This window comes from Pantherophis guttatus, chromosome 1, assembly GCF_059756535.1.
Source record: "Pantherophis guttatus breed Tessera chromosome 1, ASM5975653v1, whole genome shotgun sequence".
NCBI lineage: Eukaryota > Metazoa > Chordata > Lepidosauria > Squamata > Colubridae > Pantherophis > Pantherophis guttatus.
In genome coordinates, this window is record NC_142063.1 from 38,712,535 (window position 1) to 38,856,713 (window position 144,179).

The 144,179-nt window shown below is 38.9% G+C and overlaps 1 protein-coding gene across 2 annotated transcripts; it reads right to left on the reverse strand.

The window, feature by feature from the left end:
• Positions 1 to 57,905: 57,905 nt before the first annotated feature.
• LBHD2 (LBH domain containing 2) lies at positions 57,906 to 104,969 on the reverse strand. 2 transcript variants are annotated; one of them, XM_087872088.1, is made up of 5 exons: positions 104,545 to 104,969; positions 69,226 to 69,331; positions 65,737 to 65,824; positions 60,257 to 60,452; positions 57,906 to 59,346 (listed from the first exon to the last, which is right to left on the reverse strand). In XM_087872088.1, exons 3-5 carry the CDS (start codon positions 65,821 to 65,823, stop codon positions 59,279 to 59,281), a joined length of 351 nt encoding a protein of 116 aa, XP_087728214.1. In that variant the 5' UTR covers position 65,824; positions 69,226 to 69,331; positions 104,545 to 104,969; the 3' UTR covers positions 57,906 to 59,278. The 2 variants fall into 2 exon arrangements, with proteins under 2 accessions (XP_087728214.1, XP_087728217.1); XM_087872091.1 differs by lacking the exon at positions 104,545 to 104,969 and adding an exon at positions 103,801 to 103,910 and having other exon boundaries at positions 58,965 to 59,346.
• Between the last annotated feature and the right edge of the window lie 39,210 nt (positions 104,970 to 144,179).

Here is a 144,179-nt window from a genome sequence, read left to right on the forward strand (position 1 = left end):
TACATCGCCACAGTGTCGTCATGTGACATATTGCATCTTCCCCCCCTCCTTTGGTAAACTGGGCATGGGCGTGGTCAGCACATGATGCATCTGGGCCTGCAAGTTTGACAGTGACGGTTCATGATTTCATCATTTGTAATTGTTTTCCTGCTTTTTGGAACATTTAACTGCAAATATGTTAAGGGATGGTTTGATGGAAAGAGTTATATGTATATGTATATGTACCGTGTTTCCTCAAAAATAAGACATCCCCTGATAATAAACCCAATCAGCTTTTGAGTGCATGCGCTAAAATAAGCCTCCCCCCCAAAAAATAAGCCCTCCCCAAAAAATGTTTAAACATAGAGCTGGAAATCAGGTAAGACGGCAAGAGGAGCCCCATCTTGCTCCATGCGCCCCAAAATAATAAGACCTCCCCGAAAATAAGGCCAAGCACTTATTTCAGGGTTCAAAAAAAATATAAGACAAGGTTTTATTTTCGGGGCAACACAGTATATGTATGTACATACATACATATTCATGCAGCATTTAAAAAGAAAAAAAATCATTGTGCTAGTAGTTCCATATTAAAACACTCACAAGCACCTCTTCCCTCCCTGGATATTATTTTTTGAGATATCATTCAGCTATTGACTCTGAATTTGGATAGTATTCATATTACTGTCCTGGAATTTTTTGCCTTCTCAAAAATGGATAGTATATGTTCTAAATTCTTAAGTCAAAATGTAATATATACAGAGTTCTATTTTAATTTTTTTTTTACTGTGTAGGGCCTATTAAAATCTTTAATTATAGGAGCAATAACTGATTTATTATCCCACTACATCTATATCTGTTGCTGGAATTTAGTTTGATTATATGCAGTGACAGACATGGGTGGATCTTGCCTGTCCCACTGGTGTCTCCTGAAGAAACACCTATGACAACTGATTGAAAAGACTTTTCCATCAGAAATAAGCAATCAGACTCTATTTTCCCTCCTCATCTGCTATAACTAATACCAAAGATCAGATTATATAAAATGTATAGCACATCATTGATATTTTTACAAGCAATATAAAAGTGCATAATCTAAAAAAGCGTGTTACAGTGAAATAAGCCTTGAGCTAACAAACTGAATTCACTTTGGTGTTAGAGATTGGTTTGTCTATTTGTTAGAGTTGTTCTCTTCATTAAAATGCTAAATAGATGGGTTTCAATGGCAGCTAATTCTTTGGAAATTAAAATTAAACAACTAAATTAGTCAATTAGCCACTTACACTATATATATTAAATAAAGTGATTCATTCATATATATTGAGCTCATATTATACAGTTACATTAAGATTAATTACAATTAAATTAAGTCCATTCATGTAATCAAGATAAAATATGAGAAATATATTACCATATTGGTAAATTGCACTAATTTCTAAATAGCCCCCCAATGGAACTCTTAATGGCGAAGTGCTTGTTCAGATATAGAAAGAAAATAGAGTTCTTAGCTCTCTTGCATAATTGAAAGAATAGATGTCCTTCTTGCCTTCTTATATCACTTTTGATCATGATTTATGATGTTTTTGCCTGAAAGTGGTACTTCTGGTTTCTGGCAAAAACTGCCCATTACGAACAATGGATTTGTTTAATTTATCTGCACCCCAAAAGCAATCAGGAAATGATTGTGAGAATGAAGTACAAGACCAGGGAAAATTCATGGACCGAAGACATTAACTTGGAGATAAGCACTGTGCTTTCCATAATGAATGAGACAGGAGATACTGTCCAATGATTTTCCCAGTGGTGGGATTCAAGTAATTTAACAACCGGTTCTCTGCCCTAATGATTTCTTCTAACAAACAGTTTGCCAAACTGCTCAGAAAGTTAACAACCAGTTCTCCTGAAATGGTGCGAACTGGCTGAATCCCACCACTGGATTTTCCTAACAATTTAAGCAATACATCGAGTTTATCAAATTATTTACTTGCAATAATTGTGTTTGCAGGGAACTTTTCTAGCCTGCTGCTATTCAGTCCACATGATGGCAGCATAATAATTCTTCAAAGGGAGCTCTGAATGAAATACATTATAAAAAGTGATATATCTCTCTCTCCCCTCCCCCGGCCCCTGATGTGTGTGTGTGTGTGTGTGTATGTGTGTGTGTGTGTAGGGGATGAGAATTAATCCTTAAAGTTTCAGCTAATGCTCAGATACACTATTTGGGCCAAGGGTCCTACAACTCTAAAAGTAGAAGCCCAAAACACGTAGGGGAAAATTAGTTTTGATGGTGGAAGAATTACTATAAGATAATGATAGCAAATTCTGCAGTTTTTCCTTGAAAACAAAAACACTGCTATCGTAGGATATGGCTGCTATTCCCAACATGGTGCCCCTAGAAGTGGATTATGGGTCCCAAAACTGGGAGGCTTGAGAGTTGTACGTCATGTCTAGAGAAAGTTGTGATGGCTATTATACTATCTTCTATTTTGACAGAAGTGCATAGTTATATAACCAAGTGTAAAAAAGAAGCTATACAGATATCTGCATTTCATTTAATAATGGCTTTAGATTACAGGATGACAGAAAATTAGAAAAAAAATTTCCTACTGGAAAAGAGCTCATCCCATTCTCCTACTGGAGAATGGGATGAGCTATCCAGGAAGATGGTGAGTTTGCTCCTCTTCATTGGATATATTCAAGAAAAAGATAGACATTTGCGATGGGTGATATTTAATGGGATTCCTGCATTTATCAGATTTAAGCTCAATGGCCTACATGACTGGCCCTTTCTTAGACTATAATTTGGTTACTAGTTCTATATAATCAAGGGGGGGGGATCTGAACAATCTTTCTTTCTCTGGGCAATCCTCACTTTCAAACTTTTAAATAAACAAAAACACATTATGGGAACGATATAGCCCAATGTACATTGACTTCAGCAAAGCATTTGGTAAAGGATCTGATAGCACTGGGATACTTTATTAAATGTCTTTGACAAAGTCAACTGAATTGAGATGGCGGGCTATAGAAATTGAATAAATAGATAAATAAAATAAATTCTGATTAGCACACCCATAAGCCGTAAGTATGAGTTGGGTGGCATGAACATTTATGTGCAGAGAGTAACAGCCAGAGCCAGTGTGGCCTAATGGTTAAGGCACCACCTAGAAATGAGAAGCCTCTGAATTCCAGTCCAATCTTAGGCATGAAAACTGGCTGGATGACTTTGGGCCAGTCACTTTCTCTCAGTCCAACCCACCTCACAGTTGTGCAGAAAATAGGAGGCAGATTAGATATGTTCAGCTTTTTGAGTTATTTATAAAAATAATAAAAGGATTAAAAATAAAAATAAGTGAATAAATAAATATAACAACATTCAGAAAATATTCACCAGTGGTTCCTCATCTCTTGAAAGAGATTTCAAGAGGGGCACCACAAGAATAGTCTGCTACTTTAACATTTTCATTAAAGCTTTGGATGAAATGCTGAGAGAATAATTCTCAAATTTGCAATAAATGCTAAGTGGGTAGGACAGTAACAGGATGAAATGATGCTCAAAGCAGTAGTGGTAGTTTAGAGTAATAGGCTGAAAGTAACCAAATTAAATTTAACAGAGATGAGTGCACTTAGGAAGCAAACATCAAATGCACAGATTGGACTTGAGAGTAGTCCTTGGAAACTGTTTTCTGTGATTGCAAAAAAGATGAATTCAGTTTTAGGCTGCATCAAAAGACATATGGTTTCCAAATCTCAAAAAAAAGAAGGATTCAATTCTATTTTGTTTTGGTTGTGTGTCCATTTCTCAGCAGCAAACTGAAAGGGAGATCATCAGGGAACTAGAAACTAAACCCTGTGAAGAGCAGCTGAAGGAACTGGTGTTTCAGCCTTGAAAAAGATGACTGAGCGTGGGATGTAATAACACTCTTCAAATAATTGAAATGATTTCATACAGAAGAAGGTTGAGACCTATTCTCTTGTATTCCAGAACGCAGGAAATAGAATAATGGATCTAAGCTACAGGAAGAACGATTCTGATTGAATGTTAGGGAGGAAAAAAAAAATCTTCTTTCTACAGTGGCATGAAGATGTCCTTCACTTACTTTTATCTCCACCCATTGCAGAGGCAGGGTACATGTTAATTTAGTTGTACAATTTAGAACAGGGGTGTCTATCCCTGGCAACTTTAAGACTTGTGGACTTCAACTCCCAGAATTCCCCAACCAGGATGGGAAACTCTGGGAGTTGAGGTCCAGAAGACTTAAAATTATAATGGTTGGATACTCCTGGTTTAGAAGTAGAATCTTCCCTCTTCTCTTGGCATAAGCCTTGCAAATTGAACAGTGGGTGGCAATTACAGGTTGGGGGTACGTGATGGAACAATTAAGTTTTTCTACCTAGCTCCTATGGATCCACTGAACTTAATGTGGATACATCTCATCCCTCTGGACTCTGTTTTCCAGACCAATCTGTTTTTGGTAACAGAAATAGTTCTTTGAATCCAGCCTCTCTCACATTTCCTCATTTCTTCTACCACCTTTGCCAGAAATGGCAGCAGCTCAGTGGTAAAATCATTTTTTTTTTACTACCAGTTCTGTGGGCATGGCTTGGTGGACGTGGTGTGGCTTGGTGGGCGTGGTTTGGTGGGCATGGCAGGAGAAGGCTATTGCGAAATCTCCATTCCCACCCCACTCCAGGAGAAGGCTATTGCGAAATCTCCATTCCCACCCTGCTCTGGGACCAGCCAGAGGTGGTATTTGCCGGTTCTCTGAACTACTCAAAATTTCCACTACCGGTTCTCCAGAACCTGTCAGAACCTGCTGGATTTCATCCCTGCAGCAGCTTCCCAGGCTGTCAAGACTTGGAAGGATGCCCCAGAAAAGTACAGATGGCAAGCAGCTCTTTTGATGCCAATTCTCTGATCCCACAAAATTGATCTTTGGAGTTGGAGACTTGTTGGCTAAAAAGCCAGTTTCCTGCTTCCCTTCCCTCATTCCCTTGCCACCAGGGAAAAGCTGCCCATTTACTGCATGGCTCATGTACTGCAGGTCCTGTTCCCTGGGGGAACGTGTTTTACTTGGCGGTGACAAGAATGTCAGCTAAAAAGTTGATGCCACCTTTGATGGCAAGAAAATTATTTTTAAAAAATTCTCTTTATATATAGTAAGTATGTAAGGTTTTTTGCTGCCACTTCTCTGAACCTACCATGGAGTAATATGTGAAATCACATATGCTGGTGCTGGTTATTATACATGGGTAAACAATTGTTCAACATTTATTTCAAGGAAAAAATTAAAACATTGAAAAGAAACTGTTAAAAGACAAAATAGCAACATGACTGTTAGATTAGCCGCAAAGTATTTCTATCTTGGAGATTTGGTAATTGTGTGATCAGAAGAAATAGCACAAGGAACATGAAGGCACTCATGCATTTTTCACTGTTCAATAATGAAAGAAAAGAAAAAAGAATAAAATTATTCACCCTTAAGTAAAATGCAGTTATCATGGTAGAGTCAGCAATACCATATCTGTGGTTATCATGCCAATTGTTATAACCCTCAAATGGCATCTAGAAGATTGCCAACACTTTAGAAATAACCATTAAATGGCGGAAATCTTGTAAAACCACCAAGTTAATACATCAAAAACTCCTGAAATTTTGAAAGAGAATTGCCAAAATCTTGCAAGATTTGGATTCAAGAAACAATAATACCCTTTATTATTATAATGCAAAACCATACAATGGCACCCAATGCTTGAAAATTGTGCTACTCCACAATCATAGTTAATGAATTGGAGAAGTTTTGTGTATTGATGCACTTTGATGGATCTCAGTGAGATTTTAACATTATTAGAAAACAATTTGAGAATCATTGCAATTAATATGAACAGGATTGCCGAAGCATACTTAATAACTTTCCTGCAAACATATTAGAAATGAGCAGAAATGAAATGAGTATTCTAATAGGAATATTTCTTGAACATCCATAATATTATCAAGTCCCTTGCAAAACCTAACCTGAAAAATCCACCATCCTTTATGGGAGTCTGCTTCTGAAAGGAAGATAACAATTAAAATACTGATAACCCAGCAAAATACTGGCCCTAAAAAGGTTGCACCTTCCTGTTCTAGGGGCAAAACAACATTTCCATTTTTCATAGTTCAGGACTGACTTTCTGGATAATTAAACTGCACAGGGGGAAGTTTTTGCAAAACCTTTTGCACCCTTATTATGGATTGTTAGGCGCCATCAAAATTTAAAATGATTGGACCTGTCACTGTATCACATTAATCTCAGAAGTGCTAGATCATGAACAAGTAAAGCTTTTGTTCCCCTGAGAAGTACTGTAGCATAGTGGTCAGTTTTGAAATGCCTGAGCGTATCTTCTAGCCTGATATGTTAAATCATCCTTACCCAGCCAGAGACTCTCTATTTGCATTTCCATTATTCTGAACCAGCAAAACCTTATAAACTGGGAAGGAAACTCACAATAAATAAACCCCCCTTTTAAAAAAATATACAGCCTGGAGATGTTTTCTTTTTCTTATATAAAAAAAAATAAAATCTATAACAGTATAAAATGAATAGGTAATTCAACTTGTTCTATCCATAGTGCAAGTCAAAACCTAGAACAAATGAATAATTTTTAATCAGGTCCCAATAGAATTGGGAGGGTCTGCAGGTTCAGTAGATGCAAAAATTAAATTTGCAATTAGAGGTGCATCAGAAGGTTCAGAAGTCCAATAAGCAATCTTTGCTGGCTGGGTTTACACATTGCCTTGAGTAAAAATGTGGCTAGTATGGTTTGGTTTATCATGTTGTGCCTCATAATTCAGGCTGACTATCTCTTTCTGAACTGCAGGTGGTCCTTGCTATACGAATGGTTTGAATGATGCCAAGACAAAACTCACATACTCATGAATTTAATAATTTAATAATTTTCTTCTTCTGTCACATGAAAATGAAAATTTTTAGAGAGCTTGGAAAACTTGACTTAAGGGTTCAGGAAGGCCAATTCTAGTTGTGGCACAATAAGACATATAAATCCAACAAATTATAGCCAGCTCAATATATCATAGTTAAACAAGCCATGATTTAACACAATATATGACCCTGGTTGTTGAGTCTGATTGAATCCCAGGCTCAGACCGAATCACGCATGCTTCTCCTTAGTCAAAATTCACCTACTAGGAGGAAATCCTTTCTAAGACATTTCTGATTCACATGTGGGTAATCTAGTAATTTTAGAGTTGGCAGGCGGTGCTATTTCCATCAAAGCAGAGCCAAAATAAAGACTTTAGTATTATATTTATCATCTGGTTTCTTTGTCTTTAAATTGCTTGTATGTGTTGATGCTTTTCTCACTGTGTGAGTTTTCACCATTAAAAATATCTTCAAACAAATGTAGCTCTGCATGCCTAATTTATATATACAAACACACACGTTATGTACACAGAGCAGTGTGCAGCCCCATCCTCTGGTTTGTATCATCCTCATAATTTCACAGGAAAATTTCACCTACATTCTTTTTTTAAAAAATTAGATTTATATGCCGCCCTTCTCCAGAGACTCAGGGCGGCTTACAATGTGTTAAGCAATAGCCTTCATACTTTTGTATTATTTATACAAAGTCAGCTTATTGCCCCCACAAACTGGGTCCTCAATTTACCTACCTTAGAAAGGATGGAAGGCTGAGTCAACCTTGAGCCTGGGGAGATTCGAACTTGCAATAATTGCAGACAGCTGAATGTTAATAACAGGCTTTTAGTCTGTTGAGCTATCCAGGCTCCTATCCAGTCTGTTGAGCTATCCATTCTCCCAAGTCTTTCCCAGCCATAAGGACTAGAAGCTTTCTTTTTGAAAGCCAAAGGACATTCTGAGATTCTTTGGCTGCCCATTTTTTTCTGAAATACCAAATCTCAACCCTTTGTTTCTGTTTTTCTTTCCAAACCATGGAACAGGCTGCCAATGATTGTGCAGAGAAGGCCCAACTTGCTAGTGCAAGGTAAATTGTTCCATTCAATTCCCAGCTCCCTCCTGTGAATTAATAAAAGCCTTTTTTCCACTTCTGAATGACAGAACAGAACTTGCTGTTCCATTTAAATATTTATTTATAAATAAATAGCAATATTGACAGCATTTTCTGTCTAACTTACAAACAGCTGCTAGCTTTGCAACATTCAGACTCCAGGGACTGCCAAGACCTTCAGGGTCGTGCCCACACCAGAGTCCATGCCAGGATTTGCCCAATGAGGCCTTCTCTTCTGTAAACTGTTACCAGGAAGTTACAAGGGGAGAGGAAGCGAAACCCATGGACCAAGATTTTCCCCCATCATCCCCAGACCATACCTTATATATGGTAGCTAATTGTCATGAAGAAAACTTGCTAAAAACTAAAAATGCTGTAGAATGGCCTTCCCCAATGTGGTACATCCAGAGGTATTGAGCTACAGTTTCTATTATCTCAGCCAGCACAGAAATTAGAGGGGGGCTTCTAAGGTTATTGGGATGAAAGGTTATAGAGGAAAGGATGTAAGCAATTGTTTCACTAGGAGCCTTGGTATCTCACTGCTTCTTTAGAGACCTTTCTCACAATATTTTTCTGCAAAAAGTGCAAGAAGTGTTAAAAGTGCCACACTGAGCTCTTAGAATAATGAACTTTTTTTTCCTATCAGCGACTCTTGAATAGGATAGAATAGAATAGAATAGAATAGAATAGAATAGAATAGAATAGAATAACAGAGTTGGAAGGTTCCTTGGAGGCAATGGTGGCATTCAGCCAGTTCTATTCAGTTTGGGTGAACCGGTAGTGGCAGCTGTGGGAGGCTCTGCCCATCTGCCCACACGTCATCACATCCCGTTTTTGACGCTCTGCACATTCACAGAAGGCTTTGTGTATGCACACATGCTTCCATTTGCGAACCGGCAGCAAAGGTAAGTGAATACCACCCCTTGCTTGGAGGTCTTCTAGTCCAACCCCCTGCTTAGGCAGGAAACCCATTTCAGACAAATGGTTATCCAATCTCTTCTTAAATTTTTTTAATTTGATTTATATGCCGCCCTTCTCCGAAGACTCAGGGCGGCTTACAATGTGCTCAGCAATAGCCTTCATCCTTTTTGTATATTTATACAAAGTCAGCTTATTGCCCCCACAAACTGGGTCCTCATTTCACCTACTTTAGAAAGGATGGAAGGCTGAGTCAACCTTGAGCCTTGGCAAGATTCGAACCCTGCAGTAATTGCAGGCAGCTGGTCTTAATAAGCTTAATAACAGGGTGCCTTAAACTCCTGTACTACCACGGCTCCAATTTCCAGTGTTGGAGCATTCACAACTTCTGCAGGCAAGTTGTTCCACTGATTAATTGTTCTAACTGTCAGGAAATTTCTCCTTAGTTCTAGATTGCTTCTCTCCTTGATTAGTTTCCACCCATTGCTTCTTGTCCTACCCTCAGGTGCTTTGAAGAATAGTTTGACTCCTTCTTCTTTGTGGCAACCCCTGAGATATTGGAACACTGCTATCATGTCTCCCCTAGTCCTTCTCTTCATCAAACTAGACATACCCAGTTCCTGCAACTGTTCTTCATATGTTTAGCCTCCAGTCCCCTAATCATCTTTGTTGCTCTTCTCTGCACTCTTTCTAGAGTCTCAACATCTTTTTTACATTGTGGCGACCAAAACTGAAGGCAATATTCCACGTGTGGCCTTACCAAGGCATTATAAAGTGGTATTAACACTTCACGTGATCTTGATTCTATCCCTCTGTTAATGCAGCCTAGAACTTTGTTGGCTTTTTTGACAGCTGCATCACACTGCTGGCTCATATTTAAATGATTGTCCACTAGGACTCCAAGATCCCTCTCACAGTTACTACTATTGAGCAAGGTACCACATATATGGTACCTGTGCATTTTGTTATCCTTCCCTAAATGTAGAACCTTACTTTTTTCACCATTGAATTTCATTTTGTTAGATAGTGCCCAATGTTCAAGTCTGTCAATATCCTTCTGTATGTTAAGTCTATGTTCTGGAGTGTTGGCTATTCCAACCAGTTTGGTGTCATCTGCAAATTTGATGAGTTCCCCATCTACCCCCTTGTCTGAATCATTGATGAAGATGTTGAAGAGTACTGGGCCTAAAACAGAGCCTTGGGGCACCCCATTGCATACTTTCCTCCATGTAGATGCAGTTCCATTGAGGACTACACGTTGAGTGCAGTTGGTCAGCCAATTACGAATTCATCTGGTGATGATACTGTCTAACCCACTATTATTATATCTATTCCAAACGATACCCGTCATCTTAGACAAAAAATTTTTCACAGAAATTAACAAAATTATTAGGAAATTCATTTGGGCCAGGAAAAAACCAAGAATTAATTTGCGATCGCTACAAGACAATAGAAGTAGAGCAGGTTTTGGACTCCCAGTGTGAGAAGTATATTATAAAGCGGCCACCCTAGTATGGATAAGGGAATGGGTTAATCTAAGAAACAAATGAATCCTAATTTTGGAAGGGCACAACCTACAAAAAGGGTGGCACGCCTTCTTGTGGGACAAAAAGAAAAAGACCAAAACGTATTTCCATAGACACAGGATAAGAGAAGTATTAATACAAGTATGGGAGGAAATTAGAAGAAAACAATACATGAAAAACCCGAACTGGCTATCGACGATGGAAGCCATGATATACCCAAATACATTAGAGATCAATAAAATGATTAGCTATAAAGAGCTTCTAGATAACCAAGGAAACCTCAAAAGTAATCAATCCCTAGAGCAGGGAATACATATTGACTGGTAGCCATACTTGCAGATTCAATCAAGATACAAAAAAGGTAAGGAAGAATTTGGCATTGAGGTAGAAACAAATAGATTAGACAAATTACGGATAGGCCCAGAAAAAAAAAGCACTATCCAGATTATATAACTATCTATTAGAATTCGACAGGGCGGAAGAGGTAGTAAAAGAGTCAATGATAGCGTGGGCCAAAAATATTGGACATAATATAAATTTGGATAATGGGAGACGATCTGGAATAGAAACTATAAATTAACAAAAGTGGCAACATACAAAAAAACCCAATATAAAATGTTATACAGATGGCACCTAGCACCTGCGAGATTAGCAAAAATTTATCCAAATGTAAGCCCCAAATGTTGGAAGTGTGGATGTCACCAAGGTACCTTCTTTCATATGTGGTGGTCCTGTCCTGAAGCGAAGAGGTATTGGAGAAAAATTCAAAATTGGCTACAAGAATCAATTAATGAAAAAATTGAATTGATACCTGAAACATTTCACCGCCCTGAGTCCTTCGGGAGTAAGGCGGTACACAAATTCAATAAAATAAATAAATAAAATAAATTTCTCCTGGGAATAATAAAGACGAAATGCGGGAAAAAAAGAAGATATTTAATCATACATATACTCACTGCAGCAAGAATAGCCTACGTCCAATATTGGAAAGGAAAGGATACACCACCAGAGGAACATATTATTCAGAAAGTTCTAGAATGTGCTGAAATGAACAAATTAATGTTAGAATTAAACGAGAAAGAAGACTCAGAATATTATATGGTGTGGGATGATTGGTACAGGTGGATTGATAACCGAATAAAGAATAAATAAAAGTTAATACAAATTTTAAGATGCATATAGGAATTTGGAATGATGAAATGTAAAGGAATAATCAATCTAACTTGTGTAGAAAAATAACACTGTCTGACTGATTGTATTGTATTGTATTATAATAAATTTCAATTAAAAAAAAAGATACTGTCTAACCCACATTTTTCTATCTTATCAAGTAGTAGGTTATCTTATTTTTTGAGGGAATTTATCTAAGCCATGCCACTAGAAAGCTCAAAGAGGTAGACTCGTCCTGCATCCAGTTGAATGTATTTACAATACAAGAAATCACATTGTTATCATATTCCCATCGATCCTCTCTTCTTAAGGATTAACTTATTTTTCTATGCCTTTACAAAGTTTCCTGTTATGATCTTTCCTCTTGCAAATTTCTGCCTGTGTTTCAGTTGGTCTGAATGCTTCTTGAAGTATAATACTCACAACTGAATATAATAATTGAGTTTGTGCCTGATCAATGCAGAATAAAGTGGGACCATTACTTACAGTGATTTGGAAACTATACATCCATTGATCCAATCTAAGATTGTATTGACATTCTCATTTTCATTGATTTTATGTTGTAAGCCACCCAGAATCATTGGAGGTGACATGGACAGCAAATAAATTTCATAAATAAATAAATTGACATTTTCTATAGCTACATGCCACTGCTGTCCCATTTAATTTTAATCAATTGTTGGTCCAATATTTCTTTTACAAGTTCTATTCTATGTATTCCCTACACTACACATATGAATGTATCAAATCTATGTATTCCCTACACTACACATATGAACTTGATTTCTTGTTTCTTCAGCGAAGAATGTTGATGTTTTCTCAGCCTCTTTTTATTCCCAATTTCTCAATATCAAACATTTTACTTGATACTTCAGTGGTCAATTCTGAATGAACATTATTTGACTGTTACTTTTGAGCCAATAGTGCATTTATTAAATTGCCATGCCATATTTGATTTGATTATAGATAAGAATTTTATGGGATATTTTGCCAAATACTTTCCTGAAATCAAGATGTATTATGTCTATAGCATTACTGGTATCTACTAAGAAAATTACCTTATAAAGAAGTGAAATACGATTAGTCTGACAAGACTTCTTGACAAACACATACCAATTTTTAATTAATTTTAATTAATTATGAAAATCTCTATGTCTTTTCTGGGTATCAATATCAGATTGACAAATGGTCTGAATTTTCTTGTAACTTCCCTTTTCTCTTTTTGAGGACTTTTTTTGTCTTTTAGTCATCATAACATATCAGTAAGTTTGCTTAGTATTCTAGGATGCAATTCATGCAGCCCTGGAGTTTTAAACTCATTCAAAGAAAAAAGTATGTCTTGACCACATCTATCACTCTCACTTTCACTCTCACTCTCACTTTCATTCTTACTCATTCTCACTTCCCATCAGAACTTCTTATTCTATGGTTTACAATTGCCTTATGGCATATATTTCCATGAATTGGTGAAGACTGAACCAAAATAACAGCTGAGTATTTCCATCTTTCCTTTGTTACCTGGTATTTGTGAGCAGTGGTTAATCAAAATTCTTTTTTCTTCCTTTTATTTGAAATATATCTTAATCAGTGCCGTTCTTAGCATTGATATCTAATCTCAGTTCATTCTGAATCTTTCTCGTTCCTGACGTTATCTGTATTGTTCTGAGCTACTTAGTGATCTTGATCTTTTTTAGCAGGAACATGGTTGTCAACAAGCAAATGTTCTATATGTCATGATGTTACACAAATGATACGATATATATCGTTGCATCAGACATCTTCACATAATCACATCTTCTGCATGATGGTGGCATGATGCATTTGCCATCATCACAGCTTGTTACCAACACCTCTGCCACTATGCATCTTCGCTAAGCTCTTTGTGTAACCACTCTGGCTTCTTCTGCTCTACACTTTTCACTGAAATCATTTGCAATTGTACTTTTGAATCTGGGCTAAGCACCTCATTCAGCATGAGAACCACCAATTGTTACAGGATATAGGGACAAAAAGAGGTTAGAAAAGGATAAGGATACAGAAGATAAGAATGAGTGGGTGCCTTGAGTAGAACTGTGAGCCTCCCAATGTGGATTGGCTTGTATGATTATTAAATAGGTAAAGGTAAAGGTTCCCCTAGCACATATGTGCTAATTGTTCCCAATTCTAGGGGGCAGTGCTCATCTCAGTTTCAAAGCCGAAGAGTCAGCGCTGTCCGAAGATGTCTCCGTGGTCATGTGGCCGGCATGACTAAATGCCAAAGGCGCATGAAACGCTGTTACCTTCCCACCAAAGGTAGTCCCTATTTTTCTACTTGCATTTTTTATGTGCTTTCGAACTTCTAGGTTGGCAGAAGCTGGGAGAAGTAACAGGAGCTCACCCTGTTAAGCGGCACTAGGGATTCGAACCGTTGAACTGCCAACCTTTCGATCGACAAGCTCAACGTCTCAACGTCTCACTGAGCACCGCTTCCTTTATGATTATTAAATAAATAAATAAATAAATAAATAAATAAATAAATAAATATAAATAAATAAATAAATAAATTGCACTCTTGCTTCTCACACTTTGGGAAATGCAATTTGCTAGATAATTTGGCAGCGGAAGAGAGCATTTACTAGCAACCCCGCTGAAGTTTTCCCCAAGAGAAATATGGGGCGTATGGCACAGATTATCCACTGATCGAATAGACAACACATCGCTAGATAAGAAGTAAACTAATCCAGAAAAAGGTAATTTTGTATGCAATATTATTCTCTGAAAACTGAAGAATGCTACGTGCTGTAAACAAGGTGAGGGCAGGGGATCATGGCTTTGCATCCTCTCTCAAAAAGACCCTTTAAGAATGAAGGTAACTAGCATGGGTGCTTCCTCTCACCCTTTTCCTTGAGAGAAAGCTGCTTCTCCCACCCCCTATGCCTCTATATTCACGCACAGACACACTTAATTACTCCATAAAGGTACTGAGTTGGCATGGTAACTTCATCTTGCTAAGTTATTAGTGTGTATAATGTGGGTTTTGATTAGTACTATTATAAATGGTTGACTTCTGTTTAATTCGCCCCATCTATAAAGATTGGGAAAGGCAATCATACATTAAAGAGAGCAAACAGAAAGTGGTGTATGTTTATTTATTTATTTATTAGTTCAATTTATATGCCGCCGTTCTCCGGAGACTCAGGGCGGCTTACAATGCGTTAAGGAATAGCCTTCATACTTTTGTATATACCTGCTTAGTAGGGCTTTTGGCCCCCCCAAGCGGTGTTCTTTTTTATACAAAGTCAGCTTATTGCCCCCACAATCCGGGTCCTCATTTTACCTGCCTCGAAAGGATGGAAGGCTGAGTCAACCTTGAGCCTGGTGAGAATTGAACTTGCAGTAATTGCAGGCAGCTGGTGTTACTTAACAGCACTTTAGTCTGCTGCACCACCAAGGCGCAACATTTATTTTTATTTTATTTTATTTTTGAATTTGTATACCGCCCTTCTCCCTGAGGACTCAGGGCGGTGAACAGCCAAGTAAAAACATCAAATACAAATATTAAAATACAGTTAAAATATACATATATAAATTTGGCCCCATTAATTAAAAACAATAAACAAAACACTTAAAAACACTTAAAAAATTAGGCCAGCCCGGCTTGCTGGAAAAGGAAGGTTTTAAGGGCACGGCGGAAGGCACCGAGGTCTTGGATTCTCCTTATCTCTGGAGGCAATTGATTCCAGAGGGTAGGTGCCCCCACAGAGAAGGCCCTCCCCCTGGGGGTCACCAGCCTGCACTGTTTGGCTGATGGCACCCCGAGGAGGCCCTCTCTGTGGGAGCGCACGGGTCGATGGGAGATCGTCGGTGGCAGCAGGCGGTCTCGAAGATAGCTAGGCCCTATGCCATGGAGCGCTTTAAAGGTGATAACCAACACCTTGAAGCGCACCCGGAAGACCACTGGGAGCCAGTGCAGCTCGCGCAGGAGCGGTGTTACATGGGAGCGCCAGGCTGCTCCCGTCACTACCCGCGCTGCTGCATTCTGGACCAGTTGGAGCCTCCGGGTGCTCCTCAAGGGGAGCCCCATGTAGAGAGCGTTGCAGTAGTCAAGGCGAGAGGTGACGAGGGCATGAGTGACTGTGCACAGGGAATCCCGATCAAGAAAGGGCCGCAACTGGCGGATCAGGCGAACCTGACAAAAGGTCCCCCTGGTTACAGCCGTCAGATGTTCCTCCAAGGACAGCTGCCTATCCAGGAGGACTCCCAGATTGCAAGCCCTCTCTGCGGGGGCCAACGACTCGCCCCCAATAGTCAGTGATGGAGTCAACTGACTATATCGGGATGCCGGGAGCCACAGCCACTCAGTCTTGGAAGGGTTGAGCCTGAGCCTGTTCCTCCCCATCCAGATCCGCACAGCCTCCAGGCACTGGGACATCACTTCAAGGGCATCGTTGGGGTGGCCTGGGGTGGAGATGTACAGCTGGGTGTCATCAGCATACTGGTGGTATCTCACCCCAAAGCCACGGATGATCTCGCCCAGCGGCTCCACATAAATGTTGAACAGGAGGGGCGAGAGGACCGACCCCTGAGGCACTCCACATATAAGAGGCCTTGAGGTCGACCTCTGCCCCCCTGCCAACACGAACTGCGACCGGTCGGAGAGAAAGGAGGAGAACCACCGTAATACGGTGCCCCCCATCCCCAACTCTTCCAACCGGTGCAGCATGATACCATGGTCGATGGTATCAAAAGCCGCTGAGAGGTCTAACAGGACCAGAACAGAGGAACAACCCCTGTCCCGAGCCCTCCAGAGATCATCAACCAACGCGACCAATGCCGTTTCCGTGCTGTGTCCAGGCCTGAAACCCGACTGGAACGGATCTAGATAGGATGTTTCCTCCAAGAATTGTGGAAACTGTCACGCAACCACACTCTCAACAATCTTCGCCAGGAAGCGAAGGTTGGAGACAGGACGATAGTTGGCCAATATTGCCGGATCCAGGGACGGCTTCTTGAGGAGAGGCCTCACCACCGCTTCTTTCAAGGCGGCGGGGAAGTGACCCTCACTCAACGAAGCGTTGATAACACCCTGGAGCCAGTGTCGTGTAACCTCCCGGGAGGCCAGTACCAACCAGGAGGGACACGGGTCCAGTAAACATGTGGCCGCACTAAGTCTCCCCAAAATCCTGTCCACATCATCCGGAGTCACAGCATCAAACTCCTCCCAGGTAACATTCTCAAGACTATTCCTCGTCACCCTGCCCTGATCTACCCAGTCAGAGTCCAAATCCCCCCGGATCTGAGCGATTTTGTCATACAGGTATTGTCCGAAATCCTCCGCCCTGCCTTCCAAGGGATCCTCCCGCGCTCCCGGATGGAGCAGGGAGCGGGTTACCCTGAACAGGGTGGCCGGACAATTCCCTGATGACGCAATAGAGGCGGAAAAGTAGTTAAACTTTGCCGTCTTTATCGCCACTAGGTAGGTCTTAATATGCGACCTTACCAGTGTTCGGTCAGATTCAGCGAGACTGGCCCTCCAACCGCTCTCTAGGCGTCTTTTCCGGCGTTTCATCTCCCTCAGCTCCTCGGTGAACCAAGGAGCCGCGAGGGATCGACACCGGGTCAGAGGCCGCAAAGGCATGACTCGATCCAAGGCCCCACCAGCCGCCCGATCCCAGGCGGCTACCTGGGACAATATGTGTTGTGTGTGCAAATTCATTCCATAATTCATGCTTTACATTCTTTAACTTTATTTCTTCCCTCTGCAAACATTTGTTCACCTGCACTAATGCGAGAATTCTTGATTGTCCTGACCCCACAATATTCAGGAGACCACATAATCAAGAAACAGACCTTTATTCTATACTTCATTTCAAAGCATTAATTCTACTTGATCACTATTTGCAAGATAAAATTACAGACAATAGACCCTGCACTTTATTTTCCCTCGGTAGTAATACTAGTCATCATCATGATCATCATCATGTCATCAATCATCATCTCTTTAGTTAGGAAAGTCCTACGAAGATTCACAGTGTTTTAGATCTTTATGGCCTTCATTATTTCCTTGCAAAAAAATAAATCACATGATCATGCAATAGGCAGATGACCATGCAGGGTCAGATGATAGTAGAATAATGGAAGGAACCTTGGAGGTCTTCTAGTCCAACCCATGCAGGAGACCCTACACCATTTCAAACACTGTTTCAAACAGTGTTGGAGCACCCCAACTTCTGGAGCCATTCCACTGATAAGCAAGCTGTTCCACTGATCATTGAAAGACAGTATAAAATAAAGGAATGCCCACTAAAGTTTACAAGTGAATGAGAAGACAAGGGAGCCTTTTTAAAGCAAATAAATACTATTCCTAATACTAATTCGGCCACTTCCGTATGATAAGCCATCTTCTCTTTCCTTTCCTCCTTTCTGTTTTGATTACACTCTTTTATTCCTTGAAAATAAAAGGCAACAACATCTGTCTTACAAGGCAGTAAAGAATTCTGTGCAATTATAGGTCCGGATTTGGCCCTCCATGATTTGTCTTGATTGGGAATCACAATATCAAAGTCTCAAAATTGAATATATTTTAAGTAAATTAATTTTAACCTCAAATAGTAATCTCAAACCCATATGCTCTTACTATAAGCGTTTCTGTGCTAGTGTAAGTAAACTGTCTGGTCTGTTGGACGAACGATTTAAGGAGATCCAGGATATAGTAATGGAATGGAATCCTGATGGCATGGAGAACTTCTGGAACTCCATTGTCTTTGGATTCAAGTCTCGTCAGAAAACAAGGAAAGAGTAGGCTAGAATAGGTATAACTGCATTTCTGTACATGAAACAGACACAGTACCTATCACTATGCTATTCTCTGCTACTCTTTCACCTCTTGATCTTTTTTTACTTGGAAAACACATCCAGGCTGGGCAAATAGAAATATTTTACTAGAAGAGTACTCAAATCTTCTGCTCGAAATAAAATTCTCTATACCACCAGGCTTGAAATTTTAGGTCTGGATAGCCTCAAACTATGGTTCAGTGATGTCATATCGTCACTGCGACCGGCTCGACGGAACTGGGCAGAACCGGGAGGAACCCACCACTGGGATAGAGATACCAGTAATGAAAAAAACCCTAATTCGACAGTTCCTTCTTTTGTAATCCTCCTCCACTTTTCCTGCTTTAAGTAATATTAAAGGCTAATCCATATACAAACATATATGCAGGTACACATACATATAATTTTATCTATCTGTGTGCTTTTATTGGCAATACAATTAACATTCTTGGCCAACCACTGCAATCAGAACACCTAAGACCACCCCCTCCCTGGCATCCTTGAAACTTTGTTACTTTCACTTGATGGCCCAGTGGGAAGGTGGCCTTGCCCGTGTTCCTGGTGGTCTAGTCCCTCGCACTTTGGAATGGAATAATCATTAAGCAGAGAAAAAGGCAAGTGCGCTTTTGTTTGCCTCCTACATGATCTCTTTGAATCACCATCTGGTTGGCGCATCGTGCCTTTTAGTCCTCTAATGACACACCAAGTCCTGAGAGCTAAATAGAATTAAATACGCACCATTCAGAACTGGCAGGAGGAGGCACCATTAATCAGATGAATCATAGAAAAATTAAGCTTTTCCCTTGCATTGTAAGACCTGGTTTGTACAAAAGCGAAGAAGGAAAAAAAGAAAGAAAGAAAGAAAGAAAGAAAGAAAGAAAGAAAGAAAGAAAGAAAGAAAGAAAGAGAGAAAAAGAAAGAAAGACCTTTTTATTTTAATAATTCCTCCCCCCTCCTCCCGAAATATAGTAATTTCCCCTGCGAAAGAAAACCCACACAAACTGCAGGTTCTTTTTCCTTCCCTCTTCCATATATCTATGAGTAAAGCAGAAAAACAGTATACTGTATTGGAAAAGGAATGTCAGATCTGCCCTCAAACTGCTTTGGCCCTGCTTCGCTTTGATGGCAGCCTGCCATAAATATGGGGAGGGGGCAAAAGGAGGGTTCGGGGAGGGGGAATGACAGGAACCAGAAGTGCCAACCAGAGACAACAGTTGAACAATCCAAGGACATAGGCATGGGAACCAGAGCCTGGTGGCGCAGCAGACTAATAGCCTGTTATTAATATTCAGCTGCCTGCAATTACTGCAAGTTCGAATCTCCCCAGGCTCAAGGTTGACTCAGCCTTCCATCCTTTCTAAGGTAGGTAAATTGAAGACCCAGTTTGTGGGGGCAATAAGCTGACTTTGTATAAATATACAAAAGTATGAAGGCTACTGCTTAATGCATTGTAAGCCGCCCTGAGTCTCCGGAGAAGGGCGGCATATAAAAATAAATTTAAAAAAAAAACCAAATGTGAACGCCCACCAAAGAGGCGGCAAGCTTAGGACTGTTACCAAAACAACTAATTGGACATTATCAAAATGATCAAGTGGGGAGGGCCCAGGAGAAGGGAAAACTGTTGGCCTTACGCAGGAATATTCAGATCTGGCTTTGTTTATGTGTAACGACTTAGCTTTTGTAAAAGTATACCTTTAGCTTTATACAAATGGAGTTGAGAGTCTTTCTTTCCTAAACACCCAAGATGGGACAGGGCTGGCAGGGGGCTTGGGGCTATTCCTTTACTCCATTGGATTACATTCACAGTTGATGCCACTGATCTACAATTGAGGGTCGTTTTTCTCATGGATTATTTTGTAAAATAGAAAGTCAAAGCAAGGGCCTCCCCCACAGACTCAGGCAGGTTTGGGTTGATTGAGCGAACTCATCTCAAGACAGCAACTCCAAAACTCTGGCATAAATATCGATTGGTGGCCCTATACTCAAATACACTCAAGACACACAGCAGACAAAAAGCAATATGGAATCTCGAATAATTTGAACGAATTGGACAAGATTTTACAAGGGCCAGAACAGAAGATGTTAACCAAAATATATAACTATCTTCTTAGATATAAATTATTGGAAGAAACAGTAAAAGAAAACATGATAAGGTGGGCCAGGGACATAGGGCACAACATTCAATTGGCAAACTGGGAGAAATTATGGAAACAGAACATCAAAATGACAAGAGCCACCTGACAAGAGCCTATAAAGAAAACCTCATAAAAATGTTTTACAGATGGCACTTAGCACCAGCCAGATTAGCCAAAATATACCCGAACGCCTCCCCACACTGTTGGAAGTGCAAAACAAAAAAGGGGACGTACTACCATGCCTGGTGGAAATGTACAAAGGCCCAACAATACTGGAAGGACATAAAGGAAATTATTGAAGAAATAATAAACCAACAAGTAGAAAACACTTCAGAACTCTTTTTATTTGGAATGATAACAACACAGTACAACAAAGAGACAAAATACCTCATCATACACATTCTGACAGCAGCACGGCTACTGTTCGTGCAAAACTGGAAATCAGATCAACTCCCAACCAAAGACAAATTAATCTCAAAGGTAACAGAGTGTGCCGAAATGGATAGATTGACGCTGGAACTCCAGGATAAGGAAGAAAGTGAATACTATCTTGTGTGGCACCAGTGGTATCAATGGCTGGAAAAGAAAATCAGTACAAATATATGAAAGAAAAAAGAAGCCCTACTTCTTTTTAATGTATTTAGTTCTTACCCCCTGTGCCTCTCCCCATTGGATGCCCCTGTAGTCAACCGTATTTATGGTGCTAAACCAATATTGCCACCTCTTCTCTCCTTGTACAAGTTAATTTTTATGCCCATCAAGAGACACAACTCAGTCCTTTTTGTAAAAGAATTAGCAGTTCCTACAGATTTTGACTGGTACAAATGGATGAACATTTATTTGGCTTTGTTTTGAGGGGGCAAATACCAATGATCTTTATAAACCGAATGAAAAGAATTTGAAATTTAAAAATACTGTGGGAGAAAATTAAACTACTAAATGTGGCCATCTGAACTTTCCACAAAGGTTTATTTGATTTTGCTTTGCAGATGCAGCAAAGTCCCTAGGTGGATATCCCCACATCTCAGCTGTGAGATAAAACAACAAATTGAGCAATTAATCAGAAGAGTTCCATGTTAACTAATATCTCATGTCTAGTTAAGAGGAGAGAAGGAGAAGAAACAGGATACAGGGGTGACAGACCATGCACTAAATGTATTAAATTGAGTTGTTTTCATCTCTCTGTCTGCCATCCAGCTTGAATACAATTTTCACATACTGCTTGTCTTAAAAAAAAACCACCTCAGTTGTCAAGGAAATATTATAGTACTCCAAGTTATATTGCTATCTCAGAAATTCAATGCACAGAAATATATCCTTTTTCCCCACATAAAATTTCTGGTTCCTACTTTTTCAGTTCCTACTTTTTCAGTTCTGGATATTGTGCAGTTAGTAAAAGGACAGAATATTGAAAACATGGTATTTGCACACTGCTTCCCTAGTGCCTATCTATCATATTTTAATGGATTTCTGTTTAAGAATGGGCATGGGAGAATTAAATAGCTTATCTGGATAAGCTCTGTAAATGGATTGTGCCTGTTCAAAAATATAGTGATAGCACAACTCCATTCTGGTATCAAAATCTTGGACTTTCAGCAAAACTTTAAGTTTCTAGCCAGTGGATGAAACTGAATTTCTTATGAAACACAAATACCTTGTGAAAATATATGTTCCTTGTCTTTTTCTAGCCCAATGGCACATACATTCTGCCACACTCTTTCTAGAATAAAGTTTATTTGAATAATATTGTATTAACATCTAATGGCCTGCACAATATAGATTGAGTATAAATTGACTGCTAGCTAGGACTATCAATGAGAATGTATTCCACACCAAAAGAGATGTGGCATTGGAAAGCTCTAAACGCTCTCACACCCAGTCTGTCAAGCTAACTACTTTATTGTATTCTGCCTTTAATACAAGAATCTCCTCAGTCTGCTTGCCTTCTCTTGGGAACAAACAGATAAGTTCCCAAGATAAGTGGCGGTCAGCCCTAGGACTTTTGTGAGTGCACAATGACACAAGGCTAATTCCCCACTTGATCCCTCCTCCTTCCCTGATTGGCAGTTTCCCCAATACAACCTGGGACAAATAAAGTCCTGAATATGGAATATAGTGCAGGCATCATGGGAAAAATGGCAAACCAGAAGCTTGTGCAGTTTGTGTGTGTTTGTGCATGAAGTAGTCCTTTTACCAGGGCTGAAATCCAGCAGGTTCTGACAGAACCGGTAGCAGAAATTTTGAGTAGTTCGGAGAATCGACAAATACCACCTCTGGCTGGCCCCAGAGTGGGGTGGGAATGGAGATTTTGCAATATTCTATAGAACTGGTAGTAAAACCGGCGGGAGGCTCCACCTACTGACCCTGACGTCATGAAAACGCTTCTGTGCATGCACAGAAGAGCGCGTGTGCGGCCCCGTTGCAGACCGGTAGTAAAGGTAAGTAGAACCCACCCTTGATCAACAGGTTCCTTCATTCTTGGTATACATCCATCATCCTGAGCCACAATTTTGCACCCAGCACCAACTGTAGACTTTAGTGAGCTGGCCAAAAATATCAAATCCAATAGCTTGAAAGTCTCTGTAATTTAAAAACAACCTTTTCTATTAAAAAAACAACAACACATGGTTGACTCACTAACTTTTGCTCAACACTCTCAATGGACATAAAATGTCTGCTAAAAGTGTTTAAATTAAGTCTGGATGTGGTACCTTTTCCCCTTTATTACTGTAAGATTTTCTTTTCTTAACTTCAACATTCTGTTCTTTGAAGGCTCAGAATACAGTTCTACCACTGTTGCCTCAAAAACATCTAGCTAAAGATAGTGAGTAAAAATACAGTCTGGATCTTCCCTAAGGATAGTTGTATTATCAAATTGCAAGTCCCATTTTAGAAAGATGAAAAGAATAAAATCCCTGAAAGGACTATAGACTCGAGAAAGTGTGTGCAATGTCATTTCTTTTGAAACTGACATTTTAGCTCTAAAGGCTGGATTAGTGTTTAGAGGTTTAGAATGGAGGTGGCCAAAGACAAGGGCACATTACATAACTACCACAGTACTGTTCAGCTGAGAATAGAGGGAAAGAGTGTTGGCGACTTAAAATAACATTTCAGAACCCATTTTTTGTTCTACTAGTGTAATGTTGCCAAAATAAACTTTGGAAAGGAAGAAATGTGGGCTCCAGATGTGAAAGCGGATTTTATATTGCTGGCTACATTTGTTTTGAAACATTATTCTAGCTCTGCATGTAAAAAAGAAGTTTTACATTTTTCTCTCTGCCCTTTTCTTCCTAACTTGGTTCACTTAACTTGTAAAGAGTTAAGAGCCTTGGTAGTACAGTGGTTTTAAGGCTGTAATTAACACAGCTGCCTGCAATTTCTGCAGGTTCGAATCTCGCCAGGCTCAAGGTTAACTCAGCCTTCCATCCTTTCTAAGGTAGGTTAAATGAGGACCCAGTTTGTGGGGGCAATAAGCTGACTTTGTATAAATATACAAAAGTATGGAGGCTATTGCTTAACACATTGTAAGCCGCCCTGAGTCTCCGGAGAAGGGCGACATATAAATCAAATTAAAAAAATAAATAAAATAAAAATAAAAATAAATGTTCAAGGTCCTAGCATCCATATTGAATATAGGTAGAGTTCACTGTAGACTCTACCTAAAGTCAACTAAAACCTTAAATACCTAATAGAATGGAGTGACAGAAGACTAAAACAATGTCAAGTTGATGACATGAAAAGCCTAACCCTTTCTACATTTGTCCACATGGAAAAATCTTTAAAAAAAAAAAAAAAAAAAGCGGGTCAGGGATTTGATTGCATGGTTGCAATTGCTAACTTGATATTTTCCACACATACACACACAGCACTCAGCATGCACACACACACAAATACAGAGGTATTCTTCATTTAACAACATATTTGGGACCAAGAATTGAGGTGTTAAGCAAAGTGTTCTCTACGACAAATTGCAGCTGTGCTTACGGTCTTACTTCAGCTATCCTTTGCTATACAGACCTTCAAAGGTCACAAATGTGAAGATTTGTTGCAAAGTTACTTTTTCACTGCTGTTGTAATCACTAAATGAGCCAATTGCTAAATGAGGACTACCTGTACATACACAGAGACCTGCACACTGCGGACACTCCTAAAAGACAAAGAGGCAGTGTTGTGGCCTTTTGGCTGCTGGTGCCTCCAGCAGCGGAATCAGAGGAGGAGAAGGTGTGGGAATCAGGGTCAGCATCAAGGCAGCCTGAGAGCTCCAATGGGAAGAGGGAATGGAGCTGGCAGAGAGAGAGACGGAGGCGGAGCCTGGGCCATCTGTCAGCCCTCAGATGGAGAGTCAACAGCCCCAGGCTGTCTGGAGGTGCCTGATGAGGAAGAGGGGGAACAGCTGGGTCCAGTGCCTGATGCGCAGATGCGCAGAAGGCAGAGAAGAGGAGAGCAGTGGAAATCCATGGGCCGATCTTTGGGAAGCAAGAGCCACCGCTGCTAGCAAAGCCCCACCCTAGCTTTGGGGATAAAAGGCAGAGGGCAGAGATGAATAGATGTGGCAGACAACTATTCATCTTTCGGCCCAACGGACTTATTAGCCTGCATTAAGAGAGAAACTTTTTGCCAGGGCTGCAGGTGCTCCTAATAAAGGAATCTTTGAATTAACTTCAGAGGGTTTGTCGTGTTTGGGGAGCTGGGTCAGAACAGGCATTTGCATCAGATAGTAGATTTAGAACAGCATTAAACTGCTATTAGTTGTTGTTTGTCTCAAATGCCACAAAATCCTTACACAACAATGTAGGGGACTGCTGTGAGGCCCTTTTTACTCAGTGTAAAATGTACCCATGTCGGTGGCCTTTCATTAAATTCAGTAGGTCATTCTGATAAGTCATTCTATTCTATTCACGTAAACATTGCGGTCAAAGTATATTATTTTCATTTTCCTCCCGTCTGCTCATACACACCCAGTACAAACCAATTGTACAGACAATATGCTCAGCTTTGCAGAAATTATTTCATTTGCATCAGTTATGCCACAGTGCAAATAATGTACAGTATTTTTGGTGGGCTTTAAAAATACTATCTCCAAAATGCCAGAGACTTCTCCCTGAGATGCAACATTACAAAAATCCACTCTTTGCACTTTTTATGAAAAGTGACCACAGGATCTAGCGAAAAAAAGTTAAAATAGTGAAGCACATAAAAACAGGTGGCATTTCAATCACACCATTGCAACCATCAACCTGACTTTTTTGATTATACCCTGAGGACACCTCTATTTTGATTTAATAACCTATATAGGATTATTACAAGTATAAAAAACAGCACAGATAGAGGGGAAAATAAGTAAGGTGAATAAGGTACTATGTCTTGTTTAACCTTAAGAGAAGACGACGGGGGAATATGACAGACTTTTGAAGTAACTAAAGGACCTACTCCAAAGGAAGTAATGCAGAGGTCCCCAAACTTGCAGTTTTAAGACTTGTGGATTTCAACTCCCAGAATTCTCCAGCCAGCATAGCTATGCGTTGAAATCCACAAGTCTTAAAGCTGCCAAGTTTGAAGACCTCTGAAGTAGTGAGTTCCCCTTCTCTATGTTCAAATAGCCATCAGTCTGAGTTGCTATAATATGAATGTCTGCACTGAGCAAGAGATTGGACTGGAGCTTTTAGATGATTTGATGATTCTATGATCCTTAAGGAAACCCAGCCCTTTCTACAATGACAGGAAAAGCTGTCAATTGAATACTGACCCTCTTTGCTATCATTTTTGATTGTCTGCATTTTGCAGTGCAGGAAAAACTACATAAGCCATAGTTTGGGATGAAGTATGGTCACCATCATGGAAAAATCAGATCAAATTGCCATGGAGGTAAAAGAAGTATTTTTGCAGAGAAAGTTAAAAATATCTTCAAGTATTGTATAAAATTGTCCCATTCCTCATTTGTTTTCTATGTGTTAATGAAATTGGGATCTAGTCCATCGGGGGGGGGGGGAATCAAACTTAGGCCCTTAAGAATCAGCAGATCATGTTGCTGAAGGCCAGTCTTTTGATGCCTGAAGAAAACCACTAAATGGGGCTCCCCTCCAAAAGCTGGTGCCAAATTTTTTAAAGAGGAGTTAGCAGTATGGTGGATGCAGGGATCAATCCACCTGTTGCTCCCCCAAAATATTTCCAAGATCCCCCCTCTCAATGAAATGAAAATTAATCTATTTAAAATAAAAAAAATGTTTCATGCCATAGTCAAATCTCACAAACTGAATGATCAACGTTGATTAAAACATATAGAATAGCAGAATTGGAAGTTCAATCCCCTGCTCAGGTAGGAAACCCTACATGATTTCAGACAAATGATTGTCCAATGTCTTTTTTAAAATCTTATGTGTTGGAGCACCCACAACTTCTGGAGTCAAGTTGTTCCACTGATTAATTCTTCTAACTGTCAGGAAATTTTTCCTTAGTTCCAAGTTGCTTCTCTCCTTGATTAGTTTCCATCCATTGCTTCTTATCCTGCCCTCAGGTGCTTTGGAGAAGAGGTTGACCCTCTTTTCTTTATGGCAGCCCCTATGATATTAGAACACTGCTATCATGTCACCTCTAGCCCTTCTTTTCATCAAATGTGCATCATCATTTATATCGAAGGAGGTCTGTGTAAATTGCAGCTTCCCATCAGACACAACCACACTTTCTAGTGAGCCTTGAGGGTATCAGCTGTAATCACTGTAATGCTAAAAATAGTTGCAAGCTAAGCTACCTACCACAGAGCAAATGTTTGTTGAATGGCAGCTGTGAAAAGAGTTGTTTCTCTGAGCAGACGGAAGGAAAATGAAAATAATACACTTTGGTCACAGTATTCATGTGAATAGAATAGAATGACTTATCAGAAAGGCCTATTGAATTTAATGAAAGGCCACTGGCATGGGTACGTTGTACCAGGATCAGGACCAGGATAATTGGATGCATTAAAAAATAATGGCATGCTCTGCTGAGCTAGTTTAATAGGGCACTGATGAGGGTGACATTTAGGGAAGTGATGAAAATGGATATTTAGCCTAAGATCATACAGGATATATCGCCACAGGAGCCTACAGATAAACGTCTTACCATTTTGGTGCGTAAAGGCAGTTATATGGGAAAGCTTTTGTGCCTTTTGTATTGCTAAATCTATAAGGTACCTTAAACGGCATAGGAAGCAGTATTTAACTTGCTTGACTATAGACACTGTGGCTTAGTTCAGTTATACTCTATGATCCTGAGGGACTTCCCATAATCCAAGCTTTCTTGGTGAATTGCTGAACAAGTCGCTGGAAATACACTCTGCACAGAGGGAAAGAAAGTGCCTCTTAGCCTTCAGGGCTAAAGACTGGGTTTAGGTGTTAGAATCATAGACTCATAGGGCTAGAAGGGATCTTGGAGGTCTTCTATTCAACCCCCTGCCCAAGGCAGGAGACCTTATTCATTGCAGTCAAATGGCTCTCCATTCTTTTCTTGAAGAGCTCCCACAACTCTAGGAAGTAAGCTGTTCTACTGATTAATTGTTCTTACCATCCGGAAATTCCTCCTTAGTTCCAGACTGGATCTCTTTCCCACCCACTGCTTCTTATCCTGCCCTCAGGTGCTTTGGAGAACATCAACTCCTTCTTCCCTATGATAGCCCTTCAAATATGGGAAAGTGGCTATCGTGTTACCCCTAATCCTTCTCTTCATTAGGCTAGACATATCTCGTTCCCTTAACCGTCTCTCATACAGTTTAGCCACCAAGCCCTTTATCATCTTTGTTGCTCTTCTCACACATTTTCTAGAGCCTCAGCATCTTTCTTGTATTGAAGTGACCAGAACTGGATGTGGTGTTCCAAGTGTGACTTAACTAAGGCAGTATAAAGCCTTTCGATCACTGCATTAGACTCTGACAACCATAAATATGATTCTATAAATATGATCACCAGGCTCGAGAAAAGCTAAGAGGGAAAGAATCCCACACAGTCTCCCATATAGAAAATTGGAAAGTGTTCAACTTGAAGGGAAGGGTTAAAGTTATATAACTATAGAATCTGGAAAAGTGAATCACACATCTTTCCATGTTTTCCTTCACAAATTGTGTTACTGATATTGAATGCAACTGAAGGCAACATCAAGTCATGAAACTTAATAGGTAACTTCTTCTAGAACAAAAGCCACATTATGCCTATTGGCAGATGAGAACTACTATGCCCTTTTAACCAGTAGTGGGATTCAGCCAGTTCGCACCACTTTGGGAGAACCGGTTGTTAACTTTCTGAACAGTTTGGCAAACTGGTTGTTGAAAGAAATCATTAGGGCAGAGAACCGGTTGTTAAATTACTTGAATCGTACCACTGCTTTTAACCCTGATATGGTATAGGCTTCCGGGTACAATTAAAGTTAATTTTTTGATATGCTAGTCAAGATAATGGACTAGAATCTAAGTTTTAGTTCTCCTTTAAGACTCAGTGATTTTAGAAAGCAACTTTCTTTCAACCCAACCCAACTCCCAGCATTGCTAGCATCACTGTTCTGGGGAAAATAAAAGGTGAGAAAAGATGAGAACATTATAAACATTACCTGGTGTTGTTCAAAATAATGGCAGGATAGAAATCAAACAATAATTAATAATAATAGTTTGATGCCCAGTCCTTGAAGGACTTCCTGCTTCCAAAAGAGCCTATCCGTCTCCTTTCCACATCTTATGTAGAGACATTGACCATCTCCTCCCCACTCCCATGTGGTTTGAGGGTAGCAGAGAGCAATGTTTTTTTTAATCATTGTCCCCTCCTTTGGAATAACCTCAGAGATCCATATGAACCCTCCCTGGCATTTAGAAGAGCAGTCAAGCTCTATGAGCTGTGTCATAGAACTTTCATTTGTTAAGATTATTACTGGAGGACACTAAGAAATATTTTATAGTATTGCAGATTTTGACTATAAATGCGTTTGTTGAATTTCAGCTCATTTTAATGTATGTAACAGGCATGGGGAGTGTTGTGGGAATGGGCAGTATATACTAGCTTAATAAATACATTTCTACACCACCAAGCACAACTATCTCAGGCCCTTTACCTGCAATAATGAAAGATGGTCATATATACATGATTGCAAGGGACAATTCTTGGGAGTGGTTTTATTCATGTAAATATGTGAATACTTATTCAGAATTCATTCATTCATTCATTCATTCATTCATTCATTCATTTTAGAGGCAGCCTGGCTCAATATTTTAAACAGATCATAGATTTCCAGAGCAGCATAAAAACCAAATCAACAATAAAAATCAACCTACACGGACTTAGCAGTCATTCTATTTCAAGACCGGGAAGAATTATCAGTTAAAAGAAATGTTTGGGAGAACATTAGGGTGAGAACCATGCAGAACCTGGGGGGAGGGGGAGATATTATTTGGGGGGGGGGGCAGATGAAGATTCAGGAATTCTGGGATTAAAGTCCATATCTCTTAAACTTGCTGAGCTGGCAAAACACAGTCCTACACTAACAACCATTGTAAATGGCAACAGTGGCTCTATTTCAGTGATGTTGCTGTGATTTGTCAGCATGATATTGGTATGAATTGCAGCACATTCAGACTCAGCAATTAAAAGGTGGGAATCCCAAAATGGATCAGCTTTTATCTAGCTTGCTCAGAAGGAAAACTGTTTAAAACAGCTTGTTTCGGTGGCAATTCATAACAGCTTTTGAGGACAAGAATAAAGGACAAGGAGATCTGCTGAAACAAACGGCTATTATTAGGTTTGGGGGTGGGGGTGGGAGAAAGCTCTCCTACCCTTCCTCCCAAGTTTGTCCTTCCCCTGTTTTTAATTAAGAGGAAATGGGCATGTTTCCAAGGGAAGCCTTTAGCATTTGGTGGCTATTACTACACATAGACACACACAGACACACAAACTCTCCTTGCAGGTTCAGTGAGCTCTTATGAAAGTACTATGTGCCTTCCCCAACCACCACCCCCAATCCACGCTCTTGCCTCTCACCTGACTTGTTACAACCACCTCGGTGATCCCTGGCTAACACGTGCCATACGTTAAATAAATAAATAAATGTTACAATATTAACCATGGAGGTTTTTTTTTTTACCTTCATATTTGCCCTTTACAAATAATTAATAATAATCCAGTATGATCTTTTTCTGCTGCTAGACTGCTGGCTCTACCCAGGAATACTTTTTTAAATTCAGCACTTGTGTGCTTCTGAATAGTAATGAAAATCAAATGAAAAGCGTACAGTCTAGGCGAGGGGAAGTTTGTTTTTCCCAAGGCAGAGTTTCAGAAAACCTCTCTGTTCCTCCTGAGGTGGCCGGATCGTTCTATCCAGTTGCTAAGATTTTATTCTCAATGCTTTTCTTGTTTGTGTTGAGCTAGTTATACAATCATCAAGCTCTTTACTCTGCTTCTTAAAAGAAGAGGTCAGACAGAGAGCCTAGTACATGGAGAAGCTGTTTTCAGTTTACTTCAGATGGTGTCAAAGATTTCTGTGAGCTTGAATGAATCAATTCAATTCTGTTATTTTTCTGATGCTTTGGGAATTGGGAATCGGAAACATGGAGCTCCAAAACATTTGGATGAAAATTGCTGTGATGAAAAATGACAAGATGTGCATCATGACGGTCACATCGTAATCCCCAAGGTTGTACTTTGTCCTACAGAAGTCATGTAGTTTGTATTATATCATATATTTTGTCATTCCCTCCCCCAATAAAAGTCAACCTTGACTTACAACAGTTCATTTAATGACTGTTCAAAGTTACAACAGCATTGAAAAAAGTGACGTATGACCTTTGTAGCAACCCCGTGATCATGTGATCAAAATTCAGGTGCTTGGCAACTGACTCATTTATGACAGTTGCAGTGGCCCAAGGTCATGTGATCACCTTTTGCAACCTTTTGACAAGCAAGTCAATGGGGAAGCCAGATTCACTCAACAATTGTGTTACTAACTAATCAACTGCAGTGATTCACTTAACAACTGTGAAAAGTTGTAAAATGGGGCAAAACTCACTTTAAAAAAAAAAAAATTTTCTCCGAAGACTCAGGGCGGCTTACAATGTGCTCAGCAATAGCCTTCATCCTTTTGTATATTTATACAAAATCAGCTTATTGCCCCCACAACTGGGTCCTCATTTCACCTACCTTAGAAAGAATGGAAGGCTGAGTCAACCTTGAGCCTTGGCAAGATTCGAACCCTGCAGTAATTGCAGGCAGCTGGTCTTAATAACCAGCTTAATAACAGGGTGCCTTAAACCCCTGTACTACCAAGGCTCTTGTACACTTAACAAATGTCCCACTTAACAACATAAATTTTGGGCTCAATTGTGGTTGACTACCTGTATATAGGTAACTTGGACATTATCACTTAGGGGTGTACTCACTTTTGTTGCCAGAAGTTTAATGGCTGTGTGCTGCATTATTTTGAGGGGACAGCACATTTACACTATTATACAAGCTGTATACATTTACACTATTATACAAGCTAGTTTACATTGTAGCCAAGTGTCATTTCTTCAGTGTTTGTCACATGAAAAGATATACTTAAATATTTACAAAATGTGAGGGGTGTACCTCACTTCTGTGACATACTGTATATAAGGGATGTGGTGGCTCAGTGGCTAAGACGCTGAGCTTGTCGATCGAAAGGTCGGCAGTTCAGCGGTTCGAATCCCTAGTGCTGCGTAACGGGGTGAACTCCTGTTACTTGTCCCAGCTTCTGCCAACCTAGCAGTTTGAAAGCACGTACAAAATGCAAGTAGAAAAATAGGGACCACCTTTGGTGGGAAGATAACACTGTTCCATGCACCTTTGGCATTGAGTCATGCCGGCCACATGACCACGGAGATGTCTTCGGACAGCGCTGGCTCTTTGGCTTTGAAACAGGGATGAGCACCGCCTCCTAGAGTCGGGAATGGCTAGCACATATGTGCGAGGGGAACCTTCACCTTTACCTATTTATATATGCCCATTCAACCTGCTTCAATTTTTTTAGTTTATTTTAATCAACAGAAACCAAATCTCCAGCTTCCAGCATGGCTTTTCTTTCATGGAATGTCTCTGAATACCTGCAGTTGAGAGATTCGTTTGAAAATTTAGAAACTATCCAGAAAAAAAATGGCAAAGATAAATGGGGATCATAGAGAGGGCAGGGTTTGAGGAGAAGGAATGGCAGAGAGAAAATTATTAGTCTTTTGCTACATTGGTGTTTTGTCATTGATCAGATCAGCTAAAGGCCTAGAGGCTGCATTTATATCATAGACAAAGCTTAGTTGTAATCATCATTCAGTTTTAGGGATTAGTATATTTGTTCAATATAAGTCTCAGTTATTGAATGAATCCAGAAAATGGGTTAATTTAATAATCAGGTTAAGTATGTTGTGTGAACAGAACTAGGGGTTACATGATAACAATATTTCAATATCTGAGGGGTTGGCATAAAGAATAGGGAGTCAACCTATTCTCCAAAGCACCAGAAGGTAGAACAAGAAGCAATAGGTGGAAACTAATCAAAGAGAGAAGCAACCTAGAACTAAGGAGAAAGTTCCTGATCGAACAAATTAATCAGAGGAATGACTTCCCTACAGAAGTTGTAGGTGCTCCAAAACTGGAAGTTTTTAAGAAGAGATTGGACAACCCTTTGTCTGAACCATTTGTCCCCTGCCAAAGAAGGGAGTTGGATTAGAAGACCTCCAAAGTCCCTTCCGTTATTCAATCTTCAAGTGTTTACCTTCGTTCTATAGCTGCTATGAAAATGCCAAATATTTTTTTTTGTTGTTTCTGGACAATTTTCTTGAATTATCTTTTGAATTCAGTTCCAAAAGGATGCTTTGGAATACGTAGGGTGCAAATATGATATCCTTCATTTTTTCCCATCCCTATACATGAGTTGCAGAGATGTGCTATGTTTACATTTGGGCAAGCTCCTAAGCACGTTTTTGGAATCAAAATATGATAGAATATATTTACCAGTCATAGTAAATATATTCTATTGAAAGCTAGAGAGCATTTATTATTTTTGACTACTTTGTGGTATGGTCAGATTGTTGAGCGTATGTAATAGTCTGCTTTGAAATTTAAAGGAAAACTTTGCAAAAAGTCTCTCTCCTTCTTTATAGGTGCATCTCACAGACCTGTTCTATGCCTGTTCTAGCTGAGTCTGACAGGCCTGTAGGTGCAGTTTTTCATTTATCTCCTAGTCATATTACAAAAATATCCAGCATTGGGGTTATTATTTTGATGCTCTGCCTTAAGTTCAATATATCTTTCTTTTGCTAACACTACAGAAAATCAGTCCACATAGGCAGGAAACTTTAGATGGTCCATTGCTAACATAGAACAGAAACAAGTGGGGAGATACAGAGAAGGGAATTTGCAGTGCAAATTGGAAAACAAACAAACAAACCCCGAAGTGGCCTACCGGTTTGACATTGTGGCTCCTCTGGGGGATTAGGGTGTTACGGGATTACGGGACATAGAGTTTCAATAGAGTAGGGATTACGGGACATAGAGTTTCATCCCCTTCCACTCTAGGTCATCTCTTTTCAACAAGATGTGTTGGTTGTCTTGGAACCACTTAGAGAGTCGGTTCGGGATGTCCCTATAGGCAGTTACCTATCTGTGGGAGGTTTTAAAATTATATTATTAAAATTATATTAGAATTATATACATACAGTGGTGGGATTCAGCTGGTTCTCTTTGGATCAGGCGAACTGGTAGTGGTGACTGTGTGAGGCTCTGCCCACCCCCCGGATGTAATGCACAAGCACTGTGCATGTGCAGAAGGCGATACACATGCACAGAGGAGGTACATGCGCTCACATTTGCGAACCGATAGGGAAGGTAAGTGAATCCCACCTCTGTTACATATATATATATCAAATGGTTTTGCAAGAGAGACCAGGCACTCCATCAATTAAAACAGAAGTGCGGGAGGACAAGGGCACAAATTTTTTGACACTGCTACCAAACCATTGAATTGGATCTTAAATTTTATTTAGTTTCTAAAGATAGAACATTTAGATTAAAGTGGTTGCAAATTTGTTGGACTAGAAATGATCTATATACTAGTAAAGCTCTCTTGTCTGTTTGTAACCTTCAATTAGCCCCAAGAGTGCACCATAGCACAAAATACTTTGAATCAATTCGTTTTTCCATTCTTGCGCGTATAGTATCCTAGTTGCAGTAGTGATGTGGAGGATCAAGTACCATTTTTCTTTAGTTATTTTGTCTGGTTTCATTCCTAATAAAAAAATCTCTGGTTTCAGCTCTATGTTATATCCTGTAATTTCCACTATCCAGTTCCGAACCTTGGACCAATATTTGCCTGCTTTGGGGCACGTACACCAACCATTCCCACACTTCCAGCATGCCGGAGAAACTCCCGGGAACATTTTTGCAATTCTTGCCGGGGGGATATGCCAACAATAGACCATTTTATAAATATTTTCCTTGTAGGAGGTTGACAAAGTAAGTTTCATATTCCTATTCCATATCTCATCCCACTTATCCAAATTTGGAGAAAATTCGAGGTTCCTCCCCCAGGCAATCATAGTGTCCTTAATCACCTCCTCACCAATCCATCGTGACACCAAAAACTGGTAGCACCTTGAAAGTAATTTCTTTTTGATTCCCAATAAGATTTTATCTAACTTCTGTAGTGACCTATATATTCCCTCCTTTCCTTTGTCCCTTCTGACTCTCGATTGTATTTGGGCATATGCAATTGAAAGTCAATCGGGAAGCCAACTGGAAATTGGAAATTGCTTCCATTCCCCCTGCCTTTTTGCCCACTCATGGTCATTCTGTTTTTTTGTTTAGGTAAGAAAATATCTCTGAAGGGATAACTTATTGGGTCATGGGTTGCCTAGTATCTGAGATAGTATGTGCAATTATAGCCAAAAGTTTACTGTACGTTCTTCCAAAGATTGAATTACTAGATGATGGATTACACCAGATCCTTGGTTTACTGCTTATTAACACTATTATTCATTAAATAAAGCTGAAGAAAAGTTTAAATATTAAAGAGGGAAAATAAAAATATTATTTTCATATTTAAACTGGCATTGCAAATGCCACAGCATAAAAGTCAGCAGCTGTGTCAACAGTCAAAGACAAACAATTCAGTTAGTTAGCAAATGTGTAAAAGGATTTCTTTGAACTGTGATCTATATATTCTTTTCATTGGAGTACCTATTTTACAAAAATGTTCTTTTCCACTTAAATCTATTTAGGAATCCTAACACATACATGCTAGTTTTATTGACCCGTCCCCTCACCCATTGAAAGTTTCTGCTGAACTACCCATGGAGAAAAAATACAATCAGGCAATCCCATTATAGTAATACTTTCCAAACTGAATATGATGAATAAATAAATAAAAATAAATCCTGAGTATGAGGCAGTATCCTATATGTCCCTTCCAGGGGTGAAATCCAGCAGGTTCTGACAGGTTCTGGAGAACCGGTAGCGGAAATTTTGAGTAGTTAGGAGAACCGGCAAATACCACCTCTGGCTGGTCCCAGAGTGGGGTGGGAATGGAAATTTTGCAATATCCTTCCCCCAGGAGTGGGGAGGGAATGGGGATTTTGCACTATCATTCCCCTGGAGTGAGGTGGAAATGGAGATTTTGCGGTATCCTTCCCATGCCACGCCCACTAAGCCACGCCCACCAAGTCACACCATGCCCACCAAGCCACGCCCACAGAACCGGTAGTAAAAAAAATTGAATTTCACCACTGGTCCCTTCTATTTTGAGGATACATGTGATAAAACAAGGATTTGATTGTACTTATGACATATTAATGAAAATGTGCCAAAATTGGGCAGCACTTTCTTTACCATTGGCAGGGAATGCTACATGTGGCATGTGTAAGTCCAAGGGGTGTGTATGTGTCACTTAGTTTATACCAGGTTTTTACTATTTTATTAAAAATCATTGAGAAACATTTCTTTTTCTTATCTTGTGCCCTTAATTTATTTGGCTTACTACTTTTGATTTCTTTATTGCATTCTGCATAATGTTGATTACCCCAAAAGAGAATAGTGTGATGGGTATGTATGTGCGCATGTAATACGATTCCTTTTCTGTGTTCAATTTTTCATTGTTTTTCCTCAGCCATATTGGCTTTTTTGGTTGTTTTCCCCACCATGGAATTCTACTTATAATTGATTAAAAATACATGTTCAACCACACTCATATTTAGATTCTCTTAAAATCAAGAAGCCCAGCATTAAATAGTGCCTCCTAATATTCTGTGCTATTTCTACTATACTGTGTTATAGAATGAAGATCACATGAAGTGTTAATACCACTTTATAATGCCTTGGTAAGGCCACACTTGGAATACTGCATTCAGTTTTGGTTGTCACAATGTAAAAAAGATATTGAAACTCTAGAAAGAGTGCAGAGAAGAGCAACAAAGATGATCAGGGGACTGGAGGCTAAAACATATGAAGAACGGTTGCAGGAACTGGGTATGTCTAGTTTAATGAAGAGAAGGACTAGGGGAGACATGATAGCAGTGTTCCAATATCTCAGGGGCTGCCATAAAGAAGAGGGAGTCAAACTATTCTTCAAAGCACCTGAGGGTAGAACAAGAAGCAATGGATGGAAACTAATCAAGGAGAGAAGCAACTTAGAACTAAGGAGAAATTTGCTGACAGTTAGAACAATTAATAAGTGGAACAACTTGCCTGCAGAAGTTGTGAATGCTCCAACACTGGAAATTTTTAAGAAGATGTTGGATAACCATTTGTCTGAAGTGGTGTAAGGTTTCCTGCCTAAGCAGTGGGTTGGACTAGAAGACCTCCAAGGTCCCTTCCAACTCTGTTATTCTATTCTATTCTATTCTATTCTATTCTATTCTATTCTATTCTATTCTATTCTATTCTATTCTATTCTATTCCACTTGCCTAGCTAAACATATTTTGTTGGTTAATATCTGAAAAGCCAAAGAAGTCTGTATTGAGGCAATGTTCAAGAATCCTCTTGTAGTTTCCTCCATATTCTGAGTGAGAAAATTATCAGCAAGATGAGTCTCAGATTATCTGGCAGACAGAATTTGTCTCCAACAAGTGTCTGGATAATTAAAGTCCTTGGTACAAAGTACATCTTGCTTTTTTTTTTTGAAAGATCTGTAATTTTGGTTTACTGTCTCACTGGAGATTGGCTACCCATTAGATAGGGAATTAGACTAGAAAACTAATAACTCATAGATTATATAATTATATCAAACATTTTCTGGTGGGCTGAGAAATTATTAATGTAAATACTAAGGTTATTTTCAAGATGTGCTCGCCTTCCTTCTAAAGAAGTCATCTTGTCCAACTGAGTGACAACACAAGCCATGTCTTGCCAATCCATCTGTGCGATTCCTGCCTCTGTCTCTTGGAATTTGTTAGATCTGCTTTTTGGTTCTCATTTGCTTGCTGTTCGGTGTCAAAAATAAACTCTGTGAAAGCCTTTGGACTTTAGAGTCCAACATGACTTCCATTGAGATATCAAAATCTTCAGTTTAGAACACGTTGACAAATAAGAAGCATGAGTCATTCATATTTTTTGCTTCCCATCCTCACTCCATGCAACAAAGAAAGCTACTTGCAGCTGTTATGCCCTTGTGATAATCCATGCGTCTATTTGAAAATGAATTATGGCAGAAGATGTTTTTTCTCTGCTGATCAAATATGCTTATCCTGTCATTTTCTTTGAAATCTTTGTCGGTTCACAGACATTCAAACCCTTCCTCAATTCTGAGAAGTACAGATATAATTGGGGGAAGTAAGATAGTGAAGAGATGTGTCTTGATTAGGTACATGCTTTCATATTGCACCCTTAGCATTTGATCGGGTTAATCATAAGAAGTGGTTGCCACAGTGACACAACCTTGTCAATTTTCCTTTGTGCTTTCAGCTTAACTATCAGCATATTTCAGTGGCAGTTTGCCTGTGTTCTAAAAGGCTTAATTTTGAACTTCCGCAATCTCTATCCAAAATTATCTAGCCTCACAGAAAAGATAAGACTGGCAAAAAAAGAAAGGCTAAAATGAGGATGGGATGCAGTCAATAGAGAAGCTGAATTGACCATATCTTTTCCTAAATCTGTCTTTCTTAAAATTGCCATTGATGCTATATTATCCTTGAAATTATTTCAGAGAATATATAGCAATAGCAATAACACTTAGACTTACCGTGTTTCCCCGAAAACAAGACCAGGTCTTATATTAATTTTTGCTCTGAAAGAAGCATTAGGACTTATTTTCTGGTTGGGTCTTATTTTCGGGAAAACAGGGTATGTAGTGTTATACAGCCCCCTGTAAGCGATTTACAGAATCAGCATATTGCCCCCAACAATCTGGGTCCTCATTTTACTGACCTTGGAAGGATGGAAAGCTGAATCAACCTTGGGAAGGCTCAAACATAATGAAACTGCTAATTATATTTCATTAAAAGAATGTATGCTTATGACAAATAATACTTGTTCTCATTTGCTTTTCCCCCGTTCACTCATGCATTCACTCACATTGTCAGATACACAGAGACTGATGTTGTCCAACCACTGAATGTGGATGATTTGAACCATAATTCACTGCACAGCACATGGAATAATAAACTAGCCACATTGCCTGAATTTGCCTAAGGGCATTGATCTGCATTTTAGCCTAGCATATTGTAAAAGCCCATGTTGTATCATGTTACTGTATATGAATTCAACTATTGCAGTAAACTATGATTTATCCCTGTGCTATATGTAAATCAGCATACTAAAAAGCAGAGACATCACCCTGCCAACAAAAGTGCTTATAGTCAAGGCTATGGTTTTCTCAGTTGCAATGTATGGCTGTGAAAGTTGGACCATAAGGAAGGCTGAACGCCAAAGAATTGAGGCCTTTGAACTATGGTGCTGGAGAAGACTCCTGCGAGTCCCTTGGACTGCAAGGTGATCAAACCGGTTTGTCCTAGAGGAGATGAACCCTGACTGCTCTTTAGAAGGTCAGATCCTGAAGATGAAACTCAAATACTTTGGCCACCTAATGAGATGGAAGGACTCACTGGAGAAGAGCCTAATGCTGGGAACAATTGAGGGCAAAAGAAGAAGGGGACGACAGAGAACGAGGTGGCTGGATGGAGTTACTGAAGCAGTCAGCGTGAGCTTAAATGGACTCCAGAGGATGGCAGAGGACAGGAAGGCCTGGAGGAACATTGTCCATGGGGTCACGATGGGTCGGACACGACTTCGCAACTAACAACACCATATGTACAGTAAATCAAACTATTGGTAAAACAAATCATGATTTATTCAATTGTATGAATAAATGATTGGCTTGAGTAGTAATGCCTGGCTTCATACATCATATAAACTCATTTTTTTTCAGTTTGACTTACACAATATATGAATTCAATCAATTATCAAAAGCTTCCATGCTTAATTAAAGTAATAAACGATACCTGTTAAAACATCTGGTATATTCTGCCTTAATAAAATCCTGTTCAGAGCACCAACCAGCCACCAATGCAATCTTCAAAAATTGTATTAATTGGGAATTATGGGAATTGAAATCCAACTTTGTTGGAAGGTATCAGATTGGAGAAGACTAGTATACGTTAGTACATTTTCAATCCAGGCAATTTACTTTCTCTATTGCTCTCCTTACTTTTGATTACTTTAGCCTAGTACAGTCCTTGAATCCTACTGTACCCGGAATCCACTGGGTATGAAAGCAATAAAAAATCTATTTCTATAATAATGGAAAACCTGTCCAGGTTTGTCTCAGTTCTATCTTATCCTAAACAAAAACAAAATGGGTTATTTCTCATACTTGTTCAACCTCTAGATCGTAATCTTTTCATCAAATCACTCTTTAATAGTTCTTTCATACCTTCTCAAGGTATCCTTTAAATTTCTTTACACAACTTGGTACTGAGTCAGTGAAGGGAGGGATAATGATATCGATTTTTATTTTTTATTTTTATTTTTTTTAAATTTGATTTATATGCCGCCCTTCTCCGAAGATTCAGGGCGGCTTACAATGCGTTAAGCAATAGCCTTCATACTTTTGTATATTTATACAAAGTCAGCTTATTGCCCCCACAAACTGGATCCTCATTTAACCTACCTTAGAAAGGATGGAAGGCTGAGTCAACCTTGAGCCTGGTAAGATTCGAACCTGCAGTAATTGCAGGCAGCTGTGTTAATAACAGGGTGCATTAACCACTGTACTACCAAGGCTCCAAGTATTTGAAGATGGCTGCATATGAAAACTGAATAAAGCAGCAAAATGTACACAAAAAAATCCCTCAAATATGATGGTGGCCAAACTAGTAAGTAGTAACATCTCCAGCAGTGGTGAAATGTAAAATTTGTTACTACCGGTTCTGTGGGCGTGGCTTGGTGTGTGTGTGGGTAATATGACTGAGTGGGCATGGCCAACTTTTTTTTAAAAAAACTTTTAAAACCATTTTTTCTACAACCTCTTCAGCTGAAGAGGTTGTAAAAAAAATGCTTTTAAAGCCTCTGACGATCCCAGCTGACTTGCCTGATCAGCAGAGGCTTTCTTTTTTTTTAAAAGCCTCTGATGATCCCAGCTGAGCTGTGCGATCATCAGAGGCTTTTTTTCTTTTTATTTATAAAAGCATTTTTTTGGCCAAAGAAGTTGTAGAAAAATGCTTTTAAAAATAAAAAAAAAGCCTCTAATGATTGCACGACTCAGCTGGGCAATGGGGGAGCCAGGGATTTTTGCTACCGGTTCTCCGAACCACCAGCCTCCATTGCTACCGGATTGGGCGATCCGGTCCGAACCGGGAACATTTTATCCCTGATCCCCAGTGTTTGTGTACCAATCAACTAACATGTTTAAGCAACAAAGGGAAGGAATTATTAAACATTTCTGCTTTAGAACTTTATCTATTGGTTAGAAGAAAATTCTTTTGACCCATTTTCCAAGCCAGGTCATGAAAATAAACACACTAGGCAACTTGCTTGAGGAGAAGGATGGTTTATTTGATGGTGTGGTGGACAGTACATTTCTCAAAGTTGACCATGAATTGAAAGAGGGAAACAGTAATATTTAATATTTGTGTCACATGTTAATTCTTAATCCTTTGTGTGTTGAGGTGTTACAATTTTGGCTAAGGGGTCTGGCTCTGGCAGTTGTCTTTGTGTAGTCAGAAAATTTTCCTGTCTTGAGGGGATTTTCTTTAGTTATGATTAAATTAGTTAGAGTTTACCGATTCCTGAATGGCAGACACGTTTTGTAAATTTCAGCCTATGTTTTAATCAGGAGCAGGTTCCAAATCCCGTCACTACCAGTTTGCTCTTGCACTTACTTCTGTGGTGCTTCTGAGCATGCGCAGAAGGGTGGGCAGAGCCTCCCGCCGCTACCAGTTTGCCTGATCCAGTGCGAATCGGTAGCAGCACACCACTGCTTTTAATATAGCATTAAAGCAGTGGTGAAATCAAATTTTTTTTACTACTGGTTCTGTGGGCATGGCATGGTGGACATGGTGTGGCTTGGTGAGCGTGACAGGAGAAGGATACTGCAAAATCTCAATTTCCACCTCACTCCGGGGGAAGGATACTGCAAAATCCCCATTCCCTCCCCACTCCTGGGGAAAGGATATTGCAAAATCTCCATTCCCACCCCACTCTGGGCCATCCAGAGGTGGTATTTGCCAGTTCTCCGAACTACTCAAAATTTCCACTACCGGTTCTCTGAACTGCTCAAAATTTCTGCTACCGGTTCTCCAGAACCTGTCAGAACCTGATGGATTTCACCCCTGCATTAAAGGCTTAAGCAGTCTTTTGTTTGATTGTCTGGGAGTTGCTTGATGGGGCTGGGGAGCCTGATTTGTGGGACCTCAAGTTGACTGCCGTGGAGTGGGATGAAAGATATGAGTGGCATTTTGGGGTATTTTTGTCCCATGCTATAGTTTTGAAAATAAAGATAGATCTGATATCTGATTATTTTAACATTCTTTCTCCTAATCTGCCCTTCCAGATGTACAAAATACATTTATCAGGATTTTTAGACCATTTGGAAATTTTTTTAAAAAACCTGGCCAAAGAAGAATTATTAGGTCTCTCAGGAAGCTTTGTCAAGATTTGGAAAAGACACTGCACTCTGAGTGCAAAAGATAAGAGCCAAAATATTATGGGTAGACAACGTGCTATGTAGACATTACTGTACCAGTAATTGTAGCATGTGCCACTTATACAGAAGTGTATTTATGTTAATGATTGCCACTAAATCGGACTGAAAGGTCAGCACCACTTGAAGTCCAGCCAGCCTACAGCTATTACTGGCATTTATTTTCTTTTTTCTTCTCCTCCCCCCCCCACGCCTTCTCTATGTAAATTTCCCATTAGAAACAAGTAGCTATTTCTGTACCATCAACACATCTCAGATGACTTTGCTCAATGCAGGGTATAATTATCCAAACTGTGAAAAAGGAGGAAAAACTGATACCAAAACTCCTGTGAAAATGCCCACAACAAAATGTGAAATGATATTTATAAGCACCACATGAAAAAGCAGAATCTCTTTTTTTTAATGGTTTAGATATAGCCAGAAGAAGTAGAGAAAGAAGTCAGATTCATGAGGCAGCTATTTCTAGCATCTAGAACAGGGGTGTCAAACTCGCGTCGTCACATCATCGTCACATGACGTAACTTTTCCCCCCTTCGCTAAACCAGGAGTGGCCAGTATGTGACACATCTGGTCCGCGGGCTGCAAGTTTGACACCCCTGATCTAGAACAATAATGTCCATCAGTTTCCTCACTCCTGTATAATACAGATAGTCCTCAATTTACGACCACAATTTAGCCTATAATTTATGTTGTTAAGTGAGAAATTTGTTAAGAGGGTTTTGCCGCATTTTACAACTATTCTTGCCGCATTTGTTAAGTGAATCACTGCAATTGTTAAGTTAGTAACACGGTGGTTAAGTGAATCCAGCTTCTGAATTTGCTTGTCAGAAGATCACAAAAGGGGATAACATGACCCCGGGACACTGCAACCGTCGTAAACATGAGTCAGTTGTCAAGCATCCAAATGTAAATCATGTGACCATGGGGATGCTACAACGGTCATAAGTGTGAAAAACACTCATAAGTCACTTTTTTCAATGCCTTCGAATGATCATTATTTCAGAATAATCTTCCCCAATTTGGCACCTCCAAATCTGTAGACTACAATCCACATTACTGTTGAAACCTGCAGCCTACACCAGGGGTGCCAAACTGGCTGTCTGAAGGCCGGATGTGTCATGTGGAGGCCACACCCACCCCAGCTCCGCAAAGAGGAAAAACGTCTTTAAACATCACATGTGTCAAACCTGGAAGCCATCTTTTACAGTTGGGCCTTCAAGCCTGCCATATTTTTCTACTGTGGGAAAATGGAAGGGGGAATTGTATAGAGCATGGGTGATATATAGTCAAACTAATATTCTTTTCTCAGAGAGTCAAGGCCATGGTGCCATGCAGCTGCCATGAGGGGACTGGGAGGTATCTTCAGTTTTGGATGGTACCTGATTGGATCATGTGATGGACATTTTGGGTGCTGGGCAGGGACTTGAATTTTCTTTTTTGGTGGGGAAAACCTGGAAGCTTTCAGATTTGGGTTTTCCCAGATGTGCCAATATGACATCTTCAATAAAATGGAACTTCAAGGAAATTCAAGCCTCGGAGTCTTCTCCCTAGAGCTTCAGATGGCATCGGTTCTGTTATGGTGGCTTTCAGAGCCTTCAAGGTCACATGCCAAAATTTGACAGCAACATTAAACAATGGTGATGCAATTTCCCATTGATTTTTCATGAGAAAAAAATTGATATGCTACGCCTTGATAGGTTTTGAAAACTACCGGGAGAGGGGTGTAAAAAAAGAAGAGAAAACAGGTCAGGGAGTCATAAAAATGATACTGGTAGTTCCAAAAAGATAGTGTGATAAGCTCACTTTTGACAACTCTCAGAATTATTTCAACATCTCTTTTATACCTGAGAGCTAAATAGGTCCCGGAGTTATAATTGTAACTGTATAGAATAAACCTTAATTCCTGGTGTGCATATTCACATACGTAATTTGCAACAGCATAGGAATCATTTGCCATAGCTTCTTCCTGGATTGTTTTGACTTTCTAATTGTGCCACCTTATGAGTACTAACCAGATCAGACATTGCTTACCCTTTCAAGATTAACTGTGGCCAGCTAGGTTTTCCTGACAGCAACTTGATATAAAAGGGAATTTATTTCTATCGCTTTTAATTTTATTATGCCAACTACTAAACCAGTATTTTTCATACTTGGCAACTTTAAGATGTGTGGAAGTCAACTCCCAGAATTCCAGAGCCAGCATGGGAATTTTGAGAGCTGAAGTCCACACATTTTAAAATTGCCAAGTTTAGAAAATACCGTATCAAACTCTTGCCTTTGCCCTTCATGGTATTCACCACTTTGACATCCAGCATTTTCTCTCTTCCCTCATCCCCATATTTGCATTTCTGTCATGTTCATAGCTTTCCCTCTGTTGTTTGAGCTCACAGCTGGGCCTGAGGGCATCCTGACATTTCGTAAAGCTGCAGTTGCCTTCAGATGATGTCATAGTGATTAGAGCCTCAATTTCTCATAAATAGTAATTTACAATGGTGACTGTAGGCTGATCAAAGTGTTATTTATGCATTTATTTCATTGCTCTCCTAATAATTAATAGCCAGGGGAAGGCTATATATATATATATATTTAGCGAGGGAGGTGCCACACTTTTTGTTTAGCCTGTAAGGCCATTCACCACTTCCTAAGTGCTGATATGATATCATCTTTTTTTCCCCCCATTTCCGGCCCATTGCAAATGCATTTTACATTTATTTTTGCCAGCTTTGATTCAAAACTGCTTCTATGTGACCTGAGCTATCTTAAGCTCTTCAGAGCAGATGGTCTCCATCACTGGGTTCTGTATTAGCAGCCTCACCTTCAGTTGACAGAAGTGCTTGCGCATCCCTTCCTTTCAACAGCTGGTCACTGCTCTGTGAAGCCATTTCATACTTGGCTGTCAGACTGTTCTGTTCTCTGCTGGGTGGCCACATAAAACTGTGGTTGATCCGACGACAATCTGTTAAGTCAGCGAACCATCTTCAGCCTAGAAGCTCATGCCCCATTCATTTTTCTATCTGCCAATGGCGTCCTTTCTGTTTTGTACAAGTTTGGATTAAGTCTGCTCCCCATTCATTCTTTCAATAATAATATGTGATGTGGACATACCCAGAGGGGATTTTACAATCTGGAAGCAATGTGGGAAAAAGTCTACGTAGCCACTTGGGGTAAAGAACAAGGGACAGGTGAGAGTTGTCCATTCCTTTTGAGCAAATGGAGTAGACTGAGATGAAGAAAGGAATGGAAGGGATAATGAATGATGCTGGGAGGGGACTTGAGTCAGGTCATCTTAACAAGAGCCCCTAAAAGTTATAGTCAGCACTACTGTGGAAGCAGAGGTGAGTTTCAGCAGGTTCTGACCAGTTCTAGAGAACTGATAGCAGAAAATTTGAGTAGTTCGGAGAACTGGTAGTAAAAATTCTGACTGGCCCCACCCCCATCTATTCTCTGCCTCCCAAGCCCCAGCTGATCGGAAGGAAGTGGGGATTTTGCAGTATTCTTCCCCTGGAGTGGGGAGGGAATGGAGATTTTACAGTATCCTTCCCCTGCCACACCCACCAAGCCACGCCCACCAAGCCATGCCATGCCCACAGAACTGGTAGTAAACATTTTTGAAACCCAATGTGGAAGGTCTTGTTTGTATTGGATTCCTCCCCAGATAACTGGTTCAGCACATATATCAGAGTCTTTTAAAGGAAATTTGTCTGTTTTAAATTCAGTTCCATCATTATGGTGGGAATTGTATTGTATTTAGCTGTTGGCATTTCATCCTGTTTTTCATATGAAGTTATTTGTGTTTATTACTTTCTGTTTTAAAAATAGTGCTCAGTTAATGACAGTAATTGGGACTAGAACCATCACTAAGCGACACAATTATTTGTACATGTTGCACAATTGCACATGACTGCTCACTTAGTGACAGCAGTTCCACCGGTGTCCAGTCATTGTGGCAAGGGTTGTTAAGCAAGGACTTCATGTGAACTTCCAACTTCCTGCTGGCTTCCCCATTTACTTTGTTTTGTGGGAAGCCAACAAGGAAGGTTGCAAATTGTGTTCACGTGACTGTGGGACACCGAGACATTCAGGAATCTGGGCCATTTGCTGAGCTCCCATGGGACAGCTTTGCCAGCCTGAACTTCAAGAATGGTCAGAGTGACCACTCATTCAGCCCTGGTGCAAGTTTGAATGGTCACTAAATAAGTGTTGATTAAATGAGGACTTCAGAAAATACAGAAAATTTGTTTGTATTGAATAGTAGCATATACAATGACAATTTTTTAAAAAAGGTTTTGGTCTATATTAGTGATGAGCTGTTATCTTGTGAAATAGTAAAAAACAATATTAGCATCATTTTTAAAAAATACGGTAAAGAAGTACTTATCAAGAAATCACCCAGTCATCGTACTCTAATGAGGTTTTGCCACCCTGCGACATTTTCATTCTTCAAGGAGTAATAATTCTAGAAGTGTGAACATTGTATTTGGTTTCATTGGTATTAGGTCATTGGAAACTGAGTTTGTTATTAGAGCTGTGCAGAAATTCAGATTTGATGGAGCAAAATGCAGACTGGAGTACACATGGGTGCAGAAAATGTGTCTTTTCTATAGAGTAGAGTAGAGTAGAGTAGAGTAGAGTAGAGTAGAGTAGAATAGAATAGAATAGAATAGAATAGAATAGAATAGAATAGAATAGGTTTATTGTCCAAGTTGATTGGAATTTGTGAGACATACAAGGAATTTGTGTGTCGTGAACGTATGCCAGCTGCAGAGGATGGCTGCATGAGCCCAGGAAAAATGCAGCTGTTTTAAGTGCTATATTGATGCCACACATACTCTTTAAATCTGCATATCTGTACAGTACTAGATTGAATAGCATGCACAAAATGGAGTCTCCCAGCATTAGGCCCCTCCCCAAATGACATTTTGGAGGGGAGGGTACAGAACCATCGGAACTCACAATATTGTGCCCAACTGTAATGGACATGCTTTCTGGGAACTAAAATCCACACATCCTAAAGTTGCCAAGGTTGAAAAACATTGGCTTAGCCCATCATGGGAAGCCAAACCATAGTGATTTATTGGCTATGGCATAGAGTTTAGGGGTTCCCGTGAACCTAGCCAACTCTAATTTGTTTTAGAGAATCATAATGTTGAAAGGGGCCAAGAAAAGTATGAACCCACTGTTTTTATTATTCAGACTGGAATCACAGGTAATAAGTCTGCTGTTATGAACTTATTCTTACATAGCCTTTAATGACTCTCCCTAATTTGCAAATGACAAGGTTCCTTGTTACATTATCTAGTCATTACAAGGATTACTCTGCAGTCTATTAATTTGACATCTTTCAAATGCCAAGCACAGAAACTTCTGCTCTGTCATTTTTTAGCTGAGACAGAAGTAGGGTGGGGAGAAGTATGTCACTTGAGCAAATTAAGACATCTTCTTAAATTCCATGGAGATAAGAGCTTTTCTTGACCTTTCTTGGTCTTCAGAGCAAGATACCACCTGCTAGAATCTTTATAGGAAAGAGAAGATTGAGCCGCAGAGCTCCTATAACGGGTCAATATTTGCTTGCCATTTGGAATGAGAGTGATAGTTGGATTTGATTTTGCCTATGCAGCCTTTTGATAGCATTCACCATGGTCTTTGTAAACCAGCTTCAGGGCTTGAGATCTGTTATGTGCTTGTTCTCCTTCTTCCTCCAGGTTTGGTTCCAGTTAGTGGACTGGTTCTCAGTCATCCAGGTCATGGTTGTCTAACTGAAACCCAAAGGTGCTTTTTCAAAAGGCAACTGGAGTTCTGAAGATGCTTGGATGAGAAGCGAAATATCTTCAAGGAAAAACAAAGTCCAGTTATTTTTTGAAAAAGCAGCTTTGGATTCCAGTTAGTGTTGATATCTGGTCGAGGCCATACCCATACTGTGAGTCTGAGTGGCATATAATAAAAACAAACCATAAAACAATAATATTAGAAAAGAACTCTTTCATTAAAAGCACCTATTGGTGTTACTATTGTTAGTCGGACAGACCAACGATTTGTTGGGATCAGTGTGTCTTCGCCCAAATAGACTCTGAGCCAGAAAGGTGAAGTAAAAAAAGGAGTCTTTATCTGTGTGCACAAGTGAAGTGGCTCCTCTTGCTGACCTCTCAGTCAAGAAGAGGAGCAATTTTCTGCTGTCAAGTGCCACTTGTATATGCTTTTACTTGAGAAAACAATAAGCAGAGTTCATTCACTGATTTCAGGAACTTGACATATCACTGACATTTTTGTACCTTACTGCTGGCTTGTATGCCCGTTAATGCTCATCTAAATATTCAGGAAATGTGTTTTTATAATTCTAATGAACTTTTGAATGCAAAAGATCAAGCAAGACCCTCTTGATCAGTTCTTATTGGTGTAACTGCTTACTTATTCTTCCCAATTTAAGGGATCTAGTAACTGGTAACAGAAAATCTCTGATCTGCTGATATCATTATTGACAGACAATGAGAGGGTTTGATGTTATAGACCATGGGTGTCAAACTCGCGATGTCCCGTTGTTGTCCCGTGATGTATCACAACTTTTTTCTCCTTCGCTAAACTGAGGGTGGGCGTGGCCAGCGTGTGATGCATCTGGCCCATGGTCCACAAGTTTAACACCCCTGCTATAGACAATGCAGCCACCTCACTAAGTTGCCAGTTCATGGAGATCCTAAGCCTGTTGATACTACATGTTGTGAGAAACTTCCAGAAGGATTTTAAGGATGAGGCCAGTCTCACCTCAGGGGAAATGATGTTCCGTAGGCCAGGTGCCACAGCAATGATCTTCCATAGACCAGCAGATAGCAGATTCCACCAGATGTAACACATTCATCAGGGGTGAAATTCACTTACCTTCCCTACCAGTTCGCCTTCTGCGCATGCGCAGAGGCTGAAATACATGCGTCATGATATACGTGGGGGTGGGCGGGGCTTCGCGCATTCGGCCCTACCAAATCGCGTGATCTGGATAGAACTGGCTGAATTTCACTCCTGACATTCATGGACATTCTTACCTTCTCTGCTGAATCTGATGGGCTGGGCAGATCTAATCAGGGATTGGGTTAGGGTTAATGTTAACCCTTAAATAAACTGGATCCATGCTATGAAGGGCTTTAAAGATCAAAAACAGCACCCTGAATCGAACCCAAATTGAATTGCATGGCAATCAATGCAGCTTGTGAAGCAAAGCTATAATGTATGCTGTTCTTAGGAGAACACGTGACCGCTTGTGCCACTGCATTTTACTGCCATTAGTTGTTTTTCCAGCCTTTTGCTCCCCAGACCAGGTAGCCCTGCTATGCAATGGTGCCTTCTAAAAGGCCCCTTCTAGAGTATGAAGCAGTTGGTTTCATAATCACTTGTGATTAGGTTCTGAAAAGCCTTGGAGAAAGTTTCAGAACTTTATTGCCAGGCTGATTCCCTGTGGACTTTGCAAACTATATGAAAATGGTCATCGATATTTCAAGAAAGGTTCATTATCCAGTGGAGTGAGAAATAGGGTCTCATGTCTGAAGTACAAGTAGGGATATTAGCATTCTTACTTTTGCCAAACTACTTTAACTTCGAATTAGGGCTACCAGCTCTCACCTGCAAAAATCCAGATAACAAAATCTGGGAGGGAGAGTACGGTAAGAGCTCCCAGTCCACTTCAGAGCTACAACAATTTAAAAACAAAACAGTTTTGGCCCAATAAAGGAGAATATTTGTAGCTCAGAGTTGACATGAGGTGTCCTTGGTGCTCTCTGAGCTTGCTTGTTTTCTTGCAGACATTTCAGTGGTGGGTTGCTACCAGTTCACTCCAGATTGGGTGAACCGGTAGTGACAGTGGCGGGAGGCTCTGCCCATCCACATGGATGTTTCCACGTAGAAGCGTCACACACATGCATGAGTGCGCGCACACCCTAAGCGAACTGGTAGCGATGGGTTGTGAAACCTGCCCCTGAGATATTTCATTACCCAAACTAGGTAATATCATCAGTGCTAGTAAGGAGTGCAGTTAGCTGTCAGATTGTATTCTGGTAGCTTGCCCTGTCAGTGTTGGTGTGGGTGGCTTTAGAAGTTCTTTGGTTGGGCTGTTTACTGTTGGCTCTTTGGCAGTTTCTTGATTGTGGTATTGTTTACTTGATTGTTGGTCTCACCAAAGGTGGTCCCTATTTTTCTACTTGCATTTTTTACGTGCTTTCGAACTGCTAGGTTGGCAGAAGCTGGTCACTATACTGAAGCCATTTGTACACAGCAATCTTGTTTTTGTTTTCTTATCTTCCTTTAATTCCACTTTATAGAAGTTTAAATGAGAACATCAAGCACAATCAACTGAAATTCCACTATGTTTCCAAGTTAGCTGGAAAGTAATGCTTGGATTTACAAAAAGTACAGTATTTCCTTTACTTGAGTTCAATCTTTTCCCTTCCATGTCAGCAGTTGATCTTAAAGGTTTAACATATTCATGAATAACATCCCAATGAACTGCATATGTCAAACAATACAGAAATAGCTGGTTGATATTTTACATGATTCATAAATTAAATTACCAGTTCATTCATTCAAGGAAAAAAAAAATCAAGGCTGTTGCAATTCACTTATTTTAAAAAAGAGAAGGTTAAAATGTGGCTTCCTTTCATAGACTGTCAAAATTAATAGATTTCATGATACATTGGTACAAACTCAGAAATTACTGTGCTAATTCTGAAAGCTTTAAAAATAGATACATGTCCTTTATGATGAAAAGGAAGATAATCTTTCAATATATCTGAGATAATTCAAAAGTTTATGCTTTTGCCTTTCGAATTATTTTTTGAAAATATCCATTTGTACCTTTTAACTTTCAAATGTAGATATAGAGCATCTCAGGGACCAGCGCTAAGCAGATTGAGAAGACGGCTGAATTTTTTTTATGGCCAGACTTTTCATTCCATGTCATTTGTACTTCAGGGCCATCTGCAAGGAGAGGCTGGCAAAAGGGTTAAAATAGTGCTGGTTTTCATGTGTGTTTCCTTTTTTCATGTCTGTTGACAGGCTACTTGACATGATTTTTGAAAAAGGGCCAGGCTTTGTGCAATCACAATGGCCGTCCTTAACTTTTTTGACACCCCTATGATATCCCTGCTGCTTTTTAAAATCAGTGTGGGCTTTTTTCACAGAGTGGACCTTTTACCTTAACCCTAAAAGATAACTGAGTCTCTGCAAATTTTACTTCGCTATTTGTAACTGACTTTAGGGGGCGGTGCTCATCTCTGTTTCTTTAAGCCATTGACCCAACACTGTCCGAAGATGTTTCAGCAGTCATGTGGTCAGCATGATGTCACGCCATGACACATAGCGAAACATGGAATGTTGTTATCTTCCCACCAAAGTGGTACCTATTTATCTACCTGCATTTTACATGCTTTCCAACTGCTAGGTTGGCAGGAGCTGAGGCAAGTGACGGGAGCTCACTCTGTGACAAATCACCAGAGCACAAATATTCTCCAGCATCTTTTAAGCCACTGAGCCACGCCACTTCTTTTGCTGTAACCCTAACTCTTTTCCTTTTATTTATTTTCCCTTGGTTTTTTTGTGGGACTGCCAATGATTTAAATATTTTTAAAGTGGATTGTCAGTATTACTTTAATCACTGGCATTTATTATTTCTTAAATTAATTTTACAGTAGCTTTCTCAATCACTTGAACCATTGTGAGAAGATTTATACCCTAATATAAGAATAAAGACCCTGAGGCTAATTGCTGCTGAATCACAGTTCCCAGAATTCCTCATCAGTGACCATACAAGATAATGCTCCTCTCATTCCTCCAACCTTGAAGTAAGTTCTGTCAACTTCATTGTTTTGCATTCCTTCTTCATTCTTCATATAGTCCATCTGTGGTCATAATGCATATTAGGATGTTTTGGAATGTGCCATCTTTTAAAACTAATTTCCTTCCTTCCTTCCTTCCTTCCTTCCTTCCTTCCTTCCTTCCTTCCTTCCTTCCTTCCTTCGATTCCCCCAAACCACCTTCTTGTGCCTAGATAGTGTCATACATTACCTGGCTGAACCCTGGAAATATAAAGTTAAGTGACACTCATTCTGTATTAATCATATTATTCATGTGTGCCTTCTGTATCTGTGATGGAGGCCAGATCAGATTTTTGTTTGAAATTGCCCTGCCTCATTCAAGAAGAATAATGTGGGGAAAGGGCAAACTGAGCCTTGGTGGCGCAGCAGACTAAAGTGCTGTTAAAGTAGCACTTAGCTGCCAACTGCCTGCAATTACTGTGAGTTCAAATCTCACCAGGCTCAAGGTTGACTCAGCCTTCCATCCTTTCGAGGCAGGTAAAATGAGGACCCGGATTGTGGGGGCAATAAGCTGACTTTGTATAAAAAAGAACACCGCTTAGGGGGGGCCAAAAGCCCTACTAAGCAGGTATATACGAAAGTATGAAGGCTATTGCTTAACGCATTGTAAGCCGCCCTGGGTCTCCGGAGAAGGGCGGCATATAAATCAAACCAATAAATAAATAAATAAATAAATAAATAAAATTTTCCACTTCCTCTGATTTTCTAAAACTTCTGCTTTGTTCTTTCATTTAAAAACCTTACAGGAATAAAAAAAAGCATGTAGAATTCAACAGCATTTTATCTAGTCTGCCATTTTATCTAGTCTAACCAAAGTCACTTTGGATAGTGGAATGGACAGCATATAAATTTAAAATAAATAAACAAACAAACAATAAATAAATAAATAAATTTTGCATGTAACAAGAGCCATTCCATGTTGAATAGAGAAGTAATAGCCTTCTCTTATCTCCCTATGATCTAATCTGCAAGAACAGTTGTTTTTTGCTATTACAGCTAGGATCAAAGCCTGCATTATTTCATAAAAAATAATCTATGTTGGACTGTAAATATTTTCCTCATCAGTCAAAAATGTTTTAGGAGAGGATCTGGTAGGCAGAACTGAACGAAAATAGCATGCCTCGATATTTAAGCTACCTGCTTTCCATCCCTGACCTTTATTACAGGAATGCTACAGGTTTCTTATATTTTCACCAATATAGCTTTTGAGGGTAGAGGCAACTTTGCTTGGAAACACATTTTAAAATAAATATTTGATATACTAGCTTACCAAATTAGATCCATGTAGCCTTTTAATTGATTTAATTACATCTGCAAGACATAGCATTATTGGAGTTTATACATAGATGGCAATTTACACACACAAAAAATCAAAGTTTCAAAGGTGCAGAATCCAACAATATATTATATTCCATAAAACCGTTACCCACATCTTGTTTTTAATAGTCTACAAAAATATGCCAACTATTCTGAGTGTTTCCCCCTTCCTACAAAGCATTTCATCCAAAACAAAGGAAATACAGAAACAATCAATTAAGTTTAGTAGGCAGGTCAATACTATTGTACACGTATAAAATAATGTCATATATGTGGTTATGCACCATTGAATACATTTGTATTCATGAAACAGTTTTCTCACTTTCTTTTCTCATTAATTTATCAAATTTACCTCTCTTAAAATTAAATGCTACTTAATAAAATGTAATTAAAACATTTACATTTAGCATACGATCAGAAAAGCGAAGCTGGAGCAAACCATCAGTCTATCTTGATCAGCAGCATGTTCCTACAGTAACCATGGAGGTGCTTATGATTAGTCCACAACCAAGACATGAACACAATATTATCTTCTTATTTATGCTCTTAGACAGCTGATACTGAAAAATGCTCTGCCTCAGATTCTGGTGATTATATAGCCATCATGGTTAGTCGACATACATTACCCTATTTTCCAGAATTTGCCTAATTCCTTTTTTTAAATCTGTCCAAGTTAATATCGTTTCCAGATCTTTGAGTTATGCAGTCTGTAATTTAACTATGCACTGTATAAAGAAATACTTCCTTCTGCGATGACAAGTGCCTAACCATTCAGTTTCATTGTATCAGCCTATATTCTAGCATTCTGTATAAATTGTGTCACCTTGAAGACATTTAGAGCTGCACAATGCAATCTGAGCTTATACACAATAGCATTAATGTGGGTTGGCCGGTAGCTTTGGAATTAAAAGGAGGCAGATGAAAAATGCTGGAAGATTGTCATCCAGCTCTTCATTTTAAGTAAAAAAAGGTATCCTGAAAAATATATTCAGCTCTTTATCAAGACTACATTAAATCCTGTTGAGAACCACTGGAATTAAGTTATATTCCTACATATATTCACTTTTGAGTAAAGCCTTGCTGGATTTTCTTGGAAATACAATGCTCACAAACTAATTTGAACTGACTAAGGATCAGATATGATCCTTAGTGGTTAGAATGCAGTATTGCAGGCTAATTCTGCCGACTGCCAGCAGTTCGATCCTGTCAGGCTCAAGGTTGACTTAGCCTTCTATCCTTCTGAAGTTGGTAAAATGAGGACCCAGATTGTTGGGAGAAATATGCTGACTCTATAAACCGCTTAGAGAGGGCTGTAAAGCACTAAGTTAGTTATCATATTCTGCACAATTTGTATTCAAAGTACCTGGCAGACTGTAAGAGAGAATTGCTAGATACCTGAACGGGGTTTATGACTTCTAAATTTGGTTTTCTTTTTTACTAGAGCTGAGGTGGGCTAAATTTAAGTCAGTCAACAAAAAGATCACTTGGTGACAAGATTATGACTTCAAATTTTTTAAAAAATAAAGTCTATCATAATAGGACACATTCTATACATTTTAATTATTTTATTTTATTTTTGTGCCTTCCAGTCAATGTTGCTCTTGGCAATTGCCTGGATAAGTTCCTGTAGTTTTCTTGACAAGGTTTTTAGGAAATGGTAAGGCTGAGGGAGATTGACTGGCCTAAGGTCACTCAGATGGCTTTGTGCCTAAGGTGGAACTCTTGGTTTCTACTTTAATGTGTTAACCAGTAAACCAGGTTGACTCCCTTATCCTATATTGGAGATATAACCACCCCCACCCCCCCGCAACGTAGCAATCCTACATGATGGAACCAGCCACCTATTATCCAAAATAATGAATTATCTTTTATACATAAACTGCATTATGCTCACTTTGTCCCAGAAAAAAAATTGTATACTTCCACCTTATTGCTACTGTTGCACAACAGTTTTTAAATAAATATATTAATATTTGGTTACTAAGAATATAGAGAGAGCAATCTTATTAAAATATTTTTCATTATACCGGTAATGATCCTCATGCAGTGAAAAGGATCATAAAAGAACATTTCAAGGATATATATATATATATAAATCCCATTTTGGGACCAAACCCAACCAATTTCATTCATTGTAACAGAATTTGGAATTATTAATCTTTTTGTATTATTAATCTTGTAAGACTGGTATATGATTTGAAGAGCAATCATATCCATAAGAGTGGAAGTTTACAATCAAATTTAAATTCTCTTTTTCTTAAAAACAGTAGATGTACATTTAGGATAATTTTGTGGAATGAGGGAGAATATGTATCTCTTTTCATTTTTATTTTTCAAGCATTGTAAGTGGGGACAGATAGAAGAAGTAGGTGTAGAAGAATAACTGAAGATAAAGCTTCAGTTTTACTCCATAAACGTAGAGCTCCCCTTATAAAATTTCACAAGTTTTAACTTAGCAGAAGGAAACTTTATCCCTCTAAAGAACAGGCCACTAATATAATTTTCCTGTTACACTGGAGAGAGCTGCAGAGATGACCTTGGAGAAGGAACACCTCAATTAGTTAACATGAATGAAGCCCAGAAAAGGAAGAAGCTTTCAAGATCCAGCTACTACAGTCTATACCAGTCTACTATAGTCTATACCAGTCAAGTAGTATTCTAGTATTTCTTGTGGTATCTGTTTCCTGATCTGACCTATCAATCCTGAAAGCCCGAAGCTGTTTTTTCCTTCCTTTCTTATACTAAAGAGAGTTAAGGCAGAGTTAGTTTAAGTTTCTTTCTAACATTTTATTCCTTTCAGGGACTAAATTCATGTTTCGCTAAATGCTACATTCCTTCTCTGAGATCATCTCTCTCTATAATTTCCTACACACACATATTTCTAGACCAATCCTTCATTTTGTATAAAAAGCTCCTTCTTTTAATAATGTGATTTACACTCACACAAATACACCACACAGGCATACACGCTCTACTCCTTCAATCACCACTACCTAGTATTTATGAATACTACTAGTATCTTTGGAATCATATAGTACTGATTGCAGCAACATAGAGGAGAGGGGAGGATTTCTATGAGGAGATCACAGTGAGCTCTGATAGAAGGTTCACCAACAAGGATTCCATATCTAAAGAAAAAAAATGTAGAGCATCTGCTTTGCATGTCTTCCATCATGCTGATATTCCAGAAGTTGTGTCACCAGGTGTGGGGTCCCAGGAAACCAGTGACATTCTAAGATGGCTCCCCTATTGTGGTTTATATTTGGACTCTCTCTGTACTTTGTGCTTTGTGTATTTTAATTTTTAATCATATTTTAATTTAATAATGGTTGTTTATAGTTTTATTATGATAATTTTATATCATAATCAAGTTTTATTTGACTGTTGTATGTCAGAGTCATTTCTGAGATAGGCAGCCATATAAATTTGGCTAATGAATAAAATAAATAAAAAAGTCACAATCTTGCAATCAAAACCGGCTTCTTTTTTAATGTGTGTCACAGGTGACACTTCAATTCCATGTTTGTGGATGCCATCTTGAATTTTTACACTCCCTTTCTATAGGTATCCATGTAATTTTTGTATGGAGAACATTTTTCTCCAGCTCAGGATTTTAGCTTTTTCCTAATGTTAAGCATGGCATGTGGATAGCTGCTGTTTTGCTAGTTCCAATAAATAACAAATCTTGTTTGAAAGTATAGTACAAATAGAATTTGGGAAATTATTAGAACTTTTTATGCCCACACAGGCTTCAGTCTGTGTGGGCATAAAATCTAAGATTGTGTGTTAATCTAAGATTGGTAGACACTTTTAAAATAAAGCATGGATCCCCATATTAAGAAAACAATATTTAAAAAATTGAATACTTCTACAAATTTCCTTAGCTGGTGTACAAACACATTAAGGCTGATGCTCATAATTATAATGATTATTTATATATGTCACAAGTGAACATTTATCATTCCCACCCATCCCAATATTGTTTTAATAGGTTGAGTTTTGATTACTACCATTACACATAAAATGTACTTTAGTGTCTCATCTCCCTGGAGAGCTTTATTTCAATATAATTACTTACAGAAAGAAAACTTTCTTTGTGCTAAAATAGTGAAAACTCACCCTAAGACATCAAAATGCAAGAGTTAATCTTGAAATTAACACCATACAAATATCGCTTCGCTTTATCATATCACTTTGTCATGACTTCTACCTAATCCTGGAGACTGTATTTTGGTCACCACATTGAAGTTAAAGCATTGGAAATCATTATTGGGAATAACTGCTATATCAGTTTTATCCTATTCACTGCTACTGTGGGGTTCTGCTTAAAACTCTCCTCATGCAAAAGCCTACAATAGATTAAATAATCCAAATAAAGCAGATGGTCTGAGTGGCATCATTAATTACATAGAAAATGCATCTTAATGTCTGTCCTGGCCATTTCTGTCTAGTCTTTGTTCCAAAATGATAGGTAAAAAATTCAGCAGAGTCTATATACAAATGCATTGGAAATGTCCTAAAACAGCAATGACATAAGCAGTGTTTTCTTCTTTCCCTTTCGAAACAGGCCCAGTTAAACCAGGTTAGCATTTGGGTCACAAATGGTTTGCGCAAACAATAGAAAAGGCTGCTGAAGTTACACAAAACCAACTTGGTTCACAAACAATAATGAACAGCTATTTCCATTCAAAATGTACACTGGTAAAGAATTCCTTAAATGTTAACTCATTTTCTTTCAAATGCAGTGTTAATAAAAGGCTGGTTCCCTTGAATTTGCACAGAAAAAGAGAGAAGGGATAAGTAAAGATCCCTGCTGTGCACCACAAAAAGGCAGTCCTAAATTCTCCATTTAATCCAGATTTAAAAGTGAAACTTGCATTTCTATACAAAAAAAGGTACAAAGTTAGAAGGTGACATTATATTACATCTATTATCCATAATATCACAGTGCTAGTTTTAAATGGCTAAAACAAAAGAGGTTTAATTGATTTAATATATTCTATGGCAAACGAACCCTGTGTCTTGGTATCAATACCAGATAGCTCTTTTATCTTTAAGAGGCAATTTCACTTACAAGTGCTAATTTTTTTTTTTTTTTTGGTGTTTGATAAGAATAGTTTTGCTTCTGTTTTTCCTTTGTGGCATTAATAAAAGGAACCAGGAAGAACTACCTAATGTGCTCCGTTTTTCCTGAAAGGAAATTGAAATGATATGAATCCCAGCCTGAAAAGAAGCAGTTCTAAAGCCCCTAAATTTCTTGCCATGTACTAACCTAATAATAGAACTAAAATTAAAACCTTCTACGGTTTTAAAATAGAGCATGTTGACAAGCCTTCGGAATGCGCCAGCTTTCCAATTAGGGTCCCACCACAGCTTCAGTTTGTTGAATGAAGTTCCTTAGTCATCCTCAGTTCTGCTTTCACTGGATTTTGTACTATCTCCTATGTCTTGGTGAGGTGGAGCACCTGGAGAGAAACAATTGTTCCTGTGTTAGAGAAATTATGATTAACCGAGCTACAGTTTGTTAAAGACACATAAAATATATGAAGTTCCTTTATCTCAAAAATTATACTAAGTCAGTGATGGTTAACCTTTTTGTCGTCACGTGCTGAAAGTGCGCACATTTGCCTGCACCCATAATACAATGTGCGCGTGACCCCAGTACTCCCTCTACCCCCCGCGCATGCACATGTGACCCACCTGCCCCATTTTGGGCCTAGCAGGCTCATTTTTGGTCCGAGGAGGCTGCAGGGAGACCTGCTAGGCCCAAAATGGGGCGGGGTGCTGCTGCACCCCCCCGTGCTTCCCCGCATATGTGCATGCATCTCCCACATGCACCCCCCTCCCCACACATGCGTGGAAGAAGTCCAAAAACCAGCTGGCTAGCGGGAGGTGCACATGCATGCAGGGTGGAGCTGAGCTGGGCGATGGCTCGTGTACCTGCAGAGAGGGCTCCACATGCCACCTGTGGCACACATGCCATAGGTTCACCATCACGGTACTAAGTGATACAATGGGTTTGAATAATTGTAAATGGAAGCTGGAGGAGGAAAGGGTGCACCATTTTAGAAAAGACCAGGATTGTCCCTATCATGGTGCTCTGTTCAAAGAACAGGTGGCTTGGTGGTCAAATGTTTGGCTTACATTTATGTAATCCCTTGTCATTTAACATTAATTGGCTGATCTAATGGGATTTGAAGACCAGGTCTGCCTATGCTTGATATATTAGAACATCCCAACAGAGGAATAAGAATACACCAGTTTAACGTTTTTTTTAAAAAAAAATATGGGTGGAACACATGGTGTTCTAGTACAGGCAATGTCACACTCTTTTTAACATGTTTCCCTGATAAAAGTTAATTAAAATGTTCATACTTTCAAGATCCATCTGGTGTTGCTGAGCACAGGATCTCTGAGCAGCCAGAGCCTTCTTGTCTTCCATCGATTTCAGGTCCTCTGGCGGCCAACGAAGCTCTCCACTTTCCACATCCCCCATCTCAGATGGCTCTACTACAATGGATGGTAATCTCTTTGACAGTTTTGGATACTTTTCATGGGCATCCGGAAAAGCCTATGAAGTACAATGAAAAAATTATTTAATTCCATTACGATGATCAGGTTGTAATGACATGTATAATGAAATAACTATAGGGACAAATGGATGTTCTCTGTTTCAATGTTTTAAAATGCCATTAAAGATTATAAAAAGGAAAAACTAGCAAATCCCATAGCAATAATTAGTACAATCTTGCAACACAAAACTTTCATAAACCAGGAAAGCTAAACTAAAATTCTAGAGGAAATGGATGTGTCCATATTACAAATTTTATTTTTGGTGGCATTCTGTTGACTATCAATTCTCCATTGGTAATAATGGGGCAATGGTGATAACAGCTGCTATGCTCTTCATAATTTGCTTAGAGCTTCTTGTGAACTCGCATTTTCCATTTTATGCACCAGAAGAGAGAAAGGAATGGTACCGAAAGAATTCTTGTATCATGGTGCCATGCAATTTATCTCAATTTATCTTCAAACTTCACCTTAAACTGCTTATCTTAACTATTCTGAACATTAAAACCAATGTTTTAATAGGTTAGGCAATATTTTGAAGGTGAATTCAAGTGGGAAGAACATGTTAGAATATTTGAAACTGACAGAATGGGAAGACAGATGTGTTTCTTGGTATCATCCCCTCCCCAAAACAAGAAGTTAGGCCTTCAATACTCATTGCCTCCTGCTATGGCCTCTTAGCTCAAATATTTGCCAGTCTGATACAATTTCATTGGGCAATAGAAATAAGAAATAGTGTAGCATTTGTCCTGAAAAACCAAGAATCTTTACCTCCCACCTTTTGTACTTTATTGACACTGCTATAAACAATGGATAATGGTAATTTACTGTGACATATTGCTATTTACATTCTATCATTCTGATGGTTAATATTTGTGTAATACAAATATCCAATATTTAATCATCTGGCATGAGTGCAGCTGACAGCCTCAACTCAAACAAATGACAATTATTATGAAACCACGAGAGCATTTATACCGCAAATAGTAAAGAGCATGGTTACTTTAAACAGGATGATTTTTTAAAATACAAGCTTCATCAGATCAAGCTTCATATAAATGACTCAGTCTCCTTACATGGAGGATTTCAAAGGCTAGATTCTAGGCAGAGAAAGAAACAGAACCAACTGCCAGTCAGAAAAGACTCCACCAATATTTGCAATAGAGAAGCAGTTTCTAGCTATGCATGGATTTTCAATTAATTTCAAAAACCCCAAGGAAGTGATTAGCTAATATCCCTAATAAGGGCAAGTTGTCCATTCCTTAGCATGAATGGATGGAGGTTTTTAAATATATGTTTTTTAAAAAAATATTTAAAATTATTTTACTTAAAAATAAAATAAACGTTAACCACGTAGTCTATGCTGAGGCATTGTCAGATCTGCCACTTTGCTCCTACTTTTATCTTGTTCAGTGATAGCTTGCCATAAACTCTGGAGGCGGGGAAGAGGGAAACATTTGGGAGGGGGGGAAGGCCGAGACTCTCCGAACTGCCTTGTACCAACCAGAGACAATACTTCAAGGACACCTGGCCAGAAAGAAGACTGCAGGTACATTCCAAGGACGACTGTTCTGAAAATATCTGGTTGAATATGATACAAGGACACAAGGGGACCAATGGGAGGCACATGTGGGAAACAAGGAGTTTTCACTAGGGAATTGGCATGGAAATCTCAGGGCTGGGTTTGCTTTACTGTACTTCATTTGACTTTAGTAAAACTATACCTTACTCTCAAAAATGGAGTCATGGATCATTCTTGCCTAAAGTTAAAGTTGAGGCAGGACTGACAGGCATTTTGCGATGGTGAGTTTGTGGCCCTCCAGTTACTTTTCATGTCTATCAGCAGTTCAAGCATCACAGCTCAACCCTGCTCAGCTAATAGCAGTAGCAATAACACTTAAAGTTATATACAGCTTTACAGTCCGCTCTAAGTGGCTTTACAGAGTCAGCATATTGCCTCCAACAACCTGGGTCCTCATTTTACCAACTTCAGAAAGATGGAAGGCTGAGTCAATGTTGAGCTGGTGAGAATCGAACTGCTGGCAGTCAGCAGAATTAGCCTGCAATATTGCATTCTAACTATTGCACCACCAAGGTTGCTAATACTGGAACTGGCAGAAATTATAATACATAGATAGGAAAGAGGTATATATGAGCCCTTGAAGTAACTACAAATGGAAGGGCAAGTGACCAAACAGGTGTTGGGTCTCTAGGCATGGGGTCTTAAAATTGTTCAACCACTGAATGTGATTGTCTACTTTTGTTTCTGTTTCTTGTTGTCAATTTGGAGAGTGCACATTAATCCACAGAGGATGGATTAATGTGCACAGAGGGTGCCACATTTGAAAAATTATCAAGCACTTTTTAGATTCATGCCAGTGTAAATATGTGGAATCTGTCTAACCACCAGATTCAGAGCAGAGATTGAAATTCTCAATCACCCAGGTATAAAATGACTATGTCTCCAGACTTCAGAAAACAGAATATACCACATCATAAAAAGAATTATTCTTAATAGGAATGCATGTAAAATATGTATACTGAGGAATAATGAACAGAAACAACGTATTTTAAGGATGAAATACAGTATTTTCAAAAAGGTATATGGAAGGAAAACCAAATTAGACAAAATATTTTAGACAAAAATATGTATATTACGAAAAACATACAAGGAAATGGGTATGGATTTTCATGATTTTTTTTACCAAATTTACCAACTAATGTAGAAAATAATTTAGGATGGGGAAAATGAGAAATTTAGAGAACTATTCAAATTAGCCTATTGTTATTTTTAAGGGTTGCATGATACCTCTGTGTCCTCATATACTTAATGAGAAAAGTTGTAAAGACAATAAATCTGTCAATATATATGTCCCATTGTTGGAAGTACTAGAAGATATTTTGTAGATATTTTGATTTATTGGTAATTACTGAGGTTTTTTTTTTTTTAAACAACCTTAAGGAAATGTCAGAAAACTGTAATGTAAATCTCAAAGCCTTCTGATTGTTTTCATCAAATGCATCATTAGTATCTCTTAATACTATAGGATATTTAGCATGCAATGGAAGAATAAATGATTGCTGTAAGCCTCCTGAGATCTCCTAGTAGGTCTCCATGGAATTACCAGTAAATGTCAACAACACTCTTATTTATGACATTTACTTTAACAAATATGAATATAGAAAAAAAAAGTAAAAAAGAATCCATGCAACATGTACGGAGATGTGGAATTGTTATCAATGCTATGATATACATTAATTAATATGATATTTCTTACCAGTAGTAGTTGCCCAAGGCAGATCTCCCTATTTTCCAATAAAAATGGCCAAATTGATCCCCTGCCATATCCTTCTTTCAACTTATTGACTTTTTTCAAATTCTCAGATAATTTCATCTTTTGCATGTGACTGATAATTAGATAATGCATCAGACATACACTAGAACTTGCAAAGAAAATTCACAAAACTCAGGGAGATTCTCAAATTATGGGTACTTCTAGATTGTACTTTTCTTACACAATCAACTTATCATGTTTGTGTAATTATGCAGGGAGAAATCCAGTTGTCTCTTTTATTTGTCAATTCTCAATATCTCCCCACACTTTTTCCATTAAATCATAAACATTGCACAAAGAGGAAAAGGTAAATTTGTTATATAAGCTATCCAATTTCAAATGTCCTGAATGGGTATTTTAAAACTGTAGACTGAAGTAGGCTAGACTTATGTAACAACTCATTCTGCCCAAGGCCATCCCTAAAGATACATATTTATAACGAAAAGCCATTTTTCCAAAAATACACTGGAAAAACATTACTGTAAATACAGTAATTGTGGCAAAGGGCTAAGTTTTTATAAATCATTGTAAATATGAAAATCTCAAATTGACACACAATTGAGACAATGCACACTAATGTTATTTTAATTATGTTTACTCTTATGTACAGTATTCTAATTGTTGTTCATAATGTTATTTTTTGATTTCAATGTATTGCAAGCTACTCTGTGAAAATTTGGTTTTGAAGAGTGACATATAAACAAATTAGGAAAAATACAGTGCAAAAGTGGATTGCCTTATTTTCATTAGACTGAACAAAAACAGGATGTCACCCCAGCAGCCTCTGAGCCGAGTTGGAAAAATAACACTGTATGTTATGTTCATTATAGACCATTTCCGTCATTATTACCTTACTTAAGGCTACACAATGTGAATACTTGTTTTAAATGTGGTATATGATGTGGTAGGTCTAATGTCTTCACTCAAAACTATATTCTGCTGGAAAATCTGTTTTAGAACCTTAGAATGGATCCTGAATCTATGGGAACTTTTTCTAAGCTTCCAAATTACATATAAGAGAATGACATTTTGTCAAAAGGAGATCAGTATTTCCATACTGAGTGCTACATTTAATGTAGATAAGGAAGTCTTTAATTATCAAAAGTTGCATTTAAATCTTCTGCCGTTTTAAGGTTGGAAACATATCTCCTAAATAGGGAAAACTAGAACACCCTGATCCTGCCCACGTGTATGACATAGTCCCACCCACCTTGTATCAGCACCCTATCATCTATAGTTTTCCAAAAAATGATGAAGTACAGTTTACTGTAAGATTACCCATCCCTTATTTAGAGAGATAAGTTATCAAAAAGGCAATCTTGTATGATTAGTATGTATCACCATTTTCCAGTGCTTCTCCAAAATCACTGTAACTATTCATGGGTTCTACATTCCAGATGTTGTCTGTCTAGCACCTTGATCTTGAATCTACTTTTTAAAATCTGTCACTTGATTTACTGATGTAAAACCTAATAGGTTTCGGTAAGCAACTTTGAAAGTACTGTGTTTTGTGAAACACTGTCACCTTCTATTGTATTCAAAAGGAATTTAGCTCCAAGCTTCACCAAAATGATAGTCATAACAAAACCTAACTCATAATCCTTCTTCTATATTTTATTTTTTCTTCATGTACACTGAGAGCATATGCATCAAAGACAAATGCCTTGCGTTTCCAATCAGACTTGGCCAATAATGAATTCTATTCTATTCTATTCTATTCTATTCTATTCTATTCTATTCTATTCTATTCTATTCTATTCTATTCTATTCTATTCTATTCTATTCTTGTACTTCGGATTAAAACACACAGTGGATTTCAATTTTTATATACTATGATCATGTGGTGTCTCACTCTAGCTTATTCTAAGAAGCTAAATTGTTCTGACAGACTTTGAAGATGTGACCTTGTCTGACTGTAGCTTTGTATTCAATTGGCATACATACACTTACCTGAGTGGAAGTGCCTCCTTCTTCCTCAGGTTGGCTCAAGGTAAATTCCTCCATCACAGGTTCACGTGTATTCATTACCTCTGTCATGCTGCAAAAATCAGAACAGGCTATTTAAAATGTGAAAGACTTAAGACAGGTCAAATGTCTCATAACATATATTAATTTTCTTATACACAAGCCAGACAAAGTGCACTATGGCTTTTGTATTAATAAACCAAGCTACTATGCCTGTAATCTATTAATAGCATAATTCATATTAGTTGGATTTTTTTGAACTGTGTTTATGAATTTGCAGGGGAAAACCCAGAACTATTTGCACCACAACTTTCAAGTTAAATCTTTCCATATCAATAGCGATTTTTCTCTCTTCTTTACTTCAAATCAAGTCAGAAAAATTAGTGAGACATTAAATCAAAGACAACTCAGAAAAATTGGATGGTGATTCCTTATGACTCAATACATATTTTGTTCTTTTTCTGAGGTTGCAGAAATGAGGTTGACACAATTGATGTCAAGGGAAATATTATGATGAATGGATGAATGGCTGTTCTAGTTTATTGAAGGGGATTAGAGGGGACATGATAACTGCCTTTCAGTATTTGAGGGTCTGTCACAGAGAAGAGGGGATTGACTTATTCTCCAAAGCAGCAGAGGGCAGGACAAGAAGTAAAGAGTGGAAGCTTGTTAAAGAGAGATCCAATTTAGAAGGAAGGAGAAATTTTCTGACAGTGAGAACAATTATTCTATGAAATAGCTTGCCCCCTGGAGCTGTGGGTGCTCCATCACTGGGGGTTTTCAAAAATAGACGGGACAACCATTTGGCTGGAATGGTACAAGGTCTCCTGCCTTGAGCAGGGGGTTGGACTAGAAAACTTCTGAGGTCCCTTCCATTCTATAATTCTATGTTCTACATTCTGTCTTCTACTGCTGTAAATGTTCATTTAAAACTTCCAAGGACAAACTTCATACCAGAACAAATCAAAATTACAGCCTACAATGAGATGCTTCAATCATTTGCAGTGAGACTAGTCCCTAAAGAAAATAACTACTATAATTAGAAAGTTAACATACTCTGCCTGAGAAAATGTATAAAATGACATAACATATGTTGAAATGCTTTGTGGCTACCTTTGTAATTAGATTATTAACCCGCTCCCCATAAATTGCTTATAAGGGGAATGGTTTTTGTGGCACCAGGTGACAGGGGAAATTGGACATTTGCATGAACTAAAAACCAGAAAGTATGTGGCAGGAATCAGTTGAAACGGATGAAATGTCCACTCTGATTCCACACGGCAGTGCTTTCTCAAGGAAAGAGTAGAGAGCAAGAACAGATGACATTTGCAGAAGCAGTGAAGCTTAAGTATCTAAGCATCTTTTGAAAAAAAAATAGTGCAGAAATAAAATAACTATAAAAATGCACAGATGATCTTTCATGCAGCTGAACAATATTAAATGCTTTAAGAGCATGTTGCCAGTTTTTTTTTCAGTTAACAGCCAGTCACCAGGACAGAATGAGAATTGAAACTATTCTGATGTCCTTGTTCAATATCAATTCCATTAGAATTTGAGGGCTCTGTGTTGTGAAGCAACAAGAGAAAATAGGAAACCCGGTATGTTATGTTATACAGATCATTATAAGTTGGCATGCATCAAATTGTTTCTGCCTCAAGAAGGGCTTTGGTTTGAAGAAACTTTGGATCATTAGCCCATTTCCCAAAGTCTGAGCCATAGGCCTGGCATGTCATCAAGCCACAGTTTTGACAATCCATAGAAATGTCTATCATGATTTTTGCTGTTCTGGCCCATTTACTGCTATCCTGCTTGGAAAAGATCTCACAACCATTACAATGAAGCTGTGATGATGAAGGAAAACAATGTAGCCCCTATTTTCAGAGTGAACTTTCTTTTATTCACTGCAGACGATGACTGCTTCTCTTCCTTTTTTTAGAACCAGTGATTTGAAAAGTTAGAGCTGTTGCCAGCTTGTTGATGCAAGGCATAAATAGCTATTCCATAGCTTCTTAATTAGGAGATATATTGGGAGATTTAAGACAATATATGCAGTCTTGAGGAGAATAGAAACTAGATTGCTGTCAGCTTGGAGCCTTGTCTTTTACTTTCACAGAAACCACTGACTATCTATAGAGGGACTCCTTACGCACAGTCACTCAGGCGTTCGTCACTTCCCGCCTGGACTACTGCAATGCTCTCTACATGGGGCTCCCTTTGAGGAGCACCCAGAGGCTCCAAGTGGTGCAGAATGCGCAGGGGATTATGGGAGTGAGAGGGCATTCCCATGTGACACCTCTCCTGCGTGAGCTGCATTGGCTTCCAGTGGTCTTCCGGGTGCGCTTCAAGTTGTTAGTCACCACCTTTAAAGCGCTCCATGGCATAGGACCTGGGTATTTGTGGGACCGCCTTCTGCTGCCAATAGCCTCCCACCGACCAGTACGCTCCCACAGAGAGGGACTCCTCAGGGTGCCGTCAGCCAGGCAATGTCGGCTGGCGACCCCCAGGGGGAGGGCCTTCTCTGTGGCAGCTCCTGCCCTCTGGAACGATTTGCCCCCGGAGATACGAAGGATATCGGATCTCCGGGTTTTTCGCCGTGCCCTAAAAAACTTTCTTTTCCATCAAGCAGGGCTGGCGTGGAAACCCCCCCCCTTTTAAGCCTTTTTTAGCCTTTTAAATTGTCAAATGGGTTTTAGTTTGAATGTTTTAAATTTTGGGCCACAGTTATATAATTCTTTTAAAAATTTTAAATTTTGTATTGGTATGTGTTTTAGTTCTGGCTGTGCACTGCCCTGAGTCCACTAGGAGAAGGGCGGGATATAAATTGAATAAAATAAATAAATAAATAAATATAGCTATTCACTGAAGGTTCAGCACAATTCGCCATACAAACAGACATGCCAAATCATTGTTGCACAAATGACTATCAGATACAGGCATCAAGTTCCCCCTCCAAAAACATGGAAGCAATGTATGATATAAACTGCCTTGAATTAAGCTTTCCGTTCAAAAGCCTCAGTCACCATATGTCCATCCACAGTGACCTACCAGGATTTGCTCAAAGAATCTAACCTGCTGAAGTATCTTTCATTCAGTAATATGCACTGGCTTGGTCAACCCAGATGCCAGCAATATTTATTGGTTCAATTTCTAGATATATCTAGAACTCATTTTAGGAATGGATTGAGATGCTTTCATTTTTTCTCTGAACCAAACCAAGTGTTTGCATACTGACAAAGACTAGCAAAAGTGGTACGTCTACAGGCTCCTTTCTTTCCTACAAATTACATTTGTAATGCACACAGCATGTAGTTCAGCCTACAGAGGGCAAAAACCTAGATCTAAATCTAAGGAGCAAGCTTCTTTCATCCTCTTGACAAAAAGCAGGAATTGGCAGGTGAGTACATCATTAACAACTAAGCATCTGAGCTGGAGTAAATAAGGGGAAGAAAATGGCATAATGAAGATTACATTTACCTTCTAAGGACATGAATGGATTTGTCTCCTGAAAAATCTATGCTTGTTGCCAATGTTCGCTCTGGGAAGGAAGTGTTGTGCCAATTGCGTCAATCACGTAGAGCATCTGAAAAAGACAACATTGGAATGAATCAGAGGATGCAGTGGAAGTGACAAAGCTCGAAGAATGGGCATAATGAACCTGAGATAAAAGGAGAACGAAAGGAAGCAGGCAGTTCCACACCGAAAATTCTACAAAATTCCAAAAGAAAATCCAGGAGAAATTTGTATATATAGTAGATAGACTACGCAGTTGCTGGGATTACAAAGATGCTTGACTTTCTATCTACAACTATGAAATCTGCCACTGTTTCTCCTCTGAGGAATCTTACCAAAAATATAATATTCAACCAAAAATACAAAACAAAAACTGATTTAAACCTATGTAGCTTTCACTGTTATTTCAACTCAGGATCAATAACTATGGATAATATGAGACTCAGAAGGTTTATTATACTTACCTGAAAGAAAGACTTATTGTTTTGTCAAATATTTTTTTATTTAGTGTGCAGGGGTCATCTTAGATTTGCTGCAAATATGGCAAATGTTTCATTTTTGGGGTGAAGGGTAGGGTAGGGGGAAGTGTTCAGTGTCATCTTTTTTAAGTAAATACATTAAAAGTAAATCTGGGTTATGTCATCCTCATAATAAAGAAAGAAAGGCAGCATTGCGATTCCATTTTTGTTGAAAGAGGGATTTCTTCAATTTATTGAGAATTTTATTTCATTTTTAATATTTAGGACTAGAATGGCTCTCCGACGTGTTGGTTAACACTTAAAGTCACACAAAACACTTTCTTCTGAAAACTCATAATGCAACACAAAGGCAGAAAGAAACACTTAGGAAAAAGACTTAAATAAACATTACCAACAAAGGTAATGAATAAGTGTAAACAGGCACTAAAGTTCCCTCTTGCGAAATACGAGCTCCAGTCTCTACCATGATTTTACTTTATCAGAATGCCCAGAGACATTTTTAGAAACTGAAAAGGGACTGTAGGGCTGTGAATGTTTCCACCTGGCTGGAAAAAAGGCAAAAGTAAGATACTGGGCATGGAGTGAGGAAGGTGGTATAGCAGTGATGGCGAACCTTTTCAGCATGACATCGCAGAGCACTATTTCCTCCCAACTGAAGTGGTACCTATTTATCTACTTGCATTTGCATGCTTTCAAGCTGCTAGGTGGACAGGAGCTTGGTAAAGATGGGCGTTCACCTTGTTGCATGACACTTTGGTCTCAAACCTGGGCTGATAAGCCCAGCATTTTAACCACTGAGCCATTGCACCGACCATATTCATTAAGGAGATTGAGGGGGGAAAAACACCTCCCTTCTTCGGATAGTATTCTAATAAAATAGAAGCTCTTTCTCCCCCAAATATTGCTGGTTCTTCTGTTTATACTTTCATATCTTCTTCAGTCTATCTTAATAGAACCTGCCCAATCTAATTCGAGTTTGTCCTTTTGCACAAATTCACAAATCCCCTTGCTTTTCTGCCCAATTTCCAGTCCAAAACAAAAAGCAAAGAGATCGTCTCTCTTCTTTTCTTTAAGATGGTTGAAGAGTTTCACAGTCTACTGCAAACTTGGAGATGGAAATACAGTAAAAGCTGTATTTTATTTTGGCAATAAAGGACCCCGTCTCAATGTTTTCTCTCAAGGGTAGAGCTTAATAAGAGTTTGTGTTGAGGCGCACAGATTTTCTCTAAGACTTTCTTCTCATATTCTATGATCCTCCTGACAGACAAGGTAAACCGGGAAGCTGAGAATCGCATGACACTCAGATCTTTGTTAAAAGTTCAACCTTACAGATGAAATTTTAACTGTTTATAATTTGGGACTTATGGACAGCCAATTAGAAGAGACTTACGAAAGATTGATTTTGAATATGCAGCAAGATTATTATATGCAGAAAGATGAAACAATTCTGAAACTGGGATGGTTTGTAAAGATTATGGAATTGGTGGAAGTGGCAAAATTGACCTGTTTGATCAGTGATAAGACAGCAAGTACTAGAAAAAGTTGGAAACCTCTTATGGACTTTTTGCTGAAAATGAAAAAAATGAAGTGATATTTATGGATTTGCTAATTAAAAAGGACTGAATAGGAGAAGAAGAGAATATAATTTTAATGAGAGAGGAATGAGAATAAGTTTGTAAGTGCTGTAAAAAAGATTGGAAATTGTTTCTTAAATATCTTTTCTTTTTTCTATTTACATCTCTTTCTATACACTTTAATTCTCCACTGCATATTATTTCTTTTGCTTTTCTTTACATTGTTTTATATTTAGCTTTTATTTATCTGTGATTTTTAAAATAAAAATTAAATTAAAAAAAGATAACTAGAGATCAATGGAACATAATTATGGCCAACAGAATTGTGGAAGAAGGCAGATTAGGAGCAAAATCTTTCAGAAATGGACAGCTGCCTTTCAGTCAGAAATGGTACCAAAGAACTAAAAGCCAACACTAGCAGTTATTAAAACAATTGATGACTCAAGTTAAATGGCAGTGCATGGAATATTCCACTTTAACTTTACTTTAAATAATCTGGAAAATACAGGACAGGCTGCATTTGGTGTCTAAATCAGAGGTGGGTTTCAGCAGGTTCTGACCAGTTCTGGAGAACCGGTAGCGGAAATTTTGAGTAGTTCGGAGAACCGGGAAACTGGCACCCACCCCCATCTGACTGGCCCCACCCCCATCTATTCTCTGCCTCCAGAGTCCCAGCTGATCGGGAGGAAATGGGGATTTTTCAGTATCCTTCCCCTGGAGTGGGGAGGGAATGGAGATTTTACAGACTCCTTCCCCTGACACGTCCACCAAGCCACACCCACCAAGCCACACCCACAGAACCAGTAGTAAAAAATGTTGAAACCCACCACTGGTCTAAATATATCAAAGAAGATGGTAATGGATGTCCCAAAATTCTTAGGAGATTCTTAACTTGGTGGATGCTTCCTTTTTTCCTTACCTGCCTGCCTGCCATTTTTTTGACAGTGGAACCTGGCTACAGATTCCAATGGATTTTTTTGTAATGGGGGAGTTGAAGTATGTTGAAGGGAAAAGTGACAGGCAAATAGATTTTGATTAAACCCTCTGCCCATTAGACCATGGCTACCCTCCGGCTATCATGTTGCTTATTAATAGCCATTAAACAAGTCACTGTATATATACACACACACATTGGAATGTTTGTACTGGTAAAAGGACTTGAAAAGTTATGAAAGACAGCAAACATCAGAGTCCAACACAGCATCCAGTCTATCCTTCCCAACTCAAGGAATCTTTAACAAAAATATTTTATGCCAGCCACAGGCATTTCCCTAGAGTTGAAAAAGGTGTCTTTGCTGAAATGAATAGCAGTAGTGTGCAAGCTGTATGCTTTACAGTAACTTGGATCATAGCCACAGAGATTTAACAAACCTTCTTAGTTAGGAATCATTTCAGTCATAATGTAGAATAGTAGATTAATCAGGCAATGGTTTCATTCAAAAATAACAATTAGGAAAAAAAATGTCCTTTATCTTTCAATACTCATTTTCTGAAAAGATCCTGGGTCATTGCAATTAAAGAGATTCTAATGCGCCACAATTACCTCGGTATTTACAAGACAACTCTGTTTTCATAGAATATAGAACATAGAATCATAAGCAGTATCATATTATTTGTTGCTATGGACCTGTATAAAACTTGGCTTTTATTCTGGCTTCTATTCTGTTCCAGGATTCATCTGAAATCTTTAGGCAGTTTTAAACTTTTCTTCTTCCTGCTCTGTCCAATTTGCTTATATTTATGATAAAAATAGGCTGAGATATAATGTCCACATGACGAATGGTAAAATATATTGTTTAAAAAGAAAAGCAAATCTCTTTGTTCTCTAAATCACTGTTCATGATACTAACATCCATTTAAATGCTTGAACCAGGCTACACGTACATTGTTCTTGAAGCAAAATTTTAGCCATTGCAAAAAAAAATTATTATAATATAGAGCAATCTATTCAAACAAGACTGTATAGCCCAGAAGATTTAATGTATGGATTTCCTTCCATCCATCCATCCTCCTTCCCTCTACCCTTCTCCTCTCCATCCTCCCTTCTTCTATGAGCCTAAAAGCCAAATTTTATACAGATCCATAACAACAAACAATATATGGTTTCATTGAGATAAAACAGATTTAAATATAGGAAGCTGTCTTAATCAAAGTTAGATCTATTAATTAAGACTGTTTGCTTGGGATTTGTCTTCCATAGATGCCTACTTATCTGGAGCAAATATATGATCTAGCATTTTACCCAGATACTGTAATATCTAGTTCATATAAGTGATATGGTTCGCTTGCCAACGTATTATTGTTTTTGTTTTTTTAATTTGTATGTTCAGTTTTTCAAACTATATTTAGATTGTTCTTTCTCTATTGTGTTATGTGTATTTCAATCTGAGATCTGCTAATTTACCAATGAGAATGCTAATTGGAATTACAGAACTTGTTTGCAACATTTTCCCCCTGACTGAACCATTGGTCCAGATGAGTGAACAGGCTGGCTAAAAAACAGCATTTGAATTCCTGAATTCCCAAGACAACAGCTTGGATTCCAAATTAACCAGAACATTTTGAAGACTTCTTGTAATCATCCAAACCTATTTTCCAGATACAATATTTCTCCAATATAATATTTGTACAATGGAACCAATGCAAAATTCTAAGCAAAAATATAGAGTTGTCTTGGTGTTTACGTTCTTATAGCAGTAACCAACTGTCCATCTAACTTCTGCATTTTATAGTTCCCTTATAAACATATCGCTTGTATATGAATTCTTCTTTTGCTATATGAACAGAAGAAAACTGTGCTGGATACAAGTGTAATCCATTTACACTCCATAGTCAACTAGATTCTACCACAAGCATAACAAAAAAAGCACTGCCATTCTGTTGTTTCCCCAATGGTTAATTGTTAGTGCCATGGTGCTACTGTAGTTTTATAGCCCCATGAATTAATTCCTAAAATGATAGCTATCATCACATCATGTGCATTGCATTTTATTTGTTTATTCCATGCTTTGCGGAATAAACAAATTATTCCTGCTCTCAGGATAGGAGATAAGATCAGGATAAGCTTTAACAGTAGATTCAGCTAACTGTATACAGTGGCTTTTTAATGGAGAATAAAATATATGATTAACTCCAGCATTACCCTGCCTGCCATAAGTTAGTCATTCATATTACCACTTGAAGTGCTGTTCTCAATTCCAGGAACATTTGATCCTTCAGTATCTGTGACAAATCATCCCTTGTCTGACTCACATTTTAGATGCCTCAAGCTAATAATTCTTCTCTATATAATGTCTATATAGCTTGGTATAATATCCTACCAATTGCTTTACTGAAAGGGAAGGTGACTTGTAGCATATCCCGTTCAGAGGTTGAAGCAATAACTGAAACTTGCACACTGGCACTAGTAAATATTAAATATTGGTCAGATTATCCCAGAACCAATAAAGAAAACCAACAACAACAATAACAACGACTCTATTTCATATAATCACTTGCCTGGTGCTTATGTTTCTACTTGTCTTATGCCCTGGACAGTTCCTGTTTTGTAGAATGTTTTTTTTAAAAAAGGAATGTAATCAAAAGGTTAATAGCAATAGCACTTAGACTTATATACTGCTTCATAGTGCTTTTACAGTCCTTTCTAAGCAGTTTACAGAGTCAGCATTTTGCCCCCAGTTCTCATTTTACCAACCTCAGAAGGATGGAAGGATGAGTCAACCTTGAGCCTGGTGAGATTCGAACTGCCAAATTGCAGGCAGCCGGCAGTCAGCAGAAGTAGCTTGCAGTATGGCATTCTAACCACTGTGCCACTGGGGCTCTTATCCTTGACATATAGTATCCAGGTAAGTTTAGAAAAGACTCCCATGTAAATCTTCATATGTACTGTAACTTTTACTGTGTCAGGGTAGGGTGGAGGGAAATGCTAAAAATTTCAAACACATGCAATTATGTGTCCACATAAACTAGGTTTCTTCACTTTCCTGCTTTCTAATAATAATTTATATGCTGCCTGACTCCCAGTGACTTTGTGTGACCTATTTTACTCTAAATAAATGGAAAGCTATTCCAGTGTCTTGTTCAGTGGATTATGATAGACAGGAGGGGATGTTTGATTCCTATTATAAGTCTCATTGTCTTACATTTAAAGCATAGATAAATGATAGATAGATGATAGATAGATAAATAGATAGATATAATTTAAACATTAAGTAATTTTAATGTTAATTTTAAACAACTTTTAAAATATTAAAAATAAACTTTGTACCAATAGGAAGACTTCAATGAATCAATATTTTTCATTTTGTTCAAACTTGAACAAGTTCTTGAAGTTGGCTAAATTTTGATTATCAAAGGTTTTCTGATTTGGCTGTTATGATTTACAAAGGGAGGAAGAAAGGAAATTCTATGAGCAAAAAACCCCCACATATCTGGAATTTTTATGACTTTCTGAATGTAGACAACAATCATATATATTGTAACAGCTGTATTCAACTTTACTGCCAAGGAGCACAAGACAAGAGAGACCAATGTTACCACAATTTCTTCCTATACCACATTTTTAGGTCAGGTAAAATATTTCAAGACATCCTTGCCAACTTCATGGTGAATATGATTTCATAGAATAATATGGTTGTCAGGGTTCCAAGTAATTCCCCCAATGAAAGAAGACTCTGAGGCTTGAATTTCCTCCAAGTTCCATTTTATTGAAGATGTCATATTGGCACATCTGGGAAAACCCGAATCTGAAATTTTCCAGGTTTTCCCTACCCAAGTGAAAGTTCAAGCCCCTGCCCAGCACCCACATGTCCATCACATGGGCCAATCATCCACCATCCAAACTGGAGATACCTCCCAGTCATCCGACTCCAGGTACCAGGGCAAAGCATCCTTGACTCTCTGAGAAAGGAATGTTATTTTGACTACACATCACCCCTACTCTATGCAATTCCCCCTCCCATTTCCCACAGTAAAAAATGTGGCAGGCCTGAAGGCCCAAACATAAAAGATGGCTTCCAGGCCTGACAACGGTTGGAAGAAGGCATTTAAACCATCAACTGCAATGTCATGGGGTGAGTAGAAATCCAAAGTTTTTTTTTTTTTTTTTTTTTTTTTTTTAAAAACCCAGATGGTTGTCTCTCTATCTTCCATTTCATTACATCCAGGAAATGTCTATGGAGATTCTCAGTCATCCAGGTCATGGTTGTCCCAAAAGTGCTTTTTCAAGAGGCAACTGGACTTTCTGGTTTTTCTTTTAGGATGTTTTGCTTCTCATCCAAGAAGCTTCTTCAGCTCTGACTGGATGATGGGGAATGGAAGGATTTATACTCCTTGCAGGCAGATGGTCATTTGCATTCTTTTAGTGAGTCATTAAGGTCAGAGAGGGGGAGGATACAATATCATTTATCTCCAATCTACAACACAGTCCTTTCAACACTTCCAAGAAGGCTCCACACCCATTTGCACCACTCAGGTGACCCTGATGACACAGATAAACCTCCAAGTGGCCTCAATGAGTCTCTAAAAGGAAGGAAATGTCCAGCTGTCTGCAAGGAGTATAAATCCTTCCATTCCTCACCATCCAGTCAGAGCTGAAGAAGCTTCTTGGATGAGAAGCGAAACATCTTCAAAGAAAAACCAGAAAGTCCAGTTGCCTCTTGAAAAAGCACCTTTGGGACATCCAGGAAAAGAAATTTCTGGGTAATTAGTTCCACTGTTAAACTCAATCAGAATAGACCTTGAAAGGACCTTGGAGGTCTTTTAGTCCAACCCTATGCTCAAGCAGGAGATCCTATACAACTTGAGACAAGTCTCTTCTTAAAAACTTCCAATAATGAAGCACCTACACTTTCTGAAGGCAAGTTGTTCCATTGGTTAATTGTCCTCACTGTTAGGAAGTTTCCCCTTAATTCCAGGTTGCTTCTCTCCTTGATTAGTTTCCATCCATTGTTTCTTGTCTTGCCATGTGGTGCTTCTATTTTCTGGTGGAAAATAAATGGATTTTCTCTTCTTTGTGGCAGCCCCTCAAATACTGGAATGCTGCTATCATGTCTCCCCTAGTTCTTCTTTTCTATAGACTAGCCATACCCAATTTCTGCAACTGTTCTTCATATATTTTAACAACTGTTCTTGCTATTAGGAATTCTTTTTCCAAACAATCAAAATCTGCCTTCCTTTAGCTTTATGATTCCATGTGCTGACAGAACAGGAACATTTAGGCTTCTTAATCCTAACCTTGATGTTCTTCATCCCATTTGAATAACCTTTCCTTTCTAATGCAATGACTCTTAAGGCACGACAACATTAATCTCACATTGTGTCTAATAGTATGGCAGTTCTTATGTACTGTTGACTCAGAACATCCTGTGTGGTTGCGGGATTCTCAGTTCTTTACATTTTTGGCAAAGTCATTGTCTCTCTTTCCTAGTAGCCAAGGCAGGAACACATTGAAGAGTTGAAGAGAGAGAAAGGAGGGGTGGGACAGAGAGAGAGAAGGAAAAAGAGAAGAAGATAGGAGAGAAAGAAAAGGGCAGTGCACAAAACTCATTTCTGTTTAATGATGGTACTTTTGAAATCCACAATGGTATCAAGGAAAACTTTGTCATGTTACATGATCCACCAAAAAGAAATGCACTCATGTATGCAGATCTTTCTGAAAACCGCCTACTGCTTTTCGAATTTAAGTATTTTCTTTTTTCTTCCTCTCTCACTCTCCACCCTCCCCTTCTCCTAAGCAACTGAAGAAAGCAAGATATGTCAGAGACTACAAATCAGACAATTCCATCCTGTTCTTTCTTTTCAGGAGCCACAGTTCCCTTTTCCCACCCACGCTCTACTTGAGCTCTTCGGCTGCTCCACAGGGTTAGAGCTGCTTTCCTCTTCACAGATGTACAGATTAGTTATAAGGTTCTTTTCTTCTCAAAGGTAACAAAATAAACTGAGTCCAGAAGATACAGACACGCTCTGTGTGAAAGGTGGTTCGGGGTGGGGTGTGGGGTGGGGAGGTATGGAAAGGTTTTTTAAAAAAAAAATAAAACAATTTCTGTACTGATCTTCAACTCTTCTGGAGTCTGAAAATGCCTCCAGGCAATATCATATTTTCAGCTGCAGAGAAAAACAGAAGAGGCTTTCTTTTTTTATACTTCATAAATACAAATCTAGCAACTATACACTTCATACCAGTACCTAATTTCCTTCTCCATGTCGCTCCCAAAAAACACAAGTCTTACATATGTCAAATAATCTTTAATGCATGGGTGAAATCCATTAGGTTCTGTATAAATCTGGTGGTGTATAAATCTGATAAATAAATACATTACACCAGGGGTGCTATTCAGCAGGTTCTGACAGGTTCTGGAGAACCGGTAGCGGAAATTTTGAGTAGTTCGGAGAACCGGCAAATACCACCTCTGGCTGGCCCCCAAGTGGGGTGGGAATGGGAATTTTGCAGAATCCTTCCCCTGGAGTGGGGTGGGAATGGAGATTTTGCAGTATCCTTCCCATGCCACGCCCACCAAGCCACACCCCCAAGCCATGCCCACAGAACCAGTAGTAATAAAAAATTGGATTTCACCACTGCTTTAACAGAAATTTTTACTGCATTGTTTTCAAAAGTTATACTTTCCATTTGAAAAGCAAACCAACTTATATTATAAGCCTTTTGTGTTGATTTATGCCAAGCTGTGGAATGCGCTCAGAAAAATGGGAAACCTGGAACTAATGACAACAGGTAGAACAAGCAGGCTTAAAACTGGCAATAGAGATATTAAGTCAAGACAGATAGCTTCTGTCTTTTAGGGTCAACCATCAACAGAAAAGGAACATGCAGGCAAGAAATATAATTAATTCTAGAATCGATTCATCAGGCTGGATTAGAATTGAGTGAATGGAAGTCCACAAATTGATCCATTCATAAGCAGAAGAGAGGAAGAAAATTTTCTAGTGATTTCTTGTTTCCTATGTAACATCCTACACCCTCTGGAAATCTTTTCTGGAGGTCTGGGAGATCTATAACAGATCCCAAAATTCCCAATTCCATACTTATCCAAATGTGTTGATTACTATAGTCATAATTTTCAGACTATGGCAACTAAAGATTTGGAGAGTCCAACACATCTGGACAGAAGGAGATCAGGGAAGCTGAAGAATATATTTTCTAGTTCATGTAAGAAACACCTGATTTTATATTTAGAACATCAATATTCAGTGTATGTTGGGACAGTAAAGAACTTATCTTAACTTTCTTCTATTCTACATCCTTTCTTATATTAGAGTATAATCACATACAAAAGAATATAGTGTACAGTACTTGATCAATGCAGAATCTACTGGAACTGTTATTTCACATGTTTTGAAGACTGGACTTCTATCTATGCAGCCTAATACCATAGTTACTTTCTTAGTAGCCACATCAGACTCAACTTGTATTCGGTTTGTAATCAACTATAACTTCAAGGTATATCTCTTTTGTACTACTTCCAAGCCATACACCTTCTCTCTTATATTTGTGCACTTAATTTCTGATTCCTAAAATGAACATTTATTTTTGTCTTTATTAATTTTTAATTTTGCTTTTTCAAACCACTTCTCTCAAAATCATTCTCAGTATTTTCTTTTTTTAGTGTATTAGCTATCATATCTAGTTTTAGATCATCAGTAGTTTTGACAAGCATTCCGCTCCATCTATTTTTCTGACTAAGCAAAAATGTTGAAGAGGACTGTGTCTAGAATTAAAACCTATAAAAGTCCACTTGACACCTCTCTCCAATTTGATAAGGAACATTTGATGAATACAGTTTTTTGAACCATCTTTGGATACATCCAATAGATTTTTATCTAGTTCTTCCTTAACTAACTTGCTGATTAGAATGCCGTAGGAAATTTTGACAAATGCTTTGCTGCAGTTAAAATATATCAGGCTTATTGCATTCCTCCAATTTACTAAGGACATTACTCAAACAAAAAAAGATGGAATAAGTTTAGTATGGTAAAACTTGCTCTTGATAACTTAATGGTGAACTTTTAGTAATCACAGCATTTTTCTCAAGATTCTTACAGATTGATCTCAATCCAAATACTGAAGTAAGAGTGACTGGTCTATAATTCTCTTGATATCTCTGATGTAGAGAGTAAAATAGCGTTCAGTTGTTTAGTTTACAAACTATTATCTGTTTTATAGAACAATTATACTGCAAAAATTATTTTCAGTTCACAGTTTGCACACTGGTCTCCTGTTTTTCATATTGAGATATCCACAGAACCCTTTTTTTTAAAAAAAAAAACCCACTCAAAAAACTTGAGTTTTTTATAAATAACTCAAGAAGTGAACATACCTAGTATTCCTTCCTCCTCTTATTTTCCCCACAACAACAACCTGTGAGGTAGATTGGGACTGACCCAAAGTCACTCAGCCACCTTTCATGCCTAAAATGGGACTAGAATATAATAACTTAAATGCAAGATTATTGATTCACCTGAGCTAGCATCTGCTTTCTAATCTTATAGTTTGGAAAAGGATTAATTACTAAATTCCAAATGTAAAACTAGAGTCCATTGGCTAAGTTGACTAATGTTAATGGGATCTGTAGTCCAAAATCAGCCAAGGGCCCAAAGCTGAGAAGTACTCAGTTATACAAAATCCTCCAAAACGAATATTATATTTGAATTGGGTGCAAGATGTCTAGTTGAGGATAAAAATGTGAAAGGAACTGAGAAGAAGTACATCGGCTACAATCTTTTTTTTAGCAGACTGGCCTTCATAGCAAATTGAGAATGAATAAGCCTCGGTCCTGCTGTTTGCCTGGTTAAATGTACTCATGTTATAACAACTGGACATGGGTTTTCTAGGCTCTTCCTCATGACTGTGTTAATATGCACATGTCCACTCCTTGAACTTTTGTTCTGAAATTCTGATTTGTCTAAGGCAGCTTCTCGTATGAAAGGGAAAGGGGAACATAACTTGTATGAAGTTGCATTACATTTTCTGTATTTTAACAGCAATGCATTCATTGGTTGTGTCGCACATGCTTAACTTTTACCAACGTAGTGGCTAAATTGGGACATGTTATGCTTGGCTTAGAGTGCATTAGATTTTTATGCAAACCAAGCATGTTTTGCTATGTTTCTGGGTTGTGCTAACAATGTCAGTATCAGTATTAATTGTGTTTGTTGTATGAATGCAGCCACTGAGTGCCATCCTTATGTGGATTAAATAGTACAATATTGTATATCCAAGGAACCAGGATAAAGATGAAATAAAAAGATGGAAAGATTCTCCATGTAAACCAAGAATACCTGATGAGCTCAGAACACTCACTATCTGTTGGCATGAGGGAAATGGAATTGAGTGTCTTGGAACAGGGCATGATAGGATGGACAGCTGCAAAACGGCACGGCTTTTTTACCTTTACAGCTATGGAAAAGAGGAAATTTGAGGATGGTTTCCTTGGCATGATAGAGCTAAATCATTGAACCCAACTGCCTGGCTAGATGCTTGTTTTCCATGAACATTATAAATCTTTCTTCCACATATTATTTATTTCCAGAGGAATTAGTCTTGCATTATTCTACAATATTCTCTTCAGTGTCATTATAAAGTCTATGCTAGCCTGTCCCTTCATAAATCTTTCTTTATGCTTGGGTTGTGCTGCATTTATCAAGTGCTACGGGAGCTGATGACAGGGTAAATCCTAGCACCTCCATCTTCTTCTTCCCCTTTTTTGGACAGAGCTTCAGTTTTGAATGTTCTCAATCTACCAAGCAGGAAAGCATGCTAACTGTTCTTCATTGAGCAACTACGACCAAATGTCTGTACATGGTTTCCCCTAACAGAAGGATGTGTGGGCAAATCTTTCAGAACACGAACAAGGCCAGACAATTATCAAGAATGGAGAACAGAATATGTGAGAGATTCTAACATGTCTGTCTGTCTCCCGCTTAGGAAAATTTCCACAAAGAATATTAATTTCATATGGTATAGTGACAGAAATAATTTACAGCACAAGTAATTTATCTGATTTATACTGTGCCTTTCAAGACACTTAACAAAACTTGAAAAACAAATTATGAATATAAAAAGGTTAAAAATAAAGATTAAAATTAATACTAAAATAGGCACAAAAACATTTAACAATAAAAAAGGCTGGTAAAGGAGATGCAGCTTTGCACATTTTCTGTAAGAGAATATTAAGTGCATTATTTACCCCTTAGTGTATTCCCCTCTCTCCCCCTCCCCCTCCCTTCCTCCCCCCCACCCAGTATGTGTGTGTTTGCATAGATATTGGTGCAGGAAATTACATTAAGATATTACTCAGGGGTGAAATGCTCCTGGATCTGGTAGCGATTTTTCCCTGTGGTTCGGCGATCCGGTAGGTTTACAGAAGGCATAAGGTTCTGCGCATGTGCAGAAGGTGTGTGCACACACGGGACGCATGCGCAGGACGCGTGTGCTTCCGAACCGGTAAGGAAGGTAAGTAGATTTCACCCCTGGTATTATTCCTAAGAAAATATATACAAGAGCGGTGGTGGTGCACTGGTTAGAATGCAGAATTGCAGGCTAATTCTGCCAATTGCCAACAGTTCAATCCTGACCAGCTCAAGATTGACTCAGCCTTCCATCCTTTCAAGATTGGTAAAATGAAGACCCAGATTGTTGGGGGGACAATATACTTTGTATACCACTTAGAGAGGGCTGTAAAGCACTGTGAAGCGGTATATTAGTCTAAGTGCTATTGCTATTATAGATTGCTAAGGCAATCTTATGTATCTGTTCTGAAGTAAACTTTACTGCAGCTTTATTTCAGATAATAGAATATGTGACTACAAACCAAAGTCTTATAGCAAGGGATCTCCAAATAAATGGTAGCAAGCCTCTGATGCATTTGATTTGCAACGAGTTGGGCAGCATAGAAATATGATTAATTAAATGATGTTTTCCTAAACTAAGCAAAAATGATGAGTTAACTTCATAATCCATACTTAATTGCCAATGGCAATTTCTTAAAACAGGTTTAGCAAATTAAAGGTAAGTTAGCTTTATCTTTGTTCCAGATATACTGGTGATACATGTTTCTAAATGTTCTCAATTTTTTTCTGATGAATAATTAAAGTTGCCTTTTGCAAATTAAGTCCTGCCTCAGTAATCATGTATTCTTCTTCTTCTTCTTGTGCCATATCCATCATCGGATGTTGGCAATCATGTTGGTGATCCTATTTTTATCAACAGCCACACAAAAAAAATGCTGCTGAATTTTGTCCAATCATGTATTGGTAAAAAAAAAAAAGCAGCAAATGCACCTTCCTTTAGAAATAATTTGACAGAGACTTTCAAAGCCTGTTAGGAATATTTCACTAAACCTGTGGAATAATAGAAAAAGTATTTTTTGTTTTGGTAATAAAAACTAGGAAACAGAATTATGATGAATAAATAGTACAGCTGTATAAAGCTTCTCAAATATGTGATTTGGAACACACAAAATATTATTCGCTCTCTCCCCCCCCCCTTTTATGTATGCCTTTGAGACAGTATTGATTCCTGGTGATTGCGTGGACAGGTTCCTGCAGTTTTCCTGGCACAATCTCAAAAGTGGTTTGTCATTGCCTTCTTCCAAGGTCACTCTACTGACTTTGTATGTAAGGTGGATAATTGATACAAAGACATGCTGAAAGCCTCTCTCAAGTCCCTGGATATCGACACCACCTCCTGGGAAACCCTGGCACAACATGGCGCACGTTGATCCACCAAGGCTGCCAGGCATTTGAAGACAAGAGAAGTGAGCACTCTACAAATCCAGAACTGCAAATGCTGCAACAATGGTGCTCACACTGTCTGCCCGACATGTGGCAGAACATTCCGTGTCCGTATAGGCCTTACCAGCCACCTGTGGACACACCGTGGACAGTCCACAACCCGTTAGATGTTAAGGTCCTCTTCGAAAACGATGGACGAACAACAATGTAGGGTGGAACTAAAACCCATTACCTCCTGGCTTCTAGTCTTGTGCCTTAACCATTATTCTCTACTACCCATCTTTAAATCTCTACTACCCCTACTCTTTAAATCAACTGTAACTTGTAAATGTTTCACCCAAAATTAGAGTGGAGGGGATGAGGAAGTTTGTTTTTACTGTTGTTAGATTTATATTCTGTTTGCTCTCCCAAAGGAGCATAGCTACAAGTGAGCTCAATGACAGCCTAATGTTCTTACATACTGAATTATTAAGTCTGTTATGACAAAAAAGAACAGCAAAGTTTCTAAGTTTGTTCACTAAACTGGGAATAGAGGCATTAAAGAAACATGTGATTCAAAAGAATCAAGTATCAAAAGATGTATTTATCTAAATAATTTATATAGCTACTTGTAGCCCTGGGTGGCTCACACAATTAAAATAACAACAAAACCAATATACAAATACAAATAAGCAACCAAAAACAAAACTGTTAAAATCCAATTAAAACCTATTAAAATTTATACTGATAGTTCTCACTTAACTACCTTAATTATGGCTGGAATTTCCATCGCTAAGCAAACTGGTCATTAGGTAAAACATCATGCAATCACCTCATGATTTAGTGATTTAGTGACAGCAGTCCTGATATGAGCCGCGGTGGCGCAGTGGTTAGAGTGCAGTACTGCAGGCTACTTCTGCTGATCACTGGCTGCCAACAGTTTGGCATATCGAATCTCACCAGGCTCAACGTTGACTCAGCCTTCCAACCTTCCGAGGTCGGTAAAATGAGGACCCATATTGTTGGGGGCAATATGCTGACTCCGTAAACCGCTTACAGAGGGCTGTAAAGCACTATGAAGTGGTATATAAGTCTAAATGCTATTGCTATTGCTATTCCTGGTTGTGTTCCCTAATTAATGGGACCCATAATAAGCCTCTTCTGCCTGACATGATGGGATGGGTAGATGTAACCAAGAAGAGGCGGTCCCTCAAATAACCGAGTCTCATGCCATGTAGAGCTCTACATGTCATCATCCAGCACTTTGAACTGAACTTGGAAGCAAAAGTGCACTTATCCAGAAGTGCATATAAACTATCTGTGTCATTGTATTTTTCACCAGTTGCAGTTTCCGCATGTTCTTCAAAGGTAGTCTCATGTAACTATGAGCACATAAAGTAATCCATGTAAGAGATAATCCAAGCATGAGTCACTGAGAGCAGAGCCTCTCAAAAGACGAATGGGTGAAGCTGGCACACAATCTGAAGTTGTGCAAAGGGCCTCCTATCTGTGCCTCAGGCAGAAGTCATGAGCCCAACAGGACCCTCAGGTCGTGCATAGGGTCTCTTGGTAGCAGTGTCACCCCATCTAGCACCAAAGATGGTAAGTTCAAAGAATCTGAAGGCCCCAAAACCCAAAGCCACCCAGTTTGCTCGGGTTGAACTGAAGCCTATTGGGGAGGGTAGGTAGGAAAGGATAGACCTACCTTCACAGATAAACTAATAGGGTCCAATATCTAATTGTCATCTAATTGTTAAGGGTTGAATTAGGGCTGGGAAAACATGAGTTCCAGCGCTCCTTCAAGCATAGAAGTCATCAAGAAGGCATAGCGGTGAAGACCTGGCTTTCCGGCAGGCCTGGGGCCGTTGATCTCACTCTTGCGATCCGGCGAGATCCGGCCATGAATGGTGTGAATGAGTTTTAATGTTTTTAATTTTTAAATGTTTTTTATAATGATTTTAAATGCATTGTGAGCCGCCCTGAGTCTTTGGAGAGGGGTGGCATACAAATTGAATTAATAAATAATAATAAAATAAATCAGGATGACTTTGGGCCAAGATTTGGTGATAATATAAATTGGATGAATGAACGAACAAACAAACAAACGAATGAATGAATGAATGAATGAAGTGAATGGCTCACCAAAATGGCATCCTATTCTGCAGCTACTGAAAAAAGGCAAAAGCTAAATTAAGGATCATTAGCAAATGAATAAAAAGTAAAGTTAACAGCATTATATCCTTAGATAACTCCAAGAAGCAATCACATTTGGAAGACTGTACTATTTTATTGACTGCATATTATAAGGATACAGTAGACAGAACTGGGAAAGTACAGCAAATAATAGCTGCAATAATCAAAGGATTAGAACAACTCCCTTGTCAGAAAATGTTAGAAACTTTGGGGAATTTTACCTTTAAACAAATAATTTAATATGTGACAGAGTATATAAAATATTCTGCATATGGAGAAAGTAGGTAAGGAATAGTTTTTTCTAGTTCTCTCACAATATTAAAAACCTAGAGCCAATTAATGAATTTGAATGGGAAAAGTCTAGATCAGTGTTTCTCAACCTTTGTAGCTTGAAGATGGGTGGACTTCAACTCCCAGAATCCCCCAGCCAGCACTGCTGGCTGGGGGATTCTGGGAGTTGAAGTCCACCCATCTTCAAGTTTCCAAGGCTGAGAAACACTGGTCTAGATGGAAGAAAAGTAGTATTGAATTGGCTACCACCAGTTGTAGTTGGACCACTAACCTGAATTCCTTTAAAAGGGGATTGGGAACATCCATAAAGGATGTGATACATCTTATAAATAGTTTGAATGTTTGCATTCAAAACTCTGTGTTCTACTACTTGAGATGTGAGAGTGTTTTGTCTCTTTCCAGATATTAGACTTCAGAAAGTTGTTTGGGGTATTCCATATGTGTCTGCTGCTGTTCATACTGTACCATATTTCAGATACTTTCAGAAACAGGCAAACTTCCCTCGGAATGTCTGAACTGACACGTTCCGGGGAATATGAGAGTTTGCACGTCCCTTTCAGTTCCTATAATGGCACTGACTACAGATTACCATACCTCCAATATCACAAGTAGCTGCCCTCTCTTTATCTATTGTTGAGAAATGCAGACAAGAGGTCACCACATTCATGTCATCATCTGCAGCATGAGTAGCAAAATGTTGTGTGTGATGGGCCTGATCCAATAGGGCTCTGTTGATATCCTCAAGCTCATAAACTGGCTAGACTAGTTAGGTCAATTTTGAGGGCTGAAAAAAAAAAAACCATCTGAAAAGACAGTCCATTGACTAGGCTGCCCTCTTTACCAACGGTGGGTTTAATTTTTTTTTCTACCAGTTCTGTGGGCGTGGCTTGGTGGGCGTGGCAGGGGAAGGATACTATAAAATCTCCATTCCCTCCCCAATCCAGGGGAAGGTTACTGCAAAATCCCCATTTTCTCTCAATCAGCTGGGATTTGGGAGGCAGAGAATAGATGGGGGCGCGACCAGTCAGAATTTTTACTACCGGTTCTCCAAACTACTCAAAATTTCCCTTACCAGTTCTCCAGAACTGGTCAGAACCTGATGACTTTACTAAAAGTCATTCTGCATTTGGGTCAAGTCAGTATATATTATGCCACACTGACACAAGGAGCTGTCACTTTTTAAAAAAAACTTCACATCATGGTGACAGTATTGATACATGTGTAGCTGGAAGTGCAATTAAATATGAAAAAAAAAAAACATTTTGAGTAACTTGACAAATAATGCCCAAAGTGGAATGATGCTTTTAGCATTGACAAAAAGAAAAATGAATAGGAGGAGTACCATTAATTCAGGATTAAAATGTAGTGAGGGAGACAGATGGATTACAGTGCAATCCACTGAAATGAATGGCACATTTCTCAAACAGTGCAATTTGTTGTGTTCACAAAATTAGAGCCAATGGTCTCTTTAAATTCCCTAAAGACTGTGTTCCAGGAGATTTTTTGCCAGCACAATGGAAGGGATGTTATTTTTATTCATTTTGCTTCCCTCTTGCAGGAGCCTGTCTTAACTTCCTATAAATAGATTCCAGATGTGAAGAGGAGTGGGAAATCAGCAAAATACACTTTCCTTCTAATTCAACAGGTGGAAACTTCTTGCTGGATCAAAGCACCTTTTGTCAACAGAGGGACCTACTGGATACAACCCATAGGTACAATTTTAATATTCACTCTCTGATTTGTGTAGCCTACTTCCAAGGAGAAATGAAAGCTGAATTTCTAGAGCAATTAAGAGTTGCAAAAACCTGAAACCATAGGAAGTGCAATGCAGCATATTTAGAGCTGGGAAAGGGAAGGAAATTGTTACAGAAAGAAAATATGCAAACACATTTTTATTTTAAGAAACTAAGAAAGAGAGCACAAAGTGTCATTAAGAGTTTACAGCTTGATACACAGTATTAATGATAAGACTGAAACTTATCCCGCTTGTCATTTGGCATGGGACATACTGGAAAAATCCTGGAACAAGGCAAGAAACACTGATAACTATAAGAATGGTCTTTTATTTTTACTTTAGAAGAAATACAGAACAGCTGATGTCCATTAGGGCCACAGATCACAGAGGATGCTTAATTGTTGCTTCCTTAGGGCCATCCCCCACACCTTTTAAAAATAAACATATCACAATGCCAATCAGTGGAAATAATGAAGCCTTCATTTATGTATCATCTCATTATAGATAATGATCAGAATAATTCTTATTTCTGTTGATTATCCATTCTTGCTTTTTTTGTTGTTGCAATTACACTATGTGTAATTACACTATGTGTAATTGCCCAGGCTAGAGGAAAAGCTATACTGGACCTAATTCTTACTAATAGAGAAGAAGTGACAGAGGGAGTTGAAGTTGCCAGAACCTTGGGTGAGAATGATCACGTCATATTGGAATTCAATATAATGCAAACACACAAGCAATAGAATATAATCCAACCAGTGTCTTAAACTTTAAAAGAGCTGATTTCAACAAACTCAGAGCCTAAGAAAAATTCCATGGATAAAAATCCTAAAGGGAAAAACAACTCAAGAAGCACGAGAAACTCTGACAACTATCATAAAAGCCCAGTCCAACACAATACCACTGAAAAAGAAAAACAAGAAATCTAAGAAGAAACCAGCATAGTTGCACAGATCTCTCTCTGACAACCTGAAAGACAAAAAGAATAAGTACAAAATATGGAAAGAGGAAGAATATCAGCAGATAGCTCGAATCTGCAAAGATGAAGTCAGGAAAGCAAAGGCTCAGAATGAACAAAGACTTGCAACAAAAATAAAAGATAATAAAGTTTCTTTCAATATATAAATAACAAGAAAAGAGTCAAGGAAACAGTCGGTCCACAAAAGAGAGAAAATGGCAAAAAAGTAACATGCAGTAAAGAGAAAGCAGAGCTGTTTAACTCATTCTTTGGATCAGTCTTCACCCAAAAAGAAACAGACTAGAACAAACTTCCAAAGACAGACTAGAAATAGTACCTGTAAAAGATAGACTAGAAATAAAAATTAAAATAAGCAAAAAAATGTATGGGAACACCAGTCTGACCTTGATGTATATAAATCATTGGGACCTGATGGATTAAATCCCTGAATTCTGAAGGAGCTGGCAGATGTTATCTCAGAACCATTGTACCATATCTTTAAAATCTTGGAGTATCAGGGAAATACTAGAGGATTAGAAAAAAGCTGATGTGATTCCCAACTTCAAAAAAACAAACAAACAAACAAAAAAAAAAACAGACCCTGGAAATTACAGACCAATCAACCTAACATCAATATCTGGGAAGATACTGGAAAAAATAATCAAAAAACAGATCTCTGAACATCCTGAAATATATAAAGTTATAACTAGTAGCCAGCATGGGTTTGCTAAAATAGATCATGCCAAACCAATTTTATTTCATTCTTTGGCAAAGTGATTAAATTAGTAGAAGGCGAAATGCTGTGGGCATAGTATACTTAAGACTTCAGCAAGGCATTCAACAAAGAAGACCACAATCTACTTCTTGATAAACTAGAAAAATGTGGGCTAGACAGCATCACCACCAGATGGATTTGTAACTGGCTGACAAACTGTACTCAAAGAGTAGTCCTTAATGGTACTACAGCCACATGGAAGGAAGTAAGCAGTGGGATACCACAAAGCTCTGTCTAAGGCCCAGTACTCTTCATATCTTCATAAATGACTTAGATGAGGGAATAGAAGGGGAACTCGTCAAATTTGCAGATGACACTAAGCTGGCAGGAATAGCCAACATCCCAGAAGACAAGCTCAGGATCCATAAAGATCTTGACAGACTTGAATAATGGGACCTATCCAACAAAATGAAATTTAATGTGGAGAAAAGCAAAGTTTTACACCTAGGCAGCAAAAAAACAAAGATATAAGTACAGATCAGGCAACATCTGGCTCAAAAACAGTAACTGTGAGAGGGACCTTGGAGTCCTAGTGGACGGTCACTTAAACATGAGCCAGCAGTGTTCAGCAGCAGCCAGAAAAGCTAATACAATCCTTAGTTGTATTCATAGAAGCATAGAATTGAAATCATGTGAAGTATTAGTGCTGCTTTATAAATCCTTAGTAAACCAAAACCTACATCCAGTTTTGGTCACCACATTACAAAAAAGATGATGAGACTTTGGAAAAAAGAGCAACTAAGATGATTAAAGGCCTGGAGACAAAAACATGAATAACAGTTGCAGGATTTGGATATGGCCAGACTAGAGAAAAGAAGGACTAGGGGTGACATGATAGCAGTAGTCCGGTATTTGAGGGGCTACCATAAAGAAGAGGGGGTCAACTTATTTTCTAATGCACCAGAAGGCAAGACAAGAAACAATGGATAGAAACTAATTAAGGAGAGAAGCAACCTGGAATTAAGGAGAAACTTCCTAACAGTGAGAACAGTTAAGCATTGGAACAGCTTGTCTTCAGAAGTTGTAGGTGCTTCATCACTGGAGGTTTTTAAGAAAAAACTGAACAGCCACCTATCTGAAATGGTACAGGGCAGGGGTGAAATGCTCCCGGTTCGGACCGGCTCGGGCGAGTAGGTAGCAATGGCGGCGGGCAGTTCAGAGAACCGGTAGCAAAAATCCCTGCCCCCACCCCCCATGCCCAGCTGAGCCGCGCGATCATCAGAGCCTTTTTTTCCTTTTAAATGGCTCTGACGAGTCAAGCTCTGACCAGGCAAGCTGAGTTGCCTGCTAATCAGGCAATTCAGCTCGGATTGTCAGACCCATTTAAAAGAAAAAAGTTTCTTTTTTTCTCTCCCCCTCCCTTACCTTAGCTGCTGGTCGCAAAGTCTGTCTTGCTTCGCTTGCTGTAATACCTGCAATCTATTGCATCAGCAAGCAACTGAATCTCCCTACCTGCAATCAAGCTCATCGGTGAGCAGCTCTATCTGCAACTTTAAGACTTGTGGACTTCAACTCCCAGCAAAGCTGGCTGAGGAATTCTGGGAGTTGAAGTCCACAAGTCTTAAAATTGCCAAGGTTGGAGACCCCTGTTCTATTGGGTAAGTTTTTTTCCCCTTTGGGAGCTTTAAAAAAATAGTTAATTGGGTTTTTTTTTAGTTGTTCTTTTTTTAGACCTAGCCATTTAAAGTTTAGGAAGTTTTAAATTTAGCTGCTTTTATATAAAAATAAAAATAAATTAAAATAAAATAATATTTGTGCAGCTTTCTGAGATTTAGTGTGTTTCTGTAGTGTTTCACTCTAACTATACAAACACACAAAATCTCACAAAGCTCTATGTGGAATTTTGTATGTGTAAAGTGTGAAAGTTGGGTTTTTTGGGGCTTTTTGTGGCTGTGTGAGGTTCCTGATTGTTGCGGGGCCATTTTGGGTCTAGCACAGCTGCTTTTACATTGCGGGTGAGCCAGTTGTGTTGTGTTGTGTGTTGTGTGTGTAAAGTGTGAAAGTTGATTTTTTGGGCTTTTTGTGGCTGTGTGAGGTTCCTGCTTGTTGCAGGTGCCATTTTGGGTCTAGCACAGCTGCTTTTACATTGTGGGTGAGCCAGTTGTGTTGTGTTGTGTTTTGTAGGTTAAAAAAGGACAAAGAAGTGACATTGACTTGGCCACGCCCACCCAGTCACCTTACCACCAAGCCCCGCCCACTAATTAAGCCATGCCCACAGAACCAGTAGCAAAAATTTTTAGATTTCACCCCTGGTACAGGGTCTCCTGCTTGAGCAGGGGGTTGGAATAAAAGACCTCCAAGGTCCCTTCTAACTCTATTCTGATTGAAGAACCCTATTACTATGTTTATAAAAGCTTATAAAGAGATGCAATCTTCCCACAAAGACACATGATGTACTTAAACACGTAACTAAATTTAATGATTCATTCACACTGGCTGCAAGAGTCACTTGGTTGTGAGATGGGCAGCATATAAATTTAATAAATAATAAGAAACAGAAATACTTCAGAGCATGAACTGATTGTTCTTTTCTCATCAATCAAATCTGTCAATGGGTGATTTATAAGAAATGTGATGTACCAATAAAGCCAACATTTTTACAATATTGAAGAATTAAAATATTAAAATTTAATCCAGATTAAAATGTTTGTTGTCACCCCATGTTAAATCTGGCAAACTACATTCAACTATGTTTGCTTAAGAGCCCTGCACATATATAGCCCCAATAATATGAGGTCTACTGAATAACACAGAACTAAAACCCTATGCAAAGAAGCCTCACTAGTTGCTAAGGCAACAAGACAAAGTTTTTATCTATCATTTGGGATAATGGCTCATATCTTCCACTGAAATTACAGTAACAGGATTTTTCTGTTGATTTCTCTTGATTTAGTTAGAGAATTTCTTTATTATGTATATATTAAAATTCTTCCTATTTATATATTGTCAGCATCAGAATTCATGGTAAAAGTAAAAGCATAAAACAATACAAGGAAAACACGGTAACAACTCAGTAAATGATAAAAATCAAATGTGACCCTTATTTCATATCCTAAGCTAGGGTTCAGTCAAATTGCCTAGGTAAGAAACACAACAATCTATCTAAATGGCTAAAAAGTTAAAGTTTTGAAGCAAGGTCAAATCTGTATAGGAAAAAATCAATATGCCAGTGTTTAAAAACTGAAATTAGAGGCTCAAAGGCCACTTTATCCTTGATAGACACACAGATAGCTGGAGAAGGCAATATCTGTGAGCATGAGATATTAAAACTCAAGAAATTGGTTTTGCAGTTAAGCCTCCTGGAGGTAAGCACTTAGACTTATATACCGCTTCATAGCCCTCTCTAAGTGGTTTACAGAGTCAGCATATTGGCCCAAACATCCTGGGTCCTCATTTTACTAACCTCAGGAAGATGGAAGGCTGAGTCAATGTTGAGCTGGTCAGGATCAAACTGCCAAACTTCTGGCAGTCGGCAGTTAGCAGAATTAGCCTGCAATACTGCATTCTAACCACTGCGCCACCACGGATCCTAAGGTGTGCAGAGCTTTAAAAGTCAGAAGGAGGCCACACAAATTGGGTCAGTTAAGGTTGCAATCCTATAGCCTTTTATTTAAATCTAAGTCCCACTTATCCCCATAGGTTTCTATGGCAAATGTCTTTTTGAAAAAGGCTGATAATTTACTTATCTGTTAGGGTTTCAATATTTTAATGCTGTAAGCTGCCCAGAGTCGTTTCTATACGAGACGGGCCGCAAATAAATTTTATAAATAAATAAAGAAAGAAACTCATAGCCTTTAGAACAGCAAAACTGGCTGGGGAATTCTGGGAGTTGAAATCCACTCATCTTCAAGTTGTCAAGGTTGACAAACACTGCAGAAAAATCACCTGCCTGACCTTAGGCAAATCTGTAATTGTCCAGCGCAGGATTTGACTCAGCATTCTCAATCCAAAGCTAACTTTAGAACAGTAAACTATGGGCTGGCTTTCAACAGGAAGAAGCAAAAGGTGAGAAAGTCTGATAAGCTATACTTATACAAAATTGTTGCATTGGTTACATTCTATTTCCCTCATTCTAGACCTCATTGTGCCAATTTCCTAAGGGTCTTAACCTAAAAGCAAATCTGTAGGAAGAACATAAACTAAGCACTGGATAGATCATGGGAAGAGATTTCATATATAGGTTACATAATAAATAAATGCTGAAGTAGAGACAGTTATGGCACAGTCTTAATGTGGATTTTCATTTGCAAAGATGCCTTCAGTGTCAAAGGCAATATACCTCAGAACATCAGTGGCTAAGAAACTCCGGTGTAGTAGACTGAATTTGTATTTATGATCTTAGCATTAACATCTCATAGACAGCAACTTGGCTATTATAAGCCCATGGTGTGCATGGGCTTTTAATGTTTTTAAAATGTTTTTATAATGTTTTTAATAATTTTTCTATGTTCATTGTTCGCATTATTTTTGCTGTAAGCCGCCCAGAGTAGAAATGCGATAAATTAAATTGAATTAAATTAAATAAGGGAAAAAGATGCAGATTACACTCATTCACATGGGGCTGCATCACTGTATGTGTGATGTACTCAAATTATCTCCTCTTCTCACATGCACACTACTTTTCTGTCAGCAGAAGTAAAGTGGCTAACTGCAATAAATGAAAATACCCCAGATCCATTGGACTCCAGTGAATGAAAATTATGAAGGATGGTTTTTATTTTTTACATTTAAAAATAATTACTTTAGAAACAGGTGGATTTCAGTCAGTAAAACAATGGTTAAGAAAAAAGCTCACACACACACACACCCTGTGGCTCCTGAGGGAGGGGCACTCAGAAGCTCTTATTATGAGTCAGGCAGATTCACATTTGAGTAGGTGGTACATTAGGCATTCTGATCTCAGGTTTTAAAACATAATCTGTACTTTGAATTGTACAGAAATCAAATTAATATCTTGCTGGAGTAAGAATGGTAACACGAGTCAGGGCCCCAATAATTGCATTTGGGATCAATTGCAGCTTCTCAGGATTCTTCAGGCACAACACTATATAGAAATTCCCATAATGAGACTCAGATCTTACAGAAGGGGTTTGGGTCACCGTGGTTAGGTCAGCATACGTTTCTTCTCAATTGCAAAATACATCTACTTTTTCATCTTTAACAAAAATAATAAAGATTTGTTCCATGCTGAGTCTAAAATCGTATTCTTCCTATGTTGATAAAATGCTTGAGCTGAAAACTGATTTAAGGTTATCCAACAAGCTTGATCATTCTAAAGGATTACAAAAAGCTCTATACTTTGGCCTGGTTCAAAGACCACAAGAAGCTACCCTGTTTTCCCCAAAATAAGACATCCCCTGATAATAAGCCCAATTGGGCTTTCGAGCGCATGGCAATAAGGCCAAGTGCTTATTTTAGGGTTCAAAAAAATATAAGACAGAGTCTTATTTTCGGGGAAACACGGTACCATTTCTTATCCTCTGAACATCCCTTCTTTCTTAGTACAAGGAGAGGAGAATTATTTGTTTGTTTGTTTGTGAACCTAGTGGTTTACTTGATTTATGGTAATTTAATAAAAACTATCAGAAAGCAGTATGACAAAACCAAGGTCATTGACTATAACTATGCTATTAACTATAACATAGGAACTACTGTTTTCAGCCACCTCTAATGACCACCTTGCCATGGGAATAAACAATAATATGTGTTGAATCTTCTAAAGTTTAAAAAGTTTGAATTGTAACACTCAGATGTCAATGGTTGCAATAAATAAAGCTACGAAGGTGTAATGCAGTTGTGCTGAAAAAAACCATCTGAAAAGACAGTTCATTGATGAGGCTGCCCTCCTTACCAGTGGTGGGTTTCAAATTTTTTTACTACCAGTTCTGTGGGCATGGCGTGGTGGGCATGGCAGGGGAAGGATACTACAGAATCTCCATTCCCACCCCACTCCAGCGGAAGGTATTGCAAAATCCCTGTTCCCTCCCCACTCCTGGAGAAGGATACTGCAAAATCTCCATTCCCACCCTAGTCTGGGACCAGCCAGAGGTGGTATTTGCCGGTTCTCCGAACTACTTAAAATTTCCGCTACCGGTTCTCCAGAACCTGTCAGAACCTGCTGAATAGCACCCCTGGTGTAATGTAATTATTTATCAGATTTATACTCCACCTATCTCACTGTCTAAGTGACTCTAAGCAGTTTACATATAAATATAAAGTTATAATTTTGTGATAGCAAAACAAAAAACAGGGAAGTCTGGAAGTTGATTCATGGCAATTGACTGCTTTTTCTTCTTCCATTTAAATGTTTCACTGCTTATCCAAGTAGTTTCTTAACTCAACTTCCAGACAATTCTACCTGGATGACTGAGAATTTACACAGGGAACCTTTTCAGTGGAGACGAAATCCAGTTGCACACATACTGCATACAGGCTAGTCTTTGACTTACGAACACAATTGAGCCCAAAATTTCTGTTGTTAAGTGAAACATTTGTTAAGTGAATTTTACTCCATTTGACGACCTTTCTTGCCCCAGTCGTTAAGCGAATCACTGCAGTTGTTAAGTCAATAACATGGTTGTTAAGTGAATCTGGCTTCCCTGTTGACTTTGCTTTTCAGAAGGTCACAAAAGGTGATCACATAACCCCAGGACACTGCAACTCTTATAAATACGAGTCAGTTGCCAAGCATTGGAATTTTGATCAAGTGACTATGGGGCTGCTGAAACAGTCATAAGTGTGAAAAACAGTCATCAGTCACTTTTTTTCAATGATGTTGTAACTTCAAACGGTCACTAAATAAACTGTTGTAAATCGAGGACTACCTGTATCCAAAACATAATTTTTAATCCTGCATGGTTGAAAAGTGTTTGGACAATGCCTGGGTAAGCCAAACAGCTTGTTAAAAATGATTTCTAATAATCAGAGATGAGTTTTCAGTGCTGAACAGCTCCTTGCTGTGAAATATACAAAATAGTAAAAAGGTAAAATAAATTATGCAAAGTATCAGAAGCCAAGATAATTACTGTTCTTCAAGGGATGGAGGGAGATTAATTCTGAGTGCCAGGATTGTGCAGGCTTCAGAAATGATTTAAATTATTCATCTCTCTCCATAATGTAATTCTTAAGGCAGCTGCACCTTTTTACATGTGGAAGTTGGGGGTGAGGGGGAAAGAACCTGCTTTAATTAGAGGTGCTGTATTCGTGTGATTTTAGTCCTACTAAGTGCAAACAAATCTGAAAATGTTTTCTTGGCTCATTCTTCTTACATTGAAATTATCGATCAACCTGATTAGCAATAGTATGGTATAGTTGTTGGGAGGTTAGATTTAGGATCTAGGAGTGTCAAATTCAGGTCCTTCCCCAAGCATTGAAACTCGTATTGTGATCATAGCACCATTAATCCAGTGGTGAAATCCATTTCTTTTTTACTACCGGTTCTGTGGGTGTGGCTTGGTGGGCATGGCAGGGGAAGGATACTGCAAAATCTCCATTCCCACCCCACTCCAGGGGAAGGATACTGCAAAATCCCCATTCCCTCCCCATTCCTGGGGCCAGCCAGAGGTGGTATTTGCCGGATATTATATTATTATTATTATTATTATTATTATTATTATTATTATTATTATTATTATTATTAGTCCAATTTATATGCCGCCCTTCTCCGTAGACTCAGGGCGGCTTACAATGCATTATAGCAATAGCTTGCATACTTTTATGTATATACCTGCTTATTAGGGCTTTCAGGCCCCCCTAAGCGGTGTTGTTCTATACAAAGCTGGCTTATTGCCCCCATAATCCGGGTCCTCAATTTACCTACCTCGAAAGGATGGAAGGCTGAGTCAACCTTGAGCCTGGTGAGATTTGAGCTCGCACTAATTGCAGGCAGCTGGCAGCTGGCAGCTAAGTGCTAGCATTTAACAGCACTTAGTCCACTGCACCACCGAAGCTCTCCAAACTAGTCAAAATTTCTGCTACCGGTTCTCCAGAACCTGTCAGAACCTGCTGGATTTCACCCCTGAATTACTCTCTCTCAACCCAATCCATCCTAGAAGGTTATTGTGTAGGGGGGGGGGGATGGATAAGAAGTGTTATATATGTTGCCTTGAGCTCCTGGAAGAAGGCAGGATATAAATTTCATAAGTTGTATCATCAAACATATATCACTCTCAGCTAATTAAGGACATATTTTAATTAATTTCATAAATATAAGTACTATCATATTCATAGCATAATTCCTAGTGTATCTCAAGCAAAAGACTTTGGTGTGATACTGTGTGTCAAAGTAGTTATTGCAGGATTAAACAAGACAGAAGTTTATAATCATATAAAAGATGGCTAACGCATATAGATAAAGCTTCCTAAGTTTATGTAAAAAATAAAATTTTGGATGTACCTTTAAATTGCTCATTGTATATATAAGGAGGAAGATGGGAGAACCAAATCCTAGACTTCTAGTTGGACTTTCTGGGATGCTATGAGGTTGCTAAGAGCAGTGGTGGACAGTGGTTAGAGTGCAGTACTGCAGGCTACTTCTGCTATCTGCCAGCTGCCTGCAATTTGGCAGTTCGAATCTCACCAGGCTCCAGGTTGACTCAGCCTTCCATTCTTCCAAGGTAGGTAAAATGAGGACCCAGATTGTTAGGGGCAATATGCTGACTCTGTAAACCGCTTAGAGAGGGCTGTAAAGCACTGTGAAGCAGTATATAAGTATAAGTGCTATTGTTATTGCTATTCTTGCCCTAAACAGGGGATTAGACTGGAAGACTTTGAAAATTCCTTCCCATTCTATAATCCAAAGAAGTTTTCTAAATTATAATATTAATTTTAAACATCCCCATGCCTCCTTTCCCCCCCCCCCAAGGATAGGGAAAATCAGTTATCAATAAATTGCCTTTAATGCTGGCAAATTAAAAAGAATACATCTGTACCATGAGGAACGAAGACCTACAGTAAGGACTTCTAAACTCTTAAGTGTAATAATCAATACAGGATAAGATAGATGACAGTGAAAAGAGTGTATATCAGGGATGAAATACTCCTGGTTCAGACCGGACCGCCCAATCCGGTAGCGATGGCGGCGGGTGGTTCAGAGAACTGGTAGCAAAAATCCCTGCGCCCCCCCCCCCCATGCCCAGCTGAGCTGTACGATCATCAGAGGCTTTTTTTTTTTTACTTTTCAAAGCATTTTTTTCTACAACCTCTTCCGACAAAAAAATGCTTTTAAAAGTAAAAAAAAAAAAAAGCCTCTGATTATCGCGCGGCTCAGCTGGGATCATCAGAGACTTTTCAAAGCATTTTTTTCTGCAACCTCTTCGGCCGAAGAGGTGGTAAAAAAAATGCTTTGAAAATTCTCTGACGATCCCAGCTGAGTTGCCTGATCGGCAGAGAGGCTTTTCCAAGCATTTTTTAAAAAGCCTCTCTGACGATCCCACCTCAATTGCCTGATCGGCAGAGGCTTTTCCAAGCATTTTTTTGCAATCTCTTCGGCCGAAGAGGTTGTAGAAAAAATGCTTTGAAAAATTAAAACAAAAAAAAGTTGGCCACGCCCACCCAGTCACATTACCCCACCAAGCCACTCCCACAGAACCGGTAGTAACAAATTTTACGTTTCACCCCTGTTGCATATGTTATACACAAATCTGCTTCAGTGAGAGGCGTTTGCATTTGAAAGTTTTCTTTGAAGTTCAGGAAAACTACTTGACCTGTGGTCTAAGTATGATATTTTCCTGTAAATCATGGCATTATTATTTAAATCACACCTTCATCATTTCAAGCTCAGTTATCTTAAAAAAAACTATAAGGAAGTTTATGCTCGTGTGCTGTTTCAAATATCTAAAAACAGTGGGACAAAAAGAAATAACTTAGCCAGCATGGCTCACTGATACCACCTACAGCTAAATGAAAAACGAATCATATGCTTCCAGTCTAAGAAACAAGAAAAAGAGATCCCGGCTGCCAGCAGAGAGTGGGGGGGGGGGTTTTCTTATTTTTTAAACCCACAACCCTAAGTTTGTGACCACAAAGGGAAATGCTGACTTTTTTCCTCCCTAACAGGAAGATACAAAAATATACTCATTGTGAACATTCTTATGATGCCTTTGCTGACTACCAATCTCCAAGGTTTCACAGGAAAGTATTTACACCTTAAATTCAATATGTACGTTGTCAGTTTTCCAGGGCACAGAGGATTAATTATTTCTATAAATGTAAATGCAGGTGTGACATTGTCAACCTGATAGGAAAATGTAAAAAAACAAACAAAACAAACCTGGCTTTTTCACACCAGCAAGTTAACTGCAAAGAAAATATTGCTATCTTGAAGTGGCATCTCTGCAGAATGGGGGGGGGGAAAGGAAAGAATCCCCCATATGTATGCTATGGATATTAGATTCTCTTAATGTTCTAGTGCGGAACATTAGCTCAAACCATTGGTTATGCCATGTAACTCTCATTTGAGAGTGGGAAAAAGATGTGCCTTCTGATATACATGCATGTGGAAGTGAAGGAAGACTACAGTAGTGTGCAGCGGTAGCCAAAAGAGCCAATGCAATCCTAAATTGCATTAACAGAGGGATACAATCAAGATCAAGTGAGGTACTAATACCACTCTATAAAGCCTTAGTAAGACCACATCTAGAGTACTGAATCCAATTTTGGTCACCGCACTATAAAAAAGATGTTGAGACTCTAGGAAAGTGCAGAGAAAAGCAACCATGATGATTAGGGGACTGGAGACTAAAACATACGATGAAAGCAGGGATGGATTCTACTTACCTTTACTACTGGTTCGCAACAGGATCGTGTGCGCGCGCTCGCTTTGCTTGCCCGTGCATTGCTTCTGCACATGCGCCTTGCTTCTGCACATGCGCAGAAGCTTCTGTGCATGCGCAGATCACCGATGATGATATGTGGGGCCTCCCACCAGTTTTACTACCAGTTCTTGCGAACTGGTCCAAACCGGGGGCAACCCACTATTGGATGAAAGGTTACAGGAACTGGGCATGGCTAGTCTAGTGAAGAGAAGGACCAGGGGAGACATGATAGCAGTCTTCCAATATTTAAGGGGCTGCCACAGAGAGGAAGAGGTCAAGCTATTTTCCAAGGCACCCGAAGGCCAGACAAGGAATAATGGATGGAAATTGATTAAGATTCAACCTAGAAATAAGGAGAATTTTTCTGACAGTGAGAACAATCAACCAATGGAACAGGTTGCCTTCGGAAGTTGTGAAAGCTTCATCACTGGAGGCTTTCAAGAAGAGATTGTCAGGCCATTTGTCGGGTGTAGGGTCTCCTGCTTGGGCAGGGGATTGGACTAGATGACCTACAAGGTTCCAACTCTGTTAATCTGAGTAAAATATATGTGCATAATTACTGTGTGTACAGTTGTTTTTCCATGTCACATACTTTCAAGAGAATGAAACAACACTGCATAAACTAGTCAACCTAAATCCATTGGTGATCAGTAACGGACAACAGTTCCCTCAACTCTCTGGGAGAGACAAGAATCCTGTTCAGAAAGGCAAGGGTATTAAAGACATGGACTTTCTGAGGAAGCTACGTGAGAGCAAACAAAGACAAAGCAGAATATGCAAGAAAAATAAGGAAACGGGTTTTGCAAATCTCTAGCATTTAAAAGTATTCAGATGTCCTCTTTTAAATCCTGCTGTGGCACCTGAGATCATATGGATTCTGAATTATTTGTTTCTTACCAAGGATTGTTAATGCCAATCTCTTTGCTCAATATGCCTTTGCCTTTGTAGCAGTCCCTCTACTTATTATTGGCTCTGTAGCCTAAAGAATATGGCAGGTATAATTTGCATCTTTGTTCTTTCATATATTACAAAGATAAAATCTAAAAGAAAAGCACACTTTACAAGTGATCATTACACAGAGGTATGCTCACCCACTCTTTTTTGTCTTCGCAAGGCTAAAGGACAGGCGGATACACTATTTACAATATCAGTGCTAAGCAATGCCTCCAAGCAGATGAAGCTAGAATGTACAGAACTCCTACAGTTGCCTGACTTCCATTCTCACTCTTCTAGTAAGTAGAATGCAGTTCTAAACCCTGAAGATATGAAATGAAGATCGGCCAAATCAGATTTCGTATTTTTAAATATGCATACATATCCCATTTACATAGAATGCCACAGTAAAGTTCTAAGTTACTGTTGACAAGCAAATTTGCTGATAAAAATGGAAGCTGAAAATTCTAGTTTGTCTCCCTTCTCTAGAAATAATAATTTATAGTTTGTTATGGAGTCTGACTTGTAAAAGAAGCAACAATTTAGGATCTGAGACCAAATATAATGCTTAACTTATGGCTTTTTAGGTCAGCAGCTCCTCATGGCTCATATCCTTTTTTTTATTTGCTCTGGAAATCCATAAACATAGTTACTCAATGCAAATATAAAGTAAAGCTATATTAGGCTTCTGAGGTTTTCTGTGCTTGTACAAAGTGAAAGAAAATGAGGAATTGGGACATTTTTTGAATTCTTAAATTGGGTTTTGTTCATCTGAATGCGGCCATTAAAACATACTGTATGCAATTCCCCAACCCCTTCCAAACAAAACATATTCATTTTTTAACAGAACTGCCTGACAATTGTTTTTGGGTGCACAATCATGACTAGATTTAGGTTTGCAACTATGCAATGTATGAAAGGATTTTGTAGACAAATCATTTTCTTTGACCTTTGATCCTCTTCTATAAAATGGGGACAGTCATTTTCCGACTGGGCTCTAGAGCTGGGGCATATTGAAATAAAAGCTAATGATAGTAATTCATCTATACTATAGATGAAATATGAACAATGGCAATGTACAGACATGCAATTATTTTAAAGATATTCATATGAACATCTCCTTTTTAAAAAAAAAAAAAAATTAAGCTAGATCAATATATTACTTATACGCTTGGTGTAAGAGAACCTGTATCCTGCTTTCTTCCTCTTTTTTCCACAATGGCTTCTACCCCCTTTGTTTCAGCTGCCTTGTATCCCAGGCAGCAATCTAATGCATATTAGAAGATTGACACACTAAGTTCATTTTAGTTTGTTGCCCTGTATGCAATGCAGAATGGCAGTTCTGGTTTCTGACTGAAAAGGTAATATGCTAGTAGATTTATATTATCATTACCACCACCACCATCATCAATTGATTGGTTGACTCAGCCTTCCATCCTTCCGAGGTCAGTAAAACGAGGACTCAGATTGTTGGGGGCAACATGCTGATTCTGTAAACCGCTTAGAGAGGGCTGTAAAAGCACTGTGAAGCGGTATATAAGCCTAAGTGCTATTGCTATTCTCATCTTCATCATTACCACCCACTTTAACTTTGTTAAACCTTCGCTTCCACACCATTTCATAAGATAAATTATTATCAGCTAGAACACACTTCGCTTAACCAGAGGGAAACACCTGCTGCTTTAAATTTCAAGAGGGGGAAAAAAAAAATAAGCTACTGGGAAAAGTGAAATAACCGGATCCTACAAGTTCTGTTTCTACTCCAGAAAGGAAGTCTCTGCCCTCTTGAATGGGAAGAGCTGACCATAAAGGAGGCTCAGCTCAAAAACCGACCGACCAAGGCTCGACTAACAACCCGTCTCCTCCAGGCTTCTCCTCTGTCCCACCCTCCTTTCTGCCACCAGTCTGTGCACGGCCAGGGTTGCTCCTCGGACAAAAACGTTTTAGCGCAGGAACTCCCTGCCTTCAAGATTGTCTCCCCCCACCCCGCAGCTGTCTTTTCCTTCCCTCCTTCCCCAAATTTTGCATCAAGCGGGGGTCCCGTGCTTGGCGTTTTCCTACCTTCGCCCATCGGGGAAAGAGAGGGAGAGAACTATACGGTAAAAAACGCCTGGGCGGAGTGGATGTGATCTCCCGTTAGCCACCGAGCCGGAACAGCTGCATAAGAAGAGGGGCTCCTCGCCAAGATCTCTCTCTCTCTCTCTCTCTCTCTCTCTCTCTCTCTCTCTCTCTCTCTCTCTCACACACACACACACACACACACACACACTTTCTCTCTCTCTCCCTCCCCCTCCCTCTTTCCTCCCTCCCCCCCAAGGGACCCTGCTTTTGCCACCACGCCCTGTGTCCTCTGAGGGCCCCAGAGCCACTTTTGGGGGTGGGGGGGCTCCTCTTGAGCCCCCAAGAGAAAACACCAGTCCGACCCTTCCCACGTCCTTTGGTCCCTGCAGTCTCTCAACTCCTTCCCTCTCGAGTCTTTCTCCCCGCCGCCACCGTAAGGAAGCGCCCGGCTGCCCCGCGTGCCCTCCACGCTCCCTTCTTTCTGCCTCCGAGCCCGGACCCCTCGTTTGGCTCCCCCATCCCGCCCGACGCTTGCTCGGCCACTGTCCGGACTTCCTTCCCTGCTTCGCTTTTCCCAGCACCTAAATGCGGTGAACCTCCCTCCCTCCTCCTCCTCCTCTGGCTGGCTGTGAGGGCAATTCCCGGCTCCCCCTTCCTTCGGACGTCCCGTCGATGGGTCCGTGCCGCGGACCGGTGTGCCCTACAAATTCCCCTGGAAAACGCGGGCGGCGCCTCGGCACTTGCCTGCTGGCGCCAAAAGCCGCGGCGGCGCTTCTTCTCTGCCCGCCGAGTCGGGGCGCGGGCTAGCTTAAGGGCTTCGGAGAGGGATCCAGGCAGGCACCGAGCGCTCGGGTGCCCATGCACCGAGCCGAGCCGAGCCGAGCCGCTCGCCAAAGGGAGCCTGAGCAGCAGCGGCACCGCGCGTCAGGCAGGGGTTGCTACTGGCATCTCCGCTCCTGCTTCTGCCGCCCCGGTCCTTCGTTGACATGCAAAGCAGCTCGGCGACTTTCAGGAAAAAGGAGAGGAGGAGGAAATGCGGCGGCGGCGGCGGGGAGGGGGATGAGGCGACGGAGTGGCAAATCCCACCCCGTCTTCACTAGGGAGCGCTGCCCTGCCTCGCCTCCTTGAAGGAGTTCAGCTTCCATGGCTCCCTTTGATTCTGTTCGTTTGCCCCTGGGGTCCCGTACCCCGCCCCCACCCACGCCGTAGGGGTGTTTTAAATTTTGACCCGCGCTTTGGGAGGTGGGCGGGGCTTGCCAAGTTTGAAAACTCCATAGCCACGCCCACAAGAACTTCCTTCTGCTAGAGGTCTCCCAGAATGTGGAATGAATGAACCTCTCTGGCTTGGAGTAATTAAGCGTTCCTGGGTAGGTTTTCTAAACAACTATATATGGAAGTGGTTTGCCATTGCTTTTTCTGGCTTGTCTTTCGACTTCTTAATATGCAGGTGGCTTATGATCATTTTTCACACTTATGACCGTTGCAGCATCCCCATGGTCACGTGATCAAAATTCAGATGCTCGGCATGGTTCATATTTATGATGGTTGCATTATCCTGGGATCATGGGATTCCTCTTTTAAAACCTTCTGACAATCTTAACAACAGTGTGAATAATTTAACAATTGCAGTGTTTCATATAACAAATGTGGCAAGAAAAGTCTTAAAATGGGGCAAAAGTCACTTAACAAATTTCTCACTTAGCAACATAAATTTTGGGCTCCATTGTGGTTGTAAGCCGAGGACTACCTGCATTGTAGACGTCTTAGGCTATCCTGGTGGCTTTTGCACGAGGTCCACTAAGATCAGTTCTCGTCATCTAAATGCTACCACTTGCTGCTGATGTGACCTGAAGGCTATTCTGTTTAATTCTGAAACCCATAAACCAGTGTTTCGGATGCTTGGCAACTGACTCATATTTATGACGGTTGCAGTGTCCCGGGATCATGTGATAATCTTTTGCAAGCTTCTGACAAGCAGAGTCAACGGGGAAGCCAGATTCACTTAACAACCATGTTAATTACTTAACATCTGCAGTGATTCACTTAACAGTGGCAAGAAAGGTCATAAAATTTGGCCAAAGTCATTTAACAACTGTTTCACTTAGCAACAGAAATTTTGGGCTTAATTGAGGTTGTAAGTTAAAGACTACCTGTGTCTGAAAATGAAATTGCCTGGAAATTGCAGACTTATAGGTTAGACTGGAAATTGAAACAAATATTCAACAAGAAGGCAGTGGCAAATCACTTCTGTAGTATAGGAGTTATAGTGCTTCAGACCCAAAGCTAAAAAGATGCTTTGGAGTACACATAGACTCTCATGTTAATGCTATACTTCTCTACATTTCTTTAAAAAAGCTATACCTTTTCTTGGACTTATATGACAGAAACTAGGAGATGGTGAGTTCTAGTCCTGCTTTACACATGAAAGCTGATTGGGTAACTTTGTACCAGTCGTTTTACAGCATTCCTTCAATAAGTAAGATACCTGGTTCAAATCCCATCAGCCCACTTTCTGTTTTTTTTTTAATATTTACTTTCAATTTTCTAGAAAGTAAATAAAGCTTGCTTAGAGCAACAACTAAAGATTAATTATTTTCTTCTTCCTCCTCCTCAAATCTGCAAAATATTTAACATTTATAGGAGTATTCAGTTGGCCATGATTTGAATGAAAGTCAGAAGAGGAGAACGACATTGAATCTCAACAGTGAAATCATTCCATAGCTTCAGAAACCATACAGTGAAACCTACTATGCCTCCAATGTAGAAGCATATTTTAAAGTCTATATCAGGGCCTACCTACACAGAATAGTTGTCTTAAGAAATATATTAATCAAAAAGTATTTTGTAAAGAGAAGAAATAGAAGTATTAATAGTAATTATTATTAGCCATAGTTATGAGTTAGGTTAGAGCCCAGACTTAAAGCAGCAGAATTCATTTTGAATTCTGGATGATTCCTAGCATGTTTAGTCAGAAATAACATCTGTGAAATTCAGCTCTCCTTCTGATTTCTGAACAGAAGGGAACACATAGAAGTCACTCCTTTCCCTACCAATGAGAACCATGCTGCACAAGAGATCCCTTGAGGTGAATCTGAGCAAGTAGCATAGCTTTCTCTAGTCTAGAGCTGCTCATGATAAGGGAGCCAACCCTATGGTCTCTTATGCCAAAGTACCTTCGACAGAAATCTGTCTCACAAAGGCCAGTCTAATATATATCTCTTCAACCAGGAGTGAAATTCAGCAGGTTCTGACAGGTTCTGGAGAACCGGTAGCAGAATTTTTCAGTAGTTCGGAGAACCGGCAAATACCACCTCTGGCTGGCCCCAGAGTGGGGTGGGAATGGAGATTTTGCAATATCCTTCCCCCAGGAGTGGGGAGGAATGGGGCTTTTGCAGTATCCTTCCCCTGAAGTGGGGTGGGAATGGAGATTTTGCAGTATCCTTCCCCTGCCATGCCCACCAAGCCACGCCCACAGAACCGGTATTAAAAAAATTTGAATTCCATCACTGTCTTCAACTCTACTCAAGAATAAATAACAGTGAACACACTGAGGTTTCTTTCTGAGGAAACATGTTGATGATTGCATTACAAATAAAGTTGGGTTGTAACCTTAGCATTCTGGTACTGAAAATGAACAATATAAAATCTCTGATGATGTTCTGATTTCTCTCCCTCATAGGTTACCATAATCTGTCCTATCTCCCATCTCAAGATTCACAAAGTTTCCAGAGGAAGACTCCCAGGAATTTAAAAAAAAAAAAAAGAATCAGACAAAACAAAACCCTCAGCATTTTGCATTAAATAAAAAAAAAAATCTAGTATAATAATCCTTTTTTTAAAAAAAAATTAAATTGCCTATAAATTCTATTGTGTGTACATTGTAGCATATACTTTGAGTTTCCTTAGTATTTACATTTGGAAAAAGAAAACTCAGGAGAAATTAAGCCATATAAACATTTTACCACACATCAGCATGACAGCTGGCTAAGGGGATCAATATAAGAAAGCCTATATTGTTGTATGATTATCTTCTGTTTGTACAAGTAATTATGCAAACAGATACAGTAACAAGTGATCTTTTGCCAGACTCATGATCCTTCTCAGTCTTTCATACACACTTCTTATGTAATCCACTCCCACAGCATCTCATTTTTATGTTCCTCCTGACTTATCCAATTCTCATTTTCATAGCAATAGCACTTAGATTTATATACCTCTTTACAGTGCTTTACAGCCCTAAGTGGTTTACAGAGTCAGCATATTGCCCCCAACAATTTGGGTCCTCATTTTACCCACCTCAGAAGGATGGAAGGCTGAGACAGTCTTGAGCCTGGTGGGATTTGAACTGCCAAATTGCAGGCAGCCATCAGTCAACAGAAGTAGCCTGCAGTTCTGCACTCTAACCCCTGTGCCACCAAGGCTCATAAAATGTTCATACTTAATAATATATATAGACCAGGGGTGAAATTCAGCAGGTTCTGACAGGTTCTGGAGAACTGGTAGCGGAAATTTTGAGTAGTTCGGAGAACTGGCAAATACCACCTCTGACTGGCCCCAGAGTGAGGTGGGAATGGAGATTTTGCAGTATCTTTCCCCTGCCATGCCCACCAAGCCACGCCCACCAAGCCACACTACGCCTATCAAACCATGCCCACAGAACCGGTAGAAAAAAAATTGAATTCTACCACTGATATGGATAAGTATGGATGCAGAGTTAAAATAGCTCTCATCAAAGTGAAACATTTGAAAACAAGTGGCCAATGTTATTGTACAACCTACGGCTCAGATTGCTACATGTTGATACAGAACTTTAGAATTAAATTTCCAGTGTTAAAAATATGCAATATATCTTTGAAAAAGAAATGTCCAAGAGAGTTTAGGTATTTAAGACACTTGGAGGGTTTTTAAGAGACTCAGAAGGATCTAATTGATTTTGTTAGACAACCATGACATTTTATCCAAATGTGATTGGCTGACACTTCATTACCACCTCAATTAACATCTATAGAAGATTTGCATGCAAAATATTTTTTCTGTCTACCCACTTCCTTGCAGAGAATTATAGTATCTGTATATTTCAAAGGCAGCAAAACAATCCTATTATTGTGAAGCAATATCCCACACCTTCTATCCTAGATGCAGGCATGGAAGAAGTCAGTTTTCACAAAGTACAAGGCTACATTAAAATTTGCAAGAATTACCAGCTGAAAGGTTTAGTGAGTTCAATAAATCATTATTAACAAAATAGGTTGCAAAAATGAGGTGAGATGGCTCAGTGGTTTAAGATGCAGAGCGTTTCAGCTGGAAAACTGACAGCCTGGGTTTGAGACCCAAGCGCTGTATGACCAGATGAGCTCCTGTTACTTGGTCCAGGTCCTGCCCATCTAGCAGTTCAAAGCATGAAAATGTGAGTAGATAAATAAGTACCACTTCGGTGGGAAATAAACAGCAGTCCATGAGCTTTGGCCACATGACCATGGAGATGTCTTTGGACAACACTGGCTCCCTCAGTTAAGAAACGTAGATGAACACCATGGCTTAGAGTTGGACCTTTACCTTAATTAGGTTGGAAAAGTTTAACAGAAAATCTTCGGAGACATTTCTCTATACTAAAAAAGCAACTTCAGAAATGGCTGTCCAATTACATCCTGAAAAAAAAGAAAAATATTTTAAGAATTCAGTTGGGACCATACATTTTGGTTAGCCATGGTATATTTAAGTATGGTTTGTTAAATGAATCACATGTCCATTTTCATATAACAAAAAAGCCCCCTCCACATAGCTGCTGCCTTTATTCTCCATTCCTTTGCAACTGAAAGCAATATTTTCATGCTGCAATACTGCAGTGTAGTAAAGCCTCAAAATTTGGTGGGATAGTAGCAAAAGTGCAGGAAGGAATCCCAAGGTTAAAAGGTTAAACAAGATGGGTGTTCCAGCTAATCAGAAATGGCCTCCTGCTCCAGAAACACACAATAAAACCATATTTGCAGTATTTCCTTTGGAGCAAAGTTGGTGTGATAGCGAATTGGGTTGATTTCTCAATCTCATGGAAGCCACAAATTATCATGAAAGAGGAAGGGAGGAGAAATACCAATCTTGGATTGGCCCAGTCCCATGGGTGGAATGGCTTATGTAAAAACCCAACTAAGGCTTAGCGTAACGAGTAAACCCATTCAAAACCTAGTTCCAAAATTCTTAACAGACTATCATTTCAGGTTTCTGGCAAGAATTAATTGCCCCTCTCCTAGTACCCCATTGCAGGAAAGCAGAAAGAGAAAAAATAAAATTATGAAACAAAGGGGAAAAAAGAGGAGTAATATAAAAAGAGATGGCCCCTGCCAATGCTGTCATGAAGTTTCTGTTAGATTCTCTCTCCCCCAACTCCCTCTCTCTCTCTCTCTCTCTCCCTCACACACACACACACACACACACACACACACACACACACACACCAGGGGTGGGTTCTACCTACCTTTACTACCGGTTCACAACGGGGCCGTGCACATGCACATTTTGATGATGTTGGGGTCAGTGGGCGGAGCCTCCCACCGGTTTTACTACCAGTTCTATAGAACCGGTGCGAACTGGGGGCAACCCACCATTGACACACACAAAGTTCACATCCCTATTCTGTTTCTGTTTTACAGCCAAGTTAAGAGTCTGGACTATGTCTGCCTGACATGGTAACCATGTTAGCTTAACTATATTATTTAACCATATGAAAATAAATTTGACAAATTAATAAATAATAAACAAATATTACGGTTAGCGTAACCTTGGTTTACTCAGCATTGCTTCATATAAGAGATTGAATCATAAACTAACCATACAAAGTGGCTTTGCACAATATACTAGCCTAAAATATGACTATGGTTCAGTATATTGGGTGAACACAGCCTAGGTGATATAGAAGATCCTGGCTGAATCCACTGAGCACACACTAAACCATAATATGATGGAATTATGGCTTAACATGTTGTGTGATTCTAGCCACCGTGGTTTAGTTTTTGATTTCTGGTTGTAGAGTACATTCAGTTGAGTTATGTGAATGTAAATTATACATTTTATACTTCCAGAGTCCTTTCTATTTCTAGATAGCAAAGTAGAGTCTGGAAGTACCATATATTTTGTGACATTACCTGATCTTACAGATCTGTACCAATATCTGTAATCTTGTTGCTGGTATCTTTACGATTTATATTGACTGTTTGCTAATATGATTTGATTGCTCATTTGTTCCCTATGATTATCATTAAGTGTTGTACCTTATGATTCTTGACGAATGTATCTTTTCTTTTATGTACACTGAAAGCATATGCACCGATGTGTGTCCAATCACACTTGGCCAATAAAGAATTCTATTCTATTCTATTCTATTCTATTCTATTCTATTCTATTCTATTCTATTCTATTCTATTCTATTCTATTCTATTCTATCAACGGAATCGAGTAGTAAAGGCTAACGTATATCTTGCCATGTGCCTTCCCAGTAAACTTGTAAATAGATCTACTGTATTTAAGCTGCCACAATATTCAGTCAATATAGGGTAACAAACAGTGGTGGGTTCCTCCCGGTTCGGTCCGGTTCGGCCGAGCCGGTAGCGGTGACGATATGACATCACCAAACTGGTTCTCCCCCCCTGCCCTCCCACCCCCCCACCCACCCACGTTATTCTTACCTTTTATTTGGTCCCCTATTGCTGCCTCCTGAGTCCCAGCTGATGACTAGAGGGAAAAAAACTGTTTAAACTCTTGCCGCGGGGCTGATCAGTGTTAAAAGCAAACAAATGAGTCGGGTCGTAAGTGCGAGGACCTTCCAGAAATGACTCTGACCAACTAGCCACGCCCACCTAGTCACATGACCTCCAAGCCACACCCACAAAATAAGCCACGCCCACAGAACCAGTAGTAAAAAAATTTAGAACCCACCCCTGGTAACAAACAGTGGTGGGGGAAAAAAGAATTCTTTCTCAGTCTCATAGTTATATACATATTTATCTTGATGATGAATGAGGACCGAATGCTCTGGTATTTTTAACTGACTGACTGGAGTGACTTTAATGGGGCAACTTCCTGCTGTTGCTTGACTTCCTGCGGCAGGAAAACATTCTAGCAAAACCGCCCTGCCGTTAAAATGCATCCATTTCTAGGAAGCTCAAATCATACGGTTGAAGGAAACCAAAGATACTAAGTTACTTATTAATGAGCATTCTGAAATAAGTGGGGGTATTAACCTGTCAGAAGGCAGCTGATGGGACTTCAACGTCTAAAGTGTTTGAGTCAAAAAGACACTTTTTGACTCAAATGCACACCTGAATTCCAAGAGGAAAAAAAAAAACATGTCAGAATACGAAAGTCATGAATATATACATTATGTAGACCTACAGGGTGAAAGATACATCCTTTATGTTAATAATGTTTTTTACATCAGCAACAAGTGCTGTCTATGTGTTTTATCAAGGCTGATATGTAATTTTTTTCCTGCAGTCTTAAGCAAAATAAAAGCTTAGGAGAAGTATGATTCACAGAATCTCTAGCTTGCTGGGGTTTTTTTCCTTTATTTTCTTTAACGGAACTCAAAGCAAATTGACTGGGTTCCCATAATTTGCTTTTCCGTGGTTAGCTCAGAAGGAGGCAATCCAAATAGGTCTGCCTGGAACATTTATACAGAAAGAATGGAAATGCCTCAAGTATTTTACAGTGATCCAGGGGCAAGGGTTCATCCATCTCATTCCAACAGCCGGAGGCTTAATTTCATCTGTCATGAATCTGGCCTTGCATATGATGAAGAAGGTTGTTGAAAGCCCACTTCACAATATGCCGATTAGACCAGGGGTGGGTTCTAAATTTTTTTACTACCGGTTCTGTGGGCGTGGCTTATTTTGTGGGCATGGCTTGATGGTCATGTGACAATTCTTTAGGATTTAGCAGAGGTACTGGTCTACCAGGCTTTTAACTGCTTGCAGAGCTGTACCGGTCTACCCATTTATTTTTGCAGGCACTGGTCTACTCATGTATTTTTGCAGGCACTGGTCTATTCATTTGTTTTTGGAGGCACCGGTCTACCACCAAACTGCCTTTTACCACTGATCAGCTGTAGGGCGGCCCTTGTTTTTGGAGGCATCAGTCTACTCATTTGTTTTTGGAGGCACTGGTCTACCCATTTATTTTTACAGGCACCGGTCTACCCATTTATTTTTGCAGGCACTGGTCTACTCATTTGTTTTCTTTTAACACTGATCAGCTGTAGGGCGGCCCTTTGAAGCCCCACGGCAAGAGTTTAAACAGTTTTTTTCCCTTTAGCTGATCAGCTGGGACTCAGGAGGCAGCAATAGATTGGGGGTGGGGCCAAATAAAAGGTAAGAATAATGCAGGGGGGGCGGGGGCAGGAGGGCAGAACCGGTTCAGTGACAACATATCGTCACCGCTACTGGCTCGGTGGAACTGGGAGGAACCCACCACTGCATTAGACCCTAAGTGTCACAAGACTCCCTGCTTTCTTTTATTTTCACGCAACACACTAGGTTTAATCATAAATCACCAATAAAGGAGAATGTTTGTAGCTCAGGGTTAAAATGAGGGGTCCTTGGTGCTCTCTGAGTTTGGTTGTTTTCTTGAAGATGTTTCATTACCCAAGCAAGGCAACCTTATCAGTGCTAATCCTAATCATAAATCAAGCTGCCTTACAATGCATCTGTTTGTTAGTCCTGTGTGAATATAATTAACAGATTTGAGTGACGTCAACAAATCAACTTCATTAACATTTTTGATCCCGTTAAAGGGTAGCTGGAAGCAATTGGTTTTATATCACACATATTGGTTGAACTCAATCACATTGTAGTGCACCTTGTGGCAAAAAGCATTAGGAGATTGTGTTCTTAGTGTTAACCGAAATAGAGATTTTTTTTTAAAAAAACCCGAAGTTACATTCAGTTCCTACAGTTAGTATGAAAGGTGTAATTTATTTTCAGTTGTACAAAAGTACTTTGAAAAAAATTGAAGATCAACGTAGAAAAATTCAAAATGGAGAAAAGGAAGGCTTTTGTATGTTTGAGTTTGTTAATTCGTGGGAGATTGCTAGCTTTGGTGATATTTTCTGAATCCTTAAATACCAGCTGCACCAAAGCACCAATGGAAGAAAGCCAGTAGAAGGGACGTCACCTTCCGTTCAGTCCTTGTGACCTTCCCAGATGCACCTGAGTGACCAGTGTGAGGCATTATGATGATCTATCCTTGGCTTAATCCACCAACGCTTCTTACTTTTATATACTCTTCAGCAGGAATGTGTTTAATCTGCTTTCCATCAAAGTTTGCTTTACACTCTGGGTTGAAGACTCTACCTTAGGTATGCAATACAGGTAGTCCTCAACTTACAACATATGTGTTAGTGTGCTTATGCACTGTTGTAACTTTGAAATGACCGTTCAAAGTTACAACAGCATATAAGTGACTTATGACCATTTTTCATCCTTACAACCATTGCAGCATCCCCATGGTCACGAGATCAAAATTCAGACACTCAATGACTGGTTCATATTCATGACAGTTGCAGTGTCCCAGGATCATATGATTACTTTTTGTGACCTTTCTCCTTAAATCTATTTTCCAACACAGACTGTAGACTTCATGGTTTGCATAATAATAATAATAATAATAATAATAATAATAATAATAATAACAACAACAACAACAACAACAACAACAACAACAACAACAACAACAGAAACTTCATCCAGTAACAGTCTTGGGCTCCAATCTGAGAGCTGCTCAGAGTTCAATGTAAGATAGGCAGCTATTAAAATAAATGAACAAATTTGCAAGTTTTCCTGACTTAAAGTTTCCCTTTTTAGAACAAACTTATTTGCTTAGAATTTGCTCTTAAGATTTGGCACAACTTCTGGCTTCTTACTTCTGAGTCAGGAGAGGAGAGCAAGAGAGGAGACTTCATCTCTAACAACAAACCAGGGTGACCTTTTTAGTTGTACAGAGTTCTTCAAGCAATCTGTACTGCTCTGACTGCCAGCCTATTCCTTTGCAGGGGAAGGTGGTAGAAGCTCAGAAAAATGTGTGTGAAACCGTACTTATCCTAACAGCTTGTGATTCAATGCTGGCAAATACTTGGGGCCTACTGACCTTTTCGTCAGCATGTAAATACTGGGAGAAATATACATTCACCCACACATATACAGTTCACACACATGCACAGTATGAATAGAGGATTTTAGCTGTCCAAGGTTTTAGAAAAATCAAGAATTTAAATGTTTCTTGGACTCTAATATGTGTAATGGAATGGAACGCAGGGGTGAAATGCTCCCAGTTCGGACCGGATTTCCTGATGTGGTAGCGATGGTGGCGGGTGGTTCGGAGAACCGGTAGCAAAAATCCCTGCAACCCCCCCCCCATGCCCAGCTGAGCCGTGCAATCATCAGAGGCTGTTTTTTTTACTTTTAAAAGCATTTTTTCTACAACCTCTTCGGCCAAAGAGGTTGCAGAAAAAAAAAATGCTTTTAAAAGCCTCTGACGATCCCAGCTGAGTTGCCTGATCGTCAGAGGCTTTTAAAACCTCTTTGGCCAACCTCTTTGGCCCCTCTCCTCTGGGTCCCGTCAGCTAAACAATGTCGGCTGGCAGGCCCGCGGGGGAGGGCTTTCTCTGTGGCTGCCCCAGCTTTCTGGAACAAGTTACCTCCTGAGGTCCGGACCATCCCCACCCTATTGGCCTTCCAAAAAGCGGTGAAGACCTGGCTTTTCCAGCAGGCCTGGGGCTGTTGATCTCGCTCTTGTGATCTGGCGAGATCCGGCCATGAATGGTGTGAATGAGTTTTTAATGTTTTTAATGTTTTTTAATTTTTAAATGTTTTTTATAATGATTTTTTAAATGTATTGTGAGCCTCCCTGAGTCTTCCGAGAGGGGCGGCATATAAATTTAATTAATTAAATTAAATTAAAAGTAAAAAAAAAAGTTGGCCACGCCCACCCAGTCACATTACACCCCCCACCAAGCCACGCCCACAGAACCGGTAGTAACAAATTTTACATTTCACCACTGGTGGAATGAAATGGGTGGAGTAGGTAGAAGGGCTGAGAATATGACTGCACTTCCACAGGAAAACAATTCCATTGTGGGTGCAGAAAATCAGCCTGACAGGAACAGCATAATCTGAATCGTGTTTCTTTAAATGTCCATTTCCAATGTAAAGTCTTCAAGAATAAAATAATCTTAACATCTCTGTACCACCCATAGCCCAAAACGATAAACAAGGAGAAAATGTACACATTAAATTATTTTGAATGTATAAATTATCCATTCACAATCTGGAAGCCTTCAGATATATTTTGACAATTTGCACTACTCTTAGCTAGTATGGTAATGGCTAAACTGGTTGGAGTTAAAATGAATCTCTTGTCCAAATATATCTGAAGGTTATAAGTAAGGAATGGCTTATCATTTTTGTTTTGTTTGATTGATTTTTATAGCTTACCATTTTTATCTATTTTTGCATCGCATACTCTATTAGGGAGGTAATCTTGAAAAACTGAGAATTGATTTCTTTTCAGTCTTCTTTCTCACTTCCCCTTTTTGTGTATCTATAACAAAATGCAGAATTTCTAAAAATCTGAGTAGTGTTTTATTTTATCTGCAGATAAAATTCTGTTCAGCTTGTACTTATGCAGCTATTCTAAACTCTTCTGCATTCAATATTTGTAAAACATTGGATTAAGAATTCATTTCTATAAAAAATGACAACAGCACCATATTTTTTCTCCTAATCATTCTGCTTTGCTCAGACTGTTATGGCTACAGATGCTATGCGAAGTGACATAGGAGATCTGGTCGAAGATGGCTGCCAATCACAGAAAATCAACTAAACAATAAGAGCAGAACATAACATTTTATCACACATAATATGCAATCAGGCAGCAGGAGAAAAATCACAGCGATTTACATGTTTCACTGCACATCTAAAAAAAACAAGTTGGGTTGGAATTGGTACCAGGACTTTTCTAAGGAAAAAATTATTAATATGGGCAGACTTAAAATGCAAAAAGCAGTATTAAAACCACAATTTAAGCCATTTAAAAACTCAATTGAAGAGATGTATCTTGACTACATTTCTAAAAGCAAAGACATAAGATGAATGGTTAGAGGAACTGGGCATGGCTAGTCTAGTGAAGAGAAGGACCAGGGGAGACATGATAGCAATGTTCCAGTATTTGAGGGGCTGCCACAGAGAGGAAGGGGTCAAGCTATTTTCCAAGGCACCCGAAGGCCCGACAAGGAATAATGGATGAAAACTGATCAAGGAGAGATTCAACCTAGAAATAATGAGAAATTTTCTGACAGTGAGAACAATCAACCAATGGAACAGAAGTTGCCTTCAGAAGTTGTGGGAGGTTCATCACTGGAAGCTTTCAAGAAGAGACTGGACTGCTGTTTGTCAGAAATGGTGTAGGGTCTCCTGCTTGGGCAGGGGGTTGGACTAAATGACCTATGAGGTCCCTTCCAACTCTGTTAATCTGTTAAACTGACTGTTTCTCAGAGACTGGGCTCAGGAGATTAGGGAGCCTGTGAGATATTGTTTATTATTGCTGAAGGTTGTCCTAGGCTATTATTTGTTTATTTTACTCCTGTATATTCTTATTTTACATTTTCATTTTGTATTATTATATCAACACTTTCTATCTGTGTCTGCTGCCCAGGGTTGCTTTTGTGAGATGAGTGGTCATCTAAACATAAAAGCAGAGAAAACTAATTCCATCCGGAAGTTCAGTAGCGTTCTGTGAAACTCTGTGACTCTGATGTAGCCACGCCAAGATAGGATCTGCCTCTCCTATACTTTTCATGATGCTAAGCATTACATTTACTGAAAGTGACCATCTGGTCCACTTTATAGGTCACACCCTTGTGTTTGTCTGAAGGATTTGTTGTCCTCTTTTTTTAGTCAAAATGGAACCCCAGAGTTGCTTACAAAAATCAGTATACAACAGTACCTGTCCTCAAGTTTACAATCAGGGGTATTTGTAGGGAATGGTTAAAAAGTCAAGTTGGATGATGTGATTAACCTCTCCCTGTTTTGTTTTGTTTTTGAACGTGGAGGGCTTTTTAAAATCTATGATGCACATAAAAAAAAAACAAGTGGAACTTATACCATGCGTCTGCCTTATTAACTAGTTTGACCATAATCTATCAACTTCCTTGCTTTTATGTCTCTGGAGATTCTCAGTCATCCACATCATGGTTGCCCCAAAGGTGCTTTTTTCAAGAGGCAATGGGACTTTCCCTTTTTTTCTTTGACAATGTGTTCTGCCCCAGCTCCGGATTCCCGAGGATATTGACACACACCAACGGTCCTTATCAAATTTATTAAGTAGCAAGAATAAACCAAAGTCCAGCAAAGGTTGGCAACCAGCCCAGAAAACAAGATACGATAAGACTTTTCCAAAAATGCTCTGATGATAATTACAAGTTGTTTCCAGCAAGAAACTTACTAACAGCGTGTGACTTAAATAGGCTAAGGGAGTGGCCAATTATCCTCAAGCCTTACTCTCGAGGAGACCTCCTCCTCCTGAGTAGCCACTCCTGCCTTTTGGCAGCCCTGTGTGCTCGAGCATTGAGAAGAGTCTCCTCCACTTCGCTCTCTCCACTTGAAGAAGCCTCTGGAGGTTCTGAAGGCCCTGGCTGAGTCTCTGCCTCTGGCACCACATCCTCTTCAGCCTCCTCACTGTCCGATGCGAGCACCGGCTGCGCTGGCTGCTGGCACGACACCATACCAGCCTCCTCGTCATTGGGATCAGCCACGATCCGTGCAGGCCACTGGCGGGAAACAAAACAATGTTTTGCTTCTCATCCAAGAAGCTTCTTCAGAGCTGAAGATGTTTCTTGGATAAGAAGCAAAACATCTTCAAAGAAAAAAAGAGAAAGTCCAGTTGCCTCTTGAAAAAAACATCTTTGGGACTTCCTTGCCAAGGGTGAAATCCAGCAGGTTCTGACAGGTTCTGGAGAACCGGTAGGGAAACTTTTGAGCAGTTCAGAGAACCGGTAGCGGAAATTTTGAGTGGTTCAGACAACTGGCAAATACCACCTCTGGCTGGCCCCAAAGTGGGGAGGGAATGGGGATTTTGCAGTATCCATCCCTTGGAGTGGGATGGGAATGAAGATTTTGCAGTATCCTTCCCCTGCCATGCCCACCAAGCCACATCATACCCACCAAGCCATGCCCACAGAACCGGTAGTAAAAAAATTTGGATTTCACCACTGTTCCTTGCTTTCGTAGGTTTTATGTGTGTTTTTCTTTTAGCCAAGTTTTTCCTACGTAACCAAGATTTTTCTGAGTATGAGCTAATTATTGCAGGGAAGATCACAAGCCATCTTTATTAGTAAATGAAAAATGATGTAAAAGATCAATAACTGATCACAGGCTATAAAAATGCTCAATTCATCCTCATGCTCAATAATTAAATGGAGAGCACATAACATAGCCATAGGTAGAACTAAGGCTGGTCAATGTCTGTCAGGACACTATCAGCATGGAAGAAAATAGCATACCAATGGAGTGCCAAATAAATAAGCAATATTATGGAACCATCCTGCTTTTTTCTTTTGCGCCCTTAATTTATTTTCACAAGCAAACAACACCAAGGCTCCCAAATTTGGATTGCAAAAATCTGGGCCACTACCAGATGGCACAAAGAAATAGAAAAACTCTTTTCCTGCCATCTAGTGCAGCGGCCCCCAACCTTTTGGGTACCAGGGACCGATTCCATGGAGAGAGGTTTTTCCATGGACCGGAGCAGGCATGGTTTGGCATGCTGCCTGCATCCCACGGATGGGACTTCACTTGTTTGTGCTGTGTGATTTGTGGCATGCTAGGGACCAGTGCTAGTCCACGGACTGGGGGTTGGGGACCCCTGATCTAGTGCTCTTCTGAGGTTTTGCAAGAAAGACCTGATTCCTCTAACAAAACTATTTTGCTGGTTAGGTTTTAGCACAGGAAAATAATAGTTCAGCAGACAATACATCCCACCAGTCACCAGAAGGGGTTTAAACGATTTGCCGCTAAGCCAAGAACAGATGCAAGCTTTCCCTCTTTGTCTGCTGTTTAATACCTCCATAACTGACTGCCTTGGATACAATTTCCAACCTGCCTTCACTTCTTAAATGGAGCTTTAAAATTCTCCATTCCCTTGTTATATTCTGTACACAAAAGAAGATTGGTAATGCTTCCAATGCCTTTAGAAAAGAATGGAAATACATTGCTAGAGAAGTAATTCAGCTTTTTGTCCTAAACAGGGGTGAAGCAGGATCTGATTTCTTTCAGGACAAAGTCCATAATATCAGGTTGAAAATAATTCTGTTAACTTTAGATGCTTTTATTAATAGGAGAATTAATAGGAGATTAATAGCCCCCGTAATTTTCATCTCAAAGAAATAAAAGAGAGATGTACAGTATTTTTCCTGTCTTGCTTTATGCAGGATGAACAAAATTTTTGAACCAGAAGGACACACTTAAAATTATTTTTATTTTCAGCTTCCAAAGGCAAAGTTGGCCAACAAGATGGCAGCTGTGACTGCATGATTGAAGCCTGGCCCTTTTTTAAATTTAGGTTATAAATACAACATCCAACATCTTTGAACCTAAAATCAAAGTAGGGTTTTAATTGCACAATCACAGTGCCATCATCTCTCCTTCCCCCAAAACACACATGCCCATGAAAAGATAGTATGATAGTAATGTCAGTATCCAGTTTGATCTGAAGTTTTTGGGTCGCCCCGCTTTTTTTTAAAAAAAGGGAATAGGTATGTCTCGCCTTTGGATAGACAATACACTATTTCCTGTGCTTCAAGTTTAAACAATTATGGTGATTTTGGTATTTAGCAGGGCCACTGCTAAGCTGCAGAAGTTAGACCTTGAGACACAAGGACACAAGTTCTCATTTTAATTCCATCTCTATACTGCACTAATGAAATCTATTAAAGGAGACAAGACTATATCTGTTGGCCTAAGACTTCACTGTCCATTGGTTCTCTCTGTAATCTCCATGAGAACAGATGAGAATTAGTGATACATATCTGTATTTGCCTAATATGCAAACTAGCAAACCATCTCTTAATTGAATATATGTTCCCAGCCTGTGCTTATGACAGATTGTATCATGTTGAAAAATTTGGGAATCACTGAATAGACATGTCAACTGCAGGGAACTTCTAGGCATATTGAAAGCTATGCATGATCAGACACAGTGGTGAAACCTGAAGCGGAATGTAGGTGCACTTATTCAAGGCCACTCAATTTTTAGTATATATTTTGCTTATATTCTGTTTTTCCTGTTACATGTTTTTTCTTGTTTTTCTGCAAGAGTCTGACACACTTGTTTAAAAGCATAACATGCATTTACTTTTGATTAGCAGTTTTATACTATTTATTATTGGATTTTCTATTCATTTCATAAAGCAGCTTACAACAGTGAAGACAATGCAAAATGTAACAAAATAATATTCATACGATTAAGTACTTACAAATAGAGATGAAGTCCTCTATCCCCAGTTCTCTTGTAAATGAGGTTGTAACAAGACCAGTCCAATATGCAAGAAAAGTTTTGAAATCTTTAGTAGTTAGCAGATAGCAATAGCAATCTCAATAGCACTTGGATTTATATATTGCTTCATAGGGCTTTACAGCCCTCTCTAAGTGGTTTCCAAAGTCAGCATAGTGCCCTCAACAATCTGGGACATCATTTTACCAACCTTGGAAGGATGGAAGGCTGAGTCAACCTTGAACTGGTCATGATCGAACTCCTGGCAGTGAGCAAAGTCAGCCTGCAATACTGCATTCTAACCACTGTGCCACCATGGTTAGCAGATATATATTTCTTGATAATTCTTTCTCTTCTCTGAATGGAAAAGCAGCAATGTTGCCTGGATACACCCAACATACTTTTCATAAACAACAGGAAGAAATGTTGCTTCTGCTTTCCTTTGGAGAGAAACAGCATAGCTTAGCTGAAAACATACCAAAAGAGAGAGAAATTCCTTTATGGCTATTCCAATGTAATTATGGGGGGGAAATAATTCCTTTTGCTTTTTAAATTAATCATAGAAATCCATAGAAAGTGTTACAAATTTATTTACATATACATGTAAGGATACATATTCAATGGTATCAAAAGCCACTGAGAGGTCAAGAAGAGCATGGATGGTTGCAGTATATCCATTTTGCTCCTGCCAGAAGTCATCTACAAGCATTATCCATGTTGTCTCAGTCTTGTAACCCAGCCTGAACCCTGACTGAAATGAGCACCAATAATCTGTTTTGTTCAGGATCCTCTGACAATTAAAGACAATGTGCAATGACTTCTTCTTTCTGATGTTCTATAAACACATCTCCTCAAAATATGACACTTTATGGAATATCCATATCTGATCATTCTAGCTCCTTGAATCTTGCTCTGTTAAGGGCTATAACCAACCAAGTTGTTAAATTTTTGGAAAAGGTGGCAAAGCTAAAAGGTTGGTTTTTGTGAGATAGGTGGTTATACAAATTTGATAAACAAACAAATAAAAATAAATAACCCAGTACCGTCCTCACATTCAACTGATCATACAACATCTAGAGATCTGTTGCTGAGTGACATAAAAGTACAATCAATAAATACAGGAAAATATAATATGCAGTGGAAAACTCAATTATTTTTCCCATGGGTGAAGCTATGGAAATGTAGACGTTTCTGTTGTATCTCATCCCCTTATTTATCCTTCTCTGTTCCTCCAACTCATGTACCAAAATAAAGGGATTTATTGTCAGTGGAAAATGGGCATCAGGCGAGTCACTGAGCCAGTTCTACATTTGATACACCTGTCAGATGGTACAGATAGCAGCAGGAGGATAATACTGTATATCCATTAGGTAAATTAACTGCATTAGAATGATGTGCTCTTTCTCCCAGCACATGGATGAGAGAGGGAGACATGAATTGGCTTCCCTTCTGCATTTTCTCTGGCAAGAGCTAGGGAGAATCATATGGCTTTCTTTCCAGAAACTAACCTCCAATTCCTAAGTCCTTCTTTCCACAGGCATTTCTTTGTTTCAGTAGTGATAACTGCAAGCAATAATATACGTAAAAACAGGATGGACTCAATGCATAGACAGAGCTAGCCGATCTCCTTTTCCCCTTTCTTCTGAAATAAGATGTGGGTTTTAAAAAACTTTCTTTTTTATCTGTGTTAAGCTATTAACTCACAGGGCTGAAGACATTGGTTTTCGTAGAATTCTCTTCTCAAAATAATGGGATATTATACCAGCTGGGGCAAGGTGACAGGAGGATTGATTGGTGATCCGAAGAAGGCATACAGTTTCTGGATTAGAAGTTTTGTATCTTTGCTCTGTAAGGAGGGTTTTCTGATCCAAGTTGCAATCAAATATTATCCAGTGGGAAATGAAAGGCATTGAAATTCCAATCAATAGATAGCAGAACATGGACCAGAGAGTAGACAGTTTATCTGTTCACAAGTCTTCCATATATTGAAGAAATACATTCCTATGAAAATAATGGGCACTGTCTCTAACTTGCACTTACCTGTGTAAATCAATACGTAAAAATGCATTTTTTCCTGTTAGACATTGTAACTTAAGTGGTTAGAGGAGTGTGGTAGCTGAGGAGGTTAGAACGCTGGACTGGCGATCAGCAGCCTTGCATTTGAGATCCATTGCTGTCACTGGGCAGTGTGAGCTCCTGTTACATGCTCCAGCTTCTGCCAACCCAGCAGTTCAAAAGTGGTGACTGCAAGTAGATAAATGGATAACACTTTTGTGGGTAACACAGGGATGTGAAAGGAGCCCCCAACTGGGTATCCCTGGGCAATGGTCATGTCACCAGCCCAATCCTTTCACCATGGAAGCACTTCAGTGTTTCTGACTCAGAACTATTAGTATACCTACAGTAGATGGTTGTTATAGAATCAAATGAAGGGAAGTTTTCACAGTGTGTTAAACCATGTTTTCCTAACCTTGGCTTGTTGAATAAACACAATTATCTGGCTTCACAGACTGTAAACCCGTGTTTCTCAACCTCAGTAACTTTCAGATGTGTGGACTTCAATTATCAGCGTTCTCCTGCAGGATATTGAAGTCCACACATCTTAAAGTTCCTGACATTGAGAAACACTGCTGTAAACAATAGATTGCAAGCCACAGATACAATCTATTTATGGTTTGCAATCTACAGATAGATTGCAAGCCACAGTGCAATTCACAGCACAAAAAAGGTAACCCCAGAATAATGTAGTTGTAAATTAAGATTTTTAAACAGGGACATCAGCAGGGGTAGATTAATAAGAAGATAAAGATTGTGGCCCCAACTATTTGATCAAAGTCCTGTTTCTTTTTACATGCATAACACACATAAAAAAGAAGCAGGACTTCAATTGCATGGTAGTAACAGCCATCTTTATTTTTGTGACCCACTGCCAGAGAAGCCCCAGTTTTTAGGGCTCTGCAGGAACCACCCATTCCTCCTCAATGTTAGAATTTTGCTCCGAAAACAAATTAATCATCCCAATTAATCTGAATTCTGGAATACTATACAGGAAACTCAGATTTTCACTCTTATCTAGCATGAAAAGGGCTACAGTATTAAATGCCCATAACATTTTTCTTAGACTCTAATGATATTTGCAGGAAATTAAAAACATTGTAAGTGCACCTTATGATTGCTACATCGCATAGAATTTGAGCTTTTCTTTAAAGCGACCACAACTTTTTGTTTAGAGACAGATTTAATGAAGATATTAGGAGATAGGCTGAAGGATTGGGGGGGGGGGGCAAAACGAATGGATCAATTATTTTCTTTGTGAATGAATTGGAATTGGAAATCGAACAACATGGTGGAAAGCAGAGATTAATTCATTCAACTTGCAAAATTAAAATCATCTATAGCAGTGTTTCCCAAACTTTTGACATATGTGTACCCCTTCTATAATTTTCGTAATGCTGAGTACCCCTCATAAAAAACATATGCTTTAATAAAAATCAAAATATATTTATTTTTTATTTTTTTTGGTACATACACAAAATAAACAAAAGTTATATTATAAAGAACATTTATTTGATTCAATGAGAAGGATGAAATTGTTTATGTTGAGATGACAGATCATCATAATTTGGTTCCCTGGTTGTTAATTTTTAATCTGAGATGCGGTTCCACGTCCAATAGTCTGTTCCTTTTTTTCGACTTAATGTCTACAAATGCAGAAAAAGCAACTTCGCATAAATATGAAGTTGGAAAAGGCAAGATGTATTTCAGGACTTTTTCTGTTAAAACCGGATACACATGTTGCATTTGTAACCAGAATGATGTTAAAGTACACTCCTTATGTTTATTTCTCAAGAATCCGTCCGAAGCTAACTCCAACAATTGCTCTTCTTCCGCATGCGACAAACCTTCTGGCATGGATGTTGTGTTAATGTTGAACGGATATCTTATCCATTCAATATTTTTGTTTAAATCAAGGAAATAGTTTTTCAAGCCAACTTGCAAACTCTCCAAATGCTGTATTATGCATTTCAGAATATCAGCCTCAATTTTAGTAGCCGAACTTGTTATAAACTCATGAAGAGAGGGAAACGAGTCTACTTCTCCATTACCAACTCTCTTTTGCCATAAATTTAGTTTTGCGATGGTAGCGTTCACTTTATCTTGAACGTGAAACAATGAAATTTCTTTGCCTTGTAACGATAAGTTGAGGCAATTTAAAACAGAGAATATATCTGCTAAGTATGCTAGTTTACAAAGCCATTTCCAGTCATGTAAACAATTTCTCAACTCAAATCTATCATTAAGAAAGCATTGAAGTTCATGTCTAAGTTCGAACAATCGGTTTAGAATTTTTCCCCGAGATAGCCAACGAACATCGGTATGAAAAAGCAGCTGGGTATGACTACTTCCCATTTCTTCACATATTTGTGAAAAAAGTCGTGCATTCAAAGGACGGCTTTTAATGTAGTTAATGATTTTCACGCTTTCATCCAGAACTTTCTGTAGATCAGCGGGCATCTTACGTGTTGCCAAAGCCTCTCTGTGTATGCAACAATGTGTGGATATGACATTTGGAGCAACATTTTGAATTCTTGCAACGAGTCCTTTATTAATTCCGACCATACTTTTTGCTCCATCTGTGCTTATTCCAACACATCTATTCCAATCAATTTTGTTCTCTTGCATAAATGTATTCATAACATTAAAGATATCTTCTCCTGTTGTGTGACCTAATAAAGGCTGGCAAAATAAAAAGTCGTCATGAATTTCTTGATTTTTTTCGTATCTAACAAATGCAAAATTTGCAAAAATGCAAGATTTGCAAAATTCGCAATGTTGGTGGACTCATCGACTTGCAATGCATAATAACGACTTTGAGAAATATCAGATAATAACATCTGTTTTACATTATTAGACATATCAATGATTCGTCGATGAACTGTATTATTTGAGAGAGGAACGCAGTCAAAAGTTTGTTTCGCTCTATCTCCTATCATTACTTCTGCCATTATCTTGGCTGCAGGCTTGATTAAAATTTCGCCAATGGTTTCCGCTGCACTACATTTGGCAATTAAAAGCGACACGCGATACGAAGCTTCTAGTATTTTTTGATTGTCACCTCCCGTCAAACCCTGCATTACTTTTCGAGACTGATTTAAACCCTTAAGTTTATTTTCAAAAAAATCTATGGGTTTATCTTTGTACTGATTATGGTTTGTCTCAAAATGGCGCTTTAAGTTGGATGGTTTCATGCTTTCATTTGTTAGATTTTCAAAACAAATGACGCAAAGTGGAATAGGCTCATTTTCATCTCCAGTCCGTGAGAATCTAAATTTAAGATATTCTTTGTCGTACTTGAGAGTTTTCCTTGCTTTTTTCTTAACAGAATCCATAATCTCTGTTAGGGATAAAAAAAAAGCGATCCATAATCTCTGTTAGGGATAAAAATTGTATTTTATAAAAATAATCAAAATCAGTGGAACTTACTAAAGCACGATAACAGGCGCCCGGAACTAACTATTAAAGAAGTAAGTTGTCTCTGTAACGAAGTGCAGTATATTCATGCCGTGTCACGCCTCACAAGACTGTCTAACCATTAGATAACACTGCAATTCTCCGGCGTTTAAACAGCTCCGTGGCTCAACGTCAACTGTTAATGTTCCCGCAGTTTAAAAATGGCCGAACCCGAGCTGCGCGAAGGATGCGCAGAAGTTCCCGCCATAATGAGTTGCGATACGATGTACGATGGTCCCAGTTCCCATGTAAAAACTGCAATATGCGCCTATTTCTTTCCTTGTTCTGTGGGCGCAGCTAAGCACGGTGCAGTGGATATTCCCACGTGATCCCCCACCAAACTCTGGTGCAATGCGTACCCCCACCAAACTCTTCCCGTACCCCTGGGGGTACGCAAACCGCACTTTGGGAAACACTGATCTATAGGTAGAAAAGAATACTTTGGAAATAGGACCACAGCAGTGCATTTTAGATGCTTTAAAATTCTATACTTGAATTTTCCTTTTCATTACTGGCAACTTCCCTTCAGTCTCTTGGTTTAGCATATTAAAATGTAGGCTGATAATATATATATATATATTTTATTAGCCTATATTTTATATATTCCAAAGCCTGCTTTTTAAAATATGTGGCTTTCTAGCTGGTTCTAATATAGGTATTTACAAAGGAGCTATCTTGCCTGGCATCTGTATAATCCAATAAATCAACCAGAACTGAATAGTTGCTGCCATTTATATTTTCAAAGGGGTAACAGGCTGTGCAACCCAATGGCTCTATTTTATTACCCAGCCACATCTAATTACCTCCACTTATTTAGCAGATTATGTATAATAATAGCAATAATAACAGTCAAATTTTATTGCACTATTAGACTTTTCCTTTGTAAGTTGAAAATGGACTTATGGCAGAAGTTTTTGCAGTACTGAATGTATCTAGCAATGCCTTTCTCTGTGGCTAAAATATGTCTATTCTGCTTTCTCATAAGTACTATAAACTCATTCATTTAATGTTCTGCCCTTTCTAATGTTAATTAAAAGTTACTTGAGGACTGTTTCTGTCCAAATTATTACTTCCTGCTGACTTTGGCTAGGGAAATTCTATCTCAATGCGCCAACTGAGTTCTTAGTTCTTCAATGTCTGTTTGTGTTCAAGGAATGCATTTTATTGTTCTTTTCATTTCTAAGAGTAATAAAATATCATGGTGACATTTTTAAATGAATGAAAAAATATAGCAGATAATTAGTACATTAATAAACACCTCTCTCCTCCAGCAGAAGAAAATCTGAGACTTGATCGCTTATTCTCCCAAGCAAGAACAACAGGAAGCAATAAAAAGAATAGAATTCTGTACAAAGAAAACTTTTGGCTAGGCAGAATAAATACTAAACATGCCACAGCTACAATCATGCTTTACAGCGAATGCAAACAAATAACTGCAACAACTGAAACCTTAAAAATGCAAAATAACCTAGGAAAATCCTATTGCAATACAGGTTGTCCTCGACTTATGACCACAATTGAGCCAACATTTTCTGTTGCTAAATGAAACATTTGTTAAGTGAGTTTTGCCTCACTTTATGATTTTTCTTGCCACAGTCATTAAGTGAATCACTGCAGTAATCCAGATAATCTGGCTTCCCCATTGATTTTGCTTGTCAGACGGCCACAAAAGATGCTGACATGATCCCAGGGCATAGCAACTGTCATAAATAAGAGTCAGTTGCCAATTGTCTGAATTTTGATCACATGACCATGGGGATGCTGCACTGGTCATAAGTGTGAAAAATGGTCATAAGTTACTTTTTTCAGTGCTGTTGTAACTTTTAACAGTCACTAAATGAACTGTTGTAAGTTGTGGACTACCTGTAATGTTACAACAGTGTCAGTGGGAAATTCTATTAACCATGGATAGAACCTGGGGGGAGAAGAGAAAATATCCAATTTTGTCTGAGAATCCAAATGTTAGTTTAATTCAAATGTGCACTGTAGATATATGTAAGCAAACTTTCTGACTAGTGGTGGGTTGCCCCCGCTTCAGACCAGTTCTATAGAACTGGTAGTAAAACTGGCGGGAGGCTCCGTTCACTGAACCTGATGTCTGAGCATGGGTGAGCGAAGTGAGCACACACGCGTGGCCCTGTTGCAAACCGGTAGTAAAGGTAAGTAGAACCCACCCCTGTTTCTGACCCAAGAGCTGCTCAGAACTTTAATTGATATGGTGGAATGTCACTAGCAGAAGTATTAATTTACAGAAAATTAAAATGATATACTTTTAATGTTATTAGTATCTTGCCAAGCCTTTAATTTATTTTTTCTTTTGGTACATTGAAAATTACAATATGGTAAAACCTTCAAAAAACTCTAAGTCTGCAGCTAAGACTTCTAGAGAGTATTTTTGTGATCCAAGGACCTTGGCCTGTACAGATTGCTGACTCATTTTTTTCTATGTCATTGGCTGGGGAATTCTGGGTTTTGAAGTCCACACTACATAAAATTGTCAAAGCTCGTGAACACTACTGAAAGGATAAGCTAGTCATAGATAGAAACTGAATGTATTTATTTACATTCTGAATTTCTGAATCCTGTCCCAGTCAAAGGACCCTGGATAGTGTATCACAAAGGAGGAGGAGGGACCTCCGGTTGATGTCATAGTGAGTTCGGACACGAGGTGCGGGTCTCCGCACTCCCGTGCCAAATCCTCCCTGTAGGGGAGGCGAAGCAAAGAGGGATGCCCTGCGTGCTTGCAGAGAGTCGCAACTCTCCTGCTTGACCTGGGGTTCTTCTTTCCCTCTCTGCCATGACGAGGAGAAGAGGCAGCCTAAACATGGCTGCTATGAAGCTGAGACAGCCGAGGAGCACCTAAGACTGGTGCTGGAGTGGAGTTAATAAACAATGATTGCAGCTGGGTGAGAAGTTTTTGTTTTTGTTTTGCATTTAGTCGCTAAACTTAAATGAAAAAAGAAGAAAATCCAGAGAAGAAAAGAGACTCTTAGAATTACCTTTTTTAAAAACGGTGAATAACCAGAGAAAGAAAAATCTTAGACCTGAATGAAAGGAACTGAGGGGAGAAAAGCTAAAGATCTTTTAATCAAAGAAAGTTGGATTCTAAACTGGGTAGGCGTTGCTATAGAAAGGCATTAAAATATGCTGGAACTATGTACCTGAACTGATTTGAGTGTTTAATTTTGTCTCTATAAACTGAATTAATTTTGGATTTTAATTTATCACATTTGAAACAATATTGAAACCTCTGTTGATACTTCCAACTACTGGTGAAAAGAATATACTACACTCCTACAAATCTAGGAAGATTTTGACAGAAAAAATAAGCAACATCTTTTTGAAGGATTGTGGTGATACTAACTGTCTTATAATTAATTACTTTACTATTGTGATAAGGAAGACTTTTAAGTAAAGTAAAGTGACTTTTGTTGTGTGGAAACTGTCTGGACTATTTAAATGGAATTGATTAATAATCCTGAGATGTAAAGAGCTATGATTATTGAACTCTTTGATGAGCAAAACTGGAACTGAATATATGTTTGTGACCCTGACTAAAAGTGGACTTATTAAACTAAAATAAGATGCCTTTTCAGGGGGAAATGAGTGAGATTTCAAGAGAAATGGCATGGATGTTTCAAAGCATCAGGGATACCATGACAAAGAACCAAAGAGAGATAAAAGACTTAATCCAAGGCATAAGTGACAAAGTAGAAAATACGATACAACTGGCAATGAATGAAGATCGAAGAGTCCAGGAAAGAAAGGAGGAGGTGGAAAGAATGGAGGAAAAGATAGAACAGACAAATCACCAAATAAAACAAGAGGATGAGAAAAACTTTTTGAGAGATATAAAAATGGATTTGGAATTGGATAATCTGGAAGATGTTTTTGAAAGGGAGAAAGGAGTAGTGGTGGATACTCTGGAGATATGGCAGCTTAGGACGATAGAGATAGGAGAAATATTTAGATGGAATAATGAAGATACAGATGTTGACAGAGACAAAAATCCAAGAGAGGAGTATGTGAGGAAAGCCAAAAAATGAATAAGAATTGAAGTATTAAAATGGGCAAGGGTTAGGGTTAGGATTGACATTAGAATGGAACACTGAAATATTGAATAACTACTTTAAAATAATCAAGTACATTAATATTAGGATTATATAAATTTGATTAATGTAATAATTGACTGTTGTTATTTGTATTAATATAAACCATACCCAGAGGCCACACTGTTCATGTATTGATGTTGATATATATTTAAAAATAAAAACCGAATAAACCTTGGGGGGAAAAAAAGAAGCAGGAGGAGGAGGGGGAGGGGGAGGAAGAGGAGGAGGAGGAGGAAGTAGCAGTAGTAGTAGTAGTAGTAGTAGTAGTAGGAGGAGGAGGAGGAGGAGAGGAAGAAGCTCCCTTTTCCCTTATATTATCCTGACTCAAATCTTTGCATGTCACCTCTTCATACTGCAGGAATATGTATGTTCTGGGACTAGGTCCAAACCAAAGACATATGCTCTGGTTCTGTGCCCGAACAAAATGCAGGTTTTGGACAGCCTAAATTTTTTGTGTGGAAAGAATTGTGCATAGTACTTTTACATATCCACATTAAAGGCCTTCAAAGTAGTAAGAATAACATTACTCCTTCTAGAAATTGAGTCATGGCAACCATACTTTTTTTCTTGTTGGTTCAAAACATTTCACTGCTTATTCAAGTAGCTTCTTCAGTCTCTTGGATAAGCAGGGAAACATTTTGAATCAACAAGAAAAGAAGTTCAATTGCCATGACTCAACTTTCAGAAAGCTCTATCTGGAAGACTGAGAATTTTTGTCAATATTTAGAGTAAATTATTTCTTCAAGTATATGAAAAAGAAAAGAAAAACACAGCAGAGTTGCTGCTATAGACATTCTTTGCTTCCGATTTTAAAGATTTCCAATAAAAGATAGAAGCATAGGAAACTATTCCTAAATATTTAATTACTATAACTTAACTTCTTCTATCACACTGATCTGTTCTCTATAGCTCTGTAGTCTATTTAGAAAGGCCATGATCTTTGACTTTTGCAAATGTATAAAATGTCCTTCATCTAAACAATAAGAGACAAGGGTTTAAAGATTTTTTTTTTTCATCCAGTCAATATCATTGAGGAAACTATAATATCATCTACATATAGGAGCCCTACTGTTGATTGGTCAAGAAGTTTGTGGGAGTGGACAGGATGGGACTTATTTTTGTTAAGGTTTGAACTGTTAAATTAACATAAACATCACACAATATAGGGACTCAACACAGTACAGGGACTCAAATGCAATCATCCTTCAGTCAGTTTGGCAATATTGACTTTAGTACAAGAGAAGAAGATAATCATAATGGGGGAAAGAAGGAGCTTCCTGACCATTCCCTTCCCCATTATGGTGATTTTCCTTTTTCACTCAGGCGTGTGATTGGATCTCCTTATCTTACCACTCAATATTGTAACATAGCTATGCTGGTGATGAATGTTAAGAATAGAACAAAAATTTAATACAAAAAGTTGTTTCTCTAAAATCTTTCCTTGGTCCTTAAGCTGAAAATGATATATAAACATAGAATTTAGATGAAAAAATCTTTCTAGGATGGCAATTTTCTGCTTGTAACTCCCATATTGAGAACACTGATCTGTGATATTATAACAAAAACAGGGTAGAACTCAATTTTTAATTCTATATCTGGGTGGTCAGTTATATAGCTATTGCCTGTTGGTTTGAGTCTTTTCAATATTTCTTTTGTTTGCCTCTCTTCACTAAGGAGCTGGACAATTTTAGCCTAATTGACTGTATTTAGAGATTGGCCCAAGGTCACCCAGTCTCAGCACAAATAGGAATTGGTATAGCTATTATATTCAGTAGTTCTTGACAAAATGTAAAAATTATTATATTAGTGACAGACTATTGTTCAGCTCCAAAACTCTTCACATCTGAGCCAAGTTATATCGACTCTATTTCCATAGCAGTTTGTCAACTCCTTGGAAGTTTTAAAGAAGTGATAAAACGGATTAAAAAAACAATAAATCAAACTTTCTTTGATTTCTGTTTCTTGCTCCCTTTTTCCTTTTTTGCATAATGCTGCTTATTCTGCCTTCCCCAGTAAGGTGTCCTCCAGATATGTTATTTGAATACCCATAATCTCTGAGCAGGATAGACTCTGCCAAGTAAGGACACTAAAAGTTTTTTATTTCTTTATTCAGTGTCTAACCCATATAGCCACTATTCAAAACAATCTTACAAAGATCCAGCACAATACTTCTAGAGAATACCAAACTAAGTATGATCTATAATAAAAGTAAGGAACTCTTTGTTTTCTTGTCAATACCACATTGCATTTCCCAAGAACTTATTAGTATACAGTACCCTGTTTCCCCCAAAATAAGATCTCCCCTGATAATAAGTCCAATTGGGCATTTGAGCTCATGTGCTAAAATAACCCCCCCCAAAAAATAAGCCCTGTCCAAAAATATTAAACCGCATGCACAGTCGATCCCCACCGTTTCCTCTGGTTAGGGTAAGGGAGACAGAGCTGGAAATCTGATAAGATGGCAAGAGGAGCCCTGTCTTGCTCCACACGCCGCAAAATAATAAGACCTTCCTGAAAAAAGGCCAAGCGCTTATTTCAGGGTTCAAAAAAATATAACACAGGGTCTTATTTTCAGGGAAACATGGTACAGTGGGTGAAGCTAAAGCCAATAATATGAAGTGGAAAAGCTAAAAGCATTTGGGATTTCACTTCTCTCTTTCAAAACTTAAGTTTCCCAATGAGAGGCAAAACAAGCCTACATGACAAGAAATGCTTATTGGTTTCTTTTTAATTTTTTTAAATTTTTTTAAAATTTTTAAATTTTGATTTATATGCCGCTCTTCTCCGAAGACTCAGGGCAGCTTACAATGCGTTAAGCAATAGCTTCATACTTTTGTATATTTTATACAAAGTCAGCTTATTGCCCCCACAATCTGGGTCCTCATTTTACCTACCTTAGAAAAGATGGAAGGCTGAATCAACCTTGAGCCTGGTGAGATTTGAACTTGCAGTAATTGCAAGTGATGTTAATAAAAGGTGCTTTAGTCTGCTGCGGTACCAGGGCTCTTATTGGTAATTGTCCGGCAGTGTAAAAAGCTGTGGTTCATGCAATAGAAACGAGAGAAGCAGAAGATATTAATTTCATAATATGATGAAAAAATGATCACCAAAATGTATAACTGCCTCCTCAAATTTAAAATGGAGGAGGAAACTGTGAAAGAAACAATGATAATTTGGGTGAAAAATTTTGGGTATAATATAGAATTGGAGCATTGGGAAAAATTATGGGGAAAAATTATAAAATGACAATGTCAGCCACATACAAGGAGAACATCTATAAAATATTTTATAAATGGCATTTACCCCTGGCGAGATTGGCCAAGATGTTTTCTAATAGCCCACCAAATTGCTGGAAATGCAACCACCAACAAGGGACATACATGTGGTGGACATGTCCCCAAACCAGAGATTATTGGTTAAAAATTAAAAAGTGGTTGGAGGAAATTATTGAAGTAAAAATCGACATGAAACCAGAGTTATTTCTTTTGGGTATTATAAAAGGAAAGATGAGTAAAGAAATTCAATACCTCATGCTCCATATAATCACCGCAGCCAGAATTTCATTTGCCCAAAATTGGAAACAACAATATACTCCATCAAACACAAAGATTATAAAAAAGTTGCTAGAACGCGCAGAAATGGACAAATTAACGATGGAATTAAGGGACAGAGAGGAAACAGTATACTATGAGACATGGAATAGGTGGTATAACTGGCTGGAAAAGAAGTCTAAAATTAATGTATAATGAATGTTAAGAGAAGATAATATAACAAAAAATATATATTTAGTGTGTAGTAGATATGTATATATTGTATATATCATATAAATAAGTACTTAAGAAATAAGAATGTATATGTACACAATAAGCTGAAGGATAAGTTGAAATTAAGAAAAAAATCCAATAACAGAAAGCTGTAAAAGTATAATTGTGATTTTAAAGGTGAAAAATGTTGAATAAAAAAATTTTTTTTAAAGTAATTTCATAATAAATTGCAAGACTTAGAGCTGAGAAACTCTGAAGAGCAAGGAGCATCTCTTAGTCAGGAACCTGCTTTGTCAGGAAAAAAATCAGAATATATTTGCAATGGCTTGGGTCATTTGCCTTTCCTTGTTCTAGGAAAGGGAGACTGGAAACCTATAAATAAATTTAAAAGATCACCTCCCTGGGAAAGCTCTGTAAGAGTCTCTCTGTTGTCTGAACGTCTTCAAAGAAAAACAAGAAAATCCAGTTGCATCTTGAAAAAGCCCCTTTGGGACAACCATGACTTGGATGACTGAGAATCTCCATAGACATCTATCTATTGTGCATTAGGCAAATAAGAAGTGTCCCTTCCTATTAAAGATGCTTATATGTCCCAGCCCAGGAGTCAATTTTAAGACAAACCACAGAAAAATGATGTGATATAACACTTAAAGGCAAGTATTGCACTGTAACTGGCAATGGCGAATTGTTATTTTCCCCCTCCAAAAAGAGACCATTTGAATTACACTGTACAGATGATAAGGCAAGAGCAGTTAAGAATTGTAATATAAAAAATGGCACAGGAGGTTAGGGCTCTGAGATCCAGATACTATTTATAAAGGGACTGTGCATGCAGCTGAAATGCCCTATATCCCAGAATAGAATGGTGTGGCAAAAAAATGGGGGGAAAAAAAATATTCGCTGAACTATGAAGATGAGCTACGCGCTACAAATTCAGGGTGGGTAGAGAAATACTGGGGAGAAATGAGAAGGGCTGAAGAAGAGATAATTGAAGCACTCCACAAGAATGATATTTTAAAAACCTCTCAGGTTACTACTAGGGAAGTAAATATGAGACACAAGTGAGTTTTCAAAACCACATATGATGTGTGTGTGGACGGGGGGGGAGGTTCCACTTGGAAAAAAATTGTTACTGGTGTGCTAAATAAACTCTTGGCTGAGAATGGTAATGACAATGATGAGATGTTTGCTCCAATAGTCAAGCATATTTGTATAAGAATTGTATTCAGCATAGCAGGAGCAAGACGCATATAAATAGATCACCTTGATTTAAAGGTTGCATTTCCTTTCTATTACAATTGTAAAAAAATGTTTCATCAATCATTTCTCATATTTTTACCCTCAGGAATACTCTTATAAGCATACAGAATGCTTCAATCTCCCAAAACCCCTATTCTTCTGGTGCAAATGCAGGAGCAAAAGAAGGGGTTGGTATATTTTAATCTCTGAAATGATGACCATTACCCTGATGTATCTGACTATTAGTGCTGCCAGGTTTAAAGATTGTACTATGCTTTTGAATCAGTGTAGATAATAGCAATAGCACTTAGACTTATACACTGCTTCATAGTGCTTTACGGCCCTCTGTAAGTGGTTTACAGAGTCAGCCTCTTGCCCCCAACAATTTGGGTCCTCATTTTACCGACCTCAAAAGGATGGAAGGCTGAGGCAACTTTGAGCCGGTGAGAATCGAACTGCCGAACTGCTGGCAGTTGGCAGTCAGCAGAATTAGCCTGCAGTATTACATTCTAACCACTGCACCACCATGGTTCTTGATGCCACCTTCTTTGGTGTATGATATGAATCGTTCTAACAACATCAGAGTTATGAAACTTATGGTGTTACTAACACAGAGTGACACAAGGAATTCTACCTCCTCTCAATTCTGATCCCACAAAGACATAAAACTAAAATATTTGCCATGAGCTCACTTCTTTGTCAGTACAATATGGCAACCTAACACATAGTGAGTATGAATAAAGAAACTAATTCTGAAGTCTTGAAAGGTTCTGTTTCTTTCCTTTAATCGTTATGGTAATGTTTTCCTGGCAAAGCAAAACATATATTAATACAGAATTAGTGCTACTATCTCCACTTAAACTACACATCACTACTGTGCTTAAATGCACTGTTTTTATGGCATTCATTGGATTGTACTGAGTGGGCAGCATGAATGAAGTTTCTATTGTCTCTTCCTGTATCCTGTTGCCCAGGAGGTGGCACATAGTAGATTCATCAAATTATATCCTGTAACTCTACTAATTGGGGCTAATCCTACAACATTTATTGGAGCGTAGGGAATCTTCTAGTCATGCTTTTTTAAAATAAATCCAAGAGTTTTAAGATCATACTCATGGCATTTTGTTTAAAAAGAAAAAGAAGAAAAGGTAGGGGTGGGAGAATAATCAGTAAGTGCCGAAAATATGCAGCTCACAACTCAAAAGAACAGTTGAAATCTGCTTAGCAATTTGTAACGCCCACAGTAACACAGGGAGGGAATGCTTCAGTGCGATACAAATCCACTTATCCCTTAACTACAACTCCAGATCCTTTTCCCCCTCCTAAAAAGCCAACTCACAATCAGAAAAGCCAAGAATTATGGGAAGAAGAGAACAGTATTAGGTGTAGGTTGTTTTTCTGTGTGTATGTTTGGAAGGAACGGAGAGAGAGAGAGAGAGAGGGAGAGAGAGAGAGAGAGAGAGAGAGAGAGAGAGAAATTACATATTTTTCTTCTTCCTTCTTGGAAGATATTATTTTATGCCATTAAGGTTTTTTTTTTAGCACTCACTGCAATTATCACCAAGGCAGGCTTTAACCCCAATCATTGCTAGGCTGTATCTGCTGACAGTTTGTGGATTCTTTCGGATCCAAATGTCTTCCTAACCTGACAACATTCTGTCAACAGCTCCATTAGTGCCTGAAAAGACCAGTGAAAATTTCACATTCTCTTTTGTTTGGTGCATCGTGTTATTGTCCCAAAATTTTAATGTCTCCACACATTATTATTTTTTTTTTTTGACAAGCTGTTGTCTTCTTTCTCAGCAGGCTCTTAGTGTCTTATTAGTCACATATTATTGATTCAGAATAGCTTGGTGCTGTATGATGGCTAAAATTATTTGATGCACTTTGTTGCATACAATAGGCCACTGGCTTTTCACTTACATATGAAAGTCAGCATGATATGATGGTTATTGTTCCACTTTCACGGCTGAAGAAACCTGGCTCAAATCCTCACTCAGAACTCATCCTTAATTATAGCATAAACATGTCTGGCTTTTGAAAATTATATTCTCATGTTATTGTCTTCATCTCTTCCACAACCAGCAGCCGGGGCTACTTAAAGTAATCTTTAAAGCAGCGCTTTCCCTTTTGTTAATATGGAACAAGCTATGGAAAGTGATTAGTGAATTTCTCTCACTTCATGCCTTTCCCACTGAGCAGCACCCACTGGTGGAAAAGACAATTACAGGTGGCACCTTCCCCCTGATAGACTAGCTAAAATGTTCATGGGACAGTCTGCTGAATGCTGGAAATGTGGGTTTGAGCATGGCACCTACTACCATCAGTGGTGGACGTGCCCGAAAGCAGTAAAATTTTGGGGAAAAATAAAAAAATGGCTTAATGAGATCTTAAATCAAAAGATTGAATGGTGACCAGAGACATGCCTGTTCGGCTCCAAGCCGGAAAATATTAAAAGAGACTCATGGTATCTTGCAGTACACATTATCACAGCGGCGAGATTGATATACGTGCAACTTTGGAAAAACAAAAATATCCCATCAGAGGAAGCAATTATAAAAAAGATTTTGGACTGTGCGGAAGAGATAAATTGACTAAAAAATTAAAAGATAGAGATCAAACACAAACATGTTTATCCTGGGAAAAACTATATACTTGGCTAGCGAAGAGAAAATCATAACCCAATCGAAAAGAGGAAAGGTATTTATTGAGAAACCTATACTATACAAATAAAGTGAGGTCGGATAGACCTAATTGATATATAAAGAGATATAAGTTGTTCTGTCTCCCTCAGAATGTAATGTAGATATATCGTACCGAATATTTAGTTGTTAAGATATTACTTGCAGATATGTTTGTTATTTGTTATGTTGTCTTGCATGTTATTTATATGGTGTGTTGTTGTTTTCTGTTTTTTAATGAAAAATGTAAATAAAGATATTTTTTTTTAAAAAAAGACTAATGTAATTACTAAATTACATTTCTTAAGAAACAATAGAGCAGGGCTGTAGACAGGGCCTTCAACTGGTGGTTTTACTACCTGTCAAGTTGCCCATTAACAATTGCAGGTATAGATCTGATCCAATGATCCTTCAGTCTACTTTTGAATGCGAGTCTGATGCTCTTTTGATAAAAATCCTAATCCCACATTTTAAAAAAAATATGACAGGCATGGGATATCAGATGGAGCAAGACAGATATGCTAGAGAGAACTTTCTCTATTTATACAACCTGAACTATTTGCAATCTATAAACATAACCAGATTTGAAACATGTGTTTAGTGCATATAAGGAGACCAAGTAAGAACTGACAAGTGCTTCAGGTATCATCCAGACAGATTTCTCTGTGGAAATTTGATCTCTAGACTTTCTTAAAGGTCTAGCCCAAATTATAGTTGAAGGACTGGTCCAATAAGAGCTGGGCAGATTCCAGCTCAATTGCATCATCAACCATACTGTTGTTGAGGTATCCAAGATCATGTCCATAGTAAATAAAATAAAAAAAAATTGGAACCACTGAAAAACATGATATTGTAGCTGAAATGTCTAAAGATGACTAAGCTGCTACTTCTGGAGATGAGACAAATGTGATAAAGATAAAGCAGGGGTGAAATGCTTCCGGTTCGGACCGGATCGCCCGATCCAATAGCGATGGCAGTGGGTGGTTTGGAGAACTGGTAGCAAAAATCTCTGACCCCCCCCCACCATGCCCAGCTGAGCCACAAGATCATCAGAGGCTTTTTTAAAAAAAAACTTTTAAAAGCATTTTTTCTACAACTTCTTCCACCGAAAAAATGCTTTTAAAAGTAAAAAAAAAGCCACTGATGATCGCGCAGCTCAGCTAGGATCGTCAGAGAGACTTTTAAAGCATTTTTTTCTGCAACCTCTTCCTGGGAAGAGGTGGTTTTAAAAATGCTTTGAAAAGGATATGCCAATCAGGCAACACAGCTGGGATCGTCAGAGCCTTTTCAAAGCATTTTTTAACCACCTCTTCCCCGGCAGAGGTTGCAGAAAAAAATGCTTTAAAAGTCTCTCTGACGATCAGGCAACTCAACTGGGATCATCACAGAGACTTTTAAAGCATTTTTTTTCTGCAACCTCTTCAGCGGAAGAGGTGGTTAAAAAAATGCTTTGAAAAGCTCTGACGATCCCAGCTGTGCTGCCTGATTGGCATATCCTTTTCAAAGCATTTTTTTGCATTTGGAGAAAAAATGCTTTGAAAAGTTTTTTTTAAAAAAGTTGGCCACGCCCATCCAGTCACATTACCCCCCCCACTAAGCCACGCCCTCAGAACCGGTAGTAACAAATTTTACATTTCACCCCTGAGATAAAGATATGTAATTTAAAAACAGTAGATTATGTTCATTCTGCAGGTAGAGGAATGACAGCATGAGCTGCATGTTTTTACATCGTAGCATTTTGTTTCAGAGGCAGCTGGAGAGCTATAACGTTACCTACATGGTTTAGATCCATGTGTAGTCCAAGTACTTTCACTTAAAAAGTAGTAGACAATAGAAATGAGAAATAATTGATATGAAATAAGGCAGTAGCTGCCCATTGCTCAAAATTCATCACAATCAACCATGGTTTATTTTAATTGTGGTCAAGGAATACGTTACAGTGCTTAATTTTCTATAATTTGCTAAATGAAAATAAAGTACAATAAATGAGGATTTAGCATCATGTATTAACTTTGTCCATATGGTCAATAATCTAATATTCATATTTTTTTAAAAAAAAAACTATTTTGAATATTTGGATATTCTCTCTTTTTTCCTGATGCTCATTCAATTTGCCAGTCAGATTCTCATGTTTATGCTTGCCTAGTCTCTTAAAAACAACCACCACCAACTCAATCATAAGTTATTGTTACAACTGACAAATTCTGAGCAGCGCTATTGGGAAAATCCTGCTTCTGACAATCACGTCAAGTAAATATGCTGTTAACCTCAGTAGTTCAGATCAGATAAGATTCTTTTCTAAAAATTCCTAAGCAACGTATGGGAGCTGCTGAAACATAAACTGATACCACATTATTCCACTCTCTGTGGAATGAGGTTGCTTCTCACATACCAGAGTTTCTCAAACAAACCCTTATACAGTAAGAAGCATCTGCGTATGTTGTTTGGCTCTCAGCTCCCATCAACATGGTCAGAGATGATGAGAACTGTAGCTCAGCAACAACTGAAGAACATCAAGTTCCCTGTCCCTCTTCCACAATCATTTCCTAGTTTTGCTTGGGCAGGGAATGGGGAAACCATCAAAAATTCACCCATGATTGTATAGACTTTTTGTGCCTTGGACTCAGTGTCAATTCCTGGCAACCACCTAGACTAGTCCCTGCAGTTTCCTTGGCAACGTTTGTGCAAATGGCTTATTTATTCCTATTTGTAAAATTTATTGGCCACCCATCTAACTTTAGGGTAACTCTGGGCAGCTTATAATAATAAAAAAATAAAAACTGTATAGGCTAAAAGACATAGATAAGTTAATACAAAAAGCCAAACTCTGCAGTCAATTAAAGATGGGGAGGAGATGAGATTTGGTGTTAACCTATCAACCGTTAACCACTGAGATGGCCTCCCATTGGATCCACAAGCTAACTGGCAGAGCCAGTTCTTTAGGCTTTTACGGAAGGTCTTGTCTTCCTGTTCCTAGGGCTGAGAGAGAGTGACTGGCCCAAAGTCACCCAGCTGGCATCATGATCTGGTTTCTAACCTGATTTCCTTAATCAGTACATCAAATTAGCTGTCTTATTGTACTGCATTATTATTATTGTTGCTGCTGTTGTTATTGCTATTATTACTATTATTTTAATAAACTTGCTAGTTTCAAAAGTGTCACTTGCAGATCACATCATTTTCTCCAGGCTAATGCAGGATGAATCACAGATAGCACAAGTATGGACCGAATGACCTAAAATAATTATCACATGAATCAGTATGAACGTCATAGCATTAGAGTTCATCAGCAATTTGTTCCTTGCAAATATGACCAACATTGTGAATCAGTTCTTTCTAAGGCAGTTTTTAAATCTTGTCTTGAAATGCAATTTGCAGTTTGGAACAACGTCTCTGGCTCTAGCAGTTTTAGAAAGAAAAGAGACAACCACCGAACAGATGGGAAATAGAATAGTTGCCTGGTATACGTGGAAATGAACACAGGGACAAAGGTATAGATTCCTTTATGAATTGCTAATCTAGTTTCATCTATCAAATTTATATGCCATCCATCTCATTATCAAAGTACTTTAACAATATATATGGAGTACATACAATCAACCAGCAGCAAAAGAAAGCAGAATTAGCCAAGAGAAAAGTTATCTTCTTTTGAATATAAAGTGTATCTTTATATTCTGTATTTATCTGTATAACATCTGTATTAACATGATTTCTAACAGTGAGAAAAATTAACCAGTGGAACAGCTTGCCTTCAGAAGTTGTGGGTGTTTCACCACTTGTCTTAAATTGTCTAGGGTCTCCTGCTTGACACAGGGTTGGACTAGAAGACCTCCAAGGTACCTTCCAGCTCTATTCTGATTGAGCTCACCACAAAGTGGTCATCTGCATGAAGTTTGTTGCTTTTTTAACTTGGCTCTAAATAGGAAGTGAGGAAAAAAGAACCAAGGTAGCAAAGTTTGTTCATATCCCCAAATTATTTATTTATTAAACCCATTTATATTAAACACATTTATATTCATATGAACTCGCTTATGGTGTCTTCATATGGTTTATATCCAGGTTATTGAGGGCAGTAAAAGAAAAAAAGAGATAGTGAAGAACTCCAAACTGGGTTTTGAATGACATATGCAATTCAATAAAAGCAGGTCCAAAGCAACATATATTGGAACAAAGGTATGTCCAGGAATCTTAAACTCATAATGGAAATGAAAATGTCAAGCTGCCCCCAATGAAAATATCAACCCAATGTGCAACTGCTATTTGAAAAGCTGAATTGCACATCAGGAATCATCAGAATAAAGAGAAATAAAAGTGCTGATATAACAATGCTGTCATATACATCTGTAGTGAAACTATAGTAAGGTACTACAGTAGGTAGAGTATTATTCAGAAAGAAAATCTGTAGCAAACAACAGTCAAAATTACTAGGCAACTAAGCTGTATTCCAATAAATATAGAAAATAAAGCAGACAAGAGAAAAGAGATAACAGAGCTGGAAAGTTGTGCATAAAGTAGAAAAAGAGCCTATGGAGATTTTTTCCCCCCTATTTATCCCAATATTAAAAACCAGGATTACTAAATTACAAAATTTACTGTTGCTAGATGCTGCCAGTTTAGGTGGCTTTTAATGAGAACTTGACAAACCTATCCAGGACACAATCCACAAGTTTGTTGTATAGTGGTCTTGGAAGCAGAACAGTGGTGGGTTGCCCCCGGTTTGCACTGGTTCTATAGAACCGGTAGTAAAATCGGCGGGAGGCCCCGCCCACCGACCCTGACGTCACCAAAACGCTTCTGTGCATGCACAGAAGCTTCTGGGCATGCACAGAAGAGTGTGCGCACACGTGAGTGAAGCGAGCGCGCACGTGCGGCCCCACTGCAAACCAGTAGTAAAGGTAAGTAGAACCCACCCCTGAAGCAGAAGTACTATATACCTCGACTTGAACTCATAAAAAAGGAGGAACATAAATCCACAGGGTTGTCAGAGGATATGGTCAAAAGAGTCAAGATGGCGGCCACAAGGGACCCACCTGGGTTACACATAACAAATGGATGCCCCTTTGATCACACCACTGTGGCACTGTTTTGACTTCTTTTTTTTTTTATTATATCCTATGGACAATCCTATGAATCTAATATATGGATCACTGACGGGTTGTCCCCGATTTGGACTGGTTCGCAAGAACTGGTAGTAAAACTGGCGGGAGGCCCCACCCACTGTCCCGGGACCACTGTCTCGGATGTCATCATCGGCAATCTGCACATGGGAAGCGAGCGCGCGCGCGATCCCATTACAAGCCGGTAGTAAAGGTAAATAGAACCCACCCCGATATGGATAAATGATGCACACAAAGGCCTATCTTTATTCACTGAAATTAAACTAAACCCCATTCTTGTATTGTCTGGGTTTATCCATTTTGAATCATATGTCAGCTATCCAACCTCACACTCCTCTGTTTTTCTGAAACCTGCCTGTTCATTCAACTTATCTCTTTCAACTGCTTCTCTGTTCTTCTTTGTAAGACCGTAAAGACATTTTG

Excerpts from the sequence above, each read along its gene's own strand:
- LBHD2 (XM_087872088.1), bottom strand. The coding sequence starts at position 65,823 with ATGACAGAGGTAATGAATACACGTGAACCTGTGATGGAGGAATTTACC. Across the intron at positions 60,453-65,736 it reads AAGGAGGCACTTCCACTCAG|GCTTTTCCGGATGCCCATGA; the intron begins GTAAGTGTATGT and ends TGTACTTCATAG. Across the intron at positions 59,347-60,256 it reads ACACCAGATGGATCTTGAAA|GTGCTCCACCTCACCAAGAC; the intron begins GTATGAACATTT and ends GTTTCTCTCCAG.